Here is a 108,800-nt window from a genome sequence, read left to right on the forward strand (position 1 = left end):
TTTCAGAGAAATGATGAAAGCGGCGCTGCCTGCCAATGAACGGCGGCGGCGAACTTCCGCACCTCCCGGCCCGGCCGCTCGCGCCCTCCCTCCGCCTCCACCTCCGGGTTGCACAAGCTCGAAACAAACACTGGGGAGGAAGGGCGGAGGGAGGAGGGCGGAGTGGGGAGCGAGGGAGGGAGGGAACGAGGCAGGCTGGAGGGCGGGGGGTGGGGGGATTTCCAGCCTCAGCGCTTCGCAGTTTCCTCTCCTTGTTTTGCTTTCGATCTGGACTGTTCTCAGGCAAGCCGGGGAGTAACTTTTAGTTTTGCTCCTGCGATTATTCAACTGACGGGCTTTCATTTCCATTTCACACACCCTAGCAACACTTAAGCCTTGCGGAATTGTATTGATAGCGTGAAAAAGCACACTGAGAGGTAACATTTTTCAAATAATAGTTGTGACTGTGCGTGTATGTTTTTCTCGAGGGCATGTTTATGAGGACTGGAAGGGATATGTGTGTGCGCGTCCTGATGGTTTGACACGATGTTTTGCAGACGGAAAATGCTGAGGTTCATGAATATTAATATTGATTTTTGGAGGAACAGTCGGCGCTATTATGGATCATCTGATTTTAGGGGAAGCAGGTTCTGCTGCTGCTGCTCCTGCTACTTGGGCTGCTGAGGCTGCAAGGAGGAGGAGGAGGAGGTAGAGAGGGAGGAGGAGGAGGAGGAGGAGGTTGGTGGAGGTTTAATTTCACTTTTGGATTTGCAGATGCGGAGAGGTGGCTCCATGGACACAGACCTGCTCTGTGTGATTCTGCGCCCCAGGTGTTGTGTGTGGGGGTGCAGGTCCGCTGGAGTCGGGCCTCCTTTTAAAACAAAATTACCGTGTGCATGTGTGTGCGTGTGAGTGTTTACAGAAGCCGTCGCCACCAGATCCGAAGGAGGAGAGCGGGTCCTTCTCGGTGCCCAGCGGCGGTGCCTCTCTCCAGGCAGCCTCTGGCGTAAATAGGCAGAAACGCGCCGTCCGCCCGCAGCCTGCGCCCCGCACCCGGGGCCGGGAGAGGTGCCTCCCGCCGCGGCCAAGGAAACTTGATGGAGCGCCCGGCGGCGGTCCCGGGGCTCGCCCGCCCGCCAGGCTCGGGGAAGGGTCGTGGGCGTCGGGTGCCAGCGGCCAGGGCCGGCGGGCGGGCTCGGAGCGGGGCTGGGCGCGGGGCCTGGCCGGCGCGCCCGGCTTCCTGGGGGCTGGGCCGTCGCCGCCACCGCCTGGGAGGGACGCCGCGTCCTCCTTCCCGCCGGCCAGCGCCGGGCCTGGCCCTGGGGCTTTGTCACTGCACTTGTCCCGGCGCGCGGGGGGTTCGGGCGGCGCGTCCCGGGAGGGCGCCGCGCCCAGGGGTCAGCGGCCCCGGCCGCGGCCTAGCGCCGGGCGCCTCCGGGTCCCCGCGGGCGCCCCCGGGCCGGCCTCGCGCGCTGGGCCTGACCCGCCTTGGCTACGGAGCGGGCGAGGTGGGGGCGGGGAGCCTCCGGGGACCTAGCGGCGCCCTGCTGGCAGGCCCCGGGGTCGGCGTCCCCTAGGGGTCCGGGGGCGCGGGCGGCGGCGCCGGGGTGGGGACGCGAGTGCCCGCCCCGCGCCCTCCGACCCCGCTTGGGGCGCCGAGTGGCATTCGCCCGCTGGCCGAACGTGGTTGGTGCAAAGCCGCGGCCGCCACTTCCTTTCCGCCTCCCGGGCCGGGCTCGCCCACCGAGCGATGCCCGCCGTGGCCGATCGTGGCGCCCGCCCGCTGTCGGCGCTACGGCCTGGGAGCCGGCCCCGAGAGGGGATCGGGCAGCCCTTCCAAGTTCGAAGGGCTTTCAGGATGTAACTCATCCCCCTCCCAGGGCGCACCGGCATGTCTGTTTGGGCCCGGGTATGGCCGCGTTGGCCGCCCTCGCCCCCTTGCCCCTTTAGAGCGGCAGAAGAGGGAAGGAGGCTGGCAGCAAGAGCCGGGCGCAGAAACAGTCTTCCGGGCACCAGGCGAGGCGCCCGAGCCAGTCGGTGCGGGCAGGACCCCTGGTCATCGGCTGTAAATGTGACCCCTGGGACTGGCAGTCGAGGTTGCCACAAACTAGCGGCGTGGCTTTCAGTCGTTTTTACCGCCATAGCATAGTGTTTGGAACTTGGGGGCATTTTACCCTCTCCCTTGCTCTTCACCCTCCTGTCTTCAGTGTGGGCAGTGGGTCGTGCTCTCTGTCCTTGGTTAAGAAAATGCAATCTTAATACTTGAGGGAAAGTACTGGCATTTGCCTTCTGCCGCTGGCCTCCCTGTTGCTGTGACTGGGTGTGCTTTTGATGAATGGTGAGGGAGGGTGGAGGATAGTTACATTTCCTGTTGTGGATTTTCAGGAATCACCAAGGTTGCCATCAAGCCTGCATTCATTTATTAGTTTTCAGACCGACTGCACTGGAACGTTGCAACTTAGCAGCCTGCGCTTTTTTGGTGCTTAAGGGCAGGTGCAGACAGGGGTCTGGTGCCATACTGAAGGACAGCAAGGTGGATGATCTTGACCTTAGGCTGATGCACGCTTCTTACCACAACCTGCAGGGCGACCCCTGTTTAACTTCATGCACAAATATTCAGGATTTTCTAGTCCTCCCTCCAGCCCCCATCATTCCTTTAATGATTCCCCATCAAACCTAACAAAAACCGTGTATTTTCTAAGGAAACTTCAGCAGATGGGATATTTACAACTTAACCTGGCATTTTTAAGGGGTAACCTTGGAACATCTATTGATTGATGGGGCGAAGTCCAGAATTTCACTGTAATTAGTGAATGATTATAATTTATAACTTAGCCTGTTGTGTAAGAAGTTAGATTTTGGTCTCTTAGATCCAAGAGTTCTTGTCTGTTATGCTTTATAACTGCTTCTTAATATTAAACATTTACATATTTCATTCTCAATGAGTTGGGTTTTTTCTTTTGACCTTCAAAAGTTAGAGATAATTTTGCATATTTCAGACTTCCTTACCTGTGAAAATGTTACCATAATGAAAAGTGTTTGTAGTTAAATTGGAAGCCAGTTATGGCAAACAAAAGTCCTGACGGCTCAGTAAGCCATAACCCAACTTTCCTCTGCTTTCCCAAGTACTTTATTAGGCAAATATTCAGTATACCAAACTACTTAGAGATTTTTAAACTTAGTAGTGGAAAATTTGAAACTTTGGATGTTTAACATTCGATGCATATCGATTTTCTCATGTTTCCAAAGACACTGTACTTTTATTCTTGGAATTATAGCATATAAGCTTCATTGTTTTTAGAGCATTTTCACACAATTTCCTTTTGATAGAGAACAAACCACTGAATTCTAAATGGGGTATCTGGGACATGGTTTGGTTATGTGCTTCAGACCAAAAAAGGCTTAAGGCAGATAAGGGACATTATTCATTTAATAACTATTCTTAGAACATTCACCATGTCCCAGACACAGTGCTAGGCCCTGTGGGTCAGCTGGGGACAGGAAGACAATTTCCTTACCCCCTAGGGAAATTGTATTCTAGTTGGTGAGCTGACAATACCCGACTGAAAAATAAAAACAGCAATTATCTTTTAGGGTGAGGTCTATGGAAGGTGCTAATAATACTTAACTGTATATCTAATAGGGTTGCTTTGGAGAACAAATGAGATACTGTTATGAAAGAATGTTGCATAAATTACAGCAGTCTACAAGTGTGTAAGGCATTCACTTTGAGAATTCTGTCAGATTACTCTTAACTTGAAAAGCCAGGGAATCATGACTGTGGATTAAACACTGACTTTCTCATATAGAATTTTCAGCAAGAAGGGATTTTACTTGTTCTGAGTATATAGATACTGGTAAGGAATTAAACAGGGAATAACTATTTAATGTAAAGCATTTAACAGTGAAATATGATATTGTCAGTGAGTCTTTGTCAGAAGAGAAGTTGGATGGTGTCCATGGAGACTAAATGATACGGAAATAAAAATTATTGGACCAATGTATTTTCCCTCTTTTCAGCAGGGAAAAACCTTCCCAAGCTCACCGTGCTTTAGTCTGAATTTTCTTCATCATTGCTGCAGAATCTTCAATTCATTGTCTGCTATTACAAGTATACCCTTAACTGATTTTAGTTTTTCCTATAACATCATTAAAGGGACTCAGTTAACTTGCATTTACTGAATGTGTACTATGTACCCAGCACTATATATGTGAAAAGGATATGTGACAATATATGTGAAAATAAAGGAATGTGTAGTATAGATTCATAATACATAATATAAAATATATAAAGAATTATATAAAATATATAAAGAATTATATAAAATATATAAAGAATTATATAAAAATAACAAGTTGCTGTGGAATGTCAGTTACTGTTAATAATAAAATCAGTTCTTCTTTTGGTCTGTATGAGGTACCATGTTCCTTCCCACACAGGGCTAGGAAGTTAGGGCTTTCTGTCCCTGTTTGCCCCATTTGTGCCCTACTTTTGGCCGGAGTCTGATCAAACTTTGGTTCCAGTGTCTGCCCAAGGCAGGGTGAAGCAGTAGCCCCTCACAGCGGGGGTGGCTGGTGGGAACGGGAGTGCGATTTGATTAAATCTTGATTTTTTTCACCGAAGAATGATAGCTTATCTGTAGAGTCTAGATTTAAACCTGAAGCCGAAGTTTTATGTAACATACCAAGGGAGATGCACAGGCAGGAAAGCAAACCCACAGGCCCCCAAGGTTGAGCTGTGACCTGTCCAGAGAACTCATAGTTGCCAGCGTTTTCCCTTCAACGATCCTTTAAAAATGATTTCCCCTCACCAGCTCCATCTCTTGACAAACTGTCTCTGAAACAGATTGGGTTCAGTTAGGAAGACTTCATATGCCCATGTTTACTATTCAGAAACACGTAAGACTTGCAGTTAGAACTCCTGATTGACTTAAGAGAACTAGCATCGTCAAATTTAGTCGCTCTGATTCCAGCCCAAAGTAGAGAAACTCGACGTTGTAGACAGCCTGGGCAGCCGTTTTCTTAGATAAACTGATAGTCCTCTTGGTCTTTCTGAGGTTCTGCAACCAGCTACCACCTTCCCACTCCCATCAGTAACTCTGAGTTCTGCTAGAGATCCAAAGACCCTAGCATAGGAACTATTGCAGTAACCCAGACAACTATTTTGTTAAATGAATGCAAACATCGGGACTTGATTTATTTATTTATCACGTATTTGTTGAAAACTAGCTGTGTACAGACTCTGGGTGGTGGAAGGTGCGTGAACTCGAGTCCAGAGGCCTGGAGTTGACTTTCAGCTGTTTTATTGACTCTCCAATCACTTCCCCTTTTTGGACCTTAGTTTTCACATCTGTGAAGTAAGGCTGCGTAGTTTTATCATCTCTGAGGGATGGGACTTATGTGTGTATCCGAATCATCGAGGGGAGGGGTCTTTTAGAAACGACACAGAAAAATCAGATTTCAGACTGTCTGCAGCCCCTTTGTCTCCTTGCTTCTCCCACTCCCATCGTAAGAACACCTCCGATGTTCACCAGTGGACCCTCAGGTATGTGGGTCAGAGCAAAGGTGCAGAACCACTTAGTCAAGGATGTCCCCCCAGGGCTGTATCTTTCCATTTTCTTGTTGGCTCAGAGGCCAGGCTGTGCGGGAAAGCAGGCAGATGAAACTTGTTATCCACCTTTTAGGCAGTGCTTTGACTAGGGAATCTGGTCCCTCTCTGTGGGCTCTGCAAAAATGGGATCGGTGTTACGGTTGTGATACTTTGAATTTTCCATTCTGAAGAGGCAAGAAAGACTTTGTTTTATGAGTATGTCTCTATCTAGGAAGGCCATAAAGAGTCATGGGTTTGTTTTTTGTTTTTTCTGTTTTGGCTTATGTTCCCCTTTATCAATTTAGTATTCAGCTTCGATAAGCAAGAAAGAACAACAGTCAAGCAAAAGATGTCTTGTCTGTCCCTTGCCCTGTGCGCATGCCTGGTAGTCCCATGTTTATGAGAAACAGAAGGCTGTATGTACCCTTATTTCTGGTGAACGGATTCTAAGCACTTTTATCTCAAGGGCAAGACCAGTTTAGTTCAACAAACTATCTTAATTTAGGGTTTTTGTGTGTGTGATATCAGCCTGTCCAGTTCTCATTAAATATTTTTTGGAGTTAACTACTTGCTCTGTTATTTTCATAAATAATTTCTTTTCAGGCATCCTTCGCAATCTGTTACTATCTGTGTGGAAGCGTTTGATACTTCAACACCTAATGTGATCAGAGGAAAGATGAGCTTCCAATTTAGTTTGTTCTTATTGAGCTTATGGATGTCAGGTGTTTGTAGGGGCCAAAGAAATACTTTATAGACAGAATACACTGTCCTGGCCCCATAAGCTTAGATCCTCTTGAATTTCCTACCTCATGAGGTTGACATTTTGCATGAGAAGGAACAGCATTCACATTGCTTTGTTTCAAGTCGTATTTAACATGTTACTTGAAGAGAACTTTTTTGTTCTCCTTACCCTAGAATTATTGAAGATGATGAGAAAAATTACAGTGGTGGACAAGAGCTTCCTGGTGCCTGGAAAGGGTGTTGTTAGTGGGTGAGCGGGGTGGTAGACCAGAGTGGGGACGGCGTTGGAAGGTGAGAGTTGGGGGAAGAGGTGAAGAAAAAGAGAATAAGATAGAGAGTGAAACAGTGCCTCCTCAAATTTGGAGCAGGAGCCGGAGAAGAGGCACGCAGGCGGGCAGATTTTCTTTCTGCCACAAATGTCACTGAAGGCCTTCTGGAGGTAGGGAGAACAAGGTGGGTAGTTAATTGCTAGTAACTACAGGATGAGTAATGGAGGACCCTCCATTTCCAGCTTTGGAGTTCGGCCTTTTTACCTGGGGGTGAGATGGAGTCTGATGGGAAAACGACTGAGCATCAGCCAGCTGCACACAAGCCAGCAGGAGGTCGTGAGGCTGGTCACCAGGGTGGGGTTGAAGCCACCCTGGCAGTCGTAGTGCTGGAGCCGGGGAGGACGGAGGGACGGGTGCCCCCGCCTCAGGCCTCAGACTCCATCTCAACGGGAGGCAACCGGGGCCCCTCGAGGAAGGTCCATGTTGATGAAATGGGTCCACAATCCCGGAGTAGCTCTGTTAGGCTCGCCTCCCTCCCTCATGCTGGTCTTCCTTGCTGCTGGTTTATTTTTGCCAGGTTGTACGAGGTAAATCGGAATCAGGAAAATAGAATCGGCCAATACTGTGCTCCCCTAAGGAACAGAAGGCACAAGTTGAGGCTGAACCGTGGGTGCCATGACTGGTGCTGCAGGTCACTGACTTTGAAGCTAAGCTTGTCATATTGTAGTCAGGGGATGGCACTTTGAAATAAACACTCTGGAATTCAGTTTGGTGGTGTCCACTTAGACTCTTAAAAATGTTGACCTCTCTATTCCAGTAACTCCACTCCTAGGAACCTACACACATGCAGTAGCCAGAAATCGGGCAAAGATTTATGTACAAGGATGTTTACTGTTAGCTTTTGTTATCGTGAAAACTTGGAAACAACCTAAATACCCACAATAGGAGCACACTGACGTGAATTACAGCCCATCCAGACACTGAGTTTTAGATAGCGGATGACATTCATGTTTTTGCATTTAATGGTGGGGAGATGTCTGTGGTGTATGTTGAGTGAAGAAAAAGAGAATATTCAATTGTGAGCCTAATTTTATTTTTTAAAACGTGTGTGTGTGTTTGTATCCACATCATTTTAAAAAAAACTGGAAGGAAACATTTGGTTGATGAGATTATAGATATTTGGCTTTTTTCCCCCCTTGAAACGCTTGTATTTTCCAAATTTAATACAACAGCATAATTACTTTCATAAGCAGAACAATATTCTCAAGATGACTCTAAAGTGTTCCCTCTGACCTCACCTCTGGTAAACGTAAGATGAGGATGAGTAAACTGGATGTAGCTGACGAGGATGTTGTGTGTGAACTTGGCCATTCTCGGGCCCTTTCCGCCTTGATGCGCGGAGCCAGGGCTTTCCCCGCCAGTGCTAAGAGACGCCACTGTCTTGATTCAGCTCTTACTACATGAGGACACTGAGATTGATGGTCCCTTGGTGACGCTGAGATATACTGTTTCGTCAGGAACTGTGGGGAGTGTGGGCTGCTACCCCACTTGGCAGATGCGTCCTTCATGTACGTGAATACTGCAGAAGCACCAGACACTGGAATCGGAGGAGAAAGTTCTTTGTGATCTTTACAACCAGATCAACAGCCAGAGAGACGTTGCAGTGTTGGTTCCCCTTACGTAGACCCTCAGGTGAGGCTATGAAAACTGATGGAACGTGAGTGTGGGTCACATTCCCTAGACGATGTCAGAGCCAAAGGGGGGAGAGGGGAGGAAGGACACACACCTTTGCTCCTTTGAGTCGGGATGGAAAGGATCCAGGATTCTCATCCCAACAGTTTGGAACGTAAGGCTTTTCCCACCACAGGTGTCCCTACGTTCTGGGCTTCTTCCCTTTTGAAATGTTCATGCTTAGAGAGAGAGGTCTTCCTGGCACCTTGCGAACTTAACCCAGGAGCCGAGTCCACCCTGTAACCATCTGGGCCTTTTGAGGAGATGAGAGAAGTTTGATTATCCTTCTGGATCAGAGCCATTAATTTAGTATAACGGCTACAGATGCAGTTCTCGTGGTAGGTGAAGAGTAAAATGTTTCTGGGGGAAGGGACTGCAAACATTCCCTATCTTTGTATCTCATATGTTCACTGACTTTCTGTCGGGTGCATTCCTCCGTCTCGAGTGGCCAAGCTGTTTCACAGGAGCACTGAGGAATCCGGGCAAGTTTTACTTTCCCCACACATCAGTCTTTACAAGTCCCCGTTGGAGAGTGACTTAATGTCTCAATCAAGTGTGACTTCTGCCTTTTCATAACTGAAGAGGCCTCCAGATCCCTAATTTGTGTCTGAAAAAAATTTTTAGACTAGTTTTAATCCCTTTATAGACACGGGAGATGTTTTTGGATTTGTTATGAAACTAGGGTTGGCATAACTGTCAGGAGTTCAGAGGCAGAATGCTAAAGCATGGCCAAAAGAAAAACCGGCATTGATTAGGACGACACTGCCCAATACAGATATCGTGTGAGCCACACGTATAATTTTTAATTTTCCAGCAGTCACTTCAGAAAAGTAAAAAGAAGTAAGTGAAGTTAATTTTATTTTATTTAGCCTAGTGAGTCCAAAATATTAACTTCTCAACATGTAGTGAATATAGAAGTATTAGTGAGATCATTTACGTTCTTTTTTTCATACTGAATCTTCAAAATGCAATGCGTCTTTTATACCTCTAGTACATCTTTTTTTTTTTTTTTTCCTCCAGTACATCTTAATTCATCTGGTGGTGTTTCAGGTGTGCAGTTGGCCCGTGTGGCTGGTGTCTGCCGTATTAGGTGGTGCGGGATTAGGAAATGAAGCAAAGTGTGAAGAGAAATACAGGGAAATGTTGTAACCCAGGGACTAAACCTAAAAGGGCCAGAGGAAAGCAGAATGAGAGAGGTCGGTTTGGTTATCACCGCATTTCCCTGTGCCTCTCCCCCTCCACCAAACCTTACCTGGTCTCATCAGCCTGAAATGATAAACTGCCCTGAATCTCTTCAGAAACAACACACCGGATATGCCACTCCTTGGGTGATTAGTCACAAACCTCTCGAAGCTCTTCCACCCTCTTGAACTCTTGTGAAAATTGTTGGTTCTCTGGATTTTCCCAGTTACAACACCTCCATGGTTGAGTCAGCTGAGAGCTGGCATTGGGTCATACTTCCCTGCACTCCCCACCAGTACGGGATGCGCGGTCAGCACTAGATAAGTATTTGTTGATTTGATTTTCAGCCCTAAAGCAAAGGTTAGCTCCGAAGGCTGAATTTCAGCTCAGGACGGATGGCCCAGATTGCCTTTGTGTTAGAAAGCTAATGGTATATGTACTGAGCACATGAACATTGGGATTTGTCACTTAGCATTAGGATTTGTCACTTTGTATTAGAGGTTCAACATCCGGAAGGTGAAAAAATTGTTTGGTTTTTCTCCTTTGTAGCGAGGCCTTTACAAAAATCTTATCAATCCATTCCTTTGACATTTATATTCCATTGCAGATAGTGAATGCCTTCCTGTATGTGTGAATAAGCTACATGTGCTGATAAACTGGTGGCATACATTTGGGAGCTGCTACTTTCTTAGTGGGTTAGTTATTAATGACAACTTTGTTATTAACAAGCACTCAGCCCATAGCCTATATGCAGGGAAATTCTTTTGAAATCAAGTATAGCATCTCACAGTTGTCTTCATTTGTTCTCCTTGAGTGTAATTGTTGGGTGGAAGCAATAGACTTATCCAGAGAGCCCAGGCAATTTATTTTTACTGAAGCCTACCTAAGAACTGCTTAGGTAGCTTTTCTCTGTGAGATTAAATACGACCTTCACTGAATCATGTTAGCAGGGCCAGCAGCTAGAAAAATAAAGACTAAACCAAACCTTCAGCAAAGAAATTCCCAGCTGCTCAGTGGGTCAGAGCTTTCCTGATTGCTTTCTTCCAATGAAAACACTGTAGATTAGTTTTAAGTGAATTCTAGTAAGTTTGGGGATTTGCAACTGACAGAAGAACAGGAAAGTATAATCTCACCTTAAAATCGTAATCCTGAAGGTAAATCTTTATTGACTCTTTAGGGGGATGTTGAGATTTCTGTTCATCTGGGAAGACTTAACTCATGTGCACTTTTGAGCTGCCCTGGAAGGTTAAGGCCCTCAGGGATGAGTGGGGACAGAGAAGCCGGGCATGAGGCTGGTGCCCCAAGAGGACGCCCTGGGCATGTGGGATGTCCTAGGTGCCCCCCCGGACTGTCACAGATCATGGTGCTTCCCTTTCTTCTCCCTGTTAGAGAAGGAAAGTCGAGAGGCCCCCAGGAGGGAATGTGGATGAACTGCTATTTCCCCTTTTGGGTGTGGTTCTACTGATTTGGGAAGTCAGGGTGAGTTTAAAATATAGGGGAGGATATATTTATTTGTCTTCCAGGTCCTCTGAATGCATTAAGACTTTGTTTGTTTGTTTGTTTTTGTTCGTTTTGTTTTGCTTTTCTTCAAAGTTAGGTTGCCATCTGGGCCACAGTTTGGGAGATGGGGTAGATATGGGCCCTAAACTGAAACAGTGGACAGTTTGGATCATCCATCCAGTCAGTCATTTACTTAACAGGTGTGTACGCAGCGCTAACTACTCGCTGACGGCGTGCGTGTAAAAAGGTAGAAAGCTTGGATTTAAGTTGGGTGGGTAAATGATCTGCATCCCCTGCAGTTGGGAGCCTGGGTTTGGGCAACCAGAACCTCAGTCCGGAAGTGATCTTAGGTGTGTGCATCCCTGTTAGAGGTCTTCTCCGCCCAGCCCTGGGCCACCCAGGGCGGGCTCAGACTGGAGGGGAAGCGACAGAGCTCACGTGGCACACTTTTTGGCCAATTATATACAGTTTATTTTGTAAAGGACAGATTCTTAGTAAATCATATAATACGCATAAAACAACAAACTGTTTTGTTGTCATGGCTATTTCTCCACCATTCCCCCCTCTGCTCTCAGTCTGGCACGGAGAATTCGGAGGTTGCCTGGTGTCTTTTGTCCTCAAGTGGCTAAGTCTCCATAGTTATCTCCACCTTCTGCTTCCCTTCCCCCGACGGCAGACTCTGGAGCTGGTAGTGCTGCTGATAAACGCAATGGCCCTGAGTCCTCCCCCAGAGGTTTGTACTGGGAGAACCTAGCTCTTCACAGGCCATCCAGGAGAGGCTTTGTCCCCATGTGGCTTGAGATAACATCGCCACAAAGGGGAAACCGGCTCTTACTTAATTTTGAAAATCTGCCCTTTTCTCTCTCTGTGTGTGTGTGTGTGTGTGTGTGTGTGTGTGTGTGTGTGTGTGGTGTCAGTAAATACTCCAAGTTACCTGGAAATAAAGAATGACCCTTGGCCACGGCAGGACTCAAGGAAGGAATGACAGCAAGTAGGGAACTCATAAATGCATGTCTTGTCATTCTTTTTCTTTTGTATTGTGGTAAAAGTTACATTACATAAAACTTGCCATTATAATCATCTTTAAGTATACAATCCAGTGGCAATAAGTACCTTTACAGTGTTGTGCAATCATCACCCCATCCCTCTCCAGAACTCTTTTTTTCATTGTCTCAAGCAGAAACTCTGTACCCATGAAACAGTAACCCATCCTCCTTCAGCCTGGGCAACCACCACTCTACCTTCTGTCTCTATGAATCTGACTGTTCTAGGTACTTCATATAAGTGGCATCAGACACTATGTGTCCTTTTGTGTCTGGTTTATTTCATTTAGCAGAATGTTTTCCAGGTTCACCTGTGTTTGTACCATGTGTCATAATGTCCTTCCTTTTTAAGACTGAGTAATAGTCCCACATTTTATTTATCCATTCATCTGTTGATGGGCACTTGGGTTGTCATTACCATTTGGCTATTGTGAATAACGCTGCTATGAACACTGCTGTAAAAGTATCCGTTTGAGTCCCTGCTTTCAATTCTTTCAATACAGAGGATCATACGGTAATTCTAGTAGAACCTTCTGGGTTAAACTGCTTTCTACAGCGGCTGCACCATTTTACATTCCCACCTGTAATGCACAAGGGTTCCACTCTCTATACCCTGACCAAAATTTCTCTTCTTTCCTTTCTGATAGTTGCTGCCCTAATTGGTGTGAGATGGTCTCTTATTGTGGTTTTGATTTGCATTTTCCTAATGGCATCTTTTCGTGTGTTTCTTCGCCATTTGCTTCTCTTCTTTGGAGACGTATTTATTCCGGTCCTTTGCCCATTTTGTAAATTGGTTGTTTGTTGTTGTTGTTGTTGAGCCGTAGAATTGAGTCATTCTTTTTGTGGGTTCCAGAGTGACATACTAGTACGATCTGAAAACTCAGAGATTTCTCTCATCGCAGTAGGTGTAGCTCGTGGCACAACCATTTTTCAAAGTTCGAAATGTTGTAGAGCTGATGAAGCATGTGCTGAGGAATTAAATTGCGCTGACTGAAGTAAATCAGATTGGAAGGGGAAATGGGGAAATAAAAACACTTAACCTTCTCACAGAATACTAGAATTGCAAGTTTCCTTAGAGAGTATAGCCTGCACCTTCATTTTTACAGCTGGAGAAATCAAGTGACCTGCCCAGGGTCTTGTGGCCGGATTAAGTACTTAGTATGTTTTGTTAAACTCAGGAGTAAAGAATTAATTTTATTTTCTATTTCGAATCCCAAAATTTCTGGTGCAAGGGAAAACATAGCAGTGCTTGAATAGGGTAGTGAATTACTTGTAGCACTGCTCATAGTTCCTTCAATACTTGGGGCTCATAAAAAAGGCCCTAGGGTGTACCACTTGAGTGGTGTTTCAGGATAAAAGTGAGTAAAAGCGGCCTGAAAATAACTTTTGGGAGCATGAGGATTGAAACATAATATATTCAGTAATGGCTCAATACTACTACTTGAGTGGATGAAAAAAAATATTGCTGTAATAACAGGTCTGTGAGGAAAAGATGAATATAAGCATTTGTGTATTTATTGTGAATTATCGACAGAATGAGAAACCACTTATTTGTCCTTATAAGAGCCATAGTAGATGAAGAAACCCAGTGAAATATCAGCTTTACAGTAGCCAATTTGTTGTTGGTTTACTTTTATGTTCTGCTCAAGTTTTTTCACTTCACTCAATCCTTTTGAGAAGTTTGTCTTTATTGAATAATATAGCCTGACAAAATAACATATGAATTATAACTGAGTTAGTTGTAAATAATTCGGAGGAAGATAGATAATGTCCGTGTTTTGACATAAGACAGGTAGGTAAAAAGGAGTTGCAAAAATGTATATTTCCAGACTTGTGGCCAAGGCTTCTAAAAAGTCCTTAAAATCAGCCCCAAGTACTATGTACGGAAGTTTGATGATGCAGCTAAGTTGAAGACCCCTCTGTGCAAACAGATATTTTAACTACAACTCTGAGAAAAATGAATTCCTTCCACAGACGTTTCTGGACTGCTGGGGTGACACCCGAGCCGCGGAGATGTGACGTTGACAATTTCATGTTCTCCCTGAGCTTTTCATTTAGTTTGGGAGACAAGCAGGGAAACAAATAAAAAGGATGAAATATGTGCTTAATAAAGCACAGCAGCAAAAGGCTACGGGAGGGAAAAGGAAGAAACTCCATCTTTGACCAGAGAGATGGGGTGGTGCTTCACCACGACTTCCCACCTTCCCACCAGCTGGCGGGAGGAAGAGGGCGGGGTCGCCGGGTGGCCAGTGGGTGAGCAGAGCATCTCTGGTCAAATGAGCAGCAAGAGCAAAACCAAGAAAGGTTGAAAATGCCCTACACTCTTGGTGGATGGAGAGTTCTCTGGTCTGATGGGAGCAGACAGGTCCGGGGTGTGTCAGGGACAGAGTTCCTGGTGGCCCTGAATACTTCCTTCAGTGTATGCGTTCCTGTGTTTACTAGCAAGGAAAGGCTTTATTCTGACCACAGAGCAAGCTTTTGGCAGGAACATTTTTCCTGCTTACATTTTAGAAGATGATGGTAATGACCGTTAGCCGTTGGATGGGGCAGATAACAGGAGGTTTGAGAATGACACGTGCATTTCATTCATAGACACATGGGCATTGCAGGAAGGACGAGATTGTGCTTTTGATAGTAACCAGGCCTGTTTTTTGAGATGCTGTCGTATGTTTCTAAGAGAAAGTGATGCACAGGTACAAAGCTATTTTTTGTACTCTTGTTTGCTTTTATTTGGTTTATAAAGAGTGAAGTTATTATGAACAGGTTAAGTGGGGAGGAGATAAAGATGATTGTCTTCAGTAGGGATGAGAAACTCAGGTTAGATGGCAAGGTGCCCCCCAACAACGCCTGAGCACAGTGGACGTGTTTGGGACAAGGCGTCCCAATGTCTCAAAGAGTGACTGGCTCTCCCTGTCATCTCAGCAGTGGGCCTGGCTGTCGGGGTAGGACATGGGGTGCACTTGGCCATGTTCTCCCAGTGACACCATGGAAGACCATGGTAGGGCTGGGGGGAGGGAAGGTACTGGCTGCACCAGCTGGGGCTTCTTCCCACCTGCATCCCCACCGCACCACCAGGGTGAAAATGGCTCCACCATCAGGCACAGAGGCCATGACAGCTTGATATTTCCTGGGCTCTTCTCTTCATTGTAGGGATAAACTTTGAAGGTCTTATTCACAGATCCTGGGTATCTCTGTGTTATATTTCAGTATATCATGCTCTACATTTATTATCAGTGACTGCATTTTTGACCTTGTTACACATTTTGGGAGTGCTGTTATGTGAGGGCTCAGTGAAATGACTTGCATGTACCCGGCCCTCAATCAATGTTGGATAAATCAAACTGTAATGATTGACCTGGTTCTCCATGCGTGCTTCCTGTCTGCACACAGACCCTCTGCAGGACCTCAGCCCCAATGGGGCTCATGTGCTGTGTTTCCCAGCGAGGAACAGGGACCAGACAGCAGGTGGGGAGCACTCGGCCACGTGTGCCTGTGCCCTGGGGTGTATCAGGGTGTTTCCCCTCCTCTGTCAACAGAGACCCTTGTTAGGTGCAATGACAAACGTCTCTCTGTTAACTGGCCAGGCTTCGCTGAGCCTTCCAGCTGTTTCTCTGCCATCTCCGCCCATTTTTCCTTGGGCACAGCTTCTCCGTGTTCCTAAAGGTTCAAACATGCCATCCCTGCTCCTCCCTCTTGCCTTTGCTGTTGTCTTTCCTCCTGTTTGGAGTGGTTTTCCTTCCTTTCTGCCTGAGAATCCCCTACCTTTCCAGGCCCACGTCAGATGCCCACTCTTCTTTGAAAATGTTCTCTCTCCTGGGCTTTTACATAAGATAGTAAAACTCCCCTAAAATGCCTTCCCCAAAACTCCTCTGTATAAAATCCTATTTACTGTGAGGTTAATGCAATGATGGGGGTGAGTCTGACGCAGAGAATGAACCAAGAGCCAGCTGCGTGGAGCGCCCGTGTTCAGTCGTCGTGGGATGTGCTGGAACGAGGGCGCGTGGTGGAAAGCTCTGCCATCTTTGAGTTGTTTCTCTAGTGTCACCCTCGTGACACGATGCCTAGTTTTAGGCTTGGATGTTCATCTTCCTGCCTCCTCCATCATTACACCGTAACCTGTTTAAGGACAGAGATCACGTCCTCATCCTCTTTATCCCCCGCAGAACTTTTCACAGGACTTGGCTCTGTAAGATTTTTTTGAATGAAGTGTTCAATAAATGTAACTCAAAAGTTGTTAACGTCCTTAACTTGATTCACCTGGAAAACGTCATGAAAATAGTAAAATTATTCTTTTGGGGTTTCGCATGCTTTTTTGCAGTCATCCCCCCACCCCCTGCTTGTTTATGACTTGTTCATGTTAATTTTTATCCATTACAACATGTAGTTCACATCATCTGCCTTTTCCTCTCCACCCCCTGCTCCCAGGGGGTTCTCCAGGAGGGATTCATCCACTTTAACAACAAATAGTTAGTAAATGTCATTGTGTGTAAGGTGTTGTCCATGATGTTTTGGGAGGTTTAAAGATGAACAAGATCTGATTACTGCTCACAAGGACTTTACACAGAGCTGTGCCTGTTTTCAAGTACAGGAAGCTGTGAGCTTTGTTTGAATTTGGAAAGTGGGAGTAATCGGCGGGAGAAGAAGTCAGAAGGGTGGGACAGGGTGGAGTTATGGTGGCCAAGAGCCCAGATTTTGTTCCGTGGGCATCGTGGAGCCACTGCAAGTTTTGAGCAAGGTGATGAGACATTTGGGAAGATGAATCTGGCCAGAACTGCAGGGCGGAGACGATGCTGATATTCCAGAAGATGGACCCTGGGTACCGTCTTGCTCCTTGTGAGAGAATCCTGCTGTGTTCACTCTGCTGTGAGGTGGGGCAGTGGTTCTACTGTTTGAACTGTCTTTGGGGAAGTCTTAACGGGGACCGAAACAATCATCCCATATTTTTCCTCCTAATATTAGCTGCCCTTCATCTGTTTCTTCCTCACAATAGCTCTGCCAAGTTGCTATTAAGATCTCTGTCTGTAGATGAAGAAGCTCAGATTTGGAGAAGTTACAGGTTGTGAGTGGTAAGGTCCAAATCAGGTGTGTGCGATACAGAACTGAACTCTCACCTGAGCTCACCTTCTGCTTCAACAGGGAGAGGGAAGGAAACAGTGTGGTCCTGGGAGGGTTGGCAGAGAGGGGGAATGGTGACAGTATGGTGGACGGCAAATCCAGTTTCCAGATACCACTTGGAACTTGCTTAGCGGCAATAAATCTCTCTTAAAAATGTTTGGAGACACTTCTTCGCTTGCAGAGGAGAAATGTGTCTTGCTTCAGGGGTCTTCTGCGGCTCAGACTGGGTAGCAGTTTGGTTCTTTTTGCCAGCTGGAATTCATTGGCAGTCAGGATGGATTATGGCAGGAATGGAATCGTTGGTGCCTAAGGTTACAAGTTTGTGTGTTGGATCTCAACCCGATGTGAAAGTGAAGAGCTGAACTGAGTGGCTCTATTACAACAACGACAAGTAGTGACCTCCACCGAGAGCTTACTGGCCGAGGGGACAACTGAGGAGATCCCCGAAGGAAAAGCGGCGGCAAGGAGGAAGCTGTCAGGGACCCTGTGGATGTGTCCTGAGGGGGGGGTCACTCTCACCCAGGGGAAAAGATGGACACTGCCCTCTGACATCAGCCTTTTCCCAAGCAGATTATTTTCAGGCAGCTGTCTTTTGGGAAGGCATCGGGTTTTTTTGTGTGTGTGTGCTATATATATATATATTTTTTTATTGATTTATAATCATTTTACAATGTTGTGTCAAATTCCAGTGTTTAGCACAATTTTTCAGTCATTCATGGGCATATACACACTCATTGTCACATTTTTTTCTCTGTGATTTATCATAACATTTTGTGTATATTTCCCTGTGCTATACAGTGTAGGCATCGGTTTTTAACACCGTTCGTTGGCCGGTAATGGATTTGAAATCAGAGGGCAGCAAATATTTTTGTCATTTTATGCAAATAGATTTTCTTAGAAGGTTCCAGGATGCTGTCCCTTCTAAGATTCCCCGTTAACTTGATTTTTCAAACTTAAGTACTAAAAGCATTGCTGTCTCCGTTTTCCTCATGTCCTCTTGCCTTTTCTGTGTTCCTGGTGGGACAAAACACACCCATTGTGGGTCACAGAGCATCGCAAGGCACTGGCAGGTGTGCAGTGACTTGGGGGTGTAAACAGCTCAGATGATTTAGGTCCTGCCCGATTCCTGCCATGCTCCTCCTCCCCCCAAAGCTACTGTGTACAGCCTAATGATCCACTTTGTCGTCCAGTTTTCTGATGTGCCCCATCTTATTTACCTTTTTCTACCTTCCCGATGTACTTGAGGACCAAAATGTCTTTTCCAGGCTTGTGTATTGCTGACTGAGCTGAATGGCTCCCGGGACACCCATCTATTCATGGAAAGAGGGACAGTCTGAAATGAACTCCTCACTTAACTCCCAAAAGGGGAAGTCATGCCTTTCAGATTTTGCTTTGCTGCAAAGGCAGCGCTCAGAGGACATGCTGATTAAGGGAAAAATAGGGTTGCTTCTTTTCCCATTTTCCATATGGAAAGAAGGTTTGAACGTGCAGTATGAGCCTGAGTCCATATGCTTTGAAATCTGTCCATGATTCTTGCTTTGCTGAATTGCAGAATCTGATGCCGTCTAGGTACTTGGGTCTGGGGCCAAACACACCCAGTGGCCCCAGCATGGCTTCAGATATATGAAATACATGAAATAAAAGCCAGTCTACTCTTTTAGGTTTCTCCTGCCTTCTATGAATTCTAGAAAATACTCTTTTAAAAGGTGATGGATTTTTTTTAATGCTCTTAGGTTTTCATAATTTAGGTATTTCTGGAGAGTAATTTATCTGTGCAACTTCACACGGTTTTCTCATCTTTTTTTTTTAAAGAAAAGAATATTACATTTCTGTAAGTAATAGAATTAGATCTTAGTTTTTAATTGATTAATTAATTAATTAATTAGAAAACATGTTTCACACATGATTAAATTTCTTAGGAAACATTTGACCCATGAGTGGGCCAAAGAATACCCTTTAAAAGTTTTGATACCTGTGGCCAAACTACTGTCTGGAAAATTTGTGCCTGTTTGTACACCAAGCCATGGTACATGTCAGATGTAAAGCACTATTCTAGGTGTTTCACACGGTTCTTATCTAATCGTTGCAAAGCCCTGTGGGAACAGGTAGGGTTCAGAACCTGCCCAAGGTCACACAGCTAATAAGTGAGAGAGCTCGGATTTGGAGCCAGGCCCCCAGCCAGGCTCCAGGGTTCACACTGTGGCCTTTTCTGCTCTGTTATTTCCATGGCAGCCTGTGTGATGAGACTCTTCCTTCCTTCTGTGAGTCTTTAACCCTCATTCTTGACGCGTCAGATAAGATAGGTGCAGAATGACTTTCCTGAGGCAAAACCGTTGGTCTTTACATTCTTTAAGAAAGTGGACAATTCAGATTGTCTGTCCCGGAAGAAAGATCTTTCGAGATCCAGCCCCTTTCCTCAGCTCTTCCTTGCCCTCTGTTCTGCCAGTTGCAGGGTAAGACAGGCAGGAGACAGTGTTAACATTTTCCCCTCATGACCCTCCTTCCTGCCTCATCCTTGCTCGCTGAGGTGTTGCCAGGACCCACGCCTGCCCGTCAAGGACGCCTGTTTGGGGAGCCTCACCGTGATTGCCAACATCCCCCTACCAGGGGCATGTCAGATAGAGATGTGAAGGTTTTGCAAAGTTTTGCTCAGGGACTTAAGGTTTTAAACCCATTCCCCTCTTTGCTGCCAAATCTGGTGAGACAGATCTCTCTCTCTCTCACACACACACACACACACACGCGCGCGCGTGCGCGCGCACGCAGTGTTTTCATCACTGCCGCGCTGGGGTCACGTAGAGTCAAAAGGCTTCCTCTTTTAGGAAAAGCCCCAGACAGCTCACTCTTCTTGTTCCATCCTCGTTTGTGGATGATTTGTGTTCTTAGTCGCTCCTCCCTCACAACAGAGACGGAACGAAACAGAAAGGGTCAGAAAATGCCAGCCCGGCTCCGGCTCCGGCTCCGGCTCCGGGTTTTATTCTGGATCTGTAGGCCCAGGGGACTTAGATGCTCACGTTCCTGAAAGGTTCTTGACGCGAGGAAGCAACTGTCAGAACGAGCATGGTGTCCACAAAAAGCTCGGGGAACACCCCTATTTTCAAGCAGCATGTACGTTTAAGGACCCATGGGGCATGTGTGGAGGAACACTGTCCTTCCAAGGCTGAAGCTTGCTTTGGGTGTAGGGGTCTCATGATGGAGCTCACTGGTGGGGAGTCAGCTTGGGTGTGGGCTGAGCCACAGCTGCTTCTTCTGAAAAGGGGAATAATAATAGTCCTGATCTTGTAGGGTTATCACAAAACTAAAGGTGATAATGCATAAAGAGAGTAGAGTCTAATACGAGGTGCATGTCACAGGCGCTGAGTGGTCATTCCCATCACCATCTTTACCCGCCGAGGGATGTTCTGGGAGGCAAGTTTGATGTTTTTACAAATACAGTTATAAGCAATTCAATTCAGTGCATGTAAATGTGATCGCCGGTATGAGTGCCTCGGCCTTTTTGGTAGGAAGGTCTCTGGGGCTCCTTCGCCTTGACCATCGTTAGCCTTGGTACGTTTTCTTTTCTCACGCTGCCAGGAGGAAGCGTGTGCCCCAGGGTCTCCAGACCCAGTCCCTACCCAAGTACTGCAGAACTGGAAGGGCTCAATGTCTGTTACACTTCCCACACTGCATTCATACCCTTTCGTTCAAACTCATTCTAAGTGTTGGGGGTGAACTTTCCAGGCAATTCTCTGAGTAAATTAGCATTTGTGCCACTATGGGCATTCCATCTTTTTGTTTCACAGGAGGGTTTCCACAGAGCAGTAGGGCTCGTATTAAATAAGGAGAGTGGTTCGCATACCTATCTCAATGGATGGTGCACACTGCATCAATGATCGTAAATTAACAAATGTGATTTAACTTGACACTCATAAAAGTCTTCTTTGTAATAAATTTAATTTTTGAAATCAACTATTTAAAATGTTGTAGAAGAAGGAAGATGTCATTATGAACATCATCATAAAGGGAGGCGATTTTGAGAAATTTGGGGTCTTATTTAAAGCTTTCCTTATTTTATAAGTAAATATTTTATGTGTCAGATTGAGAAAGTAAAACATATAGCTGTTGCTAGGTAGACCTAATGTAAAGGCAATAATAATTTTTAGATGGCTACTTCAGATGTCAAATTTGGTAAAAATATTCAGCAAAAGTATTCCCTCATTTTGTAACATGCAAAAGCAGTTTGCATTAAACTTTTCTATTTCGGGACTAAAAATGTGCCAGATTAATTTATAACGTAAGTACAATTTAAGGAAGAAGATGCTGATTTTCTTGTGTAACATGGGAATAATAATATATTCCAAAGATGGAAATAACTTGAAATTAATTACAGATCCCAAATCCCTTCTTTGCAATCCCAAAAGCTCTGAAAGTTTTCATCATGACTCTTTTGTCAGTATAGTCTGCCCTGAATTGGCATGAAGCTATTCTTAGCTTTTACTAATCCCAGTCAGTGTGAATGTTCACGTTTTACTGCAGCAATGTTCCTGTATTGAATTAAGGGGTTCTGTTCTAGAGATTGCTGGAAGCGTTATGTTCTATATGGTATATGCACCGAGTTACCTCTCTCAAATCCCCAGACTGCTCGATTCTAAAACATATCTGGTCCAAGGATTTTGAATAAAAGAGCAATTATCTCCTACAACCTGAGCGCCCCCACATGCTGGTTTTTTCTAGGAACGGTCCATCTTTACATCTGTTTAGAGGCAAGGTATAATTATTAATAAGGCCCCATTCACTCTCAAAAGTGTTCCATTTTGGACAATAAATGACATGGTCACCATCCTGACTGACTGCGTTCTGGGTGATGGGAAACGCCATGCTGAAGGCCATCAGTCAGTTTCTCACGAATTTCCGTGTAGACAACTTTGAAACGAATAAGATTCCAGATTGTATCTTGAAACCCTAAAATCATTTAATGTGCTGTTTATAAGAAATGATTTTTAAAACATACCCCCCATTGCTTTCTTAGACAGAATTCTCCATAGCATTTATATAGACACCATTTTTTTTTAGAACAAATCTTCATTTTCCTCATCATAAGTGCTTGTGTACCAGCCTTCCTTAACTAGGCTGCAAGCCCCGTCTCTGTTCCCCGTCTCATTTTTGCTGCCCAGCGTACACAGGAAGTCTATCGTTTATCTTCTCGGCGTCAGTCTTTGCCACGCTCTGAGGTCCTGGGAACAGAGCGGTGAACAGACAGTACTGGTCTTGGGCCTCATGGAGATTCTTGTCTAGTGAGGCAGACAGATATGGGGCCCCGCCCGGGCTGGGGAGACTAAGAAAGCTTGCTGAGGGTGTGATTTTGAGGTTAAGACCTGAAGAATGTGAGTCAGCCCGTGAAAGGGGACGCCCTTGAGGCTGAGGGATGGTAGGTCCAGAGGCCTCGGCCTTACCCGCTGGCTGGAGGGTCAGGGATTGAGGACGGCGGAGCGAGGTGACGTGGGAGCCTGTGCTTGTGACAGCAGCGGGCTTCATGCAGATCATATTTCTGCTTTGATGAGCGTGTCCTGGCTGCAGGGCGGATGATAGACGGGGGCTGGAGGTTGGGAGAGCCATCAGAGTGGCTGCCTGGTGTGGGCTTTGCTGAAGGAAGAGGTTGTTCTTGACCCACTGGTTTCACTTTCTTTTCTGACAGTTAGAGTCATCCTCTCGGGGCACAGTAACTGTGTGCTCTGCTCGTTACTTGGAGGCCAAACCAGTTACTGAAAATTATCAGCCAAGTTTGAGCAAGTAGAACTGAAGGTTATTCAGGCTTCCGTATTCCCCAAGTTGAGGCAAAGTTGTAAATAAGAAACAAAAAGCAAAGAAAGTCCTTACTCATGGTGGGCCTGTTTTGAGCCAAGTGCTTGAAAGGCTGTGGGTGCAGGGCTATTGTCATGTAAGAAAATGAAACTATGCTGGGAATGCCAGCTCTGGGGGCTCTGGCGACAATGTGGAGCTGGCCTGAAATGCCCTACAGAGAACCATGTGGTATGGGGCCTCTGAAAGCGGGACATCTAAAACCTGCCGTCCCTGGCAGCCCAGGGACCTGCTTCTGACTTCCCTCCACCGCTGCTGACCTCACCTGCCAGGTAAAGCAGTGTCACTTGGAAACCAACCTTGTGTTTTAAAATCTAAATAACTTCAATTCAGTATTAGTACAAAAGTTTGCCTGGAGGTAAATCTTTGATGCTAAATTCTGAAAACCTTTAAAATAGGCAGGCGGGCTTTTTGATCATGTCTCACTTGGAGTTTTCTGCACAACCTACACTTTCAGTGACTTGTGGACCATCTTCCCCAGGAAATGAAGCTTCGAAGTTCCTTATTCAGATCATTATTGCTTGATCATCTGGCCCCTTATGGATGGGCGGATAAAGTGACTGATGCCTGTTCTTAATACAGTGGCAGTGCCTGGATTAAGGAAAAAAACCGCCAGCAGTTTAATTCAAGCACCGCACGGGAAATTTGCTTGAGTTTGTTGTATTTGCAGAAATGCTGTCGTTTCCCGCTCTGGACTGTAAATCACTTGTTATTGTCTGACTCGCCACGTCTTTTTCTTTGCAACTAATTTCAGACTTACATGAAAGTTGCAAAAATATTTGCAAAGAATTTTTTTTCTGAACCTCTGTAGAGTAACTTGCCAACCCGAAGTCCCATCATGCCTGAATCCTTGGGTGCATCTGTCCTGCAGATAAGGGCACTCCAACCTGACCGTCAGAATCAGGCAATTGACAGGAGGACCGTCTAATCCACAGACCCCACTCAGGCTTGCCAGTTGTCTTTATAATGTCCTTTGAAGCAAAAGAATCCCATCCAGGCTCAGGTGTCATGCCTTTGTCATCTTTCCTTAACCTGGTTACACTTGACACTTCTGATGATTACAAGCCAGTTATCTTACAGAATGTCCGTCGTCAGTTTGAGTTTGTTGGCAGTTTCCTCACGATCAGACTCAGGTTGTGCGTTTTCTGCAAGAATATCTCAGACGTGATGCTCTGTTCTTACTGTGTCTTCTCAGGGGTGTATGACTTCGACTTATCCCTTTATTGGCGATGTTAATTTGATCATTTGAGTAAGGAGGTATCTGTCAGGCTTCTCAATTGTCAAGTTACTCTTTTTCCCTTTGTAATAAAAAATTTTTTTTTGTGAGAGGTACTTGGAGACTACGTGAGTGTCACATCTCAATCTTTCACCTGCTGGTTTTAGCATCCAGGACGTTTCTTGACTGAATACTTACTACTTGCATCGCCACCAAATGGCCGTCTTCTTGCTCATCATCTTTCTGTGGTTATTAGTTGGCACTGCCCTTTGTGGGAAAGCTTTCTCTTCTCCCTGTTTAGTTTTTCATAGATCCCATTTTGTTCCATGGTCTATAGCACATTTTCATCATTTTAGTGCTCAAAGTGTCTCAGATTTGGCCAGTGGCCGCCCCTTCAAGCTGGCTGCTGTGTTCTCTTGATGTGTTCCCAGCGTTCTTTGAGCACTTCCTTACTTTCTGGCTCCCACAGTGGCTCAGGCTGATCCTGCCCTAGCCCTGGGATCAGCCATTTTCCCGGGAAGCCCTGGTTCCTTTCAATGGAGGATGGTATTTAGAAACTAAGATTTGGGCATTACATGTGCCTGTCACCATCAGCATATGGCTGCCCCCGACCCTCTTAGTGGACAGGGTTAGGGAATATCTGTACAGTTTCTATATTTACTTACTTACTCATTTACACATACTGTTTTACATCTATTTTTATTTCTGTATATATCGAAATATATGAAAGCCATGAATTCAATCCTATTCTAATCCAACCCCCAGGGTTATTCTAGTCTTCTTTCTGTATTTGAACTTCCTTTTCCAGTAGTGAGAAACCTGGCTCCCATTATCCTTAATATATTAGTTAATTTGCTCAATTGCCTGTATGTATCTGATCTCATGTCCCCACGGCCGCCCCACCTCACTTCACCCCACGGCGTCCTCCACTCTGGACCAGACTGCTGTCCTCCTGGACAGGATCCCATTCCCTCTGCTTGGGCCCTGACACCCCCTCCCGGCTGCTGCCTCCCTCCTGCCCCACGTAGGCTTCAGTACCCCGTGCCTCCTCCCACCCAAATGGACACCCTCTTCATGCCCCACATCGGGATGCTTCTGCCCTGCTTCTCTGATGTCTCCATAGTAAGTCTGCTAGGGCAGCCATAAGTTCCCACAAACTGGTGGCTTAGACGGCAGAAGTTTATTGTCTCGCAGTTCTGGAGGCCAGAAGTCCTAAGTCAAGGTGTCGGCAGCATTGGTTCCTTCCTGGGCCATGAGAGAGACTCTGCTCCATGGGGAGAAGTCTCTGCTCCATCCTGGTGGTTGCTGGCAAACCTTGGTTTTCTTTGGCTTGTAGGTGCATCACTCCAATCTCTACCTCTGTCTTCATATCGCCTCCTCCTCTGTGTCCAGATTTCCCTCTTATTGCAAGGACACTGATCATATTGGATTTAGAGCCCATCCTAAACCTCACCGTAGGACCTCACTGTAACTTGATTACATCTGCAAAGACCCTATTTCCAAATAAGGTCATATTCACAGGTTCTGGGCGGACATGAATTTGGGGGAGAACACAGTTCACTCCAGTACTTCTGCTTTGCTCAGAATAGTTTTTGGACCACATCTTTCATAAAGGGAGGGAGGGAGGGAGGAAGGATAGAAGGACCTCTCTCATTCGTTTCAAGAAGAATGTTCTCTGCTGCCATAGTCTTATTTTCTAATCTAAAATTAGGGCACCACGCTGATGTCAGGACTCTTGGAAGAGCAGGGCTTGGAGAGAGCCCAGGATGGATGGCACTCACGTGCTGTCGTGGGACTTTACGATGTCCTGCGGGGACTGCACCCCTCAACACTCTGTACTATAAAGCATGCAGCCCATTACTCCAACTGTTCAGGAAACTTTATATGGTGCCGCCTGGGGTTGGGGGGCCTCGCCCCTCCCCGCCCTGTCCCCTTGTTGTCCAGTTCCAAACAACTGTGTCTTGGTGCCCCTTGTCAGTCCCGTACTAGGCGGTGCTGGCCGGCTGTCTGTGAGGACCATGGAGTGCTTGCATGGGGTGAGCTGTGACTGTCCGTGCCGGGCCTCAGCAGCCAGGGGGATGTCCTACAAGTTTATTGCCCCAATGGTTGAAAAACGACCCGCACACCCTGCTTTTGTTCACTTATTAGCTTGTGTTATATTCTGAGCTATATTAACTTCTATATTATTTATATAGAATATATAAAAATACATAGAATATGTAATTATGTTTATTAACTATATTACCATGTATATTTTGAGTACTTTCCCATACAAATGAAATATTCTCCTGTAGTCACAATATTCCATTATTTGAGCCTGCCATGTTTTATTTAAACATCTTCCTACCATCTGGGATTTGGATCAATTTAGATTTTTTGCTGTTTTAAATAATGCACCATCAAACATCCTTGGCCATAAATTTATGTCTGCAGGAACTATTATTAAATATCCACTATTGGTCAGATAGTAGGCTGGGCACTTTATATGTCTTATTTAATCCTTACCACAAACCCTAAGGAAGTTATCCCCATTTTACAGATGAGAAAACTGAGGCATAGGGATCTTGGCTCTGCTACCCTCTGCATTTAGTTCCTGAAGCAGTGCCGTGGGGAGTGGCCCTAATCACTAATGGCACTTTGATTTCTCGTTTAAGGTCATAAATACCCAGTCTTAGCCTCTTATAAGCTATGGTGTTAAGGAAATGGCACTGGACTGGCCACAGACTCACTCCTTGCCCAGGTGTGGGGGACACAGGCACCGCTGAGGCCTTCCCCGGTCCCCGCCCCACCCAGAGTCATGCTGGCTGTCAGACCTCCAGGGATGTCCTGCATCGTGGCCACCACCCTACCCGATGATAGATAAGGACAGTGCTAGGTCCTGTGGAGATCATAGTCACTTGCTAGGAAGTTCCAGCTCAGATTAAGTCAGACAAGCTCGATGATGTTCACATTCAGCTATTTCTTAGGGCCGTCACATCAGTGTGAGCAAAATGACCCTTGTGCTACTAACTGAATCTGCACAGGGCAGGAAGAGGAGTTTTGGAAGGGTAGATGTAAAACTGGCCCCTTGGGCCGAGGGAGGATCTCAGTGGTAGCGTGCATACTTTGCATGCCCGAGGTCCTGGGTTCGATGCCTGGTACCTCCATAAAACAAACAAACAAACAAACAAACAAACACTGGCCCCTTCATTCCAAGAGGGAAGTGAACTGGTGTCGAGTGTGGAGGACACACAGGGCGCTGAGAGGTTGAAGCTGGTTGAGATGGAGTTTGTGCACCTGGGAGATGGGTACTCCTTAGAGGTCCTGAAGCTAAGAATGAGGGGGAAGCCAGAAAGCTTCACAGGCAAGTGACTGGCCTTCACAGACCCTGAAGGGGGTGGGAATTGACAGATACCCATGATGCCCAGCACTTTAGTGGGTTTTAGTGCCTTCCCAAAGTATTCATGCGAAATTGATGCTGAGATGTTGGCGCCTGTGGGGCTTGTGTGCCTGAAATAGTTCTCCAGGTTAATCAGTAACAGGCTGGCCCAGGGCAGGATGCACTTGCCTCCTCCCCAGCTTTCGTAAGACTCCTCCGGGATCCAGGTGGCCCGTGCTCGGGCCAGGTGACCGTGCTTCGTGGCAGAGGCAGAAACTAAAGTGAAACAACTGGAAAATATGCCTAGTGACTCAAGGGGAAAAAGAAGTTCTTTGATTCTTTCCTGTTGCTTCTTAAAGAGGGGCTAGAGGTGAAGGGGTGGAGAGTGGAAAATATCTTTATTTTGGAGTGCGGGAATGGGGAAATACTGTTTTCCTAATACAAATTACAAAAATAAAGCTCTGGCTGGACAGGATACACAGTATGTCTTGCTGATTTCCACTAGCCAGGAAGGTACTAAAAGGGCAGGAAGGTACTAAAAGGGCAGGAAATGTCATGAAAGGGGGTGGGACTGGGTAAGGTGGTTGGGGAGCCGCTTTCTCTTCCTCGGGCCCCGCTAGTGCAGCCTGAGTGGTGCTCGCCAGCCGCCAGCCAGCACGGGCTCCCAGGCGGGCGCCGGGTCAGACTGGGAGGCACCGGGGTCACAGCGCCTCTCTCCGTGGACCCAAGATGGGCCTTATAGTTCACAGGCTAAGTCAGGGCCTAAGACTCCTTCTTTTTAAATCTGAGCTGTACCACCTGCTGCGAGCTCAGGCGAGTTACTTACCCTTACGTGCCTCAGTTTCTTCATCTATCAAATGGGGATTTTTAGTAGCACCTACCTTATAGGGGCGTTGTGAATCCTGGCCAGCTTAGAACTTGCCTGACACTTAATCCTCATGAGCCAGTGTTAGTGTCACGTGGTGTGGCGTGGGGTATTATGCGCATGCCCTGTTTCCAAGGCTTGCAGGTCCATGACTCACAGGAGCTCCCTCACTTACCAACAGGTTGCTTTCCCTAAGGTGATTCCGCTTGCAGGGGTGAGTCAGGCCTTTTCAAACCGACCTGACTGAAAACACAAGATAGAATACTCTCAGGCTCAGGTGGGCGCCCTGCCTTCTCAGGAACCCCTCATGGGTATCCTGTGCAGGTACATTGTTTTTACCAGATGCCCCAACCACTCACTGTGATTTGGAAAAGACTGGAACGGGCCTTGAAACTATGTCTTTGGGGAGAAATGGTTCCTCGTTCACACCAGCCACAATTCAGGGGTTCAGTAGCCACATGTAGCCACCTTGTTGGACTGTGTGGATATAGAACATGTCCAATGTTGTGCTGGATGGGGCTGGTCTACATTTATTGGCTACTTCCTGGGTGCAGAGTTCAAGACCTGATAGTTCTACATGTTAACGTATGCAGCAATGTTAGCAGAGGTTTGTCTCAGCGAAGCAAGGCATGTAAAATGCAGCATAAGACGCACGTTAGAGGCAGTGTGTTTTATGAATTTCAAAGGCAGTTTTGAACTGGCCGGGAAGGGATTCGTGGAAGACATGGCATTTGAACGGTCTGTAAAGGGGAGCCTGTTTCCAGACTCGACCTTTCTCCTGAGCTCCAGCTTCGTGTATCGAATTGCCCACCCAGCATCTCTCGGGATATCCCAAAGGTGACCTCAAATTCAGTAGACCCGAAACCGGTCTCAGTATTTCTCCTCTTAAACCTTCCACACTCCCTGTTCCAGAGAGCGACGTTACCACCTACCTGGTCTGAAGAAAGAATAAAAAGGAATCACAGATAATTTTGCAGAGGGAAAGGAGTGAGAAATTCAGGAAGAAGAGTCTGGTGGCCTCTGCTTCTCTCTCTGATGCTGGAGGCACAGCCACTTGTTGGGGCTGATGAGTGTGGAAGTGAATCATGGAGGCTGAGGATGAAAAAATCCGAAAGTGCTCCTGTGGGGAACGGGAACTGACGAGGGGGGAAAAAAAACCTGCAGAGACTTTTTGAAAGCTCCAGTGAGGTGATAAACCATGCATCTATAATGGTGGTGTTGTTATGACTGGGTATTTTTCAGCCCAGTCCTGAATTTTTGCCACATGAGCAAACAAGAAGAGGGAGGCGGTGGTGAGGCCCGTTTGTAGTGAAGTGGCTGGCAGAGAGCGAGGCTTCTGGGGGAGGGAGCAGGAAGCGGAGTCTGTAGGGCGGGGATGGACCCTCTCTTGGAAAAGCACACATCTGTACAGATGTCACACATTCCATATATTTTCAAGGCTTACCCCCTGGATAGAGGACTTCTGTTCTCTGTAGGCTGCACTGAGAACTGTTTTCTAGAATGACTGTTGGTCACCTGCAGTACTGAAAAACAGATACTTTGGTGTCTTTCGAGCACACATGTGGAGGCCGTAAGTCAACTTCTCTATCAGCTTACAGGTGTGATTCAGAGGCTAAATCACACTGTTTCAGGTACCAGGGTAGTTTGCGGTCAGAGACAGGGAAATTTTTGTAAAGTGGCTGCGGTAATGTCTTCCAAAAGGGTATAGAAAACATGCCTAATAAGAAAATTGTGGGTAGAATGGCAAACATGCAGAAGTATAGTTTGGATGACTCTTAGCATGGGAAATTTGTTCTGTGGTATTGAAAGGCATTTAGCATTTTAGTTTCACATGCATTTACATTCCATTCATGATGAACTCTATTCACTACTGGCCACCTCATTTTCCCGTGACTCAACTGGAGATGTCTGTTAAACATCTGAGATGTGGAAGGCCAATGGTACCAAATGGCAGTGATACCCAGACTCAGCTGCCTATCAGAATTACCCTAGGATAATAAAGAAAAATTCCTGGTTCTTAAGCCCTGGAAATTCTCATTCAGTATTTCTAGCATGAGGCCAGGGAACCTTTTTTTTTTTTTTGATACCCCAGATAATAAGGTTACGCAGGCAGTTTGGGGATGCTGGTAGGTGAATAGAAAGTATAGCAAGCGAATTATAACTGTGGATTATGATATATTGAGAGTAGCTATTTACAACAATCCTGTTACATCCTTCAAGGTTGGGTTCCTGAAAAATCCACATACTAGGAGAATTCACGGTTGAATTGCTTAAAACCTTGAGAAACACCAGGCTAGAGACCAACATTCTGAAATGAATGACGTGCATCTTCTCAAAGTTCAATGAAACAAAACAGTAAATGTGTGCAGTTACATCCATGGTACAATGGGGAGCATAAATTGGTTTCCATTTCTTACTGCCACTTCTGAAGTTTAATAAAACTTTAAAATTGCTTTTGCCTTGGTGTGGATAACATGTACACTGAGAGGCAAGCTTTTTCCTGTGTCCCGGACCTCCCTTCCAAATGAATGTCTGATTTCCTGACTGTTAACTGTTGACTTCAGCCTACAGCCGCACCAGAGGCTGCAGAGTGATTTGAAGATTGTAGGCAGAGAAGTATTAAGTATAGCCAGTGAGTAGGTCTCAAACCCCCTCCCTAATGTACAGAGCCGTGTCATCTTAGCCCCAAACATGGTATTTTCATGCCAAGCACATACTGTTAAACTTCTCTTGTGCATTTCACTTCTGTCTCTCAGGAGCCAGGACCATCTTAAGGCTTTGCCATTTCCTGTCTTCCTGTAGCCTTCTCTCCTGTTTCCTGCTTCCCACCATTACCGCCGCCTCCCCCACCACCCACATGCCCACACACATCTGTGGACGAAACAGGGAAGCAGCACTCTGATAGTTTCTATTCTGTATTCTTGGTTGTTAAAGTGCCGATCTTCGTCCTGTAATGCCGATCTTATCCAATAAATTGATTTCATGACCCTTTAATGGGTTGCTACCGGACATTTATAAAACACTGGCTGAGAGGTTTCTGACATGTTGTTCGGAGTCAGGAGGATCTGGATTTGAATCCTAGCTTTTCCACGTGATAGCTCTGCAGCTGGGGAAGTCCTCATCTGTAAGATGGAGATAAGATACTCTACCTCGTATAGTTTGTTTGAAGACGGAATGAAATAGTGCATGAAAAGCCCTTGGCCTAGGGTCCAGTTCTCTGTAAGGACCATGTGATGGGGATACAGATGATGGTGATGATGTTTTTCAATTTTCAGCTCCAGCTTCCTCTCAGTTCATGTAACTTTGAGCTGAAATTCTTATTTTTTCTAAAAGATACACAAAAGTCAGTATGAGGAGTGTAGAATGTCATGTAAGAGGAACTTATATTTTTTGGAAGGATTACTGTATGCCCGGGAAAAATTACCACTAAAAATTGCTGCTAGAGCCCTGCAAGTGAATTGCCACTTTGTGTGTGTGTGTGTGTGTGTGTGTGTGTGTGTGTGTGTGTGTGCGCGCGCGCGCGCGCGCGCGCACTTTTCCTTTGCGTTCCCATAGCCACCATCCTGGACCAGAGCAGTAGCCTCTAGCTTATCTCCTTGTCTCCATTTGCTCCGGCTAGAATGCTGCTTGGTTCACAATGCAACATGGCCATTCAGAAGTTTTCAGTAGCTCCTGTAAACACTCTGAGTGTCTAGCTGAGCATTCGAGACCCTCCAGAAAGACCTGGGCTCAAATCTGGGTTCCCTATCTGGGGGCTTGTGTGACTTGTACACTTTTTTCTTTGTTTTTATTCTTTTTCTAAAGTTACCCTTTCAAGCTGTATTTTCCCTCATCTCTAAAATGGGGATAATAATATTTAACTGATGAGGGCTACGGTGAGGGTGAGCGATGACATACGTAAAGTATCCGGTCCATGCTTCTCAGATGCTGACTGACTCTTACGAAGCTTCCCCCATGTTGGTACCTAAGTCACTTGCTCTGCCCCCAACAGCAGATGTGCCTCCCTCAGTTCTGCTTTGGCCATTCACACCGACCTCCAAAGGCTGCCTGACTTGCTTGCAGCCTTCCCTCTGCCTGAGCGATTCCTCCCCCGTCCTATAAGCTCTTCCTTTATCATAAAGCTTTCGCTTATGAACCCATCTAATAATGATTTATGAATGAGTTCACCTAGTTGGCAATTCATCATACCCTGCCTTCTGATCTCTACTGCAGTCTTTTATTATTATAATTAGAGTATTACTAGTCAGCTGTATAAGATTTATGTCTCAAGCCCCTAGTTAACTTAATTCCTTGAGGGGAGTGATCATGCCTTACACACCTTTGAATCTTCCATAGCCCTTAGCACAGATCCTTGTCATGATACGTGTTTAGTAAATGCTTGTCGGTGCCCTGGATGACTGGGAACTGCAGACAGTACATCATGGGAGAAGAGAGTCCAGTGGTTAAGGTTGTGGGAGAAGGTTTAATGGATGAAAACAGATTTGAGCTGGTTTTTGTTGGGAGCATAACATTTATGTAGGTTAGTAAGAAAGGTGGCATGTGGCTACGTAGAGAGAGCTGTTAGGTGACAAGAGCCCTCACAGGTACATTTAAAACAAATGATGCAGCTACAAAAGGGATGGGGCTGAGCACTGCTGTGGTCGGTCTCTGTGCCACAGCCTCAAAGTTAAGCCCCGTGCTCAGCCACTTAGTTCCCGTTCTCCTGCCTTTCCTCTTGCCCGGCTGTGACCTATCTCCTGGGACGCTGTAACTGGGGACTGATGAGCTGTGGGGCTGCTGACAGTTCTCTGCGTTTTCCTTTGAGTGAGGATGCCTTTGTTTCTTCTTCAGTCTGAAAGGAAATTTGCCCTGTACATAACATTTTAAAATAGCAATGATCTTCTTTGGTTACTTGAAAGACATCCTTCCATAGTCTTCTGTTTTCCATTGTTTCTGTTGAATAGTCATTGTCAGGCTTCTGGGTTTTGTGGGTTTTGTTCTTCATTTTTGAAAGTAATGAGCCAGTTTTCCCCTGGCTGTTTTTAAGGTTTTTCTCTGCGTTTTTGGTTTTCATCAAGTGTACTGCAGTATGCCTGGGAGTAGGTTTATTTGTAGTTTTATTTATATTAAGTCTGTGGTAGGATGATAATTGATACTGTCTCTTCAAATTGCTTCCGCCTCATTCTTTCTCTTGTCTTTGTGGAACTTCCAATTACTCATATTTAAAACATTTTTTTAGGTCTAAAATACTGTCTATGGATTTTAGGTCTTTCGTTACACTCTTTTGTCTCAGCACTTCATTCTGCATATTTTCTTCTCACCTGTCTTCTGGTTCACATTTTTCCCCAGTGGTGTCTAATCTATTGATAAACCCATCCATTGAGTTCTTAATTTTCATTATTTACCCTTTAGTTCTAGAATTTCAGTTGTTTTATAGCTTCCAGTTCTCTGACAAAAATTTTCCGTCTTGTCTTTTATTTCCTTGAACATATTAGGCATAGTTATTTTAAAGACTATGTCTGAAAACATTTGCATATTCATTTGTATATCTGTGTAGTCATAATATCTGTATAAAATCTGTGTATATATCCCTATGGGTCCATATCTATTGTCCATTATTACCCTTGGTTTTCCATTTTGCTGTCTTTTATCCTCATATTCCTAGCTATATTGATTGAATGGTGGCCCTTGTAAATGAGAAACGCCAGAGAGAATATGAATCTTAGGATAATGTTATCTTTCCTCAGGATATGGTTTACATTGACTTCTGGTAGTTCCAGATCATTTTAATTTGATCAGGGATTGAGATGATTCAAAGCTGGGCTTCAGTCTTTGAAATTAGTCTATTTCCACGGAGTGTTATCCCTTAAAAGCTTGCACATGGAGAGGACAGTTTGCAGGACTCCCTTTTCCTAGTTGGGTCCTGATCTTCAGTTCTTATCCCCCTGGTCACTGACTGTGTCAAAAGCTCTGCGCAGCTGCGATGACCTGCAGCCTCCTCCTCTGGCTGCAGCAGATGCCCTAGGCTAGGAGAAGAGCTGCCCCAAACACCAGGCTTCCCTTTATGGGATTCTTTCTTCTCCCAGATCTTGCCCTTCTAATTCTTTACTGCCTTCTTAGTTCTCTGATGTTTTTAAACATATTTTGAAAAAGCACACTTTGTCCAGATTTCTTAGTTATTCACCGTGAGAGTTGGGTCTGAATTACCTGCTGTGCCATTAGCAGAAGCACCCTGCTCTCGGCCAAAGATTTTATTATCTAAAATCCAGCAGGGACACTTAGAAGTCTCTAGAACAGAACATTAACATGACTTAAGTGGTATTTTAGAAAGATTAATATGTCAGTGGTATGCAAAACAGAGAGGAGTTGGGAAAGTCTCCGTAAGTAGAATGGTTAAACGACCATCCTCACTGGGTGCTTTCTGAAGTGAGACGAAGGCAGACATTACGGCTTAGGAGCCTGGGCACTGCCGACAGACCTGAACAAGAGTCTGGGCTCCCCTACTGACCAGCAGGTTTCGTCTGAGCAGTTCCCCAATCTATCCCCTCATTGGTAATACAGGGTCATAAAGTCCCCACCTCCTAGGCTTGTAAGAGTTAAATGGGAAACTCAGAGAAAACCCTGGCTTTAACATTGGGCACATAGTAAGTGCTCAGTAAGTGCTGGTCATTGCTATTACTTTTCCAAGATCTAAACCTCAGTTATTTAGGTAAAGATTCAGGGTCACTGTTAATGGCACTAATCGGGACCATAGTTAGCACTGTCAGCTTTGTGGGGGACATGATTCTACGTCCTCTGAGTCGCAGTGAACAGCTCCTGGGCCTTCACACAGCAGCCCTGTGCCAGGGACATTCTAAATACTCGCCATGTGCTGAGTTGATTTATAGCCTGATGCTCTGGTTTTGAAGACGATCCCAACCCCAGATCTCAAAGATGTAATGATAGCTGCTTTTCAGAAGTGCCTTTCGTCAGGCTTCAGCGTAGATGCTTCATATTTTAGGTTGATAGAACCATCAAACTTAAGCGTTTTACTTTTAAAAGCAGCACGGAGTACAAGGATAGAAGCTTACAAAAAAGACGCACCAGATTATGAGCCTTCATGTTACAAAAGGATTCCGAAAATCACGGATAACCTCCAAAACTATCTTTGTGAACCCTATCCTTTTTCTAGATGATCAGAGTGCCGACCACAGAGAGCGAGTGACTGGCCCGGGGACACACGGTGGTAAACGACAAAGCCAGGACTGGAACACAAGTGTCCCAGTTTCTGGTGTATTTTGATTCTCTTGGGAAAAATAGCACCCTTTTGTTTTCTCTACCCAGTTCTACGCCTTCTGCAACTCTGTTCAAGTTTCATGTGGCCTGGGTGTTGGTGCCCATGGGAAACTTGCCTTAAAGAAGGAAGACCAGCCCATCACCTTGAATTTCACTGTTGGAAGTTAGAAAACACATCCACATGTGTGAGTTTCTGGCGCAAGGCTCAGTGTAGAATTCCACCTTCCCTTTCTTTCACAAAAGTAAGGATGCATACTCAACCTCTTGATAGTCATGAGAGATCTACGTCAAACTATAACCTTTTCCTTCTGGGTCATGTGGCAAGACCACGGGTAACTCATTACCTGTTCAGTGTGTGGGAGATGGGGCCAGGCTGTAAAATCAAGTAAGAAAGAGGAAGTGCCTTCATTAAAAAGGGTTAGCTTTCATTGTGTGTCATAGGGGATGGCCTAGCTTTTTTTTTTTTTTTTAAACACCATAAGACCTGAAATCAGTGAAGTCCTTTATAATAGAGTTTTCCCTCCCCGGATCAGATTCTTGCTCTATTTGCTCTTCCTGAACTTCTGCTTATAATTAATGACAGTCCTGATGAAAGATTTAGAATTTCTACCTATGTGATTTCCATAGTATTTTGGCTACATGGGCGATAAACGTTGAGGCTTGGCTGAGCTGCATCCTTGTTAGAAAGACACCGTATGTAAATAAGGGAGGGACCCACTGGTAGATGGTGCAGCAGAATCTGACACACTGAGGCTGCCGGAGGAGCTCTGTCTGCCAGGATGACCAGACTTTGTAGCAAGTCGCAGAAGAGCCGGGGGAGTCGTAATTAAAACTGAAAGATAATCTCTAGCCTTGCTCTTCAGAGTGTGGTCCAAGGACCTTGGAGCTTATGAGAGAATCACGGGGCTCACCTAGACCTGCTGAATCAGGATGTGTGTGCACGTTGCTGAAGGTGAAGCTCAGGTCTAGATTTTGTCATCAGCCCTTATTATCTTTACTGTGAACAGCACTGATCATATCCCTCACTGGTAAACATCTCCCGTTTTCTCTTCAGTCTTGGGACAACGACCAAAACCCTAGGCGTGGTTTTCCAGGCCTGCAGGGTCAGGTCAGCGCGTCTTTGGCATCCTCCCTGCGCTGCCTGCCTTCTGTAGCTGGTCCTCCTGCCCAGGGATCTTGCTCCTCACTGCCTCAAGGCACCTTCCTTTACCTGTAGACGGGGTGGGAGCCCTGTCTTCTGACTCAGAGCATCTTCTGTTTCCTGGGGCTGCCGTAACCAAGTACCACAAACTGTGTGACAACAGAAGTGTATTCTCTCACAGTTCTGGAAGCTCGAAGTCCCAAACTGAAGCGTTTGTAGGGCTCTTCTCCCGCTCAAGCCTCGAGGGGACGATGGATCCTTGCCTCTTCCAGCTTCTGGTGGTTCCAGGCAGTCTTTGGCTTGGGGGCTGCATCACGCAGATCTCTGCCTGTCTTCACATGGCCACCTGCCCCCTGGGTCTGTGTCCTCACATCTCAGTCGCTCTGTGTGTGTCAGTGACCAAATTTCCCTCTTCTTCTAAAGACATTGGGTTCCTGAGCCTCTGATGGCAACATTTTCATCAACCAGTCGATAGATCATCTTGTTTTGTGTGTTTCTGTTTAAAGACTCCATATTTAATATGTATTGTAGATTCAGTGATGTTGAACTCACAGCCCACAACACTATAATTCATGCCCGAAGGAAGTTTCTCCAAAACAGGTATTTTCTCCATAAATCTCACTGCAGCTTTAGGTTTAGGGATGCTAGACAGTGCGTCAGACAGACCACTCTCAGGGGCCATTTTGAACAGCAAAATCACCAGCAAAAAGCAAGAAAATGCGAACGATGTTGCACTAGGTAGACTGAAAAGGACACGTATTTATAGTATGAAAGCTGAAGTAAGAAGGCAGAATGTCACCTGTCCGACCTTCGCTGAGAACGTGCATTGGATGGCAGATTTTTCACCTCTCCGTGCGTGTCTGGGAAGGGCCTGGGAACACCCCGAGAATTGCTTTGGGCGTTAGACACACATTTTAGTGAGAATGTTATTTTGCAAATATGGATTTGCATCTCCCCAGATAGGCTTTCGTTTTAAAGACAGAAGGCTTTTTGAAATATTTCAGGTGACCATTTCTCCCCCAAATGGGTTGTTTGTGAAAAAAGATACGGGAGGAGGTACATCATTATAATGACGAGTTGGAAGTGGGGCCACTCACACGTCCCCTGGCGTTTCCGCGTCGCTAAGTTCAGGCAGGGCCGCCGCGGTCGGGGTCCCCAGCTGCTCTGCTGGTCGTCCTGTCCCCTCAGAAGAGCTCTTCACTCCTGTACCGACTCCCGCTTCCGCTCCCCTCTCTACCTTCTTCGCTGCCCGGGACTTGGCTGCCCCTCTGTGTCTGGAGATCTTCTCAACAGGGAGGCTCTGACTTCGGTGGCTGGGCTGAGCCCTCGCCGTGGTCAGTCACCCAGTGGGAGATAATGTGGACGGCTTTTCCCGACGCTCCCAGAACTCTCCAGAACTTTTTGTCATTCTGCACACAGGACGCTTCGTGCGGTGTGTGAGTTGTCTTCTTCCCAGTCTCCTGCTAGGCTGGGAGTCCCCAGATGCCAAGGAATGTTGTAGCTCTTCCTGTTCCCGGAGCACCCCTCTCGATAGGTGCTCTTCAGGTGGATGAAGGAATGAGTGACGAGAGCAACCTGAGAACCACGAAGAGCAGCTGTGCTGGGGGCTCCCTGTGGCCATTCTGGGTCCTTTTGGACGGTCCCTGCGGTTCCTGTTACTCCTGAAGCCCCAGATGGGTGGACAGGCCAGCCTGCAGTGGTGACCCCATCTCGGCTGATCCTCAGAGCGGCCTGGCCCTTGTGCCGCACACCCCCGGGTGGGAGGCAGCACTTGGGCCTCGCAGGATTATGAAAAGACCCCTAAGAGGTGGGGTTCCTGGTCTTGTGATTTTGCAGTTTGGTTCGGAAGAGGGGGTGTGCACAGCTAAAAAGTTTACATTTAAGGTAAGGGTTAGATGAGATACAGACAACATGATAATAGCTGCCCTAAAGCAATGTTTGATTTTTAAAACAGCAGTACAAGATCCATGAGGATCGTGGGAGTTGAAGGAGGAAGGATTCCCTCAGCTGGAGCATCTGGAAAGGCCTTGTGGAGAAGGCGGGCGAAGGCTGGGTCTTGGAGAATGAATACAGATACGGATTGACCAAGCTTGGAAAGAGGAGGAGAGCAAGGAGCAGGCAGTGCCTGTGCCAGAGGGTGGGTCAGACTCGGGGAGGAGTCCAGGGGAAAGGCAGGTGCTAGAATTTAGTGTTAGAATCGTATCAGGTTCTGTAGGCAGCGGGTGAGGCCCCCGGTGGATCACGGAGTGATGCTCTCACTCTGGCGTGAGCTGGGGCCAGGGTGTAGAGGAGATTTCCAGCCCTTTTCGAGCTGGAAAATAGAGTTACTGAGACGTTGATCATCTCCTCTCAGCCCAAAGCCCTCTGAATAGAATTCTCAGAGCTCATTTTTGGAGGAGGAAATGAGTAAAAGAAAGATGAGGCAGCTAAGGGTTGAAAACAGGATCGTGTCACACTGTCCACGAAGCCCTGCAGGATGGGGACTTGAGTCGGCCTTGCCTGTGCTTTTGAGCCCTTCACTGAATCTAAATGCCCATGTGACTAGGATGACAGCGCTTTGTTAGCGATCCCGCTGGGTATCTTTAGGTGGACGAGGGAAAGACTATCTGGAAGTGTGTCTGGAAGGAGGGGGGAGAGGCGTTATGTGGGCTGGTAGAGGAAAGGTGACCTCAGGTCAGAAGGGGAGGGTGGCAGTGAAGCAAGATTCTCGAGGAAGCACTTTTTTTCACGTAAAAGCAAAGCTGAAGTCAGAGCAAGAGGCTGGCATGCTCTGCAGGGAGACGGTACATCCAGAGGGATGGGCTAGCTGCTGAAAGATCTTGGAACCGCGTGAACTGCTTGCTTCAGGGCTTTGGGGCTTCAGAGTGAATTGGTTATCGTAACTCTTTCCCACAACGCTTGTCTCCTGTGTCCACCCTGGGCTCTTGGAAGGATAACACCGAAGGCATCTAAAATCCTGGTCCTCTGAATGCCAGACCCACTGAAGGTATCTGCTGTAAACCCAGCCAGGTTGGGAGGAGTAAGATCTAGCCTCAGGCACGGCCGCTCAGAGGTGTCTGGGCCCACCTCCTGTGTCAGGGGACCCTCTGAGCTGAGAGCAGGCTTGGTCCACAGAGAGACAACCCCTCGGGAATGGATGGAGCACTCAAGCAGGGGCTGGGGGCTTGAGGGCAAAGACCCTAATACGCTCCATAGCCCCCTCCTCCTGTGTACACATAAACCGTGTGGTTTTGAGGAAGGGGAAAATAGAAGAGGGTCAGGCAGCGGTGTCAAACTTCACACAGCAGAACTGACAGTCAGTGGCAGCAATGCCTAACAGTGTGTTTCTCTCCTGCAGAAGGGCACCATGCCAGTGGAAAGGATGCGGATGCGCCCGTGGCTGGAGGAACAGATCAACTCCAATACGATACCAGGGCTCAAGTGGCTTAACAAGGTAAGTGCGTGGAGGCCTCTGTGTGTGTGTGTGTGTGTGTGTGTGTGTGTGTGCGCGCATGTATGAGAGACAGAGAGATCCTTACTAAAAGCAGGTGCACATGGATCACCACAAGTAAAAGTTGTTCTTTGTGTTCAAACTTTGCTTATTAATTACAAAAGCCAACCAAACAAAAATGATCATGAAAATATCAAATTGTCACGTAAGAAAGACGCATCATCATCTCAGACTGTAGCCTCGACCCTGATTTAAGGCTTCGGTATTGTGGATGAATAGGGGAAGCTTTCTGCTGTGTTTCTGTTCGGTGACTCCTACCCTCTTCCTCCTCTAAATTCCTTTCTTGATCTCCTGGTTTTCTGGGATTAGAGGACGTGGCAACTCTAGGACTTTCTACTGGGAATGGAGCATACTGATTTTCTTCTCTGCGTAAAGAAAACTTCTGTTTTTGTCCAATTTTTTTCCCCCACTATTATCATGAAATCCTGTTTGTGTGCCTGTTTGTCCTAAAATAAAGAAGTCTTCCATCATTTACAACCTCCTCCTCGGCGTTTATACGTACAGACTTCCTTACTGTCATCCACCTCAGAACTCTCAGTCCAATGAATCCTACCTCTTAGGGGTGAATCAGGAAGACATTGGATGCGAAAATAAAGAACACCTGGAAACATTTAGTTATAATCTAGAAAAGCAACTAATATGTCATGCTTTCTTTAAGACGGCCCCAGAGAGAGATTTCTCTCCCACTACCAGGAATATTGCAGTTCTTCTGAGCAAATGTCTGTTTCCTCTTCTCCCTACCTGCTCATCTTTAATCTTAAGGACACGATGAATAATTTAGCAGGTCAGCCTTTACCTTTGTATCACGTGCTCGAGAGCTTAGAGCCAGATTGTGGCTGCTTCTAACAAGTGTACAAAATATTGCAGCATAATTTTTTTTCTTTTTACTAATACTACTTGTTGCTTCATTTTAGCTTTTTAGATATCTCTCAAATCTTATTTCTTTTTGTTCTTTTCCCCTCATTTACTTAATTTTGTTCACATATTTTAAATGTAATCGTGTATGCCATATTTGAATATATCTATTTCAATGAGTCCCTTCTGAAGCAAGATGGGGTAGAAATAAACAGAAGTAGTTAAGTAAACCATATACTCACTTCATGTGACCTGTCGTATATCTCAAGGTCTCATGGCAAACGGTGTATTTTTCTAGGCTTGCTATGTCTATTGTGTTTTAGATTTGTATCCTGGAGGGGCTTTGCAATTAGCCTCCCCCAAAGAAACAAGAAATCGGGCTTATTAGCCCCTTGGCCTGCTGGATTAGCAGGGATGCGGGTGCAGGTGTAAGGAAAGGAGAGATGATAGTTTCGGAGCATTGAAGAGGTAAGAATAATGATAATGATAATAATAAAACTGACATTTACAAAGTGTCAGATAGTCCCCTATGCAAGATGATGCATTCACTCCCATAATCCCCACTATGGGGTCGATCCTGTCATTCCTTCCATTTTGCAGACAAGGAAACCAAGGCTTGTAGGTTCTGTAGGATTGTATTTTTGAAGAACAAGATAACATTGCCTATATGTATTTAAAGCATGAAATTAAAACAGATATTCCTTATTTCTGAAGAGAAGTAAGTTGTTTTTGCTTTTTCTTTTTTTAAAACACACCCACTAGTTGAGGCTGGCTTGATGCATTGGCACACAATGTCATCATGTCTCCTGTGTCAAGTAGGCACTTAACAGGCTGCAGTTAGGTGTTCTCTGTAGTAGGTTGAATTGTGGTCCCTGTTCCCACTGCCCCGAAAAGAAATGTGCACATCCTGACCCCGGAAACTGTGCGTGTGACCTTACTTGGGAAAAGGGGTCTTGGCAGATGGAATTAACTGAAGGATCTCGAGACGAGATCATCCTGGATTATGCAGCTGGGCCAATCCAATGACAGGAGGAGACACACCGACAGAGGAGGAGGCTGTGTGAGGAAGGAGGCAGAGATCGGAGTGATGCAGCCACCAGCCAAGAACACCTGGAACCCCCAGAAGCTGGAAGAAGCAAGGGGAGGTTCTCCCTAGAGCCTTGGAAAGGAATGCAGCCCTGCTGACGTCTTGATTGTGAATTTCTGGCCTCCAGAATTGTGATCAAATCATCTCTGCAGCAGTAAGCCGCCCGGTGTGTGGCAATTTGTGATGACAGCTGTTGGAGGCTGACACACCCGCTCAAGGTTGTTTCCTTACTGGAACTCTCCACTGAGATGCCTTTTCCTCCACCCATTCTGTCCATGTTTTTTTGGATAGACCAGAACGTGAGTGGATTCCTCTTTGTGCAGCTGAGCACTTGGCCCCTCTCGGGTGGTTCTTACTGCTGAGCCTCACTCACCTGGCCCTTGGCTGGTGAGTTCTCTTCCCAGCACAGTGGGGCCGAAGACTCCTCCACCATCCTGTCTGGCTCCTCTGCTCCGCTGCACGTGGCCAGTCTGGAGGAAGGGGAGTGTGCGGGGGCCGCAGCAGACGGCGCCTCTCAGGACATTGCTGTCACAGGAGTTCCTGGGCCACCGAGCGGCCAACACAGGCAGTGTTGTCCCTGTCACTGGAGACCTCAGATGGCCTCAGGACATTTCCTCCCTGTCTGTCCCCACACCTCCGCAGGGCATCTTTTTATAGCCTCACTTAGGCTGTTGGCATTTGTCCGTCCACATAAATATTTAACTCAGACCCTACTATTATTTCCTTTCCATTCATAAGCCGAAGAACCCCAGCTTGTATTTTGAGTGGTTTGAGGCCATTCTGGACTCTCTTCTCCCACTGAAGACTGCTGTGACTCTTAGGAAACAGGTGCTGTGTACGGGGCTTTGTCATTCACTTATGCCTTCGTCGTGTTCTGACCGTTGATCCTTAAGTAACGGTGAAGGACTCTAGGGAGGGAGGTCCCACGAGGGCAGGCGCCACGGACGTCTTGATTGTTGCTGCAAACTCCGGGTGAGGTCTCGTGCCTGACTCTCGGGAGGCTCTAGGCAATACCATTCTGTGCATAAACAGATGAGGGATGGGCACTTGAAGCGGAGGAACACTAGTGATTCTGTTTTTGTTCCATTAAGATAATTAGACTTAAGAACACTAGGTCATGTCTCTCTCGAGTGGGGAGTCCATCAAATCCAGTGCATTCTTAGTAAGAGACAAATCGGTGGTTAATTAATACCTTAAATTTGTTTCCATCTCCTACATGAGGAGGTGTGGGAGGGGGTGATGGAATGGGCCGTCTGGGTTCCTCGGAAGGAGCTGTGAGGAAGCTTGGCAAAGCCGCATTTTAACTAGTTCCTGAAATGGGCCGTGGCTTGGGCCAGTTACTTTTTATTAAGAGTGTTTGCAAATGTACACGGTATGCTTGGATGCTCTAATGACTAGAAAGAATAGCATAGCAAATTCTCATCTAGATTTAAAACTCACATCTAGATTGAACAATTATTAACAGTTAAAAAAATCTGTGTGTGTGAGATAAAGCAACTTCCTGACAGTGTACATCTATACCAGACCAAAGAACATTTTCTTTCTTTCTTTTTTTTTTTAATGGAGATACTGGGGATTGAACCCAGGACCTCATGCATGCTGAGCATGCGCTCTACCACTGAGCTATACCCGCCCCTCCAGAACATTTTCTTATATATTCAGAATACCATTATCAATTAGGTAATGATAAATTAATCATAATGAGTCATCATTTAAAGTGTCATTACTGCCCTGTTCATATTCACAATGCCTTGAGTATTCCTTTTTTTTTTTTTTTTAATGTTGATTTGTTCAGTCAGAATCCAAAGAAAGCCCGCAGGTTGCGTTTGGTTGCTCTGACTTGAAGCATCCCCCGCCTGGGGACAGCACCCTCTCCCTTTTTTCCTGCTCACTCTTGGCTTGTTGAAGAGACCAGGTCAGTTCTGGGTTTGTCTTCCTGCTTAGTTGTGGTTTCCCTGGACTGTTTCCTAAGGAAGGAAGGAGGCAGCCACCTCCAGGTTCATTGTTTTTCTCGTATCTCCAATTGATTCCCGCCCTGGTTATTTCTGTTCTCATTTCTCACCGGAGATCCGCCTGGACCCGGGCGCCGAGGCCACTCCCCAAGCCCAGGAGATCATCAGGTAGTTCCTGACCTTTTCCTTCTCCGCGCTTTGAAAGCTAGCTTGTGCTCGTGTAAATATCAGGCCATCTCGGAACAAAGTAAGAAGTCCAAGCAAAAATAGCAAACGAAATTGGAACATCTTATACTTATTGGGGAAGATAAGAGTTTCCACCTGGGGCCAAAGCAGGTTTGTTCCGCGTTGCGCAGGATTACCTCAGATGTTCTCAGCTCCAGCTGGGCTTCTCCCTCCTGCCCACAGCTGGGCAGGGTTCTCGATACGTAAACACAAGTGCAGTCCTTCCATTCACGGTGTATGGTCACCCCATGTGGGAACCAGGTGCTTGGGGACTCTGATGGCACCTACTAATGTCACAGGGTCTACACAGACACAGAGCAGCGCCCTCCTTGTCCCACAAAACCAGGGTGGGAATGGTCAGTTATAGAAAGAGTTTTGCCTTCTTTAGCTTTTAAGATGGTCTTTAAAAAAAAAAAAAAGACATATGTGATACATTTATTAGCATTTCTTTTTCTCCTGCAGTATGAAAAACGTTAAAAGGTACATGTAGTTTTTTTTCATTTACCATTTTAGTCATTTAAAAATGTGCAGTTCAGTGGCATTAAGTACATTCACAGTATTACGCAGCTATCAGCATATCTAATCCCAGAACCTTTTCATCACCCCAGAAGAAAACACTGGACCGTTAAGCAGCCCCTCCCCATTTCCCGTTTCCCCAGCTCATGGCAACCACTAATCTGCTTTCTTTCTTTGGATTTGCCTTTTCTGGATATTTCATTTAAACAGAATGTTTCAATGTGTAGCCTTTTGTGGAAACCTTCTTAGCATAATGCTTTCAAGGGTCACCCCATTCATAGCATGTATCAGTACAGTGTTCCTTTTTGTGGCTGAGTAATCTTCCGTTTTCTGCACTTTCTTTGCTCCATCAGTTGATGGGCATTTGGATTGTTTCCACCTTTTGACCGTTGTGAGTAGTGCTGCTATGATCGTTCATGTATAAATATTTGCTGGGACAGCTGTTTGTAATTTCTTGAGTGAAATGACTGGGTCATGTGGTAATTTGCATTTAACTTTTTAAAGAACAGCCAAACTGGTTGCCATAGTGGCTGCACCATTTTACATTCCCACCAGCAGCGTTCCAGTTTCTCCACTTCCTTGCCAACACTTATTATTTTCTGGGATTAAAAAAAAAATTCTAGCCATCCTAGTGGGTCAAAATGATATCTCATTGCTGTCTTGATTTGCATTTCCCCAATGACTGGTGACATTGAGCATTTTTTCATGTGCTTATTGGTCATTTATTTATCTTTGGAAAAACTGTCCATTTCAGGAAGCTCCATGGTGGATAATTGCTAAGTTCAGTCCTTACTTCTGTGGTTTCATGATTTGGGCATGGTTTCCAGGATACTAGGTTTGGTTTGAGTGTTTGCATGCACCTGAAAACACAAAAATGGTTGAAAAAGATCTACCTCTCAGAATCAACTTTGTGTCTTAGAAGATAGATTTCAGATTGTGTCACCCCAGATCTCCTTTGACCTCGGAAAATACACAACAGCAAATTCTTTTAAGGATATATATCTTTAATCATAAACCTTTAGATTCTGTTGTGCACTTCAGGAAAAAATTCATTCACTGAGATAAATTCATTTTCATTTTTTTCATTTTCATGTGAATGTCAAAACTGCATTAGGTGATTTTGCTCTCTGATTTTCATCTACATTAAAAAATAAAATTTCACTCAACCCTCTTCTGATCACTGCCCTTTTGAAAATGGTCAGCATGAAGCCCTGCCTCTGTCTTGCTTTCAGTTCTTCTTTACTGACTCAGTTTTAAATACATAGAATTTCCCCTTTTAACAGTTCTGGGGAACCCTCAAATATTCTGACATATTTTTAGTTCAGGCTTTGCAACTGGTTCTATGGAGAGGCGCAGGGTCCCTTTTGGGTCAGTAGGGACCCTTTGTATCTTTCATTGTGTGAAACCAAAGTGGTGGGAAATCCCTACTACCATTTTCTTTCCTGCTCCAGTGTCTTGTGCAGAGATTCCCCAGATCTAGAAATTGTCAGACCTACCTTGAGAGTTTAAAAAAAAAAATGCAGCTTTCCTGGGCTTTAATCTCCACAGAATCCAAGTGAACAGATCTGTTGTAGGATGGGAAATCTGAATCCAAACTCTAGGATACGATGGGTGGTGTGAATAAGTGACTGAATATGGGATCACACGACCTTGGCTTTGAATTTAGACACTTACTGCCATAAGTTCTTTGGTTAGATAATGTAATTCTGGTCCTCAGTTTCCTCAACTGTGAAGTGGAAATCATAACATAGACATAGCTCGTTGGGGGGTTGCAAAAACCAAAACCGAGACCACGTGGACATGCAAAGTGAACCAGGTTTCATGTGTGTAGTTTTACTATGAGTGTGACTGTGTTTCCAAAGCACTAGTTTCTAATCATATGTTTGCCAGGGTCAGTTTAAGCACCTTAAGTTATACCTCTTGGGATATAAGAGAGATGGAGAGGGTCTGCTGTGAGAATTGTACCAAGGGGCTTTTCTCCAGAAAAGGAGGATCATCTTCATATGAACAGTACCTCTTTGTACTTGTTGCTGTTTCCTGTAGGGTAGCAGACACACAGGGATTAGAACAAAATCTTCTGTGTCTGTTGGTGGCGTGAACAGATCGAGCTTCTTAGTCTCTGTGACAATGGCCTCAGACCCCCCCCCCACTTCTCTTTAGCAGCAAAACGAGTGTTTTGGCGAAATACCTAATTTTTAATGTATCGAAGGCAGCTGGAGTTCCTCTTTACCAAATGATGGGAATAGATGAAAAGACCAAGCATGAGAAGTTTCCGTAAGTGGTCAGTTACTTGCGGTCCTGCAAAAAGAAGGAGGCACAGTAACGGAACACGCTGGCACGTCCCACATCATCACCGTTGACCTTGGAATCCATTCCTGTTCTGCCAGAGTCCACTCGACTCTGAGTCTCCCCTGGTAGACTGTCAAGGTTTGGGGCCTCGAGGGGAAGTGGGTCTGGTTTACAGCGGATAATCAGCAAACCCAGTGATACCTAGAGGGGTCTGACTAGCTGGGACTTGAGCACCTTCTGCAACGGTGGCCTGAAACCCATGGCTGCAGTTCTTACTTACTTTTGTTTTTCAGGAAAAGAAGATTTTCCAGATCCCCTGGATGCACGCAGCCAGACATGGCTGGGACGTGGAGAAGGATGCACCGCTCTTTAGAAACTGGGCAATCCATACAGGTATTAACCCGCCTCACCTGTAGCGGCAGGCGCTGTTGCTCTTGTCGTGGTGGTTGATGATGCCTTTTTAAAAACCGAGATATAATTGACAAGTAAAATTGTAAGATATTTAAAGTGTACTTTGTTGTTGTTGTTGTTGAGAACATTTAAGTTCTACTCTCTTGGCAAATTTCAGTTAAACAATAGAATGTTAGCTACTGTTTATTTTTACGACATACGTGAAATCTCCTGGCTTATGGCTTCATGAAGATAGTTCTGAGAAACCTGTGACTCGTCCCCAGGCACATCCAGGACACGTAGGGCGCAAATGTCATCACTCAGAAGTGATGCTCCACTCAGTCCATAGAAACTTAGTCCTTAAATTTACTGTAAATACGGTTTTTTGATGAAGTTCCCCAGGTGTCTACCAGGGGGATATAGAACTTATTTGTTCTGGAGCTATAAACTTGAGTTGAATTTCTCTCCCCAAAAGGTAGTCGAGAATGTATTTATTTATAATAAAACCTAACTAGGGAGCTATTTACAGGAATGGACTTTTATTTACTATTGGAGAGTTAGATGAAAAAGAGACCTTCCAGGTACCTGTGCCTGTTGGCCTCCCCAGCCTTCTTGCTTTCTCTTTTCCTTACCTTGATTTTCCATTTTTCTCCCATTATCATTTCCCCTTTAGCTATTTCATAGAGCCAGGGTGACCAGTTTGTCCCAGGTTGCCTGGAACTGTTGGGTTTTAAAACAAAAATTGCCACATTCCAAGAACCTTCTCAGTTCCAAACAAACCAGGACGGTTGGTCACTGTAGGTGTGGCCTGGAATTAAAAGGGCCCTCTGTACTACCCGGCCAGCAGTCCTGTCTCCAGAAATTTTTCCTCTAGATCTCATTTCCCACCTCCTTTTCGTAACCTTAATACTTTCGGCTATTTTGTTAGGAAAGCATCAACCAGGAGTAGATAAACCCGATCCAAAAACATGGAAGGCGAATTTTCGATGTGCCATGAACTCCCTGCCTGACATTGAAGAGGTCAAGGACAAGAGCATAAAGAAAGGAAACAACGCCTTCCGAGTGTACCGGATGCTGCCCTTATCCGAACGGCCTTCTAAGAAAGGTAGATAAAGATGCTTACCTACTAAAACAGTAATGCCTTAACCTACGTTGTCGTGCCGTTGTGATTTCTTTACTTCCACATCTGTAGTCACAGTGAGGCTAGAACACCTGTTCCCCTTGTGGGTGATAATTAATTCTGCCCTGACCTGGCTGGGGAAGATGACTCCCGGGGCCCCCAAAGGCAGTAAAAGAAACATTTGAGGTTGTGGCCCCGTACACATTAAAGCAATACATTCATTGAGAGTTTCAGAAAGAATTCAACTTAGGGGGAATGTCTCTCTGTTTCTTCTTCATGAATTAATCCGGAACTATCTTTTGTTGCCACAGGAAAGAAACCAAAGACAGAAAAAGAAGACAGAGTGAAGCACATCAAGGTAATCTTTGGTTGTTCAGAGAGAAGGCCAAAGTCATGACCATGTTAACGATTCACGTTCTGTCTCACGAGGACAAGTGACGTGACCTCTGTGGAGCTTTGAGTCTTTCTTCTTCCGCTGTTGTGTATTACGTGCTTTACCTGTCTCCTCTTTGGCACGTACTCACTTGTAGACTCAAGTACACACATCCCCGGCTTCAGCCAGTTTCCCTGAGCGATTTATGAATGAACTCACAGATCCATGCTGAGCTCGACAGTCTCAAGCCTCCATCTGGTCCCCACAGCTATTGCCAGCTGGTCACTTAGTTCCAGCTAAGCTCCAGCAACCAGCTCTTCTCTGATACTATTAGGTGTATTTTCAGGCCATTAAGTATGTTTTACAGTATATTAAGTATTACAGACTTATATTAAAATGTATTACCTACATTTCATATATATGTGTGTGTGTGTGTGTGTGTGTGTGTATACACGCATATATATGTGTGTGTGTATTCTATGACAGGCCATTAGTTTGGGGGCACAGAGGTCCATTCAAGCCCTCTGTTCGTATGGATCTCAATAGTTCTTTTTTCTGCTCCACTATAAAAACTCTCCCAACTCCTAAAGGTTTTCCACAGGGATGCGTTTGTGTGCGTGAGCTTTTCGGTAAGCTCTGTAGCCTGCAGTCCCCTGCAGTGTGGAGGTCTTTGTGTGTAGGTGGGATGGCCCTTATTCAATAGCCAGAGAATATCCAAGCATCCCGTGCGAAACTGAGGATGAGCTTCAGTTGCTGAGCAAAGAGCAGACACCACAGTCCAGACCCACAGACCATCAGAGAGAGGATTGTCTGTTTCACTGCACCCCGTTTGCAGATGGAGAAACAGAGGCTCAAGAAAGTTGAGTGACATGAGCCCAGGGGCAGTGGGACACGTGGCCAAGTTCACACAGTGGTTTAGAACTGAGCTTAAAAGAGATGCCAGATACTCTGATTTCTACTCAAGAGTAACTGTTGAAGGAAAAGCCAAGTTGTCCAGACAGCACAGTGTTAAAAAGCAAGCCAATCAGTCAGAATAATTGGTAAAAGAATTTTTTAACATTTTTTTATTGAGTTATAGTCATTATACAATGTTGTGTCAAATTCCTGTGTAGAGCACAATTTTTCGTTATACAGGAGCATACATATATTCATTGTCACATTTTTTTCGCTGTGAGCTACCACAAGATCTTGTATATATTTCCCTGTGCGATACGGTATAATCTTTTTTATCTGTTCCACATATGCCTGTCAGTATCTACAAATTTTCAACTCCCAGCCTGTCCCTTCCCACCCTCCTCCGAAAAAAAATTTTTTTAATGTACTTCCCTGTAAAGTTTGACTTGTGAAGGTAGTTAAAGGGAAACTTAGGTAGATTGTTAAAGTTTTAGACACATTTACCTCTATAATGGAAAATAAATATTTTAGGTGGAGTGTTTGTTCTAGAAACTCCACTTTCCACTTGCAGTATTTTTACTTGGTGATTTATTTTTAAACATAGTACAATATAGGCCTCATTTTTTTTTTAATTGACGTATAGTCAGTATATAATGTGTCAATTTCTGACGTACAGAATAATAGTTCAGTCATACATACTAACTTTTTATTATGGAAAAGTTTTATACACACAGGAAGGAGGTAGGTGAGGCAAATGCACTCCTTAGACCATGACCCCTGTTTTAACATTAATCATTTTATTTCACTAGTACCTCCATCCACTTCCCTATGTCCAATATGCAACTGCAGGTAGTCAGCCATTTTTGACTTCCAAAAACAATTTCACGTGGTTCAGCTCAATATTTTGAAGCAGATTCTAAACATCCTATTCTTTCTTTCATGACTACTTCAATATGTATAATTAAAGGATAGGCACTCTTTAAAAATAGCACAGTTATTATTATATATAATAGCACATTATTGCATCCGAAAAAATTAACAGTAGTTCCTTAACAGCATCAAATATCCAATCAGTGCTCACCTTTCCAATTGTCTCATAAATGTCATAGTTTTTATACAGTCTGTTTACTTGAATCAAGATCCACATCAGGTCCACATGTTGTGATTTTTGGATATTTCTCTTGAGAGTTTTTTAATCTATAGGTCTCCTCTACATTACTTGAAAAATTTATTTTTTCTTAAAAAAAAACCCTAGTTATTAGTTGTATCAAGTTTCCCACAGTTTGAATTTTTTTAGGACCTACATTCTGATTATTGTTGTTCAGTCAGAAAAGTGTAACGTCCACAACGATGTGATCTTGAAGACTCTGCTGTCTTCTTAAGTGTGACTATATCATATTGGCTGTTCTCACAGCGTCTAATCTAGCTCACTACCTGCTACAGAACAGACAATCAATACATATTTGATCACCGAATAAACGAATGAGTATTTTTTGACTGAATAGATGCATAAGTAAATATAATACGTGGGAAGGGAGTAGGGGGTTTACATTAGAATGCAGACTTAATTTCATAACCTCAGTTAATGGGGAAATAAGAACGGAGTAACAGATGTTCCCTTTTCAGCCACTTTTGCTCAGACATAACCCACCACCCTGCACTGAATATCAGATGTCAGTGATTTGGGGGTGCATCATTATATCCTGTATCTGTCAGCAAGAAGAGCTGCTTGCAATGAAATCATGACACATACTTGATAAGAGGGCACTTCCCATTTCAGGGGTGTGGAAGTGCGCATCTTAGGATTGTGACACATGGCATCCTTGTAAGTAAAGGACATCCACAGTCACATCATCCTCAGCAGTGCCCTCCACAAGGCCACGCAAGTGACAAGTTGTGGCAGGTGCCGCCCTGCGTGGGGCCTGGCCCTCCTGACCCAGGGAAGCAAGTGAGAGACCCCCTCTTAGGTGCGAGCACATGAGCCAAGTTCCATCCAGCCAAGAGCACCTGGAGAAGTCCCCCTGGGAAGATGTGGTGACTTGTCCCTCAGAGAGACAGTGTTCCTTCAGCAGAAGGCTGGGACTCAACAGAAATAAGAGCAACCTAACTTTTAAATTTCTTTAAAAAAATTTTTTTTGAGGGGGGAAGTGATTAGGTTTACTTATTTATTTAGTTTTAATTGAGGTACTGGGGATTGAACCCAGGACCTCGTGCATGCTAAGCACACGCTCTACCACTGAGCTACACCCTCCCCGCCACCACAGCCTAACTTTTCAATTTAAATCTGTCCGCATTTGTCCTGGAATGAAGCAGCAAAACATGGAAAGGCCAGTCAGTGGGCTCCCCAAGTTTCATGGCTCTTGACTGTTAACACCATAGCGTTCACTTAATACGTCTATAGAATGGCTCAAAGTTAATTCTCCAGGTTGTCTGGAATTGTATAAAGGACCTTATCCTCACTGAGCTATGAATACATTACTTCTCATTGTGTGTCGGAACACCTAACTCCAAGTCCACGCGTCCTGGACATGGATGCTGCTGGACAGAGCGGGTGGGTTTCTTCCATAGAGAAAGTCTGTCTCGTGTGAAGTAACTAGGTATGAAAGTCTGCTGTTCAAAAACAAGCTCTTCCAAATCTTCTTTTAATTCAAGTTGAATTAAAGTTTTAACTAGGAAAGGATGTTTAGAACACGTGGGCCAACTGTCAGAAGTTTTCTTGGGTCATTCAGGCAGTTTATCTCCATGCTGTATGTCTCCTCAGCAAAGAGCTTTTCTGAGACTAGGAGACCCGAGGCCTGTTGTCCGTGTAGCAGGTGCAGAAACGCTGCCTCCCTGTCCCCTGATGCTCTTCCTGGGAGTCTACGCTGTGTACTCAGTGAGCCACGCTTTGCTTGAGCTAAGCCCCCGCTGTGTGGAGGTAACAAGCCATCTAAGGAAAAGAGAATAAGAAACACAGCAGTGAGCAGTACTCCCTTGTACGTCATCAGAGCGTATTCGTGTTTCAAAAAATGTCACAAGGCAGAGATCAGTAAGGATAGAAGTGGATATTTCTGAGCCCCTGCCAAGTTCCAAGCTCTAATTGTTTCCTCATTTAGTTCTCCCTGTGATGGGCAGGCTATTGTCCTTTTGCATATGTGGAAGTGGAGGCACAGAGAGGTTGAGTAGTTTTCCCCAGGTTGCACTGCTATTTGGAGATGGGATTTGAATCCAGGCTAGTCCAACTCCAGACCCTGTGCTCTCTCAGCACACTCAGTGGGTCTCAGTTTCTCAGACATTGTGGGCTCTGAGCCAGGCTGCGGGCGATGGGCCTTCCCTGGCGCCGGGAGCGTGAGAAGTGAAGGCCTGGAGATCGGAGTTGCTGTTTGGTCTTCACCGGACGAGTCAGGAAACCAACTTGATTAGAGCAGGAGCTTGTGCGAGGGAACAAGGGGAAACAAAGACATGCAGGGAGGGAGGGAGGATTAGGAATTAATAACCTCCTGCTTTGGAGGATTGTTTGCAGATGAAATATATACATGCTTGAAAACTGTAAAGTGCGTCCAGAGCAAAGCATTGGCGTTATGATGGAAAATAAAATCAAGAACATTCTTGAATGTCACATAGTAAAGAGTAGGCCTGGCCTCTATTTGTTTTGAACGCAGACCTCTGAGTAGAAGTTACAGAAAAGCAGGTGTTGGTTCAGCAGAACTTTCTAGGAGGGCTGTTGGCTCCAACAGTGAGTTGAGCTGGATTAAAAAACAGTGTACTCCCTGCCGCTATCCAAAGACAGGCTGAGTGACCACCTGTCAGGGCTGATCTGGGAGTGATCCTTTCACGGGCTGCAGGAGGTCTCCAGTTTTTAAGCCTTCATGAGTTAGAAACACATGCTGGCAACCCCCTTGAAATTTCAAGTCCCCGTGGAGGGAGCAGGTGAGCGGACTCGCCCCACCTGCTTTGGTGTCTCCTTACCCTACTGGAGAGTCTTGAAAGGACTGATCGGAGCACAGTCTGAAGACTGGTTGGCTGAATAACCTCTGTGGCTGCTTTCGTGAAAAAAGGCAGAGTTGAAGTCCTTAGGGAGGATGTGGATCGTGGTGGAACTGATGTCTAAGGGAGGGCTCTCTCTTACGGTGGTGGGAAGCAGTGGAGTGGGGAAGAGAAAGTTTAGATGAAGGTGGTGGCCGTGGGAATGGAGAAGAGGAGATGTTTCTCTGGCAAACGGAAGAGGATGTGGAGGATGAAGACAGGTGCGGATCAAAGAGGAGGCCCTGAGTTTCCAAGCCTCATGGACGGGAGGATTGGGAGTGGAGCGTGTTTTGTGGAGAAGAGGGTGAGTTTAACTTTGAACATGTTGAGTCAGGAAGGACAGAGGGCCCTCTGAAGCAAATGCCAGGTAGGAAGTTGGACCTAACAGAGCTTGGGTAAGTGTTGGAGACGAGATGTGTGGTCGTTTACTCAAGAATGATGCTTGAGGCTGTGAGAACAGATGCCTTGTCCAAGAGAGACACCATGTGAGATGAAGACAGAGATTCAAGGAGAAGACACGGAGAAAAGTGAGCCAAGAAAACACGTCTAAGGGGCAGCTGCAGTGGGAGCAGGGGGAGGAGAATGAAGACGCTCTTGTTCCAAGGAAGGAAGCTGTTTCTAGGACTAGGCAGGAGCTCAGTGGAGCTCCTGTTCTCAGTGGCCTCCTGACCTCCGTGGTGTAAGGTGTGCAATTCCCTGGGCTACTTTCATAAAGCCCAGCTGTCCGCCTGAGATTTTGGCTAGTAGAGAGACCTAGAGATGCCCTTAAATTTGGCTTCATGGAGACTGGCTTTGCACAGACGAATTAGGGCGTTTCTTGGGGTAGGAAGTTGGTTTGGGGATGGGAAAAGGTCTTAATGGCCATTATATTTGGCCTCAAAGGAGGGGACATCTAGACAAGGGGCTGTGGCACAGGGATGAGACAGAATGGGCTTGGAGCTGAGGGGTGAGTGGCCTTGGTTGTCCTCTGACCCAGACCCACCCCCAGACCCCTCCAGCAGGTGTGGCTTTGAGACCAGTCAAAGGAATATAATTTTAGGGATCTGAGGAAGGCTGTCCTGCCCCTAAACTCTCTCTGGTGCGGATTTGCTTTTGCCTAAGATCCCTTAAACTGTAGACCAAACCTTGGATTCTGTCACGAGGAAAACAGTTCCCGGGCATAAATATTTGGCAGAGTTAATGCATCATGGAAGGGTCTGAACCAAAGCACCATCTTTTTTTTTTCTTTCTTCTTAGTTTTCTTTGCGGCCAGGTGATTTACAAGAGAGCCTATGTTTAAAGTAAGAAAGGGAACAGAAAGAGGAGTCTGGCTGAGGATTACCCAGGCTGGGCTATGGCACAGCCCGGCAGGGGGCGGGTGTCACGACGACCAGGAGATGCTGTGGGCAACGGTGTGCGTGACCCGCGGGGTCTCTATACACATGTTCCATAGAGAAACCTTCACCCCTTTTCTTAATTAGGGTTCCTTGCTTTTTAAAAAAAATACATAATTTAGGATTAGATATTTGTATTCTAGTCATTTCCAAATTTTCGATTAAGTGTAGTGAAGACCCCTGTTTTCCTGCTCCCTGGATGGTGGATGGAGACCTTTCAGGGAGGTGCTGGCTGCATTTCACTGTGTAATCTGCCATACTGTCCTTCCAGAGTGAGGGTGCCCCCGAGAAGGTTTGCCCTGAAGACTTTGAAATCGACAGGATATTTTTGAAGTGGGGATGGGAGGAGGCAAAACAATGTTCAGAGCAGCCCAACTCAGCCTCCCTTGGCAGGGCACACAGTTCCATTACAGAAGCAGCGCAGGATATGAGGTAGGGACCTGGGGAGTGAGACGACGTTGCAGATGGTTCTGTCTCAGTCTGCGCTGGAATTAGTACAGGATCCAAGGGTTTATTGAGACAGAAACTTCTAGAACTGGACCGTGTTGCCTGACCAAGGGCTGGGTTCAGTGTCTGTGTCTCCTCAGAGTACAAGTAGCGTGATCTTGGAAAACTAATCTGGTCTCTGAGTCATAGTTTTCTCAAGTGTAACGTGACACAAGTAGCATGTAGATCATGTGAGCACACAGAGGTCTCCAATTGAGAAATAAGATTAATTGAGGTTTTTAGACATATGCAAGTCCGACTGCCTCCTTACTTTCAGAAGAAACCTAGAAGCAGAATAAGTGGAAAATAAGTTGACAACGAAAGAAACTCATAAAAATGAGCAGTTCTTTCCGTTACTCTTTAAAACGCTCTACGCTTAGTTACTCTGGGGGGATTGAAGAGATGGAGATGAAATAAGACGGCACACGGGGCGTGACTGGGGAGGAGGGGATGGGGAGGGGGCCGTGGAGGAAGCCAGAGAGGAGGGCGCCATCAGGAGTGGAGCATCAGGTCGTTTCTGTTAAGAAGGGAGAGAACAGGCCTTCCTACTGGATGCCAGAGTGTGGGGTTGTGGGGAAAGAGACTTGAGGAAAGGTCATTGGATTTGGGACGGCAGAGTTTTATTGGGGACCTTAGATAATGGTGAGTGTTTATTTAATAATAAGTGCCAGGTGCATATTTATCTCATTTAATCTTCACATCATCCCTGTGACGTGGCTCCTATTACTGTCCTCAGTTGACAGCTGTCCGCAGCCCCCTAGGAGAGCATTAAAGAGGTTCAGGTCCTATAGCCAGTGCAAGGCTTGGGCTCCAGGCCTGTGTGACTCCACAGCCAGGCCTGTCTCCCCACCCGCTCTCCCACCCCAGGAGCCGGGAGCTTGATTCTGAGAGTGTAGTGGCGGCCATACTGCGGGCTTCACCAGTGCACAGGGAGGGGGCGATGGTGGGAAGGCAGGGGCACGTTCAGGAGTTTGGCTGTAAAGGAGGAGAGTGGTGACTCAAGTCACAGGCAAAGGAGGTTCTTCCCAGAAAGGACAGACTCTTGGGAATTTAAAAGAGATGCTGTGGGGGAGAGGGGTAAACACTCTGCCCAGTGGAGCTATCTTAGGCCCTTTCTGTGTTCAACCTTTGGTACATCTGGTCAAGCTGTGTGTGATTTTTTTTTTTTTTAAGAACTAAGCTATACAGTGAGGGAATGTCTTTAAAATCCTGGTTATCGTGGTGGGAGTTTGCCAGGTGGGATCATGAGGGAGGAGGTAATTTCCCCCTCCTTCCCATGGTGGCTTCTCTAAGATTTTCCAGGATTCACCATCGATTCCAAGCAACACATGAATTGATAACAACATCCTGCATGCCTTGGAGGTGTCCACCACTCTAGATTTTTCAAAGCACAGTCATATCCACCTCACATGATCTTCTGCTCCCATCTTGTATTCTTTCCCCCCTCCACTCTCCTTTCCAGTTTGGTTTCCCCAGGAGTTGTCATGTGTGGCTTTTTTTTTTCGTCTGATTCTATTGCTATCATAGATGCCAGTGCAATCTCCCCTTGAGGAGAAGCTCTCTTATCAAAACACTGAAAGTCAGTACCCCAGCACTGGCTCACCCAGAGCTGTCAGCACGTTCAGAGGTTGGAGGGCTCTGGTGCCTTGGCCAGAGCAGAACTGAGAGCTGTGCTAAGGAGAAGGGCCTTGTTCTAGTGTCATTAGCATGAACATGGAGCCTCTCGGGCTGCAGGGGCCATTCCGGCCCTCGGGAGGCACTACGTGGAGCTGTGGGTGTGGGGCTGCTCCACGGGACTCCACGGGGTGGAGGAGGCTTTGGCTGTGAGTCTGGCCCAGGTTATCAGGCACTCACCCGATGCTCAAGTGGCCAGAGTCCAGGGCAAACCATATCCGAGAAGAACTCGTCTACCGTGTCCTCTGGTTTCCTGTGCTCGGGCCAAAGATTGAGGCTTTTCCTCCGAAATTGTGAAAAGAGGCAGCAGGATTCCTTCCTTAGAGGGAAAGCCAGGAGCTGATTCTGTGCACAGCTTGGCTTAACCCCAGAGCTGTTGTCTGCAGGTGTAAGCATTACAGGAAGGCAAGCCAGATACACTGGTACCATCTCGAAGGCAAATCAAAGAAAGTGAACCCTTGATGTGATGCTCTACGCAGAAATGTACTTCTTCAGCTCCAGGCTGATTTGAGCCTTGCAGGGAATGCATTTGGGAGATGAACACGACCTTAGCATTCAAGAAAGTAGACAGGGGGTAGAATTTAAGCTAAGAAAAGGGAGGGAAAGGAAAGTGTTCTCAATTCTTTTTTCTTTTCTTCTTCCTAGCAAGAACCAGTTGAGTCATCTTTGGGGCTTAGTAATGGAGGAAGTGATCTTTCTCCTGAGTATGCGGTCCTGACTTCAGCTATAAAAAATGAAGTGGATAGTACGGTGAACATCATAGGTAAACTGTTTTCACGTCTCATTTTTTTTATATATACACACAAGTAGCCCTCTGGGGTCGAGAATTTGTAAAACGTGATTTGAAATAACATAGCCAGCGGGAGGAGGTCTTGGAACCATCTCAAAATGCAAGTTCAGGCCCCCAGATTCAGGGCTGAAGAACAAAGGCCTTTGAAGATCAGATGGAGGAACCGAGGTGAATCCACCTCAAGAAAACAGGCAGATGAAATGGGTTTTTCCCCCCACCCCCCGTGGCTAATGACTAGCCATTCTCCATCTCTCAACCACTGGTCACATGGACAAAAGTGTTTATTAACTTGGGAACAAGGAGGGAGGAGACTGTCCCCACGAGTTCTCTCAGCATCTGCTACAGAGGTGGTGCTCATCTGACCGATGGGGAAACCGAGGCACGGAGGCACATGGCCAGAGGGCACACTTTGATCCCACAGAGTAGGTTGTGGGGCAAGGCAGGTCCAATTCCTAGCTTCAGACAAGGAGCCAGACAGTAAACAAGCAAAACCGCACGTGACGACAGCACTGTCGTCGTGACAAAGCGGAAGAGGAGCGGAATGGAGGGGTGTGGAGAAGAACCGGCCACCCATCTAGATCGGAGGCTTCTGGGAGGAGCCACGTTCCCCCTGAAGCCGGTGGGTGGAGTTGCAGCGGACCCCGATGCAGGAATGGGCTTGGAGGACAGGAAGGAGGCTGTGTGGCTGGTGTAGTGAGTTGAGTCTGGGAGAGCACATGAGGCTCCTAGGAAGGGAGGCAGGGCGGGGTCGTGGGAGCCGCTGGGGAGGAGCTTGGGTTTTATTCCCAAACTGCTGTAGAGTGTATTTTAAAAAAATTTTTTTTTATGTTGAAGTATAGCAGATAGTAAAGGACACAAATGTTTTACCTACACACACAGTGTAAATACCATCCCTGGAGGCTTGTAGATAGGAGGGTGACAAGTGTGAATTACATCTCAATAAAGTCCCACTGGGATGCTGCGGTGACCAGTGAAGGGATGGTGGGGGCTCTTTGCAAGAGTGGAGGCCCAGCCGAGAACTCGGATTCTAACTCCAGCCCTAGAATCCAGAACCCCGGCTCCTTTACCCTCAGTACCTTTTAATTCGTGACATTTTGCTCCATTTTGCAAATGATTAGAGCTTCTGATGCTGGTAAGAACCAGAGCGATCAAGCAGGGCTCCGAGAGCAAGCCTCACATCGGGCACCTTCATTTGGGGCTTCTCAGTTGATGCGGACAGGAGGCTGCAGCCCCTGCCGATGGCAGCCGCTCCTCCTTCCCCTCAGTTCGGTAGTTTGGGAAGCAGAGTCGCGTATGCACGGACCCCCTTGCACGCCGAGGTCTCCTGCAGAACGCAGTGTGAGGGGAAAAAGCAGTCTGGGTTGAAATACAGCTTGCTCTGTATCTCAGGGCGGTGGGCCTCGCCTTCTCCCAGGGCTCCCGTCCGGACGGGGCACTTTTGCAGAAACAGATGGTCCCACTGTCACTTTGAGCTGAGTGAGGTCTTCGGGAGCAGGCGTTCTTCTCACTTCCCCTCTGGAGTGAGGCCACGTGGCTGACGGGAACCCAGCTCTCCCTCCCTCCTGGACCCTTTTCTCCAAGGCCGAGGGCTCCTTCACCAGCACCTGGGTTTTTACCAGCCCTTTCTCAGCAGGCTGTCCCTAGAAAGCCCCTTTTAAAAAAGGAAGATATTTGCCAATCCTCCAGGCATGCTTTCTTAAGATTCAGCCTATTTTTGAGAGAGCTGGTTGGTTTTTGGAGCTCCCCCCTCATGAAGGAGGAGAATTCAGCCTCAGATAAGATGCCAAACAAAAGCTAGAACTGGACCAATTTTTTTTTCCTTTTTTTTTTTAACATATTGGTTGAGTCTTCGATATGTAAATTCTCTGTCAGGTCGGGGGTTCTTTTTGTATGATTGGTGCTGCATGGGGTTGGTACTAATTTAATGAGTCCTTACTTCTAGGACAAAGACGAAGGCCAGGTTTGGTTATAGAGGATCACTTACTGGATGAAATGATTCTCTTCCTTGGCCTAATAATAAAATAATAACGGATGACAGCAAAATGAGTTCGAGTATCTCTTTCTAATTGGTCAGTGGCCCTCACGAATGTGTGTAATGACATAAGAAGTGAATCCACGCAAGTATGTTAAAGAAGTGGGTAATTTGTGATCATTGCCAACAACAGCACTGGCTCAGGTTTTAAACCCTTCATAGAGTTTTTGTCTACACTTTCTCACGTGACCGCTAATTACCCACCCCAGCCTCTGGGACATGTGGACAGAGATGAGAAACATAGGGGTTCTGATTCCAAGGCCACTGGAGGCACTTGAGAGATTCTTTCTGTCTTTCTTTACTTTTTTATAAAAAAAAAAAAAGTGTTATTTTAAAATGACACCATTTCTTTTTTTCAGTTCATTTGTTTCTAAATCCAGAGTTCCTTAGAGTTTTGTGTCTAGGCACCAAGATGAAAGCTTCAAGATGTGTTCATTCTACTCTTATAAGCACATGTTTATACGATTAAAAATGGGAGCTGAAATAAGTCCTTAACATGATAGTATTTCCCCCATTGTCAGTAGGTTCTGTCGCTAGGGAAATAGATTGAAAATCAATGCCTTTAACCCAGCGGCGGCCAGCAAACCAATACATTTTTATTCTGGAGAGGGTGGCTGTTTGCTAAGCGAATCCAGTAAGGGTGTAAAACACAGAATGTACTGTTACCCTAACAAATGAACTCTTGCCAGACTGCTGCTATATTTTACTTTTATTCTTGCAGCAAATCCTAGCGGGAAAACACACAGGCATGAGCATGCACTGATGGTCGGCGAGCTGTGGCCTGGCCCTGCCTTCTCGTCTGTAACAGCTGCGCGTGCTCCCCAGATTTCCCTGGTCGTGCACTCCAAGCAGGAGTGCGGCGTCTCAGGACTTAGACCAGATCTTTTAATGTTCCATCTCTCCCGTGTGTTTAAATGCACAGGTCAGCATCCCCGATAGACCTTCCCTGCTCTCCCTTTAAGGAGAGGGAGGGAAAAAAAAAACACCTTATTATTATGTTTTTTTGGTTTTTTTTTTTTACTTTTCTTTCACATTGAATTATTTTGTGTGTGTGGCAACTTCTGTTTTTAGGAAGCAGAAGAAGCCAGCCACATGTTGAACTGTTCTGACAATACCCTGCTGGCATCTCGCCCGGGTCAGCAGTGCTTCTGCGGAGCTGTATTGAAATCACCTCCAGGCCAGTATGGAAAGTCTGCAGGTGCGGCCGTCTGACTGGCCCAGGCGGGGCTACAGAACCCCATTGTGTTTCTTGGTAGACGGTAGCCCCACCCTTCAAGAGAGCAAAGACTGTTGTGAAATAAGGGAGGCTGGCTATTCATTACTCTGAAGTAAATCAAGCAGGCCTTTGGTGCCTAGACATGGAAAGTAGGAAATAATGTGATTTGGATTTTGTCTTGATTTTGGTGGCCCAAAACGTACCTTCTAGGATGTCCTTTTTTGGGGGGTAATTGCTTCCAAATTTGACCAACTTAATCTACAGTAAACCTTGAGTAGCTTTTCTTTTAGTCAAGCTTAGAAACTGAGTACTGAAGGGAACAGAATAGATTCACAACTTAGAGACCAGACTTATAGCCTCCCTACCTGCCCCCTCCCCGCCCCCGTCCCCCAGGGTCTCATGGTTACAACTCAGGGTTGGCAGCCTCCGGCACCAGATTTGGAAGGATCTGAGGATGCCAGAGGTGACTCTAGGCTGTAGAACTGTCTTCGTCTTTTTCCAGCTCCTTTGTCCCCTATTCTTTTTGCCTTTTTCCCTGGTGCTTAAGACATGAAAAATTCCATCTGCAAGATGAAAAGTAGCTTTGGGGTAGCTCTTTAGATGGAAGGCACCCATCTCGAGAAGGAGCAAGTGAAGGCTTTCCATGCTCATTTCCATGGCTGTATGCTGTTCATCCCTCAGGAGCCGGGGCCAGAGTCAAGGCATCCATGTTTATCAGGACCCCTAGAAAACTTGGCAACACGAAAGTCCGTGTGAGATGTGAACCAGGATATCACAGTGTACCCAGACACAGAACCGATAGTGTATCTTGTTTTCCTTCAGCTGGACCTTGGAAAAGCCAAGGTCACAGAGTGCAGCGTGCCCTCGGTCACCATGTGCACAGGAGCCCTGGGCGGTGGAGGTGGGCTGTTATTTTTTCAACCGTAAGGAGTTTTTATTTACCCAAGAAACCCGCCAACTTTTTATGAGGCTGTTACAGAAAAATATGTATATTTTTCTCACCTTCCCCTGTCCCTTGCCGCCTTCAGCTCATTTATAATTAACTTTCAAATCCTGTCTTTCCGTGTCTTGCTTCTCAAATCTGAATCCTTTCTGTTTCCGATATGGCTCCCATTCTCCTTCGCTCTCGCCTAAGCTCTGCTTCCAGCTGCCCCCCCGCCCCCACAGAATCATTTGTTAAAAAATACCAGTGTCACCATTGCTCCCCAGGACAAAGACCCTCGTGTCCCCAGGGTCCTTGGGACCTAGCTCCTGTCCTCCTCTTCTGTACTTGTCTTGGAACTTGGAATTATTCTGAACAAATGGACTTCCATGTGCCTATCCAAAAAGAGGTTTTGGTTGTGGGTTTTGTTACCATTGTGCGGAAGCTCAGGCTCTGTCAACACAGCGTGGTGAGAAACGGACCTTGGACAGGTTCCTCATTAAGGGTAAGTGCAACCTGAGAGGTCTTCCCCAGCTTTCCGCTCTCAGACCACTGACCCTTGAAACAGATTGATTAACTCGACTGAGTGTTCACTGGGCCCCACTACTTGCCCCCCTTGGCAGCAGAGTGGCATGCGATGCTGTTTGCTCGTGGGAGAGAAGAGTGCATACACTGCACCGGTCACACTCCAGCCCCGCTCTGCACCTCCCTGTCACAGTTGAGGACAGTCTGGCCCGTGCAAGGACAGGGCTCCCTTCTCTGAAATGACTAACCCCATAGAGACTGTCTCTCCCACCATCGCTCTTGGATGCCTAAACCGAATCATGGCTGTATTTTATTTAAAAAAGCCAAACAAAACAAAAGAGCACCAGATGTGAAGCTAAAAGACTGGGGTTTCTACACCAAGTTCTGCAGGTTTTTATTTACCACATGATCCTAGGCAAAGTCTCTAACCTCTCTGAGTCTCGATTTCCTCCTATCTAAGATGGAAATAATAAAACTGGTCCTGGCTGCCGCAGGGACTTGTTGCAAAGATCAAATGAGTGTAACAGAAAAAAATCACTGTGTCAGGTTAGAAGGTGGTAAAACAATGGTATGATTATGATATTATCACAATCATATTAAAATATGTTTGAGTAAGAGAAGTGGCTGTCTGTCACCAGGGCTGGTATTAACAGGTTAAATTCTCCAACTTTCAGATGAGACCAAGAAGAAACTCCTCTCCCTGGTAGCATGTGGATGGCCTGCTTATATACACCCTGCAAAAAAAGCTTTGATCTTGACCCTGCAGCTGCCTGAGTGACCTTGGCAATTTACCGAGCCTCCCTGGGTTTTAGCTTTTTTCAGCTGCAAAGTGGGTAGGACCAACCCACCTTCAAAGAACTTTCTGGTTTCGAATAGTCTACCTTTAAGAGCTTTCTTTGACGTGTGGGGGCAGCTACTTTCTCAGGTGGGGCCCAGCGTTAAGTCAACAATTGTTAATAAAGTAAGAATGACCTTTTAAGGAATCAAACCGGTTCATCAGTAACCAGCCATGAATAATATTGTTGTAAGTCTCAGCAACAAGGTCCAGATAAAATTACATTCCTGTGGGTGACTCTTTTCCTGATGTGCTGACCTCCCTAAGCTGGAGAAGCTTAGTGGATTTCTAGCTTCTCCAACCATTTGAGAATTTCCTTGGCACCCAATATAGAACTGTTGAAAAGCAATTTCAGTATTGGTTATGAGCCCAGAGTCTTATTAAGGTGAGATTTGGAAGTTTTTTTTTTTTTTAATCTGAAAAGGGGCTTAGAAAGTTTGAATTTCTTTGACTTTTTCTGTTAGGGAGTCTGTACTGCAGAGCCCTGGGGAGTTGAGCACTGGGTCAGAGAGAGCTGGATTTGAATCCTGGTTCTGCCACTTCCTGGCTGTCTGACCTTGACTTAAATCTTTGGACTCTCCATTAGTTATTTAACTCATAAAGCTTTTCCTCTTGTCTCCAATGGGGATGATAAATGTACCTTCCCTAGCGGTTGTGAGGTCTGGCAGGTGGTCAGGCAAGGTGAGAAAGACACAGTTCAGCGCTCCAGAAATGTTATGTTTGGCTATTATAGGGTGTCAGTTAGGACACCCTAGCACGTAGAGGGCTCCCACGTCTGACCTCATGTATTGTAGCAGATTGCCAAGTTTGCTCTCCTTGTGCGACTTCCGTGGTCAGGGATCAGTGGCACTGTCTGTGTTGTCCCCTGGGGCAAAGTTTGGTGGCTCAGGGAAATCAGTTCACATCTATCTGTATAGATGGAGAGAGAGAGAAAGAGAGATGGTTTGATTAGGGCAGGGGTGTATGGAACGCATGCCCGGAGAGCATCTCAGATGTTGGGATTTCCCTGCTTCTCCCCTGGACTTGTGACTTGTGAGTTGGGAAGTTTCTAAAGTCCTCCATCATGGAGAGCATTGGTCGTCCCTGTCCCAGGCACAAAGCCGCACAATCCTAGGTTGACATTTGGCCTTAGAGATAATGTAATTATATTAACTGAGTATCGAGATTGTAGCCCAGAAAACAAAAATCTGTTTTTCTATCTGGGTTACTGGCATTCCGGATAGGCTTAAAATCGGAATAGAGGTGCTTATCTACTTTTTTGTCTTAAAGTGTGTGTATTATGTGAAATACAGTAAAACTCACCTGCTTTAGGCATTCAGATCTGTGAATGTTGAGAGACGCCCTCGGTTGGGTAACCACCAGTACATTCAAGACATAGGACCTTTTCCTCATCCCCAAAACATTTCCTCCCCCTCCCCCAGCCGCTGGCAGCTGTGGCCTGCTATGTCTTTATCACTTCATCTAGGTTTTTTAAAGTCCACTCGCCAGGAGTCTTGAAGTTGTCTAGAAAACGTTCATTGTTACGTGCAGTATTTGCAAGTGGTCCTGAACTCCTGCAGGACCCTGGCTCCAGTCTGGGAGCCTTGCTCTGTTCACTCATCTCCTTTCCAGCAGAGATTCATGGAGCTGCCCTCCCGTACAAGCCACAAGCACATGCTGTCTGTGACTCGATACAGAAAGTTCTAATGCAGGTTCTCAGCTCTCTTGGGAGCCATCATTTGGTTGGGAGATGACACATACAAATAAAAAAGCTGAAGGAAGATCTGCAGAATTAACTGGCCACGCGAGGCAGAAAGTCAAGACACGTCCCAGGGTCGCGTGACATTGTAGTTTTGGCTGAGCTGTGGGACGGGGAGTGAGAGGCCCGCTTGAAAGAGAGGGCAGTCTGTTCTGGGGTGGGCAGGAAAAGGCCCCCCGAAGCAGAGGCATCTAACTCGGCCTCACCCTCCCCTTCCCCCCAACTGTGTTACTGCCTCATCGGAGCCTTTGGTTTCCTGGTTCTGGAAAAAAAATACTCTGCTCTTCAGCTTTCATCACACGCCCCCCTCCCTTCTCTCCCTCTCCACCGCAGCCCTCAGCTTCTGCTCTGGAGTATTAAGTGCTGATTTCTTGCCCCACTGGACTTCTTACAAACCAGATCCTATTCCAGATTGCGCTTCCTCTGTCCCTGCTAGTACCTGACGGCAACGCCCTGTGCAAAGAAGGTGCTCCGTAAATCTTTGTTAGTTGGAGTTGGGCCTTATGGGGGAGAACACCAAGGGGGAGAACAAAGGGGTGCAGTTAGCAAGATGCTTGAGCGGCCCCTGTTGTTTATGCTCCCAGCTAGCTCGCCGCCTCTCTCCTTGGAGTGACAGTGCAAGAGAGAAATGAATTTTGCAGCATTAGAAATGAAAGTGGCTTTGATTTAAGTCAAATTTGTGTAAGATTTTAATTGCCTTGGGATACAGGGTATCAGTGGTCCCCACCTCCTTGTCAGACACGCGCATGCGCGCACACACACACACACACACACACACACACACACACACATGCAGGCGTTTGGCTTCTCTCTCCACCCACCAGCTGCTTCTAGGACTTGGGAAAGGACAGGACAGATCTCGTTTCCCTGCCGTTTTATTTTACTTGGGAGAAGAGGCAGCAGAAACTTGAGAGAGGTCAGTGTCAGCGCTCAGTCTGTGTCTGGTGAACTGCATAATTGATGCTCTCAGGCTCAAGGAGGAGGGTCCAAAAGATAAAATAAAAAGTGGGGAGTCTGCCTGCCGTATTTAGCCTGCCTTCCTTTTCTTTAATTTTATCCCCGCCAGGAGAACCTGCTCGGCATCCGATTTCCCCTCCGTTCTGTGTGCCGTGACTTTGTGGACTCTTTATCACATCCCCAGATCTCCTTTCTCAGTCTCTTTGGGGCCTTTCTTTTTTTTACTAGAAAAATCAGTGAATTCTCACTCCCTTCTAAAGCCTTCCCTGAGTAGAAATCAGGTTATGTTCTCCCTTCCTTATGCCAGTCACTTCATCACTGCCATCCCCCCACAAGCACTTAAAACAGAAATCCATGTACAAACAGAGATACTTGAGCAATCAAAATACTTTCAACGGTCAGAACAGGTGCTAGCCCAGGTTGCTAACTTCTCAACGCAACTGGAATGTGGCCGCCTTCCTGCCTCACCTGAACGTTTTACAGATGACCGAAAAAGGGCTGGGGGACGCAGAGCACTGCACATAATCCAAGCTGTGTGGCTTTAGGGAAGGCACTCGACTTCTCTGTGCCTGAATGGCTTCACTTATAACAGGATAATGATGCTTTCCCTGTCATGCTCCTGGGTTGAAGTGTTAAAACGACTTACACAGGCACGAGCGAAACATTGATTATGATGGCAAAGCTTTGAGAGAGGCCCTGGGGATAACATTGTTCTCATTTGTTTGTTGGTGCCAGTTTCCAGGGGTATTCCATCCAATCAGTTGCCAATAGAAGTATAAGGTCGGCTCTGTTTGAAAGTAGGACAGGGCATTAGAGGCATTCAAATTAAAACTGCAATGAAGTATTCCTGCACCTCTACCAGAATGACTAAAGTCAAAAAATAGTGTCAACACCAAAAGCTGACCAAAAGGTGCATAAATTAAGATCAACCGTACATTGTTGGTGGGAATGTAAAATGGTATCACCACTCTGGACAATAGTTTGGCAGCTTCTTGTAAAACTAAACATACAACTACCATGAGACCCAGTAATTACCACTCTTGGTCATTTGTCCCAGAGAAATGGAAACTTATGTTCATATAAAACCTGTGTGCAAATGTTCATAGAACCTTATTTGTAGTAGCCAAAGAATAGAAACAACCCAGAAGCCCTTCAGTGGGTGAATAAAAACAGACTGTGGTACGTCCATGCCATAGAGTATTATGCAACAGTGTAAAGGGACCAACTGTTAATACATGCAACAGCTTGGATGAATCTGCAGGGAATTATGCTGAGTGAAAACAGCCCGTCTCAAGAAGTTACTCTGTGAGTCCACTTATGAAGCATCCTTAAAGGGACAAAAATTATAGAAATGGGAAACAATGAGTGGATGTCAGGGGTTAGAGACAAAGGGGGTGGGGGCTGAAGGCAGGTGGATGCAGTTATGGGAGATGGTTGTGATGAAGGAACTGGTCAGTGTGATGACTGTGGTAGTGTATACTTGCAACCTCATTTGTGATAAAACTGCACAACTAAGCACACATACACAGAGGAGCACACGTGAAACGGAGGCAATCTGAAGATCATGCGTAGATTGTTATCAACATCAGTATCCTGATACTGTACGTAGTTTTGCAGGATGTTACCATTGGAGGACACCTGGGTAAAGGGCATGCTGGATTTCTGTATTATTTCCTACAACTGCATGTGAATCTATAGTGATCTCAAACTGAGAAGTTTAATTTTTAAAAAGTTGTGGGGGTCAGAATTCATCTTACCAGTGTTTCAGGGTATTGACTCCGCTAAGGTGTGCTGGGACTGGGAAACCATTTTTCTCCATCGTCCTGAGATTACAACCATTGCCTGCGGAGTAGGCAGAGGGCTGGGAGTGTGCACAGAGCATCCCACAGCTAGAAATGACACAGTAGGGTAGATTTTAGTGGTCCCCCTTCCTTATGAGAGTTGATGATGTCTCTCTGGACCCCAGGACTCAGAAAATAGCAATGGCAGCTTCCTTCAAAGCAAGAGCAGAAAACAGATAAGGTCAGGTTCAAAGCACTGTTTCTGTCTCTGGCCCTGGGACGGGTCTGGATGCAGCCTCTGGTCCTTCAGCCTTGGCTCCTGGCTGAGGAGTTTGGGATGCTGCCACATGTAAGCACCGTCGGCAGGCGCACTGGAAATAGCCCTGGGGAGCCAGATTATTGGCAGGCGACTTCTACGGGGACATTAACCCAAAAGTAAGGCTTGTTGTTATTTCATGGCAGACGCCATTTGGTGACCTGGAATCTGAGTCCCGGCTCTTGGGCTCTCTGCAGGAAGTTTGTGTTTCTTGAGCGTGTATGCTGGGATGGCGAAGGCTGGCGACGTTGGTGTGTGATGGCCGTCTTTTCTTTGAAGTTGTAGGACAGTCACATCTGGACAGCAACATTGAGGATCAAGAGATTGTCACTAATCCGCCAGACATCTGCCAAGTTGTCGAGGTGACCACCGAGAGCGACGAGCAGCCGGTCAGCATGAGTGAGCTTTACCCTCTGCAGATCTCCCCCGTGTCCTCCTACGCAGGTGAGGGGGTGGGTCGGAAACCTTGCCACCTGAGGAAGGAATACGGGAGGGCAGGCCTTTAGTCTAGGGTGACCCGTTGCACCAACACAGTAGAGAACCTCTCCTCTGTCCTAAGAATTATTCTGGCTGGAATTATTCTTGCTGTAATTTTCTCAGCCAACATCTTCTTGGACACTTATGTTCTCAGTCAGGAGACACGGTCACAGCATTGTACTTGCTCACCCATAATGTGTTCACACGTGACCCACAGATACTCAGATTTCTCTGGGGAAGTAGTTCGTCCGAGTCTGTTTTATTTGCACAAATTATCAGCAAGTTGGAAGGGTGTTGTTAATGGAATCTAAGTTTGAGCAAGCTGGACAGGGCCTTAGAGGTCACCTTTTCTGGGTCCTTCACTGGAAGGAAGGAACTTTGCTCCAGGTCACAAATCCTTGTTCCACTCTGTTCCACCATGCTTACTTGTCACTTCCATATATTTTCCCCTTCTTTCTTTATTTAGGACAGCTAGGTGAGTGAGCCCGTTTCTGATTCTCTAGGGAATGCACCACAGAGTTGCAGGAGTTGGCCCTGACAGTCAAGATTAGAACTAAATTCAGTCAGTTCTTCCATCTTTACAGGATAAAGTGATGGCTCCTTTTTCCCACCAACATTACAGCATCTTACACACGCTTTCTGACGATCTCCATTTAACTTCTGGGGACTCCATCACAATTATGAAGCAGAAGTTCTGAGTCAGTGTTACTGCTTGCAGATATTCAAAATAACAAGCAGGGGCCCTGTCAGGGGTGACTGCAGCCCACTCTAATGAATGGTTCAGGAATTCTCCCCAGTGTCCTTTATGTGCTGCCAGAGAGCGTGTCCTCCAGCCAGGGTGCCACCCCAGCGACAGGCACAGGGTCAGCAGTAGAGTGAGGTTAATTCAGATGATGGGGGGTTTGTGACCTGTCATCCCCTACCTTAACCTCCTATTTCCTGAACCCCGATTTTTAACTTCTTTGTTTTCCTGTTTTTATCCTTATCTTTTTTTTTTTTCACTCCTTTTTGTTTTGTTTTTTAAAAAACTAGGGGAAGTGTTAACCAGGTTTGTTTATTTATTTATTTAGTAGTAGTATTTTTTAATGAGGTACTGGGGATTGAACCCGGGCCCTCATGCTTACTAAGTACACGCTCTACCACTGAGCTAGACCTGCTTCCCTTTTTGTTTTAAATTGTGGCAAACTACACATAACATAACATTTACCATGTTAGCCATTTTGAAGTGTACATTTCAGCAGCATTAGCCGCCTTGACACTGTTGTACAACCATCACCACCTTCCAGCTGCAGAACTTTTTCATCTTGCAAAACTGAAACTCTGTGACCGTGAAACAGTAGCGCCCCACTCCCCTTCCCCCAGCCCCTTGGCAGCTGCCCTTTTACTTTCTGTCCCTGTGAGTCTGGCTCATAGGAGTGGAATCATACAGTGTTTATTCGTTTATGACTGGCTTAACGTCACTTAGCAGAATATCCTCAAGGTCCTAGCTTTCTTTTGTGCCGGGAACATGAAAGGAAAGCGAGAACCAGGCTTGGCTACAGGAAGCCTACGATTCGTCCAACAGGATAAGCTTGTCATCAGCTGTTTGTTCATCAAACGTGCTCTGAGCTCCTGCGGGTGCCGCCCCCCCTGGTCTTTGCCGGCGCCCCCCGTGATAATAGCTGCTATTTGTCGTGTGTTTCTTGTGCCCTGGGAGCTGTGCTACATGCTGGGAGTCGATTGCCTTCTTTAATTCTCATGAGTAGAACCCTGGCAGCCTGGGCACCCTCGTTCCTCTCTCTTTAGAAATTAGGAATCTGAGGCTGACGGGGTGAAGCAGTGTGTCCGGGGCCGGACAGCCGGTCGCACAGTTAGACCCACGCGTAGCCGATGCCAGAGGCCTGTTCTTCGCGCTTCCGGGGTGACGCTGCCCTGCACAACCGCACAGGGCTCCGCCGTCCAGAACGGTCCACGTCCCAGGATCTCCAGGACCAACCAGAGGAAGCAGAGCAGGATGTTTATGCCCTGATGTTACTGTTGGAATAACAGGAACTTGAAACACTAAGCTACTTTGTTCATATTTCCCTGATTCTGGCTGAAAAATGTGGGACTTTCTTGTCTGTCATGCCGCTGCAGGTATCATTACACCAGTGTGTGTGTGTGTGTGTGTGTGTGTGTAGTGTGTGTGTGTGTAGTGTGTGTGTGTGTGTAGTGTGTGTGTGTGTGTGTGTGTGTGTTTGTGTGTGTGTTGGGGGGAGGCTGGAGAAGACTTTTCTGTTTATCTAATTGAGTCAGACTTCTCTAAAGTCTTCTCGAGGATTCTGGAAAGGCCTCTTCTTGCTGTTCCCGCCAGCAGTGGCATTTTGCTTTAGCAAAAGAATCCCGAAACAGCTGACTCATGAGAGAGAAATGAAAATTTCATTACCCTTTTCAGGACACTTGCAGGAGTTGAAAAGGCGGCGTTTCGGGCAAGGCCGGCAGGCAGCCGGGGTCTGGCTGGAGCCCAGCCTGCACTTCTTCCTGTCGTGTCCGCTGTCTGAATCCTCCTGAACGCTCTGGAGGGAGGCTTATTGGATGGAACCAAGATGTGTCATCACTGCTGCTTTCCCAGAGCCCACGGGCACATAAGAAACTCTCGTGTTACTGGCCATGGGTAGCTAAAACAAGAGCCTTCACAGCTCGCTACCAGGAAAGGCAGATTTAGGGGGTGTATTAACTTTCTTCTAACTTTATATTCCCCATGAGAATAGGCTGTTTGCCTGTTTTTCGTGATAGGATTCCGTTGTTTGGACTCTTCAACTGAATTTCAACCTCCTTTAACCCTCTCCTCCACTTGTTTAGGAAACCAGTATTTGGAGGTGGTTGTTTGCTGTTTTGGCCTCCTACTGATCATTGAAATATAATCCCAGTAGTATAAAAACCACATTCATTTTTGCAAGGCTGGCTTCTCCCTGGTCTAAATATTATGGTGAGCAAGAAAAGAGACAGTTTCTTTGAGTTGACATACATCATTGCATTGGATGGTTTTATTGTTTCAAGAAGGCATAAAATTCTAGTTGGATTCATAAAACTTTCATCCTGGGGAGGGGTGTCCCAAAGTTCAACCTTGGGAGGCTCTAGAGAAGAGTGATTTTGTTTTTTAAAGATCTACCATAAAGTGGCCTTTTGCCTGATGAGTGGCACCAGGATTGTTGGTGATACAGTAAAAGGAAGCCCCGGGAGTATTTCAGGGAAGAGTGGATGAGAGATGAAGAAGAAAGCTTAAGACAAAGGATTAACTGGTGATACGTGAGACAAGAAAGATTTCCTACTGACCAGCAACCAGCAGGCAAGACTTTGGGTCCTTATGGAAACCACAACAGGCTTGCATTTAGTTGGGTGGGGCAAAAATAAAAGTGCTTGGAGATTCACAGGACTCTGATTTGAACCTTTTCTTCGAGCCTTCTAGTGAAAGTAATTGAGGAAATGATCGAGGGAAAGAAATCCTTGTTGATCTTGTTAGTAAAACTTGTGGAACAAGAGCCTTCCAGAAAATGCACCAAGATGTCATAGTGCAAAAAGGCTGTGGCAGAAAACATACTGTCTCTCTCCCCATCGTGTTCCTGAGATGATCTGACAGTAAAAACAGGGCTAACTTGAAGGTGACCTAAGACTGGCGTCATTCCAAAACCTCAGCTCTGGAAGAAGCAGCTTTGGGATCATCTAGTCCAAACCGTTCCCTTCATTCTCACCCCAGTTGCTTTCAGGGAAACAGACCAGAAAGATAAACAGACTCCTTGGGTCGCTGTTACTACTCTGTAAACACCCGCAACGTGTTCAGACCATACTAGGGAAGCAACTCCAGGTTTTGTTTTATTCCATGCTACTCGGAACGAATACACAACCAAATCCAAACTAAGCAAAAGGGAAGATGAAACAGCTCACGCTGACGTATCGGCAGTAACGTCGATCTGGAAGCAGCAGCTGCCGTGAACTCGTTTGTTGGTAAGAACCGATCTTGAAAGTGGCAATGGTGAAGGAGAACCAAGAACACAGAGGCAAATGGGTGTGAGTGCCCCCAGCAAAGCACTTTGAGCCAGTGACTCGGGTAGTCGTGAGCACCGTGTCGTCCAGAGAGAAGGGTCTGGATCCTCGGGCTAGTGCTTCAAGCATCTCCTGCTCCCAGGCTCAAGGCACTCAAGGCCCTTCTTTTAAACAATAAAATTTAGAAATCTCTGTTTGCTAATCGAAGAGTCTTCCAAACAACTTCAGAAGTAGTTGATCTCCGTTTAGAAACAATGCTTCTCAGCTAAAAAACTCAAGTGTCAGCAGAAAACGCAAGTTCAGAGCATGTGTGTCTTCTGTCTCCGACTGTCTCCCTGAAGTTGAAAACTGGCTTCTTACAGGCCATTAACAACCTGATCACATTCATGGCCATCCAAGGTCTTACCCAGGAATCTTCCCCGGGGTCTGCCTCCCCGCCCCTCCTGCATCTGTGACTTGGGCTGAGGTGGGACCCAGCACCTCAGAGCTACCTGCTCATTTTCGCCAATTTCCAACCCCCGGAACACGCCTGGTGGCATCGGGTTTTTATTGGAAGGGTAGAGGAACAGAAGGTGTTGGTGTTCAGGGAGGACGATTAGGAGTGGAGGGGCCTAGACATGCAGGAAAGGAAGAGAAACTTTGGCTTCGGAGCACAAAGACAGTGAGCCACAAAAATGGAAAGGGGATCTTGAAGTTTCATCAGAGGCCAGAGCCGCGGGAGAGCTTCGGCACATGGCCCAGAATCAGAGGCCGCTCTGTCGTCCCTGCTTGGCGCTGACTCAGTCCACAACCTTGGCTGGTTTCTCAACATCTCTGTTCCGCATTTTTCTCGGGAGTGGCAGCGCTGATTCCTGCCTCCTGGGGTCCTGAGTGAGTGTGCAGTTTAAGTGAGGAGGGGCATTTTCCCTGGCTGTTGTTTTTAATTTCTTGTGGTGTGGAAACATCTCAGTGGGGCCGGTTTGCCTTGATAATTAGAGAGTCAAGCCTTCTCGAGCGTCTACTGCCCCCACCGGGGATGCTTCTGGAAAGTCTGCACAGCCTGCAGGGTGGACAGGCCCGTCTTCTAGGTCTGAGGGTCACCCTCGGCGATCACTTGGGTGAAGTCACTGGGGAACAGTGGCACAGAAACGTGCATGAAGGCCCCAGTGCAGTCACTTGCGGTTTCTTTGTTTGAGGAATGAATGTGTGACTCAGTTTGTCCATTTGTTCCTTAGGCTTTAATTCGTGGAGAGCCTGGTCTGTGGCTGGTGCTCTGGGTGGCCGGGAGGGCTCTGGGCTGGGAGGCATCTGGTCACAGCTGTGACACCAGCAAGACTGGAGGCTGGAAGCCAGTCCCTGCATGGGTTTGGGAATGAAGTGGGTAGAAGGCCCAAGAACACACAAGGTCTTCTGCATAAGCGGGGGGGAGGGGGGCGATGGGAGCTGCTCCCTGACTTAGGGCCCTTGAGGGACTGAACAAGACCTGCATCAGAGGCGCCGGCATTCGGTAGAACACCCCGTAAATGCTCACTGTTAGGGTTCCCTCCCAGCCTTGTCTGCGAGATGAATGACCTAGACTCAGGGTCTCCGAGGGCCATGGGTTTGGGAAGTTCTGCCTGCTGTGCTTTCATTTCTCAACGCTCTGAACACTGAAAAACTGCACACCATCCATTTTGTATATAAAACAGTTAAAATTTTTTTTTACTTAAAAAAATTAAAAATGTGTTGCTTTAAACAAATCCTGTATTCTGTGTCCAGGTGACATGTAGTCACCAGCTGTTGACTCTGCCTCTGTTTACCAGCCTGTCGTGCAAATCCAGCGTGGAACGAGGCCAGTGAGCGCAGGACGAAGGCACACTGGCCCTTACTGGGTGTAGCGAGGCCCATGCTGGCCTCTCCCCAGTCATCACATCAGCCCCTTTGGAAGGTGTTTACACTCCCGTTTTACAGATCAGGAAACTGGCTCAGTGAGGTTAAGTCACTCGTTCCGTGTCTCACAGCTGGCAGGTTGCATCGGGATGGTAACCGAATTAGCTTATCTATTGCTGCGTGACCATGTAACCACAAACTTACTGGCCTAAAACAACACACGTTTTTCATCCCACAGTTTCTGAGGATCAGGAGGGCAGGCCTGGCTTTGCTGGGTCCTCTGCTCAGGGCAGTCTCTGCACAAACCAGCAGTTAAGGGCTGGTCCAGGGCCGCTGTCCCATCTGAGGATGGGGCTGGGGAGGCTCTGCTCCCAGGCTCACACGGTTTGAGGCAGAACGCAGTTCCTGGCAGGTTGTCAGATGCAGGGCCTCAGTTTCTCACTGGCTGTTGGCTGGAAGTAGTCCTTAGTTGTCCAAGCCTCTAAGCCAGCAAGGGAGACAGTCGCACCCCATCCCGGGACCCAGAGGCCGAGAATAAACACAGCCTGGCTCAGGGAACACCAGTCCCCCTTCAGCTCTCAAACTTTCCCCTGAAGGAGCAAAGTGAGAGGAGTAAAATTCGCTCTGGCACCGCCCAGGCCCCAGCGTCGGACCTCACAGGGGGGCGGAGATGATGAGTCTAGGGACCCGGTTCTCTTTTGAAGAAAGGAGTGCTGATCCATTTTGAAAACACTGCCTGAGCCTCGAAACAGTTTGAGGGGCAGGAATGATGGCCCTGTGTTTTTCTCTCTGTGAACAGAAAGCGAAACTACCGATAGTGTGCCCAGTGACGAGGAGAGCTCAGAGGTAAGCGAGGCGGCCGCCCGTGGCTGCAGCAGGCGCCCGGTGGCCGCTCCCCGCGCGCCCGCCGCGTCCCTGCTGCTGGCCAAGTTTTCTTCCTTCTGATCACGAGTTTCCCTTCTGGATTTTTTTTTTTTTTGGTGGTGGTGAAATAGACATAATGTAAAATGTACAGTGCTTTTGGATTTTGAATTATAAAATGAAGCTCTGGGAACCGAATGGGAGGGGAGGGAGTAAGACGTTACCGTCAGAAAGGAGGCTATGATGGCAGGAAAAGGCCGGAAACGTTGATATTCTTCCTTCCATAAACATCCTGATTTCCAAGCAGAAATGCAAGGTCCCAGGGGCGGCCGAAAGCCAGGATGAAAAGTCAGCGTCAGGAAGTGCTGAGCAAAAGTAGCTCCCCGATGCCTGGAGGCCCCGCCCTCTGTGATCCGGGCCCAGAGGCCGGGTGTGTGTTCAGTCCGGATTCTCAGTCTCCTGCTTCTGATTTCCCTCCTTCCCCTACACGGGCTCCTACACGGCAGGAAATGGCTGTAATGGTGAGGGGAAGTATTCCTGCGAGGCCTGCTTGGTGTCTGTGTTTGAGTGAGAGACAGACAGACAGACTGACTAGTGGTGTTTGGAATTAGCAGTTTCCCAACGTACAAATATTTGCAAGCCTTGTCCAAGAATTCTGAAAAGACAGTAGATGTGGATGCTTACGTCCATTCAGACCCCGTTTCTTCAAGGTGGGACTCCAGCTCCTTCCGTCTGCTTCCACACGGGAGCTCTAGGCTGTACCCATTTGGAAGCAGTCGAGGGGCATTCCCCGCTGTCACGAGCGCCTGGCCTCCCTCCTCCTGAGAACGCAGGTTGACTCAAAGATCAGATCGGGCCGTCAGGGAGAAACCAAGCCACCATGACACACCAGCCGCCGTGGCTCGGAGCTGCCTGAGGATGGGGCCGGGCGATGGGAGTAGAGGGGAGCCAGAAGCCCAGCGGCCGCCTTGTTTTCCTGCCTTCATAGAACAGTCTCGGCTAGGTTTCTGGGAGGTAGTAAGTGGGCGCGGGTGAGAGGGCAGAGAAACCGGTGCCGGGGGCGTGCATGACGGGACGGATTTCAGTTCAGGGCTGCAGAGTCGCTCCACTTCTTGTTAACTCCACGGGCCTCTTAAGAAATTCAGACACCGACACGTAGGAAGAGGGGCACGTTATTTTAAAGAAGCCATTCAAGAGAAGGCAAAGAAAACACATATCTTTCTTGTTTTCTTTGAAAGGGGCGGCCACACTGGCGGAAGAGGAACATTGAAGGCAAGCAGTACCTGAGCAACATGGGGACGCGGAGCACCTACCTGCTGCCCAGCATGGCAACCTTCGTCACCTCCAACAAGCCCGACCTCCAGGTCACCATTAAAGAGGAGAGCTGTCCGGTGCCTTACAACAGCTCCTGGCCCCCTTTCCCAGACCTGCCCCTGGCCCCCTCCGTGACCCCCGCGCCCAGCAGCAGTCGGCCCGACCGGGAGACCCGGGCCAGCGTCATCAAGAAGACATCTGACATCACCCAGGCCCGGGTCAAGAGCTGTTAAGCCTTTGATCCCCCCGGTGGTTGTTGGGATTTCTTGGCTTTGTCTTATTGTTTGTTTGTATTTTTTTTTTCTCTCTGACACCTATTTTAGACAAATCTTAAGGGAAAAACCTTGACAATAGAACAGTGATTTCTGTGTCCAACTCCAGTACTGGACCTTCTTTTTAAACTCAGGACTCCAGCCCATTGGTAGACGCGAATCCCTAGGCCTGCTGGATCTTCCAGGGCTGCTCCCTCAAGTTCAAGGACGTCATAGGACCAACACCCACACGGGCAGTGGGGTGCTGCATTGCCTGCGGTCAAGGGCAGCATGGTGGAGTGGATGCCTCGGAACGGATATGAAAATGTGAACTAGCTGGAATTTTTTATTCTTGTGAATATGTACATAGGGCAGTACTAGCGACATTGCAGTCTGCTTCTGCACCTTATCTTAAAGCACTTACAGGTAGACCTTCTTGTGATCTTGCTCTGTTCCACAGCACAGTCAGCATCCTTCCTCCCACCTCCCCTCCCCACCCCTCCCCTCCCCTCCCCTCCTCTTCCCCTCCCCTCCCCTCCCGTCCTCTCCTCTCCCCTCCCATCCTCTTCCCCTCCCCTCCCCTTCCACCCCACCCCATCCTCTCCCCTCCCCTCCCATCCAGTTTCTTTCCTCCTTTGCCTCCCCTCAAAGGCTGTGTTCCACATCCCTGAGGAGGAGAAGAAAATGAACTTCTCCGCAGATGTCCCATTTTAAGACTGCTTTAAAAAAAAGAAAAAAAATCTTTCTAATCTGCTATGCTTGAATGCCACGCGGTACAGAGGAAAACAATCCTGGAGACGTTATGCAAATTCCCAGATTTGAAGACGAAATACTCTAATTCTAACCAGAGCAAGTTTTTTTATTTTTTATACAGGGGAATATTTTATTCAAGGTAAAATTCTAAAGAAAATATAATTGTTTTTTATCTTTTCTACAGCAAATTTATAATTTTAAGATTTTCCTTCTCTTGTTTATTGGCAGTTGTTAATACATCCTTCTGGCACATTTTTTTTTTAATTTTGTAAAGATGAAAAAGCTTTTATGAGCTTATGTAGCAATCAAATTATCCTGTGGATTGATAATAAATGAATATGATATATAGTTAAATTTTTAATGGGCATCACGCTTGGCTTTATCTGTGTCCACCTTAGAGCGCAGTCACAGGACAGGACTGACAAAGGGCCGTTTCTTTTTTGGGGACCAGAACTTTTCCCCTTGATGATCACAAGAAACCCTGGAGGTTCCCGTTGTGAGGATACGGACGGCTTCCTCTTTCGGGTGCTCGCCCCGAGCTGGACACTGCTGAACGTTTTACATGATGCTTTCCCTTCTTCACTCATCAATGTTGTGCGCAGGACAGGGATTTATCTCCATTTCACAGGGAGGAAGTAAAGGAAAATGCCTTTACTCAAGGTCACGTGGACAGTAAGAGTGAAGAGCAAGAGTTGAGCCCAAGGCTGGTATGACTCTGGAGGGAGGCTCTTTAACAAACCCTTCCACTCTCCTCTCCGGTCAGCAAATTCCACCTACGCCTGTGTTTTTCCTGTTCTTAAACATATGACTAAAATTCTGTATTTATGTTATAGACCAGGCTCTTGGATAAGACATTTTCAGTAACAGGAAATATTTGTCGGGTTCCTAGTCAACATCAGTCGTCTTTCTAAGACCTGGGGCCTCGGCCCTGGGCCCGGCCCTGAGCACTCAAGGCATGTGTTTTCTTCTCTCTCTTTATTTTTTTTTCCTAGTGGAGGTCATGGGGATTGAACCCAGCACCTCACACAGGCTAAGCACTGAGCTCCACCAACCTAGGCATGACTTCTCCAGAAAGAAATGTGAATTCCGGGACCTGGGACTCCTCCACCCGCTGGGCGCATCCAGGTGCGTCCCGACCTGGGGAAGCCGCTGCGCCCCGCCCCGCCCCGCCCGCCGCCGGAAGATCGGAGTCAGCTGCCTGCCTCCTCCGGGGAGGGGGGGGGCTGCGAGGTTAATATTTGAAAAGGTGCTTTCAGTGAGAGGACAAAGGGCTATTTTTAGGCCTCTCTCTATGCGTAGCTGCAGATATAATTAGTGGCCACAAAATTATCCAGCCCTGAACAAAAATTAACTGAAGCATTTTACTGGTGGGCGGGGGATGGTCGAGTTGCCTCGTGTGGAGAGTGGACGGCTCCTGGGAGGAGCACTTTGTTCCCCTCAGCGTCACAGCAAAGCCTGGCTTTCTCAGCGAGGGGAGAGGCCACGAGGAGGAGAGATGTCCGCCGCCTTCGCGCTGTGCTCCTCAGACCCACCCTCCCGCAGGTCCTGAATAAACAGGTCCAGTTCTCCGTGACTTGTATCTAACTCCTACCTCGTCATCCTGTTTCAGAGCACACTAAAAACCGGTGACAGAGGGTGGCCCTCAGTCTCACAATCTGGGGATTAAATGGTTAAGTGTAGCTCTTGATCCCTGTCCCCCTTCCCTCTTCCAAACCCCAGCTCACAGCGACTCTGCAGGGGGCCCCAGCACCACCCCAGGTGCTTCCTCCAACCTCCGAGTGATGACCCTAGGCACAGGATCTTCCCAGGCGGGAGAGGATGGAGGATTTGGAAATGCACAGTGGAGGGACGAAAGGGAATCATCCGTGGCCAAGAAGTTTCAGGAGAAACAGAATCCTGTTCAAACTATTTCTGAGAAAGGCTGTCATGTTTCAAAGTGTTACTTGCCAGGAGTGTAGGGACACTAGCTAGTTATCTCGGGCCTGGGCTTGGCAGGAGGAAGAAAAACAAAGTAGATGGGCCATCTCAGGGGCTCCAGTCTCAGACTTCATTGTCCGTTAGAGGAAGTTCAGGGGACACGTGCTTCATTCATCTGGCATCTGTGAGAGCTGATACGCTTTTATGACGGGCTTGTGTGTGTGTGTGTGTAACTAGCAGGTTCACCAGCCAGCACCCAGGTCTCCCCCTTGATAACGAGGACCCTTGCACAGCTGTGAATTGTGAATTCAGGGACAGGAACTTCCTCCTAGTCGGAAGGTTGAGAGAACCCAGTACGCCGGCGAATTGCAAAGGGTTTCCAGAACACCATTTGTAAGTCTCAAAATAAATCCATGCTCAACCATAACATTTTTTCCATGTTTTGATGAAGTAACTGCCAGAGGAGGTGTTTAGTCTATTTAAATGTATTTATAGAGAAGAAGAAATATACATGGAAAAGAAATACACACAAACCCATTGGACATCAGAATCCCAAAATAGTAGCCCTTTTTTTTTTAATTCTCCCAAATGTAAAGGGTACTAAACTATCAGGTAACCACTAGTGAGATAAAAATTTTAGGAACGAGGAAGATTAGTGATTTGGTTTCAGGATTCTGAGTTTTCAAATTGGTGCTTTCGGAAGTATTTTGCATGTGAATAAAAACAATGTTAAGCCCCAGACAGCCTTCTGCCCTAATGGAACATGAGACATTCCATTTGCTTGAGGCCATTCTTTGAACATTGAATTCATTAGGTTTAAAAGCCCCCTGTTAGTCTAGCTATGGACAAACAGACTCAGATGAAAGGTGAGAGTAAGAAACTCCCTATGCTGCCAAATTTCTGCCTAAGAAAGACAAAAAGCAGGCTAGGGAGAGGTTTGCAAGCAGGTACCCGAGATGGGTCCCTGGCGTGCTGGGCCAGATTCCAGGGTCTCAGCACCAGGTTTGGTTTGGGAAGAGAATGGAAGCAGAAACTGGTTTTTACCCAGTGGTATTCGGCCACCTCATCTTCAAATGCCACCCGCTGGCTTTCCCAGGGCCTGGATGATCAGAGCCAGCGGGACCTGAAGCTGACCAGCCAAGGGGGCTGGGAGCCAGCTCTCCATCTGTTCGCAGGCTGCAGCAGACCCCTCCCCGAGGGGGTCCCAGTCCTTGGGACTTGAAGCTTCTCGAGTTTGTGTCTCAGTCACAGCCTTGATGTGTGGAAATTAGGCAGTCACCCCAGCACGCTCCTCCCCTGGGATCCACATACCAGTGTCCAAAGGACAAGGCTGGGACCTTTGGCTGCGCTCCTTAAGAATATGCCCAGCCACAGACCTGGAGAGGAGTGCCCCCATTGTGCAAAGGTTCGGGTCGGGGGACACGGGGAGGTGATAGGTGAGATGTTCCCTCCAGAGGCTGCCTGGCCTCTGGGCCCCGCCTGGCCCTCGGGACACTGATTCTGTCTCCTGCCCAGCTTGGGCGGTGCTAGCGCTGCTGCGTGGACAGATGAGGGTTTTGTCGCAGTTTCCTTCTGTGGTGCAGGTGCAGGGGCTCTGCTACCGAAAATAGCGCCTGGAAGGAAGGAAGTGGCCGGACCGAGTAGCCGGTGTGAGCAAAAATGTGAAGTCTGGCCAAGAACTTGAGTCATACCGTGGAAGGATCGAGACTTAGGACATTTCAGAGTTCACTCATTCGGAAAAGAGCGTTTTCTGGAGTCCTTTGGCCAAGCTCTTCAAAAGAAAAGCAGCATGAATGCTTCTGTTCCTCTAAGCAGGCTGGCCTCTGGAGGCTTGGTCAGTTTCTCTGTTATCTGCTTCATAAACATGTTCAAACAGAGATCGTTGGCTCCGAGGAACGCATTGTGCTGGGATTGTGCAGCCAGCTCGGTTAACCCCTTGCACACCGGCCGAGCGGCACCACCGTCAGTCACATGCAGCAGCCTGTGCAGTGCAAACAGTTGATTTCAGTTAACACAACTGTTTTTGCAGGCGCAAAACAAACTCCAGGGTGATAGCATCTCTGAGTTTTGGTTTTGGTTGAGAAGAATATTTTAAAATCTGAACATCCAAATGTTCAACCACATGAGCCGTCAGGGAGAGAGAATCTCCACGATGATCCACCTACCAGAAGTCTGGGTTGTAGATCTGAGAATGCTCGTATTCCCCAAATTCTCCCTAATGCACCAGATCAAAGGCATAATTTCCAATCCACAAATTATACTTGAACATGCTGTCTGAAGTTTCAGGATGTTAGCAGCTAGAGCTGTTGAGTACCTTGTGGTTCATGATGGCTAAGCCTTTATTCATCCCTGGAATTAACATTGATAAATGCTCTCAATAGAATTCACTCTTCTGTTTCCCAACGAGATTATAAACAGACTTCTCTTGCCGTCCCCGAAGGATCTAATGCTGCTATAGCTTTTCTCTGGGATGTTCCTGTATCACATTTTTAAATTTAATTATGAAATATGATATTAATTACATTTCATATACTCAGCTATAGCATATTCAACATGCAGGAAAATAGGAATATTAAAATGTTGAATGCAGCCCAAGGCCATTGTTCAAATTTCACCTTGATCACTTTGGGGATCACTTGCAAGACAGCTGTGATCTGGGAAGGAAACTACAGTCTGGTTTAAAAGATTCATGTTTGCAAATCTTTATTTGCAAGACTGATTTAAATGAATATAATTCCAAATGCCATTCTTCAGCATCTCATTAATTCAACTAAGGTAACCAGTCATCTTGGTTTGCCCAGGACTGATGGGGTTCCCAGGACGTGGGACTTTAGCGCTAAAGCCGAGAAAGTCTCAGGCAAACTGGAAGGAGTTGATCACCCTAAATTGAATCCTGAGATCCAGAGAATGCATATCATTTTGTGTTCTTTGAGGACTTTCTAAATCCAGGTGAAAGTTCCGTGAAGCGGCATTACTGAGGGTACATTGCTGACGGCTCTATAACTAATGCATTAATTTCCCAGTAATGTCCGTTAAGAAAGGTAGACTCTTTCATTCAGCACCATTTATTGAATTCCCACCGTTTGCTAATAGTGCTCTATTAGAGGGCTCTACAGAAGTGAACAAAACGAAGACTTTGCTCGAATAGAGCTGAAATTCTAGTGGCTGGGGGGACATCCAACCAAGAAATAATCTTTGAGTGACAATAACTACTATGGAGAAAAACAAATCCGGAGAAGGGAGACTGGGAGTGACGGAGATATTCAAAGCTCTCATTTTAGAGCTTAAAGGATCAGTTGAAGGATTGACGGTTGCAAAGACCAGCAGTTAGTGGGAAAGATGGAGAAGAGTGCATATCAGCAGGGCTCAGTTGCCGGAAACAGAAACCACTCTGGCTATTTTCAGCAGAGAGGCACTGAGGAGGGAGGTGCAGGTGTTCCCATTGTTGGAAAGAGTTCCTCCCGCCTCTGCCACAGCCACGAAGGTCGGAAATCGGGAGGCTGGCATCGGAGTACTGACCGTGAGAGCGTGCTGCTTTAGCTGAAATCCGAGAGCCAGGAAGTCCCTGAGACCCCCACCCTAACTATCTCTCAACAACCATTCAGTTAGGGGCTGGACATTGAGACGCGGCTTTCCGCAGTCCCCGTGTCTCCTATCACATTTGCCAGTGGTTACAGCCATGGCCAGGTGGCGTCTGCTTCAGTCCTGACTCCCAGTCTCACACAAGTGCAGAGGACTAGTTGAACCTAGTTCACAGTTAGAAGCCCGGCTGCAAGAAAGACAGGAGACGTGGCTGGTAGACTGCCAACTTCTGCGTTAGAGGAAGGCACACCAGGAGATGCAGGTGGGGACTGAATGCCTCTTCAGGACGTGCACCCACCTCCAGGACACCACTCTGCCAGGAACACCAAAGGGAGTAAAAACTCCAAAATAAGACCATCCAGAGAACAGAATCTTCACCTGTACCCTCCAGGGCATATGGGAGGGCAGCATGGTGTAGCAGAGAGGGCTTAGGTTTTTGAAATCAGGTGAATCTGGGTTCAGTTTTTGCTTGCTGATGACTTTTGGGCAATCTCTTAATATCTATGAGAAGCAGTTTTCTTTGTATAGAAAATTGGGTATTAATATCTCTTTTGCAAGAATGTTGTAAGAAAGAAGACAATACTATTAAAGTATGGAGCCCACTGTACACACTCAGTTTTATCAGTCACGTACCCTGGATATAAAATAGCTTGGATCCGTATTACGGAACACTGATTCCAAATTACCCATCCTCTCCCGGACTTAAATTAATTCAAGAATTTATCAGAGGATCCCAGAGCTCAAACATATGACTGCAATTTCTATGTAGCTAAAATTCGTGGGTACTTTTCTCCCCTAGATCCTGGGCCATCCTTTATTGGGCAAGGCTAAGTTATTACTGAGTGGGCTCAGAAGGAACTGAGAAAACATTCCTTCCCAGGGGCGGTGGAGGGGGATCAGAACCTGCTGGTGGTGACTTTTACTTTTAACAAGATGGACTCAAACCCATTTTTAAATGCCTTATAAAACCACCAGGTGGAATTTAATTAACTTTTGATTATTGAGGTGATCTTAATTTGCTTCCTTCTGGGTCAGCAATATAATTGTCATCACAGACCAGTTGGCACTACAATTCCCTCCAGATTCATGGGATGCATGACACCTCGACTCAGCAATTTTGAAATTAGGTGCATTTCAACATACTTATAAATCAGACAAACTATTAAGCATTTAAGCTGTTTCTTGATACAGTCCGACCCTATCCTAGAATGTCATCTTAGTTCACGGACGGGACGAGGGGGCTTGTGTGGCAGGTGCTTTGTTAGAGGTTAGATGTACGCCAGGTGTGAGGACGGGAGGACTCCCTTCCAGGGCATCTGTTTGCCTAAAATGATTAACACCGGGGCTGAGAAGCCTCCTCCGAAAAGAACCAGAAGAATATGTCAGAGACTAGATTCTGGGAAGACAATCCAGCCTGAGGATGTGACCAGCTGGAGCCAGTAAGATGCTGAAGGTAGTAGGCGCTGTTCTTAGTAGCATCCTGACCGCTCCTTGAGCCCCTAAGGACACTCCGTCACCCTGGAGGGGTGTGTAGCCTGAGAAAGGAATCGCTGAGGGTGTGTAAGCTGCCACCCCAGGACCCACAGCCCCCACCCGTAAGTGGAGGTTTATTTCTTATTTCCCTTACTCTTTTTAGTGGTTTGATTAGCCACAGCCTGAGCCTGGGTGGCCGATCAAGTAGAATGACAGGAACTCCCCTGATGGGGGCAGAGGCAGATGACCAGGAGAAGTTCCCAGATGTTCTGGAGTCGGATTGCTCCAGGAGAGCGTGCAGCAGCGTTAGCCAAGGAATGAGGATTTGGCTAAAAGCAGCAAGGCAGTGAGGCCAGCCAAAGACCCAGGGGAGCAGCAACTCCCAGGCTAGGATGGAACCAGTGTGCTTAGCGGACTGATGCACAAAACCAGGAACCTAAGATCCTCAAGGTTGGGGGGGACTCAAAGTGGGTGGTAGCTGTGGTGGGGGGTCTGCTGTTGACTTCCTGAGGTTGCAGGGGTTGAGCTTTCAAGTTTAGGACAGCTGGGATATGTATTAACACGGCATCACTTGTACCTACAGGTTGGGAAATAGTGGGGCGTTCAAATTGTTAAGGGAAACCGAGTTTTTTTTTCATTATAGTGTGACCATTATGATGTAAAAATGTATTTCTTTCATTTCTTCTAGATCTCAACATTTCCCCTCTTGTCTCCTTTTTCTTCACTGTCAAGTCTGCAAGGAGCACCACTGCCTCTCTCTGTATCTGCTGCTCCTGCAGAAGCAATGCTACCTTCACTCACACTGGAGACCCCATGGGGGATAAGGACCACACAGGATGCCCTTCTGCAGACCCTCTCTTAAGGGATGAGTTGCATCCAGCAAAAGATAACTGGAGAAACTTCAGCAAAAGGACTGATGATGAAAGCTCGATGTATTTAATTGCATGGCCAAGACTAAAACAAGGGCAGGGCAGGGCAGGGACGGGAGTCGTAGTATGTGAGTGCACGGTCCGGCAAGGCGGAAAGAATGCAGCTAAATAATGGCGGGAGAAGGGAAAGAGAAGCGGGACTTCTCTTCTTATTCCTTCTCTCAGCTGATACCATTGATACAGTGAATAATATCATGGACAATAGATGTTGGGTGTGAGTCAAACTATACCACTAAAAATGGACAGAACAGCCAGTGAGAAGTAAGGAGAGAACAGAGGAATTGAAAAAGGTATCAGTTCAGAGGCATCAAAATGCTTCTGCACCAGACAACTACGGCAAAGTAGTCTGACCCAGCGTGACGGCTGCTCTAGACTGAATGTCTGTGTCTCTGCAAAATTCATACGTTGAGGCCTCCTCCCCCAGTGTGATGGTCAGAGGAGGCGGGGCCACAGGAGGTGATAGGTCACGAGGGTGGGTCCTTCATGAATGGGACTCGTGTCCATATAAAATAGGCCCCAGAGACCTTCCTTCTGTCATGGAGGTCACAGCAAGAGGACAGCCATCTATGAACCAGGAAGCAGGGCACACCAGACACCAAATCTGACTGTGATTTGATCTTGGACTTCTCAGCCTCCAGAACTGTGAGGAATAGATTTCTGTTGTTTATAAGCCACCCAGTCCACGGTATTTTTGTTAGAGCAGCCTGAACAGACTGAGACAACGGCTCTGGGAATTAGTTGGTTCAGAAGGAAGTGAGGACGTGTTTATGCATCAGAATCTGGGGAAGGGAAAGGGTGTGTCTAGAAAGATAATAGCACTTTGTCTCATTGCTTTGACTTGTTTCTAGTCATACTATTTCATCTACCTTGAACTTTATAACCATTTCAATAGTGTAGGTGATTTTTGTGCTGATGAAGAGAGAAAATGAGTTCCAAAACATTAAGAAGCACTAAACCCAAGGAAATCTCTAGGTTTGAAGGATAATTGCAGCCACTTGAAATGGAATCTCTTCATACAAACCTTAAATTCCATAGACGCCCAAGAAGACCACACCCGGGGCGCATGCCTTCTGCATTAACAGAAGATGGAGGTTAGGCACAAAATTGGAATTCTCGGTAAGCGGAGAATTAAACACTGTCTTCCTAGAGCGCTCCCATCACTTGTCGGTGTAAGCTGGGCACAGAGTGTGGGACTTCACATCCCCAGGGAGAAGCATAAAGAGGCGTGGAGGACTTCGATGTGGCCAAAGTCACCCACAGGAAGAGTGAGTTTCAATACCAAGTGACACGTCCACAGCACGGAGAGAAGGCGCTTGAAAGTGCACCGGCCTGGAAGCAGCAACTTCACAGAAGCACTGCTTCTGGGGAGAGTCAGGTGAACCGAGAAAGGACGACGCGTGGTGCCCCTAAGAGACTTGGCGGTGAAGAGGAGGAAGGAAGTAAGGAGAAAATTGAGGATTTTGCAGAAATGAAAGAGAAGTAAGACAGCATGACTCCTCACCCCATTACTGTCCACTGAGGACATTCACTGCTCTGATGGGAGAGGATAGTCTTGAATTAGAAACTCTGTTCAAAAAATGTCTACAAGAAGAAGAAAAAATCCCGTCAACCTATCCCCATAAAGCCCTTCTACTAGGGGAACACAGAAAATAAGAGTCGTAACAGTTTAACTGTGCTCTACACTGGAATTTGACACAACATTGTAAAATGACTACAACGCAATAAAAAAATGTTTAAAAAAAAAAAACAGTTTAACCGATGAAAATTATCCACCCAAACACAAACACAGAGCAGAATAATACTACAGCATTCAAAACTAAAGTAACTATGTTCAAACAGCTGGAGATATTTAGAAAAAAATTAGAAATTTAAAAACTAAGACCCGTGCTTGGCATGCACAAGGTCCTGGGTTCAATCCCCAGTACCTCTGTTCAAAAACAAATAAATAAAAATAAATAAACCTAATTAACTGCCCCCTCCAAAAGAGAAACCCTCTGAGTGAGGGGGACACTGAACCCCGTAAGGTGACTCCTTCTTCCAGCGCTTTGTGTAAATTCCTTCCAGGCACCTGCACCTTGGCCTGGCTGGACTTTGCCCTCCTGGGTGGGTTGACATAATTCCAGGCTGGGGACTTTTTCTTTTAAAGCTAAGAGTTTTTTCAGAGGCAGTAAAACAAAGCTCTTAACTGCCGAACAAGAAGGGAAGGGCTTTGCTGTGCGAAAGCTTGTAATCACCATTAAAAGGTTGTTTGCTTTTATAACGTCATTAAAAAGAAAGGACACCTGAAGCAAAAATAACCACGCACGTGAACACGTGAAACCGCAATAGAACTTTATGGGAGTTACTCCTAATTCCCATGTCAGATGGGAGCTGGGCTTTCACAACAGCCGTGTGTTCACACTCATCCAAAGGAGGTCCGAGGCCCTGAAAAGGGCTTCATACCTAAGCGCAGCCATGAAAACACACAGTTACGTAGGAGCTCTCAGGAAATAAAGTCTGATCTAGGAGAAATTAGCCTACGGGTAGTTTAGGCAGGAAGTTTAAAATAAGCAGAACTGTTGTCTTCTTTCTCCTCTTTAGATTGCATTTCCCTCCAAGCTGTGATTTAAACTCTATCATCTCCAGGGTTGAAGCTGGAGGAGGACTTGGAACGACCGACAGGGCAGAGCCAGGCACGGCTTTTCAGCTGGTGGACGTAGTGGATGTAGCCCCAGCTCTGCAGAATTCGCAAGGCCTTGTAACTTTTGAAAGCTGCCCTATTTCCTCTAGTTTAACACTCAATTTATTTTCCCATATGTTAACATTTATGATACTGGGATCTGTACTGCACGCCCTGTCAAAAATACTTGCCAGCTCCCAGGCAGAAGAGTGGGGTGCCAGCATGGTTGGCATTGCCTTTGACCACACAAGCTTTGCCAGCGTAGAGGCATCTCGTCATCCACTTTGCCATCTCTGCTTCATTATTTGCTTTGGTAGCACCGCACACTGTTAACTTAGATTTGTGTCCCTAATGGTCACTGAAAATGTCTTCACAAAGATTACCCTGCTTTACTGCACTGAGACAAAAGTCACCTCGTCTGCATGGCACGAGCCAAGCATTACAAATCACCCATCACACAAAGTAAATTATAAAATTTCCAAAGCTGGGGGATATTGTTGTGATCACTTCATGCATCATTTAAAAAAATTTTTTTAAACCCTGTTATTCAGACTTTAACATCTTTCCAGAGTTTCTAGTGACTTTCCATAGTAGCTGCTAACCGTTTATCTTTAAAACAGGAAAGACAAAATTATAAGTTTAACTAAAGAGGAAATGCCAACAAACCCCTAGGGTTCTCTGTGATGCCTTCAAATTACGTTGTCAATCGTAAGTGTGCTAAAAAGTCCAAGCTCTTAAATGTGACTGAAAAGCAGTGTGTCCCCATAAGGCTGTGAAGAACTGGGTGCCCGAAATGATTTGGAAAAATATTTCGTCTCTGATTATGAAATAAGCTATAGCTGAACTCTGGTAATGAAAACAGTATGTAATTGTGAAGGGTGGAAGGTCTGTGTCTAGAATCTTCTTTTCACATGTGGATATTCAGTTGTTTCAGCACTGTTTGTTAAAAAGACTCTCTTTTCTCCATTGTGTTGCCATTGTCCTTTGTCAAAGATCAGTTAGCTATATTTATTGGGATCTGTTTCCAGGTTCTCTAGTCTGTTCCATCGATCCATTTGTCTGTTCTTTTGCCAACCCACACTGTTTCAATGACTGTAGCTTTGTAGTTAGTCTTGAAACCAGGTAGCGTCAGTCCTTCATCTTTGTTCTTCTTCAATGTTGTGTCGGCTGTGCTTGGTCATTTGCCTCTCCCTGTAAAATTCAGAATCAGTTTCTCAATCTCCACAAAATAACATGCTGGGATTTCTACTGGGATTGTATTCAATCTACCGATCAAGTTAGGAAGAACTGACATCTTGACAATGTTGAATCTTCCCCTCTGTGTACGTGGAACATCCTCCCGTTTATGTAGTTCTTCTCTGATGTTTTCATTGGAGTTTGGTTGGGTTCATCCAACTTATTTGAGTGGATGGAGAAAGCGTGAGTCTTGGAGTTGTGAGCACAGCAAGTGGGTCAGATAGGCAGGTCAGGAGGTGGCAATCTCAAAAGAAGGGGAGGCAATGAAGTTTGAGCATTTAGAATCCAGGACTTGACTGGAGAGATCTTGGTCACCTCCTTGCTGGATGCCTTCACTTAACAGATAAGGAAAATGGGCTCATATGGCAGAAAAAACCCGCAGAGCTGGGACTAGCTCCCAGCTGTCCAACACCCTGTTCCAGGGGTTTTCACTTGGAGAAGTAAGGTGTGCGTCTCCCCCATGGCCTTTGCACCTTCTGTTCCCTTTGCCCAAACCATTCTGCCCCTATTTGGCTCATAGCTTTCTTCCTCATCTCCTTCGACTTTTTGCTTAAATTCCAATTTCTTAGTGAAATTTTCTCTTACCACCAAACTAACAATTACAAATTCCTACTCTGTACCTTCCCTGAACCCCTTCCCTGCATTTTTGCCCCATAGCATTTACTACTATCTAAAATATTATGTTAATTTACTTATTTTTTTTAATCTTTTTCTAACCTCCATCAATTCACTCCTCCAATGTGAGCACCAATAGGAAAGGCTTTTTCTTTGTTAACTGCTGTTGCCTGCTGGGAAATACTTAAAAACAAAATCTCTCCCCCAATCTCCACCCCAGAAAGGAGGGAGAGAAAGAAAACAATTTCTTGTTGAATAAACAGTAACCCAGAATATGATGCACGTCATAACCACCCACAGAAGGTATTGCAAAGACAGAGAGAAACCTCACTCATCTATGCAGCTAAGTGGGCACAAACCATTCATTACTTAAGTAGGTTTTGCAACTTGGCAACAGCTGAGCTGAGCCCATCTCTTCCCAGGAAACTGGGAGATAGAGGATTATCTTCCTTGATGATTACATTTCAGAGAGATGACTCTCAGGTCCTTGAGAAACCTTCTTAGGATGTGACACTGGAAAGAGGTTTATTTAGACACCAAAAAGATTTACTTCCATTTGAAGAGGGCAGAGAAAGAAATTCTGAAAGAGCAGGGAGAAAGGGGAAGTTCTCTGTCCTTATTTTCATTAGGGAGAATTCAGTTATTTTTAATTTGCATTTGCCTTTAAACACCCAGCATCCAGGACAATGCACATGGTAGTTGCTTGCGGGTATCTGTGGGATGAATAAATAAATGATGGATCCTGCTGCGATTGTCTGAATGCTTCATCTATGATTTCAAACCCCAATTACAAACTATGTTCCAAGTAAAAATAGTTTCCTTGGGATGTGAATAGGCATTCTTTTTAAATTACTTGTTGGGCATTCACTCTGTGACATTTTTTTCACTGATCCTCACTTTAAAAAAATGATTGCAACATAACTTATATGCAGTAAAATTAACCCTTTAGATGTATTCAACTCTTTGAGTTTTGAGAAATGCACAGCCATGTAGCCATCACTACAGTCAATGATGTAAAACATTTCTTCCACTCCAGAAACTTTTCCCTGGCCCCTTCATCCCCATCACCTCCCCTACTCCCAGACTCTGGCAGCCACCTATCTGTTCTTGTAAGTTTTACATAGTCCAGGATGTCATATGAATGATATGATGCAATATGTAGTTTTTTGAGTCTGGCCTCTTTCCTTCACATGATGTCAATTGCTATTCAGCCATGCCCTTGCATGTATCAATAGTTCATTCTTCTTTGTTTCAGAGTAGTATTCCAGTGTATGGATGTATCTCACAGTTTGTTCATTCATTGAAGATGTAGGGAGGAAAAACATTTTCTCCTATCCTCTTAGGTTCAGTGACTGGAGCCCTGCAAATTACACAGACAAAAGATTAACAGGGGGAAAAAAGGAAGGGAGAAAGTGGTATCCTTTCATCTCAATCCAGGGTCCTTATTTCCTGTCCCAGAAATTCTTTCTTGCCAGAATGATTGGCAGCTGGAATGTTACAACCTTCAGGAGAACCACACCCTCATGTGCAAGAGGGTGGTCTGGCTACAAGAAGATAATCACACCAAAATTATTTTCCCAACTTTGGTTTCAAAAAAGATAAGGATACAGGTTCACCCTTAGCTTTGGTGACAAATACTTAAGAAAGGGCTAGTGCATTAAAAAAAAAAAAAGTAATCTCTGAGTATATATAAAAATCATCTCTTTGCTACCCCAAGGATTCCTAAGATACCTGGAGGAATAGGAACTTCAAAGTGATGCCAAGTTTCTGTAATTTCTCAGGTGAGTCATTGTGCAGTGAAATCACTTTTTTTTCTCAGTTTTATTGAGATCTAATTGACATACAGCACTGTATAAATTTAAGCCTAAGTTTGCAGCATAATGATTTGATTTAAATGCATCATGAAATGATGACTACAATAAGTTTAATAAACATCTATCATCTCATATAGAAACAAAAGAAAAGAAAAAGAAAAAAACATTTTTTCCCTGGGTTGAGAACTCTTAGGAGTCACTCTCTCAACAACTTTTATATATAACTCACAGTGGTATTAATTTTATTTATCATGTTGTACATTACATCCTTAGTACTTATTTATCTTGTGAAATTACTTTCGTCAACAAGTATCAGCTTAGGAATTTTCCTTGTAAAAGCTAATTGCAGGCTTCCTGGGAATTCTTAAATAGCTCAGCAAGCATTTGAAATCTGATATAAGCAAGGAAACTATTTGATTTGGAAGAAATAAACTACCTTAAATACAGACATGTTTGTAAAACTCAGTCATGGCTCTCACCACCTTCTTTTAGTATTTTGGGGGCCAAGCTACTGAGTCAAATGCTACACAAAAAGACTTTTTTTTTTTTTCTGAAATCAACCTCTAGCGAGGGATTAGCACCAGTTCTGAGAGATTCCATTTGTCTTGTTTACATTCCTTGTGCAATTTCAGAACACTGTGTTCCCTTTCTTGTAATTCCGCAGCAACAACACTGCCATGTAGCCCTGGACAGCTTCCCTCTCCGTGCCGGGTTTCCTCCGGGCTGGCACGCTTTGCAGACAGCTCTGGCTCTCTAGGTGGGCTGGTACAGAGAGAAGTCCATGGGCTTTAGAGACAGTCAGACAAACCTGGGTTCAAGTTCTTCTGCTGCCATTTGCAGTGCACTTACTTAGTCTGACTCTTTGTTTCTGTTTTCTTCTATAAAACAGAAATGATATTACAGTCTTTGTTGGATCATGGTAAGGATCAAATAAGACAAGGTATATGAAGCATCCAGCATAGTACCTGCCAATCTCAAGTACTGCAATAAATGATCGTTTTTAATAATGACTCTCAGGGAATATGCAATGTGCTTTTTTGTTGTTGTAATCTCCGACACCAAAGTGCTCTGCCTTTGTTTAAAGTCTACGAAGATATACACAGAAATGTTCTGCCGGAGAAGGTATTACTAAATGATATGGATTCTTGGCTTTAGTAACTATCTTTTGAAATGTTCTGTAACTTGGCAAAAAAGGATGTCTTTGTGAGCAGATGGTCACTCTCTGAATCAATGCTGCTTTTGTAACATCCCCGGAGACAGAGGGATACCTCACTGTTGACTGTGAAGAAGCAGATGTGCGTAATGATGCCACGAACACTTAACAATAATCCAAAACACCTGTCTCTGCAGCTTACCCTTTGCGTGGCTGAAGAGTGGTGGATGTGGCCGCAGGTTACATGTTATTGCTATGCACAGTTATATGCAGTGAAAGCTCACTTTTTGATGAATACATTTTCTTCAAACTTCCTGCACATGGGGGTTAGTCTATCAAGGTGAAGGTGGCAGGCTGGCCTGAGCAGTCTGAGAAGCCTTACTTGGGTGAGTCTTGCCAGGAAGGGTTGGTGTTTGCCTTGCGTATAAGCGCCCCACGGTGCGATGGGAGCTGGCGGTACTCATCTTACGGCATGATGGGAGAATGGAGTTTAGAGTTATACACGTCTGGACTTCACTCTCAGCTCAGCCCTCTCGTCATTTACTTTGAATGCTCTGCTTAATCCTGCTGAGGTATCTCATTTTATAAAGCAGAAACAATAATGCATTCCTTGCAGAACAATTACAGATAAAAGGTTGTACTGCACTGTACTCTGCACAGTGCCTGGTGTAGGGGGCTAACGGTAAATGATGGTTAATACTGCCATTACCTAAGATTGATCTAGACCTACACAGAAGGAGGGTGATGGGGCCGCAGAGCAGGCAGATGGACAGGCACTGTCCCGCAGGCTGGGAGGGGACAGCTCCACGGTGTAAACGAGATGTGTGGCGGGACAGCTGGTTATTCACTACAGGACTGTTGCCCGGAGGTTGTGCTCATCCAGGGGTGACATTTCCCAGAAACACTTGCATCTCATTTGGGCCATGTGATAGCCTGGCTATCTGAATGTGGGCAAAAGTGATAAACACTGTCAAGCCTGGCCTGTACAATCCTGCAGGACCCTTTGCTCTCTGTAGCCTGTGTGTTGGCCAGACATCACTGCCACGGGAGGCACTGTGAGCCATGCCTTGAGGACGGCCTTGCCTCTCTCCGCGGGGGTCTCCACGGGATTGTGCAGAGTGGAGCTCTGCCTTTCTCTACCTTGTGTCAGCTGGACGCTACACGAGGGAGAGATAAATTTCATAAAACAACGTCATATTTCATAGAAATAAATAATAGTGTTTTGCCCCTGGGGTTTGGGGGTTTAGGTGTGATAGCAGATGGCACCATCTTAACTGATGCAAGAGGATTTGTGGTTGGCTTTTCCAGAACGCCAGCCCAGGTGGCTGGAGACTTTGGCTGTGCAGTGACCAGGTAACTGAGGGTGTCTGGCAGGTGATTACACTAGGACCAGCGTACCTTAAACCAACATTCACTGCATGTTTACACCTTTCCGGACAAGGAGAAAGCCTGATATTTAAATTTTAAGTCTGGATCCTTGAATGTTGAGTAGATTGTTGAGGCACAACAAGTCCCAGCTAAGGGAAGGAAGGAAATACTCACTTATTACAAATTTTTTTTAAGTTCTTTCTTGGATTTCTTTATCCTGCTCAGTAATTATTTACTGATGAATTAATTTAATTGGAGAAGAATATACAAAGGCTTTATATGCCCACCCTGGTTTGTGCAAAATTGTTCAGATGTCGTTAACAGATAGTCCAAATAATAATCACTTGGGTTCCTAACTGTCTTTGTGTCTATAAATGACTACTTAGCTGTCAGGATCAGATTACAAAACCTACTGTGTTTTGTTTTCCATTTCAGCCCTTCCCGCACAGAAGGAGGGAGCCCATGTGAGGACAGCTCACTTTCGCTTCAGTCACTTGGTGGGGGTCAGTCCCTTCTCTTTATCGGCCTGTCACAGACGCTTCTTGGACTGGGACATTTGCCAAGTTCCCCACATTTCAGCCACAGAAAGCAGAACTCAGCGGAAGCACACACTTCCCTTCTCTTCCCAGCAAGAACTACCTTATCCAGTCACCAGGAAGTCCCGTCCCCTGGCAGCGGGGCGAGTGCGGGCGCGCGCGCGTGTCTTAACGACAGTGTGGCGTTAAAAAAAAAAAAAGACATAAATAAGAAGCAGCAGAAAGACTTTTCTCAAGACTGCCTGGACATCCCTAGCCTGCCTGGCCAGCTTCCTTTGTTGCCTTCCTCCTGCAGGGAGCACTCCCACCTCCGCTAGGGGTGGTCTCCCCACCCCCTGGAGGGCAGTCCCCCTGGGGGACACTGGGGGGGGGGTGCCTGTTTTCACTGGTCTCCAGGCACGCAAATTCGGCTCACCTTTCTCTTCTAGAAAAGAGATTTACTACCGCTTCCTGCCCCCCCTCAATATTTTTTTCTTGCTTCAAGTAAAATGATTCTCCTAGAATTGATTCTTACCATGTTTTTCTGACTCCGGAGAAGCCACTCACTATTCTGTACTTTTCCTGGGCGTTTGTTCATCAGATAGCATAGTCTGATAACTATAATGTTACCTCTGAGTCAGGAACAGTCCTGGACAGTAAATTCCGTGAAAATACGTTAACTACTCATATGGCGCCCCAGTTAGTACTGCTGCGTAAGAAGTTGTTCCTAAAGTTTAGCAGCTTAAATCCACCATCTGTTATGCTCATGGGTTCTGTGGGTTTGGAATTTAGACAGCAGTAATGGCTTGCTACTGTTCCAGCTAGCCGGGGCGTGGACGGCTGGAGACAACACAGCCAGTGGGGATAAAGTCATCTGAAGACTCCTTCACTCACATGGCTGGTGCTTGGCCTGGGCGCCTTGAAGATGCCCACTGTGGACTGGAGGACCTGTCCAGGGCCTCTCCGTGTGGCATGGCTTCCTCACAGCATGGTGGCCTCCAGGTGGTTGCACTTCTAATGTGGAAGCTCTGGGCTCCAAGGGCAAGTGCGTGAGCAAGCAAGGCGGAATCTCCATGGCCTTTTATGATCTGGAAGTCATAGAGCATCATTTCCACTGGCTTCTGCTGGTTACAGTCAAGTCACAACCCTGCCCCGATTCAAGGGAAAGGGAATCAGACTCTACGTCCTGATGTGTTAGTGGCAAGGTTCTAGATGGGGGATGTTGTAATCTTTCCATCTTTGAAAAATACGATCAGCCACACCAGATTCTGCTTTGAGAAGCTGTAAGGGGATCTGTATTGCAGAATTTGAAACCATGCATGGTTGGTGCTCAGCCCTCCGCCAAGAAAGCACTTTGGGGTGCCAGGAGGCACAACATCTTTTCTCATTGAGATGAATCTGGTTGCATTTAAGTTAAACCAGGCAAGATGGGGAAGGCAAAAGGGAATGCTAGGCAGAGGAGACTACAATTTTGAATACAAAGAGGTAGGGAAGCTCCGGGTAATATGACTACATCATTGTACCTACAGTGCTGGAGGCAGGGCTCAGGGGTGGAGGGAGACAGGGTTGAAATGTACACGGAGCCCAAATTTGTTTGAGCATTTGACTGACAAAGCAAAGCACCAGGAAGGCTGTTCATGTCTGTCCCTCCTGCCTCTCCCTCTCCTCATTAATCTCTCTACGTTTAAAATATTTCATTTGTATCACTTTAAATAAAGTGAACATTCCTTTGTTCCTCTGACATATTCAGGCATAAATGTATTTCACTGCCTTCTGGGTTCTCATTTTTACACTTTTATGTCTTTGCACACTATCTTGGCTCCTCTCTACCACTTTGATTTTCCCATGACCTTATTCAAAATGCAGAAAGAATGCACCCACTCTGACTCTTTCTCCCTGCTTACCTTCTCCACTCATTCCAGCTCTCTCTTGCTCTGTAAAAATGCACTTGACTCAGTCTTGCAATTATTTTATCTTTAGTTGAACGTGTTATTTAGGCTTTTAAGAGCCTGTCCCCTGGATGATGACCAGTCATCTTGGAAATTTTGCGAGGCAAATTTATCGAAAGTTGGGGCAGTATTTAATCATCGTCGTACCCCCAGTGCCTAGCAAGAAGGTAAGATGCCGTGGTTGGCTTAGAACAACCCATACCTGGAAGTACCCCTGGGTGTTATTCAAATCAAGATTCAGGAAGGAAAGTTACTTTAAAAATACCCTCTTACTTTTTGAATTGGACAATTGCTGCAGAGAATAAAAATACAAGAAACAGTCAATGGTTTTCCAAGCATGAACACATGGAAAGGGTGGTGGCAGAATAATGGTCCCCCTAAAAAAGTCCACATCCTAATCCTTGGAAATGGTGAATATAAACTTTACGCCACAAAAAGGACTTTGCAGATGTGATTAAGTCAAAGCTCTGAGATGGGGAGCTTATCCTGGATCAGCCAGCTTGGCCCAGTGTGATCACACGCGTCCATGTAAGTGAAAGAGGGAGGCAGGAAAGTCAGATTTACACAATACAGGAACGACTTGACTGGCCCTTGCTGGCTGTGAGCCAAGACATGAGAACAGACTATAGAAGCTGGAAAAGGCAGAGAGGAACACAACCCTGTGCAGCCACCTTGATTTTAGTCCAGTAAGACTCAGTTTGGGCTTCTGATCCTCAGGCTGTAAGATAAAAAATTCGTGTTCTGCTAAGCCGTTAACCTTGTGGTAACTGGTTACAGCAGCCGTGGGAAACTAACACAAGGAGTAAAGTGAAATGAGACAAAAATCCAGAAAACAGTGCCCCTGGTCAATAAACCAGAAATTGCCAAACACCGGGGTTTTTGTGCTAGATGCATCATCCTTCCCCATCCCCGCCAAAACCTCACTTCTAAACAGTCAAGCATGAAAAGTAACCGGGCTTATGGAAAAAGTACAGTTGGGGTAGATAATTTAAATTTACGGAATTTACAACCAGAGCACAAATAAAACAATAAAAATCTCAGTAGGCTTTGCATCTACCGCAGTCAGTCCATCTTTCATAGCTCTATACCCCGGGCCAGTTGCTTTCTCCTTGAGAGTGGAGAGTTTATACGGGCACTGGTTTCTGATAGTGATCTGCCTCATTCATTAAAGTTAAAAATATAATCCTGAGGTAGCTGCCTTTGTCGATCTTTTTTTTTTTTTTTAACACAGAGGGAAATGGCTTTGCAAATCCTTCATCTTCACTTGGAACTGCCCCAGACATATCAGAAAGTCCAGTTTCTTAAAGTTATGAGGCCAGTTCCTACTTGCACTACTGGAAGACACTTCTGCAAGAGGTTCAGATTTTTTTTTCCCAAGTTTTCATAGAGTGCTAAAACTTGACATTGAATTCTGAAAACCCTTGCCGTTCATTATTGCAAAACGTTGATCTGCTTGGAAAGACCGAGGAAGGACAGACCATAACTGGTAGAAGCAGTGAGTGCTGTGAGTTCAGACAAGGGTGGCAGAGGCGGCCGGTGGGAAAGGCCACCTGCCAGAGGTGCCGGTGGGCTGAGCCTGGGGAATGAGTAAGGCTGTGGAGGACACAGGTTACCTTCCAGGCGAAGGGAAGAACAATTTCGGCATCATCCAACGTGGGGCGTTTCTGGTGGGCCGGGTGTGGCTCGGGTACCACCGGCTGGTTCAATGGCCAGCGGTAGGAGTCCCTGCGCACGTGGCCACGTCTCACGGCTTTGGACGCTGGGCTTTTAGAAGCGTCTCTCAAAGAGGCAGTGCTGGCCCTGTGCTCCTGTCTACGGTCCTGCAGTTTCCTCACAAGCCCCTCACCCCTGTGAGTTCCCCTTCAAAGCAGCCTCCTGTGATTCTGTGGCATCGGCACTCTTGGAGGAGATAAAAATACAGAAGAGAAGGTTCCAGACATGTACACGTCCCCAACATTTCCAGCCAAGTTCCTTCAAATGATTGTAATGCCTCTGCCTGTCTCAGGACCCTGAGAGAGAAGGTCTCAGCAAGAAAGCAACTACAGGCCAGGTGGGCCTTCAAATGCACGCCCCACCCCGCCCCACAGGTGTTAGGACCTCCTGCGTATTGATGTGCTCCATGACCTTGCACCCATTTCTCAGCCCTGGAGCCACTCAGTCTGCGTCTGTCCCTCCTCCTCCACGTCCTGTGCCCTCCCCTCTCCTCCCCTGCTTCTCTCTGTGTCTCTTTCTCCTCTTTGCCCTTCAAATCCACCCTCCGGATTCCAGGATGCCGCTCCCGGCGGAAGGCGCTGTGAGTGTCCAGCTGGAGCTGTGAAGCGCTAGGCGTGGTCCCTAGGCCCCGGCCCTTTGTGCACGTCGGAAGAACTCAGTGTCACGCGCTGTCCTGGCCGTCGGCCACACCTGTCCTGTTTACACTGCCTCCTGCACGCGGAGTTGGCCTTGGCCTTTGTTCCAAAAGGGTCACTCGTGCATCACAGTGTTTTCAGACTCTCTTCCACCCTCCTGGCAGCCGTTCACTCAGAAGGAAGCTCAGGGACGGCTTGATGTGCTGGGTCAGGGGAGAAGTCAATCTTCAAGTCTTCAAAGGAGAGCTCCAGAGACGATGGGGAAACGGAGGCCACGCGACCTGGGGGAGGAGGCAGCGGGCTGGAGGACCTGCACAGGAGGTTCTTCCGCAGAGAATGGGGCCCTTTCTTTCTGCCCAACAGGCAGGACATAGCCAGCATCCAGTGAACATTCCCTGAGAGGGAGGGGGTGCAGGAGAGGGTACGGGAGGAGAAGCTGCTGCCCGTCAGTCACCAGCACAAGAAGATCCAGAAAGAGGTCTGGGGATGAGAGACGCACATGCAACTTCTTCACTCATTCGAGAAATCATGATGAGGGAGGGGCAAATTAGGGGTAAGGGGCTAAGAGATGCAAACTACACGTGTGAAACAGGTCAGAAATAAGGGTGTACCGTGCAGCACAGGGGACCATAGCCATTATCTTGTAACCACCGATAATGGAAAGTCATCTGCAGAAACAGTGAATCACTATGCCAAAACCAGCGATGTTGCCGATCAATCGTACTTCAATTTAAAAAACAATAATGACAAATGCGTTACACGCAACGGATCCGTAAATGGTGATGTGGCGCAGAGTGACGACGTGAGGGAAGTGGATGTGAATCACACATTACGGAGCTCTGTCCGGGGCAATCACCAACCCCTCTCTGGAAGGCTTTCAAAAGCGGAGCCATTAAACTTGCTTTGAGCAGGGACTTACTAGAGGCGAGAGGAGGAAAGGGGGAGGAGGGAGGTACCTGTCACCGTGCAGCGCGCTCAGCCCCACCGGTGAGACGGCGCTGCCCGCTGCGTAAATATTTGCCGGCCACTTGGTTGAGCAAATCGAGTTGCTGCCTCATCCACTTGCTTTTAAACTGGTTGGGTGAGAATCGAGTTGGCCTTTGCGTTCTAAAGGAGGGACATAAATTACGGTGGACCTTGACCTTCAAACAACACCACAGAGAAACGAGCTGCATAATCCACTGAACTCAGTCGCCCCGCTGGGTTAGCAAGGCTCTCAGGTGGTGTTTTTCCATGCACCGTATCCAGCACAATGCTCCAGAGAAAAGCCTGGGAGCTGGCACGAGTACAATACAGTACCGGTTGGCGGGGATGGGGGGGTGGAGAGGAAAGAAAAGAACTTATATGTTTTTGAAAATTGCTGCCAAAAGATAAGGTTGTTTATTCAACTTCCAACACGGATGGTGGGGGTGTGCGGAGGACTCTGTGCAACCAGGACAGAAAGAACTTCAGTCAGCGAATAAATGCATGACTCAACATCAGCCAGTGGGCGGGCAGAGAGGTGAGGGAGGGACCGAGTCCATAAATAGTCAGCCAGTAATAATTTTTGAAGGCATATCTGGGGCTAGGTGTCTGATTTAATCTTGTTTGCACGGAGTGATGATTTGAAGTCTACATTCAGAAAAATAATTTATCTAATGAAGTACCAGACAAATAGAAGTCTCTTAATAGACCCTGATGGGTGGAGTCAAGTGACTTTCCATGTCCCAGGGGCCTGAGGCTCTGCCGCTGGCCTTGCACTGACCTCTGGGTCACAGAGCCTTGCCACCAGGGAGAAGGAGCTGGGCAGGCACTGAGGGAATTATGAAAGGAGTCAGTCATCTCTATGAGTCCTGCCTGTTACTAGGAAGTGATCTAAAAAAATTGAAAATAAATGTGCATACCAGAAACTGGAACAGGTCTTTTACTGAAAAGCTGTTTGGAGAAGTTCACTCATTTCAAGATATTAAAACCCACTTTCTCTCAGCGTGGAGACACCCCTGGTTGCTCTGCGCTCTGAGTGTGACCAGACCCTGTGACCCGGGACCTCTACCAGGTGGGGTGGGCTCCAGAGGAGGAAGCCTTCCCTTACTAAACAGCAGAGACTTTGATGGAAGTTTCTCAATGACAAGCTCCTTCATCTAAAACTGGTGTCTGGGAGACAAGTTCCAAAATTCTCCGTAATCGGAACTTGAAGCGATCCAAGGATGTTGTCATGAAGCCTGGGTGAGTCATCCCTAGGCAGACGGACATGGCAGCAACAGAGGGGACTGTGGATGTGGGACGCAAATCCAGCCACGGACAGGCTTTTCCAGGACAACACACTGCTCTGCTGGGGCAGCTCTCCCAGGAAGATCCCAGCCCAGAGCAGATGGTCTGAGGTGTCCAAATATCCTTGTGATGTTCATTGACATTGGCTAAAGCTCAGGGTGGGGACACCGTGAGACTCCGGATTAAGATTTAAATGTTGGCAGAATGCTTATGTATGAGTTTTATTTTTAAGTTGTGACTTCCTTCCTGCATGTTGTGGCCAGTGCCTGAGCTGGAGGGGTGAGAGTTCTTATCCCCTTACAAGGGATATTCCCCCAGATTTTTGGGTGGATTCTTGAGTCAATAGAAACCTGACACTGCTGAGAGGTAAGATAGCCCCCCAGGCCCGGGCTTGGGGGCCCCGAGACAGAGTATCACGCTCATTCTTCCACCCACTTCTGTCTGGAGCCGAAGACCCCAGAAAAGTGGGAGAGGTTGATTTCTGCAGCGGCATTTGCTGTTCCACAGCTGAAAGAGGAACTAAAATTGAAGGCAGGGAAGTGGCATTTTGAAAATGCCTATGGAATTCACTGAACATTATAAGGCAGTATGTCTTTAAAACCTCCTGAGAAATCACTACTGGGGATATATTTTTTCGAACTCTTAAGAAGATCTGTCATGTAGCTGTTGTAAAATGGAAAAATTGCCCAGGACCATTATTGCTTTTCTGATCACCTGCTGAAAATATGGTGGACGTGAAATACTGGAGTCAGCACCAAATTCCTGGCCAAGAGGAAACCCCTTGTTAGTTGCTTCCCTGGGATGGTTTTTCATAAAAGGATGTTTAAGACCATTTTTCTAAACATGATAATTCACCTTAAACTGAAAACTCGGCTAAAAGAGTTAATTTTGTGGCCTCAGATTATCTCATTTTCTTTCCCTCCTCTCTCTTTCTGAGTTCTTTTCTTTTCTTTCTTTTTTTGTGAACTATTTTTATTTTTTTAACACTATTTATTATGGTATGATTCCTTGTTTCTGCGATATGTTTGACTTAAATGTATAAAGCTTTTGACCATTGAGATCTTTCATAGAACTAGGTTAAGAGGACAAAATGTTGAGATAGAATTTTTAGCCAGCAATTTTCCTATAACACAAGATTTTCTTTCTTCTTTCCTTCCTCTTCCTTCCTTTCTTCCTTCCTTCCCCTTTCTTCCTTCCCCTTTCTTTCTTTCTTTCTTTCTTTCTTTCTTTCTTTCTTTCAAAGCAAACTTCTTGTTCTTCTTTAGAGGAAAGCAGGGTATCTGGGGTGAGGACATGACTACAAGCTCCCCAGGCAGGAAACACTGTCTTGCAACACCAAATTTTAAGAGGAAGAGATTTTAGAAAATGGTATATATTTATGGTTTACTTCTATCATTTTGTTTGATGCCACGGACTCCTTTAGGCTTTGTAGTTGCTTGGAAGGTTGCAAATCCCAAAGTGAGCCCAAGAAATTAAGTTTCATAGCCATTCTTTTCCTAAAATGCTGGGAATTTTTCCTTTTAAAGGTTAGTGTGTTTTTTCAGTTGGTCAGAAGATATTTATAGGCCCTCCCCGGGGCGCAGAGTGATGTAATGGGTCTTTAGGGATAGCAGTTAGAGGGCAGGATTGGGCCCTGCCCAGCTGTGTTTACAGCCTTTTGAAAGAGGAGGCCTCGTATGTAATGTCAGATGCTTGCCCGTGGGGCCCAGCGGATCAGATCGGGGTGTGGGCCCGGGGGCCGGCCCGGGGCAAGGGGAGAGCAGCAGAAACATTTGACTGGGACCCCAGATTCAAACTTACCCTGGTCTCTGGAAAAAGATAAAAATAAGTGGCTCAGGCCTCTCTCGGCCTCTGAGAGACACAGGCAGGGAAGAGCAGACGACTGTGCCAAATGCGTAGCTGTCCCAGCCCCTTCTCCCTGTTTCTACACATTTCTGTCCAAACCAGCCCTTCAGTTCCCGCCCTCTTCTGCCCAGCACTCTTCCTGGTCCTTAGATGCTTGTATCTTAACTCCCAAAATAGATTGGGAGGCAGCTGGTATCAGGGAAATAATATGTCTTTGGAGTATGTCAAACCCAGGTTCCAATCCTCTGTACACACTGATCATGTTAGACCCTCTGTTCCTACTCTGAGAAGGGGGAGCATCAGTACCTATGAGTCAGGGCTCAAGGCCAGGTAGGTAATGTGTGTCAAGTGCACAGCATGGTGCCTGGATCATTACAGAGCTCACTGAAGGTCCCTTGTCCCTCCACCCCTTTGGGGAGCCAGTCACAGGCTGGCCCACACCAATATGCATGGGTGGAATAGACAGGCGTGGAATCTGGCACTTTGCTGACCAGATGTGAGGTCCCCCAGTTTCTCTGTTTCTAAAGAGGGTTGAAGGATTCCACTGGTGTTTTGCAAAGTGGAGTGTGACAAGCAAGTTTTGCCCACATTTACATACCCCCAGCCAACTCCAAAGGAGTCTATGGCCAGGAGGAGGAGGGGTTTGCTCATCTGATGGTTAAACGTGGGCTGATAGAGTTCTGGTAGAGGTTTAGAGACATTCCACGTATGTTCCCTTTGCTTCAAACAGACTCGAAGAGAAAACATCTGGAGACACGCACACATCGACGTGCCACATCTGTGTGTAAGTCGGACACGGTGCTGGTTATTTGTCTGTAGTCTCTCGACGCCACCTCCACTCTCCCTACCCTTCTCAGTAGGGGGCTGGAAGCCTGCAAACTACTTTTCCCAGACTCCCCAGCCAGCTGGCTTCCAACTGAGCTCTACCAGCGGGAGACACAGCTGACAGATGCGCAGGTGGGTGGAATGGAGAAGACGATGTTTTTTTCGAATTCTGCTGAAGTCTTTGGCAATGGCCAGGGCCGCAGCCGAGGCAGCAGTGGGGGATGTGGGCTTGTGCTCAGTTAGTTGAATTTCCGCAGCAGAGGCCCCTGGCTCTGGTTCTGGCAGCAGCTGCATCAGTGACAGAAAACCACGGGTGGGAGGTCAGCCTCTTGGCTTCCCCAAATGACGTTCCAACAAGAGCAGTGGCGTAGCGGGTATGCCAGCAGCCTCAGTAGTAGGGCAGTTGTGAATTCTGGATAACATTGACTTTTTTCTTTTTCTCTGCTCAACATCATTTTCGCTTTTGCTCTGTCAGCCCTAGGATGGTAGTAGCTTCCTGCAGTTACTAATCTCTGAGTGATCTCAGCTTCTCTCTCTCTCTTTCTCTTTTTGGGCCAACCCTTCAGCATCTGTGTAGCCAATATCCTATGTTAATGCTCCTTTATTTGAAAGTCCTACAGCGGTTTCTGTTTTGCTGACTGGACACTGACCAATACCCACACATATAAGCTGCACACAAAATTTGAAGGCAAATCAAATTAAAATTTTGACGTGTTTCATCTCCTACTCCACTTGCATTTTATTGCTCACAGTAAGGAAGGGATAAACAAGACTTTATGGGAAGATTTGACAACAAAACTCAGTTCCTTGTCATGTGTTGCAGGCTCTACCAAGGAAAAGCACTAAAACTTGAACCGACGCCTGTCCCGTCCACTCTCCACTGATCCAGGTTAACTCCCTAATTCCTTCCCAGTCTAGTTTCCTCACTCTGTTTAGCATCTTGAAGATGCCTGACCTTTCTTAACAAGCACTGAGAAGAGCAAGGATCTAGAAAGCCTCATTAATAGGTACGACCTTCCGAATGCTATCCCTGGCTTAGGATTTGAGACAGACCTGTATCCAAGCTCGTGGGAGCGTTCTCACGGCGGACTCTGACTAGACGTGCAGCTAAATCGTGGTGTTAGACTACTGTCACATCCGCCTTAAGTGCTTCTGTCATGCAAGGGGTTTCTCAGAGCACCAGGAGGATGGGTAGCTGTGCTCTCATTGAGTTTACAGAACTGGTTGTACAACTTTTTGGTGCCTGCTGGCTCCCAAATGTTCATTTTATGGCCAGGTTCAGTCTGAGACTTGCTTTCATTGTAACACAGCACCCGGTAATGAGCTTGAGGAGAGGAGACCTCAGCCGTCCCCTCAGCTCTGTTGCAGGCACATAGGCCCGCATATGAATGTTCCCATCCCTTAGTTTAAGGAAGTTCTCAGAGGCTCTAAGGCTTGAACGAAGCATGAATCTATTGTTAAGGATGCCGTTGCAGCCGCAGACATATTCTTTATTTCTATGACCCCTTATATTTCTACATACTGGTTTTCCACCATCAAACCCTTCGTTGTAAGCTGCCTCAGTTCTTTTATTAGAAGGACTTCTAAAATGAACTAATGTCATTGAGCTAGGAGCAAATTAAGGAGCGCCCTGCTGTTCCAGGAACCATTTTTCAAATGGGTGTGTTTGTGTTTCTAGGATAATATTTGTGATGAATCCGTTTCAGATACGTAAGATACTTAAGGCAGGGCTGACATCCTGGCAGCCAACAGAACCCCCTAAAGCTATAATTTCTCCCTCTTGGGCTTGTTTTTATTTCAAAGGCTCAGAAAACCTGCCCCACTCCAACTCAGTTTTGCAGTGAGTCCGTTATTTTATTTGTTCTTTTGCTGTCTCTCAGCACCGCCACCCGGGGTGGTGTCCTTTTTTCTGCTCCCAGTCCCACCTCTTTGTACCATGCACACACCCTCGAGTGGCTCTTCCCTTCCGTGTCGGTCCACCTTTGTTTTGGTAAGTGAGAACACGCTTACGTGAACTATGGTGTGAAATTCCTTGCGGGAACCCCACCAATAAAATAAATAAGACCCTCAGGAGTCCTTCGACTCGCTAAAATTCCAGACTCTCTCAAAACAATATTTCCTGTCTAATCTTAATGTTAACGAAGTGATCATTTGAGAGCCAAAGCATGATTGTGGGATGAGCTATTTTGGACATTAACGGCGTGGCGTTTACAGCGGCCAAGTCACTGTCTACGTTAACTTGACAACGTGAAATGTCTGTTTCTCTGAGATGAGCTCATATATACCCCCACGCTTGTGTGTGTGTGATACGTAAGTGTGCTCCCCCAAACGGTAGAGAAAGCTGACAATTTCGTGACTGCAGTGAGCATTCATGTTGAAAATCTACCATCCATTTAACTTTTTTTTCACCCCTGGCCTTGAACTCAGCTTCGTGACCACTCTGTGAAAACAAAACCATCCACACACATCGGCATATGTTAAACGATTCTGCAGCGGTGTTCCTGGGCGGCAAACTGAGTTTTCAGAAAGGGCCTTTGCTCTTTGCTGGAGGTAAAAAATATGTTTTCCTAGGACACTTACTTCTTTTTTAAAGGCCAGAGGATGGGAGCAGGGGACCGGGGGTGACTGTCGGACTGGGACCAGTGCCAGAGGAATGCAGGCAAGTAAGGGTTTGCGCTCACCCAGCTGGGCGCGGCACTGTTCAGAAAAGCCAAGGAGATTTTTGGATGCATCAGACTACAGTGATCTTTCTTTCATAAACACTTGGACTATTTATCATTAGGTCTGATGAAGTAGAAGGGTTCCTGGATGTTTAACCAGAATGGTTAAGGACAATCTCTGTTGTTGGATCCGCTCAGCCTGGGTTTGGCAAACAACTTTTGGCTCAGTGACTGTCACCCCTTCATCTGTCTACTTATTTGATGACTCCACTGTTTGCTGTGTTCCTACTGTGTGCCGCTCACTGAATTTTATCAGTGAGCAAATCAAAGCTCAGTCATGAGATAATTTCCCTGATGCCAAGAGCTACCAAGAAGCAGAGCTGGGCGTTGAAAGCATTTTTTAAGTTCCTTAGGCTTTAAGCCCCATGCTTTGTATTCAGTGCCTCTAATTTCAACATCTAGCAAAAGTTTAAAAACTGGTGACAATTGACCTCTAATTATGAATGGATCATTTCACCCTTAAATGGACTTTTCCAGCCATTCTATCCAGTTGGCTATCAGTGTTACCTTCTTAAATATCTTTATCTTCTCTAGGCCAATAGGCAATCAATTCAGGAGGAGAAAATTAGGTTTGAGATTGGAAATTGGGAATATCAGTGCAGAGTGGGCTGTAATTACAGGGTCTCCTACACCTTGGATGATACTGTGGGGTAGGAAAAACTTGTTTCCTCTACCCTCCTACATTCAGTAGCCAGGAGCCCTGAAAATTACATTAACAAAAGATGGGTTAACAAGAGAGGAAAAACAGATTTCATTATGCGTGTATGCCTGGGAGTTCATAAATCTGACTCGAGAGGTGGAACAGAATTTGGGGGCTTATATACCATCTTAGGCTAGACCGAGAAAGGGGGTTCAAGCTTCTGGTATAAGTTATGGGACGGTGGGGGAAGGACAAGGAATAGGGTGGTTTCTTAAGGTTTGTTATGCAGATAAGAGGCATCCAGTCCAGGGGCTGGAGTTGTCTCTGGAGTAGTTCCCCTTTTGGAAGGGAGGGTAACAAGCCTCTTACAAATGGGAATTTGTGTCCTGCTTTTAGACAGAAAGGGAGAGAGCAGAGAGCTAATTGCCTTCAGCTCAAAACGATTTTTATGCTAAAGTGGTATATGATGGTGGTATGTTCACACCCAAGCGCACGAATCTGTAGGTATTGGTACCTATCGCCTGCGTTGCTGTTTCTCTTGCAAGGATGTCAGCTACTCTCGGAGATGAGAAGTGGTTTATTTGGTTTTGTGTTTGTCACACTCCTCTTAAAAGCTACCCTTTGTTTAACACCCGTGCTATGCCGTGTGCTTTATACGCACTCTCCCCCAAACACCTCAAGGTAATTTTAAAATCTTCCTTTTACAGGTGAAGAAATTGAAGCTCAGAGAGATTACTTACTTGATTTACTGAAATCATTCTGCAAATATGTAGCAAAGGACCCAAGATTTGTC

General features: G+C 46.4%; 1 protein-coding gene across 4 annotated transcripts; it reads left to right on the plus strand.

Moving 5' to 3' along the window:
- Positions 1-217: 217 nt before the first annotated feature.
- Positions 218-77,919, plus strand: IRF2 (interferon regulatory factor 2). 4 transcript variants are annotated; one of them, XM_072950474.1, is made up of 10 exons: positions 220-416; positions 8,097-8,271; positions 40,160-40,255; positions 47,530-47,629; positions 48,555-48,731; positions 49,058-49,104; positions 58,197-58,314; positions 68,943-69,107; positions 75,790-75,836; positions 77,090-77,919. In XM_072950474.1, the coding sequence occupies exons 3-10, from the start codon at positions 40,169-40,171 to the stop codon at positions 77,396-77,398; spliced, it is 1,050 nt and encodes a 349-aa protein (XP_072806575.1). In that variant the 5' UTR covers positions 220-416; positions 8,097-8,271; positions 40,160-40,168; the 3' UTR covers positions 77,399-77,919. The 4 variants fall into 4 exon arrangements, with proteins under 4 accessions (XP_072806577.1, XP_072806575.1, XP_072806574.1 ...); XM_072950476.1 differs by lacking the exon at positions 8,097-8,271 and having other exon boundaries at positions 218-416; positions 68,949-69,107; XM_072950473.1 differs by lacking the exon at positions 8,097-8,271 and having other exon boundaries at positions 221-416.
- The last annotated feature ends 30,881 nt before the right edge of the window (positions 77,920-108,800 follow it).

The sequence above is a fragment of the Vicugna pacos genome, chromosome 26 (assembly GCF_048564905.1).
Source record: "Vicugna pacos chromosome 26, VicPac4, whole genome shotgun sequence".
Classification (NCBI taxonomy): domain Eukaryota; kingdom Metazoa; phylum Chordata; class Mammalia; order Artiodactyla; family Camelidae; genus Vicugna; species Vicugna pacos.

Coding starts and splice junctions, on each gene's coding strand:
- IRF2 (XM_072950474.1), top strand. CDS start 40,169: ATGCCAGTGGAAAGGATGCGGATGCGCCCGTGGCTGGAGGAACAGATC. Junction 69,108..75,789: donor CCCCGTGTCCTCCTACGCAG/GTGAGGGGGTGG, acceptor CTCTGTGAACAG/AAAGCGAAACTACCGATAGT. Junction 75,837..77,089: donor GTGACGAGGAGAGCTCAGAG/GTAAGCGAGGCG, acceptor TTTCTTTGAAAG/GGGCGGCCACACTGGCGGAA.